The sequence below is a fragment of the Zootoca vivipara genome, chromosome 5, assembly GCF_963506605.1.
Source record: "Zootoca vivipara chromosome 5, rZooViv1.1, whole genome shotgun sequence".
Classification (NCBI taxonomy): domain Eukaryota; kingdom Metazoa; phylum Chordata; class Lepidosauria; order Squamata; family Lacertidae; genus Zootoca; species Zootoca vivipara.
In genome coordinates this window covers 44759074-44902720 of record NC_083280.1, presented here as the reverse complement: position 1 = coordinate 44902720, position 143647 = coordinate 44759074, and the positions used below count along the sequence as shown (strand labels likewise).

At 43.7% G+C, this 143647-nt stretch overlaps 1 protein-coding gene and 1 long non-coding RNA gene across 4 annotated transcripts; both read right to left on the bottom strand.

Moving 5' to 3' along the window:
* Nucleotides 1-58957: 58957 nt before the first annotated feature.
* TRIM8 (tripartite motif containing 8) lies at nt 58958-126184 on the bottom strand. Of its 3 annotated transcripts, none has more exons than XM_035134111.2 (7): nt 126043-126184; nt 122248-122934; nt 68624-68719; nt 67571-67804; nt 64986-65017; nt 63619-63734; nt 58958-59759 (listed from the first exon to the last, which is right to left on the bottom strand). In XM_035134111.2, the coding sequence occupies exons 2-7, from the start codon at nt 122815-122817 to the stop codon at nt 59152-59154; spliced, it is 1656 nt and encodes a 551-aa protein (XP_034990002.1). In that variant the 5' UTR covers nt 122818-122934; nt 126043-126184; the 3' UTR covers nt 58958-59151. The 3 variants fall into 3 exon arrangements, with proteins under 3 accessions (XP_034990002.1, XP_034990003.1, XP_034990000.1); XM_035134112.2 differs by lacking the exon at nt 126043-126184 and adding an exon at nt 125777-125852; XM_035134109.2 differs by lacking the exon at nt 126043-126184 and adding an exon at nt 123133-125630.
* On the bottom strand, nt 100301-122241 carry LOC132592157 (uncharacterized). Its single transcript, XR_009557596.1, has 2 exons — nt 114980-122241; nt 100301-114918 (listed from the first exon to the last, which is right to left on the bottom strand). It is a non-coding gene; the product is annotated as an uncharacterized LOC132592157 (long non-coding RNA).
* Nucleotides 126185-143647: the final 17463 nt, after the last annotated feature.

Sequence of the window (143647 nt, the reverse complement as noted above, 5' to 3'; positions counted from 1 at the left end):
CCCTTTTTTGCTGTTGAACAATGGGATGACCATGCTGCACAATAATGGCCAAGAGAAAGTGTAGCTACACTCAGTCAACATGACCCAGAGCCTCATCACAGTATCACCTTAGCATCCATCCTTTCCAGCCCTGAGGTTGCCAAATGGATGCATTGTCTAGTTCAAAATTCTCACTTTTTCCAAAGCCCAAATGGTTGCCATTTCCAATGCCAATAATAATAAACCCTGCCAAAGTTATTGTGCCAGTTTAACAACAACAACAACAACAACAACAACAACAACAACAATTTATTTATACCCCACCCATCTGGCTTCCAACAAAATATTAAAATACAATGGTCTGTTAAACATTAAAAGCTTCAATAAACAGGGCTGCCTTCAGATGTCTTCTAAAAGTTTTCTAAAAATAGCTATGTGACTCACAAAAGTTTGCCAGCTGAACTCTTCTAGTAGATGGAGAAAGTTTTACCGATTGAATGTTTTGTGTGTTGTGCACATGTTAAAAGGCATGGCAGTTCAGGTCACAGTGTTGGCAACCTTTATCTGTGGTGGCAAACAGCTTAGTTCTCATGGACAAAAAAAGCCACTGGGTTGCCATTGAGCAAAATCAACCATTGATTGGAGTCCAGTGAATGTTAGTGCCTTGGCAAGGATATAGCATGGTGTGCACCAGGGTTCAGCAACCTTTTTCAGCCGTGGGCCGGTCCACCATCCCTCAGACCATGTGGTGGGCCAGACTGTATTTGGGGGTATGTGTGTGAACGAATTCCTACGCCCCACAAATAACCCAGAGATGCATTTTAAATAAAAGCACACATTCTACTCATATAAAAACACCAGGCAGGCCCCACAAATAACCCAGAGATGCATTTTAAATAAAAGGACACATTCTACACATGTAAAAACACACTGATTCCCGGGCTGTCCGCAGGCCGGATTGAGAAGGCGATTGGGTCGCATCCGGCCCCCGGGCCTTAGGTTCCCCAGCCCTGTGTGCACTGATGTTGATTGGATCACCAGATGAGCATTATATGGGGAGACAATTGCATACTAGAACTGGACAAAACTTCTGAACACGCTGGAAGATAGCTCAACAACAGTAGTGGTCAACAACTGCCACCTCTTCACAACTCCTTTCAAGATGCAGCAGGAGTGTTGAAGGACAAGAAAGCACCGAACGTGGGTACGTTTCTCCCTCCTCTTGCCCTCTGATATGGCTGCCTCCAAACAGGTGCAGGCTATGGGGAATTTAAGTTATGCCCAGCAGAGTGAGCATCTCCGCAGCTGGGCAAACAGGGCCAAAGCTGTCTAGCCCCACAGCAGCTGTTTTGCTTTATACTCCCAACTGTAGATTTCAAAAAGTCACACCCACCATCTGTGAAGCAGAAGACAGCTGAGTGATAACTTAAAGTGCTGCAAGATGGAGGGGGATTAGCCAGAAAGCGGGTAAGGGGGAAATTCTGGATACTTTTATTGGGGGGGGGGGAGCAGAAGGAAGGAAGGGCTGGTGTTCCTTTGATCTGTTTTGAAGCAAAAATTGCTACAGGCAGGATAATATTAGTTTAAATGCTTTTTAAGCAAAGCTATGGGACAGTACCAGCTTGAGCTGTCAGCTGTGCACCCCAGAAGCCATTCCTATCTTTTTTTAAAAAAAAGAAAAGGTCTGGAAAGTAATGAGAAAGGACCACCTGCTCCAGTGGTCCCTTTGTTTATTCTCCTCCCCAGCACTTTCCTTCTGCAGCACAGTAACAGAGGCAAAGAGACAAGGGAGAGAACAGAGTTCGAATTAAAAATTATAGGCATGAACTTCAGCTGGCAGGATGGAGGCCAAATACAAGCCCTGGTTTCTTCTCCTCTTAGGATTTCAAGTAATTAAGTGCTGGGGTGCATCTTGATTTTTCTTCTTGCTTTGATGGGTTACTGAAATAAAGACAATGGTGATGAAGACAGCAATTTCTAATTAGAAGGGTCACGAAGATATTCTAGCTGAGCCTCCTGCCGCTGTAATTGGGGCCACTTCTGGACTGTCGTCACTGATTTGTGTGTGCGATTCGATTGCATATTGGTAAATGCGGGTTGCTGCGCAATTAAAATGGGATTTGGTCTCTTGCGCAACAAGCCCACCTTCAAAAATGAAATTGGTGGGAAGATGCACTGGAAAGTGTGAGGTAATTGCTTGATGTGATGTCATATAACCCTCCCCAATCAAATCCGAATGATGCTTAATAAATGGTGTTCTATAATCTCCCTTGTGCAGACGAATTAGGATGGGTGCTGAATAATCTGAAAGCGGCTAGGATCCTCCACATGCAATATTTTCATTAATTAGCCGACATAATACGAAGGCAGAGAGCAGGCCCCAGCTAGGTGCCAGAAATACTTGCAGGACAAGTTTAATAAAATAAATCTAGATTCCTCAAGAAGGGAGCAGTCCCAAATGCCATAGGAGGAGGAGGAGAAAAGAGCCCCCCACCAATCTGATCTGGGGGGGGGATTTCTCTCCAATCCCAAATACAGTAATATGAACCCTTCCTAAGCAAAAAAGCAAAACCTGCTGGCTGAGCCTCTGCCAACATTTTCTTAGCTGTTTAACGTGTCTGCCCTACCCACTACCTCACCTCAAATTCCTGGCTTCAAGTGGTCATTACTTAGGCATCAGATGAAAACTCACCATGCATCTAGCTCACTTTAGAAACAACCCCCTCCCCTCAAAAAAATGTTTTTTCTACCACAGATTTGGGAAAGTATTTAAAAGGTTTGTTCCTGTTTTTCCTTTGTGGAGGATCTTCTCTCCTGGCATTAAATTACAGGCTGATTCACCAAACCATTTTTGAGACCACAAAAGGCGGCACACCCACGCCATACATTTAACACACATTTAAAGCATGTGACTTCCCCCAAAGAATCTTGGGAACTGCAGTCTCTACCCCTCACAGAGCTACAATTCCCAGTATCTTTAAACAACTAGAGCTCCTAGGATTTTTTCAAGGAATCATTTAAATGTATGGTACTTTGGGGGAGAAACAAAAGAGGATGCCTTCACCCCGGTGTGGCTCCCTTTTATTGCATACACAGCCCGACAAGACAACAACATAACCACCCCACCCCCAACAGCCTACGATTTGATATGGCTAATTTGACCCAACAACACACACACCCTGCCATGTCACAGATGAAGAACCTATCCACATGCATAACTATGCAGAAGAAGGAAAAATCATTACCCCCCCTTTCCCCACTTCTCTTTCCCCACATCTTTCTCCCCTCCCCAACTTCACAATGCCTATGATAGCTATGTCTCACACCGAATGTAACTGAGCTGTAGAAAGGACTCTATGAACTGAAAACAGAGATGCTATAGGTACCTTTGTTATCCATGAAAATCTTTCAATAGAAACTTTTTTTAAAAAGTGTATGGTGCTTTAGATGTACGGTATGGGTGTATCACAGTACGACAGCAGCTCTCTGGGATCAAAGGCACAAAAAAAGTCTTTCCCATCACCTGCTGTTTGATACTTCATTCTGGAGTTCAAACCTGGCTCACCCTCCTACGCACAAAGAACATACCCCTCCCTATGTAGTTTCCCCCTCCAATACTAAAATGATAGAATAGTTTTGGCAAAGCACATTCATGGTCAGATTACAAATCACCACATCTCAGACAAGGAACTAGTAACAGGAATCTGTATGTTGCTAGTTAGCATCTTCCTGGGACATGTTTCTCCACAGTATTGATTGCTGGTGTTTTCTCTATAAGCTGAAAGCTCTACTCGGGACAGTTGCATGGTGAGGATGTGAGGACCTTTAGAACCCCTGTTCTGAAACATATTGGGCACTAGAAAATGCAAAGAAAAACTCGCTCCTCATGCCAAAGTCACACCAACCCTTATGCGAGAGAAATTCAGTGCGTTCAGTAGATCTACTCCTACAGCTGCAAAAGAAATGACAACCTGCTTATCATGTGCCTATGGAGCCTTAAAGTGCTTTGCAATCTCTCTTTTTCTAAATCCAACCAAATAACTTTCATTTAATACAATTTCTTAAAATCAGGTCCTCTTGCAAACATATGTCGACTGTTTCCTCCTGTAGCTGCATCATTTCTTATTTAGTGTCCAGTTGTCATCCGTCTAAAGTGCTTTGCAATCTCAGTCTTGTTGTCCTCACAACATTGTGGCGAAGCAGGACATTGTGATTAATGTTAAACAGATGAGAGATTATTATTATTATTATTATTATTATTATTATTATTATTTAAATTTGCATACCACTCTTCATCCAAAGATCACAGGGCGGTTTGGAACATAAAAATACAAATTGAGAATACAAAATACTTAATAAAACAAGAACGAAAACAAACCAATAACCCTGCTCCTACAAGCAAATAGAATGTTCAATCAGCCAAAGGCCAAGTAATAGAGAAACATTTTTGTCTGGTGCCTAAAGATATGTAATGAAGGCAACAGATGGGCTTCCCTGGGGACAGCATTCCACAAACGAGGAGTCACTGCAGAAAAGGCCCATTATCATGTTGCCATCCTCCTGGAATTTTGTGGAGGGGCACATGATGAAGGACCTCAGACAGTGATGTTTTCCCAAATGCACCAAACAGGTTTAGGCTTAAAGAAGGACTTGAACCATGCCCAGACAAGTGTCTCAGTCCATTGGAACACAATTCTCTCCAGCTAACCAGCAAACGCGCACACGCCATGTGAGAGACGTCGATTGACTGAACAGAAGCCAGAAATTGCCCGTGGCTACAGGGGGGCAGAAGAGAAGAGTAAAACTGGTCACCAGGAAGGAAACACAACTTAAATTCAAAGATGTATATGGAGCTGAAATAAATTATTTACAAATGTCTGAAATCACTAATGTTTCCAATTTTGTCATACACACTTTTGAAGGAGAAATCTCAAAGCAAAATTAATGTTCACATTTTGACAGGGAAATTTTTAACAAAAAATCTAATCCTTTAGACTTGTGGGCATCTCCTTGATTATTTTGGTTTTGGCAGACTTAAACTAAGATGTGATACGATGTTTAAAATATTACTTTAGATTGTAAGTTGTGGATTCTTAAATACTATTCACAGAATATTCAACTCCAATTTTCAAGGAAGAATTTTTGAGGAGACTTTTTCTCCTACCCTCCAGAGCAGTTGAAAACAAGCTTGTTCCATCTTCTATGTGACAACCCTTCAGAGAGTTGAAGATGGGTATCATATCTCCTCTCACTCTCCTCTTTTCACCATCACCGCTAATTTGTGACATCTCCAGAGAAGCTCATATGCCCTTGTTTACATCCAACTCTTCTCACACATCACATCACAGCCACCAGTGACACTGCAGAGTCTTTCTTCAAGGTAATCATGTTCTAGTTTTGTATGATAAGCGGCACAAACTAGTGCAGGCTTTGAAGGACACTGTAATGGCACCAGGCCATTTCCAAGGGTATGTCTATGAGTCTCTTGTCTCCACCACAAGCAGGACACAACTTTCCTGGCACAGCCAGCCAAGTGGCTCATTTGTGATGCTAATTGCCCTTGATGCCTGTGTGAAGGGGAATGGTGGGGGCTAACGGTTTTTTATCATCCATTTTATTGGCGTCCGTTCCGAGTTGCAATTTCATTTGTTGGACAAGGCCTGGCATGATGCTCAGAACTCCCCGTTACGAAAGCAGCTAGGCTGTTGGGAACACAGGAACACAATGAAGGTCAAAGTCCCAGGTGTTCTCCCCAGCATGGATATTATTCTCAGGTGCTGATCAGTCAGCTCTGGTACCCCAGAGGACAAACTTGACTATTTGCAGCTCAGATAGATTACTACAGAAGTGGGCAAGCATGAGCACAAGAATCAGACCCTCATTCCTGCAACATTTGGTTGGAAAAAGCTGGGCTGTCCACAAACTAAATAATTATTTATCATTTTTCAGCCAATTCATTAAACTTTAATCTTCTTGTATTACAAGTTCAATATAGCTATATTTTGCAGTACTGAAGAAAATGTGAGATAACTCGCAAAACCAAAAGCCACTATTCTGTTAAAAGAAATATGTGTGCCCTTCATTGACACTTCGTCCAAACCATTAAAATTTGCCCTTACTAATGGCTGGTTTTGTTGATTAAGGCTGCAATCCTAATTGCTTGGAAATAAGCCCCATTAAATACAACATGACTTTCTAAATCAATATTCTTAGGATTGCACTCTCATTTACCAAGTGAGTTTATACAGTTCCAGTTAATTTGCCAGTTTTGCCTTATTTAATGAGTAGGGGCCCAGGTCATCTTTGTCCACACCAGCATTAGTCATACACAGAGTATAAAATTAATGAAAATGCTTAACTTGGGTCAATCAATTTCCGTGGCTCTATTCTGAGTAGAACTTCATTGGATAGTTGCTCTATAGAAACCAGAACCAAGAAGAAGCCCAACATTATTTTATTGATCACAACGCCCCTTGATGAAAACACAGATTTAGGTATCCCTGTTCTCAAAACGTTATGAACAACATACAAGTAAGGTGTGATCAACTCAGATTAGCCTTACAGAAATAGCTTGAGTTGCTCACAAGCTTCTGTGAAGACAGCCTTGATGACATCTCAAGAGGGAAAGACAACACTAAAAGAAAGACCATCTTGTAGCAGAGGGGTGTGTGTGGCAGTGACAAGGACAACGCCAAGGATGAGGTCGTCAGCTGAAATGACTTGGAGGCAGGCAGAAGCTGCTGAATCAAGAGCAATCAACAGCACCACAGCTGCTGCGGGTGGAAGGAGGGGAGGGGGCTGCAGTTGCTGGTGGCACTTTTGTCTCTGAATATGCCAACAAACTCTCCTGTGTTCATCTCTACCATTCCCTCTGGCTCCCAAACAGTTGGCCCTAATCAGCAGAAGGCCTGACAGCTGCAAACGGCTATACATATGCATGCATCTATATTATACCCACAAATATATATATATATATATATACATATATATATATGGAGAATGCAGCTGCTGCAATTCTTCCGCTGCCAGCGTGGCTCAGGCATGTGCTCCCCTCTCTCTTTGGAGGGTTACTTGACCTAGTTTGGAGGAGCAAGTTGTTTGTGCAATGATGAGTTCACCCAGTTGGTGCTTTTGATTTAGGCTGAATCACCTTGATTGAACAATGGCAACTCCTTGAGCTTGGTGGCTTTGCTGACAGGGCAGAAAATGGGCTGAGATGAAGGAATGTGCATGAGTAGAGGAAGTGGTAAGCGAAGGTAGATGGGGAGCTTTGCAAAGTAATGTCCCACCACTGGTTCACTGCTCTAAGAGACACATGCTGGCCCCAGCACTTTCTCCATGATCCTAGGTGTGTGGGAGGTGACCATGGGTACTCTTTGGTATACGCCAGACCATTGGTCCATCTTCATTATTTCCCATACTTTGGGTCTCCAGTTGTTTTTGGACTACAATTATCCATGCCCACTGGTCTTGCTAGCTAGGAATGATGGGAGTTGTAGTTCAAAAACAGCTGGAGAACCAAGTTTGGGAAACACTGATCTATCTCCATACTCTCCACACCAGTAGGAGTCATCCTGGTACCATCCTGGTGCTCTGGGCTGCAACTCCGCTCATCCCTAGCCCTTGGTGGCTGAGCTTGATGGGAGTCCAGAACATCTGGAAGGACCGGGTTGACCATCCATTTTCTACAGTCACTGGCAGTGGCTCTCCAATTTTTCACAGAGGGGTCTTTCCTAGTCCTACCTGGAGATGTCAGGGACTGAAGCTGGGAATGCAAAACAGTTGCTCTTCCACTGAACACGGTTGAGGAATCTGTGGCCCTCCAGATGTTATTTGCCTCCAAGTCCCATCAGTCCCAGCCTGCACTGTGAATGGATAGGGATGCTGGAAGATGTCCATCAACATCTGGAAGGTCATAGGTTCCCCATCCCAGCCATATAATATTCTAGAAGGACATTGTGCCCAACCTGTGTTTACTCTTGCTCCATATACTCCATGCCTGAGCCTTTAGGCTTAGCACTGTAAACACCTGAAAGGTGAGACCCATGGAAAACACAGACTGCCTCTCCTGATGACTGTAACTTTTGCTTTCTTTTCCAAAGAGCAATCTTTGTAACTTTTTTTTGTATTTTAAGTGAATGTCTGAAGGGACTGAGGCAGGACTAACAAGGAAGGCGATTTCCTGAGCTCAACTCACATGACCTTCTGCGATTAAGCCCTGGCGGAAAGTAAGCCCTTCTACACCCTTGTTTTTAAAAGGTTGTCCCTTATATAAACACCTTGCCTCCTGTTTAACAACATCATAGCTCTGCACCACATCCCTTCTCTCATGTCACTGAGAGCATCACCGCAATGTGAAGCAACCCATTAATTTTGAAACAGATCTGACATCTCTATGTGCATTCATATGGATCTTAATTATTACCAGGGAGATTGAGCAAGCAGCAATAGAGCTTAATGGGTGCTAAAGCCTGCTCAACCCCAGCTCCAATTTTTAATGCCGGGCTCAACCCAGGAATACATTAAGAAGAAGAAGAAAAAGATTAAAGGGAGACAAAGTAGGCGCAGAGTCCATTTCTTTCTAAGTACAGTACCTAACAGAAGTCCCCACACACTAGGGATTGGGTCAAATAAATTTCAAATTAGACTGAGGTGTTTCCATATAGGTTTTTAATCTCTGCTATCTCTTTTCCTATAAATTTAAGACCTGGAGATGTGTGTTTATAATCTTCCTTGATGGTAAATCTCAAAGGCAAGTAGGTCTCCAAAGCTTCAACCTGGGTGCAGGGTGGTGGGGAACATCAGGCCCACCAGGCCATTTCGGCCAAGTCAAACCCATTTGCACTACACTTGGGTCGAAGAAGGGGGATTGCAAGGCAATTTGAAGGCCTGACTTTCAGCTGATGGTCAGCACTTGAAGAGAAAGCCCTGTAGAGTCAAAGCCCCAACAATCAGCTTGGATTATATATTTAGGATTTGGGGGGTTGGGGAGAGAAGCAAGGCCACTCCATTGGCTCTACTGAGAGACCAGCTCCTTTTGGCTCCTCCTGTCTATTTCCATGCCAGCTGGTTGTTCTTAAAACTTTAGTAGTGTTTGAGTTAGTTCCCCCCTCTTCCTTCTCTATCCCATTTTCCTTTTGTGCTGTGTTTCAGATTGCAAGCCTGCAGGCAGCTACTACCTTGCTTTGTGGGTCTTAGGGTAAGTTGCTCTAAGAGTTTTTTTGGCTGGAAAGCAGGCTAAAAAAAAGTGCTTTGAATGAATGAAGGAACAAATAAGTGTGGTTTTCATAAGTTCTGTCCAACAAGAGCAGATTTTTCTTCTTCTACTTTGCATGAAATTTTCAAATGCTGAGCACAGATTGGAAGTATCTAGAAACCTGGCTGTGGTTAGAAATGCACTACAGTGTTCTAAACATTAGTAATACATCAGCTCAAATGGTGCGATTGGAGGATAAGCAATGCCACCGAAATGTGAACCCAGTCTGTGGTGTTAGCCAAGGGAGTTTGCAGGTACCAAAGCAACCACCAGAGGGCCGCCATCTGATACCATCAGTTCTACCGTGGGGTGGAAGAAGGCTTGCATTCGTTTTAAAATGGAGCTCCAGTAAGCAGTTCAACCAATAAGCTCCATACTGTACATGCAAATGAGTTGTGAGATGAAGAAACCTTATTTATTGTGCAGCTGTCAGATATAAAAGGTAAAGGGACCCCTGACCATTAGGTCCAGTCGTGACCGACTCTGGGGTTGCGCGCTCATCTCGCATTATTGGCCGAGGGAGCCGGCGTATAGCTTCCAGGTCATGTGGCCAGCATGACAAAGCCACTTCTGGCGAACCAGAGCAGGGCACGGAAACGCCGTTTACCTTCCCGCTCTAGCGGTTCCTATTTATCTACTTGCATTTTGACGTGCTTTCGAACTGCTAGGATGGCAGGAGCTGGGACCGAGCAACAGGAGCTCACCCCGTCGCAGGGATTCGAACCGCTGACCTTCTGATCAGCAAGCCCTAGGCTCAGTGGTTTAACCCACAGCGCCACCTGGGTCTTTTTAAAAAGTATGAGGTGGGGTGCCCTTATCATGCACCCCCCTGCTTTCAAAGTATTATGGGGCATCCTTCCCAATTTGAGTTAGGAAGGATGTAAGCGGCCCCAGTAAGCGGCCCCAGAACAAGTATCAGCAGTTTTTCAAGTGATGTAACAAAAAAGTTTTTTGAAGTATGTGATGTGACAGACACCTTCATGGAAGCTTATTTTATGCTGCTCCAGAGGGAAGGACCCAAACCAATGGACTCAAATGACGAGAAGAAAGGAGATTCCAACAAAATATTAGGAAGAACTTTCTGAGGGTAAGAGCCATTCATTTGACAGCACAGAGGCAGATTAAGGGGAGAGCAACTGGTTCAGTCACACTGGCCACGGACCCTCAGGAGACACCGCAACTATTATTTAGAATGGAGCGCCAGAGGTGGGGAACCACTTGCCTTCCAGATGTTGGTGGACCACAACCATTGGCCACACAGGCTGGGATTGATGGGAGTTGAGGTCCCACAGGTTCCCTATCCCTGGACCAGGTGACATCAAAGGTTCCCCCCCCCCAACTCTATGATTTTAGAACTGGCATGGGAACTTCCCCCATGGTCCACCACCCACATTTCAATGCGTGCAAAGCAAGAGGTTGTAGCCACAGGAGAGGAGCTCCCTCTCACTTCTCTGATAATGTAAGTATCCCAGGATACTGTCATCTCCCAAAGGCTCACAATATACTGCAGGCATAAGCACAAGGTGCAAACAAACGAAAGAGGAGGAAACATGGCCGGGGGTGTGGGTGGGTGGGTGACATCCATCTGCTTCCATTACCAGAGTTTTCAGTGGCAAGCAAACAGGCTCAAATCTTTCCTGCAGGCAGTCTGGTTCCCTACCAGCACCTTTAGGGCAGGGCGCATGCCTGTATTTAGGTTCATGGAGAGCACGCATTTCCCATGAAATCCAAACAAATGTTTGAAAGCAGGGGGGAAACACAACCATGCCATTGTGAGTTTAACGCAGAAACCCCAACAACAAAACCTGCAGGCTGTGGGTTTCTAGGGTTAAATCTTCTCTCCTGTCCTGGAAACAAGGGGGTCCCACCCAATCTGTCTACCTCGAGAGAGCATTGAAAACTCGCTGAAGGGAATGTTTGTTCAGGCGGACTGCAGTCGCCGTCATGGAACTCAGGAATCAGGATGCTGCCGAGGGGGACAAACACTGAGCTGGCTTCACAGATGCAACGCAGGAACCCAAGTTGGAACCAAAAGACAAAGAAATGAATGTTCGGCACACCCCTACATTTCACCCCCACAAAGCAAACTCCCCCATAATTTTAAAAAAATGGTACATTCACCATTAAGGTCTAAATTACACAGTTTGGGAGTGCAAGGAGGCAGCTGAAGATTAACCACATTCCAGGGGGGATGGCCAGACCTCTCCCTTTCCACAATTAGTTGGAATCTCAGCTTTCATTTTTTAAAATGGGGGTAAACAATTTTCCCAGCTGTCAAACAAAAGCGAGGGGAAGGCCTTGCGGGAGCAAACGAGATGGAAAGATTCAGAGGCTCAAGGGGGTTTCAAGCTGCCTGTCAGCAGAGTGCTGCCCTTTAACAAATCTAGATCAAGAGGGAATCATGTGCTGGCTGGTGTCTCATCAGGCAAAACTCTGGTCTTTTATCTTTTCTGGACAGAATGGCTCCAATATTGCCACATCGTCAGTATCTGCTGAACGAGTCATGCGGCATCCTCAGTATCTGTGTAACAAGTCCCTTTCCCTTGGGGAGCTGGAACAGGCCCCTCCTGTCATTTGCAGGGGCTACATTCCTAAATGAAGAGGCATCTGGGAAAGCTCAGGCCAGGCTTGCATGTCCATACTGCACAAGGCTGCAAGGCAAGCAACCTCTGCGTTTGGATGCATGTGGATTCGTGCACCGTTTATATAGTTGTGAGGACTGCATCACACACAATGTTGCCCAAGCGCGCGCACACACACAAACGGAGAATCAACAAAGATTTGGGATGAGGCTATTAAATCAAACAAAATAGTAGCAGCGATAAATAGAGACCTAATAGTCAGATTTCAGAGAAAGAAGGTAAGCTTGAGGTAGGGAAACAACAACAAAAACCATGCAAAAATTTTTCAAAAAAGAGAAAAACCAAAATGAATAGACTTGTCCATCCCTATTTTCTCCCTATTTCATATGCAGGCACCTGCTAGCATTAACCACAGGGGAGTAAAAATGGGGCAAGTCATACTTTCAGGGGAGACAATTCTCCTCCCAGAGCTATAGTTTCCAGAGTGGTTAGACAACCAGTCCCTTTTCATAGGAACTTTGGGAACTGTAGATCTGTGGTGGGAACAGGAGACTCCTAACCACTCTCAGTACTCTTAACAAGCTACAGCTTTCATGATTCTCTGGGACAAGTCACGACTGTTTAAAGTGGTATAATAGTGATTTACATGTATTGTGTGAATGTGGCCAGAATGGGAAGGGCTTCCTCTTTGTACCTTGCAGATGCTGTGTGCACACTCGCCGCAGTCATTCACAGAGCTGGTCTTCTAGGCTACCCAGCAGATGCATCACATCTGGGCCCCTCACAACACTTGATTCCCATTATGCTTAAGGACTGTCAGTTGCCATAACTTTAAAACAAAATAATCTTGCTGCAGAAAACCCAGCCAAGAGGTACCTTTGATCTTCTGATAGAAATTAGTTCAGGAGGCATGGACTTAATGGAGGCTCTTTAGCCCTGGGTGCCAGATGTTATCATAGTATGGATTTTGTCTGTAATTAAAATAACCGCGTTTCATTTAAAGTTAACTTACTTGGTGTATGAGTGTATTTAAAAAACAAAACAAAAACAATAGCCCACTCTTTTTTAATCATATTTATTTGATAATGGATGGGTTCTGCACAGCTGGGGTTTTGATGTTACATAGTGGAAATATAATAATCATTATCACTTGGTATAGATCAGGCATAGGCAAACTCCGGCCCTCCAGATGTTTGGGACTACAATTCCCATCATCCCTAGCAAACAGGACCAGTAGTCAGGGATGATGCAGAGGGCCTTCTCGGTAGTGGCGCCCACCCTGTGGAATGCCCTTCCATCAGATGCCAAGGAAGGAAATAAACAACCACCTGACTTTTAGAAGACATCTGAAGGCAGCCCTGTTTAGGGAAGTTTTTAATGTTTGATGTATTTATTATGTTTTTACTATTCTATTGGGAGCCACCCAGAGTGGCTGGGGAAACCCAGCCAGATGGGTGGAGTTTAAATATTTTCTTCTTCTTCTTCTTCTTCTTCTTCTTCTTCTTCTCCTCCTCCTCCTCCTCCTCCTCCTCCTCCTCCTCCTCCTCTTCCTCTTCCTCTGTTGTGGCACCTCAGTTCTGCATTATTTGGGGAGGATTTATACTACCTTTCAGGGTCAAAGGCCCTCTCAAGGTGGTTCACAATTTAAAACGTAAAACAGCAGCAGTTATAATTATACATGGCAATATTCCATTAAAAACAAATTAGAAAAGTAAATGTGTTAAGGCCCATTTTGAAAGAGCCAGCAGGGGAATCAAACATACATCCTGCAGGTAGGACTTCCAGAGGGACCCATGTCCTTTTGGCATCAGGCATTTTAGATCTCCTGATTTTTAGACCTTGATTTCTCATGGTGTCTTATGCTGCTTTTGGTGCTGCTAGTGTTCAATCATTCTCTTTATTGTGTCTGGAGTGTTTTCAATATGCAAGCTGCTTTCAAGGTCTTTTAGACTAGCTCACCCAAATCTGGTACCTCTGGGTAGGGGAAAGGCTGTAGGCAAAAAATATGTACTGTATGTAATAAATAAATAAATGGACAACTATCTCTTTAAAAGACACATGGTTTTCCCACCCCCACCCCTACACATACTTTCCACCTCCTACACAGGCCCCAAAATTAGTGCTTCCCTTGAAATGCAAATAGCAGCTTCCAGAGAAGGTTTCTACTGGGATCTTGGCAGAGAGAAAAAGAGGGAGTGAGTTAAATATCTCCTCCCCACTTGCAGAAGCTCAGAAACTGCTTGGGTTCTTCTTCCCCCCACTTTTACATTACAAAAACAAGTATGTTAATTGCCCTATACAGTGGTGCCTCGCTAGACGAATTTAATTCGTTCCACGGGTCTTTTCTTATAACGAAAAATTCGTCTAGCGAATCCCATAGGAATGCATTGGAATTTTTTTGAATTTTTTTTTTTGCCCATAGGAACGCATTAATTGAATTTCAATGCATTCCTATGGGAAACCGCGATTCGCTAGACGAATTTTTCATAAAACGAATTCGTCTAGCGAGGCAACCTCCGCTCTAAAAATCCTTTCGTTAAGCGGAAATTTCGTTAAGCAGGGCATTTATTAAGCGAGGCACCACTGTAGCTTCACCTTCCAGTGGCTTTAGCTCTCTAGTCTCTTCTGACATATCAACACAAAAGTATTTGAAACCCTGTGGGTGCAAAAGCTACTGAATAGAAAAATTGCTTTGTAGCAAGTTGGACCATTGGTCAATCTAGCTCAGCATTGTCTACTTGTGGGATGCAAAACTGTAGTCAAGTACAGTACAAAATTCCTACAGTGGACATGTTAGGTGATGTTTTGTACCACTCAGAAGCAGACTTTCTGTTTCTTCCTGAGCTAGGACAGACTTCCACCACATGTGACTTGAAGAGGGTGTGGTCTGTTGTACTAGCATGAAGGAGCACACAGCCTCCATGTTCTGTTCAGTGTGTTTTCTTCATTTTGTAGGTTGCTGTGTGTTTGGAGAAGTGACTGCTTAGTCGCAGTCACTAAGTTGGGACTAACTTCTTTATGGAATAGTTCTAGTTGTTATGTAACCTAAGCTTGCCTTCAGGGATGCGTCTGTGAACCTGAATGAATCTGTGAGTAAACTACTTTTATATTAACGTTAATCAGATTCTTGTGTTTATAAGAGGGATTAGAAGGCATTTTACCAGGAAGGAATCTTTAATTGTTGTTGTTTAGTCGTTTAGTCGTGTCCTACTCTTCGTGACCCCATGGACCATAGCACGCCAGGCACTCCTGTCTTCCACTGCCTCTCGCAGTTTGGTCAAACTCATGTTGGTAGCTTCGAGAACACTGTCCAACCATCTCGTCCTCTGTCGTCCCCTTCTCCTAGTGCCCTCAATCTTTCCCAACATCTCAAATGAGTTAGCAACAAGCTGATCACTGCGTAATTTTAAAAAGGAGGATGTTTGGAACTCTGCTAGAATATGGAACTTGCTAGTGCAAGTTAGGAAGGATATGATTAAATAATATATCCTCTCCTGCCTCCCTAAATATCTCCACACTACTGTGTTGTCTGGAAGGAGCTGGGGCTCCTTAGTTTTTGACAGGGGTGTTTATCTTCCCTATGTGCAGCTAGAATCAAAGAATCATAGAATTGTAGGGTTGGAAGGGACCACAAGGGTCATCTAGTCCACCCCCTGCAATGCAGGAATCTTTTGCCCAATGTGGGCCTTGAACCCATGACCCTGAGATTAAGGGATCTAATGCTCTACCAACTGAGCTATGTCAGAATTAGGTATACACATGATGGAATATTGGGCGTGGACTAGCACTATAAAACATTGGCAGCATTGCCATTTTCATTCCCAGCCTTCAAGTCTGTTTTCCGATTTACTTAAGGACTCGTATAAATCCAGAATTCCAGATGGCTCCAACTCATACACAACAAAATTAGATCTATTGGTATTGGCTTGTAAATTAAATCTGCTCCCCCAAGTTCTATGGTTTAAATACAACTGATAACAGGATCACTTATATCTCAAAGTTAATAATTCCAGCCCAATGCAGGGCATTTATGTTAGCCCAACTGAATGTTTTCCCCTCAGCTTTTGTTAAGGGCAGATATTTAAACATCCCTAGAAATGACAGACATTGCGGATGTTATTTGAATGTGGTGGACACTGTAGAACATATTCTTTTCTGTCCACTGTACAACCAGCAATGCAAATGCATGTTATCCCCCATTTTAGATAGTTAACATCATGGTACAATGAAAATATCAGATTCTACCTGTCTGATATTACCCCAGAGGTAACTGCAAAGCTGGCTGAGGTTCTGTTAATAGTAACTCTTAGAGTGGTGAATGGCATGATTTAGCGGGAATGGCATGGTTTAGTGGGAAGGCATTCCAGTGAAAATTTCTGTTACTATATACCTTATATGGCTGCTTCTTTGTATATATTTTTAAAATATATCTGTAATGCCTAATAAAGGTTTGAAGACAGAAATAAAAAGAAATAAAGCTATGCCAGAGATTAAAGCCAGGACCCTTTTGTATGTAAAGCAGATGCTCTGCCACTGAGATACAGCTACTCTAGAGGTAAAGGACCCCTGGATGGTTAAGTCCAGTCAAAGGTGACTATGGGGTGCAGCGCTAATATCGCTTTTCAGGCCGAGGGAGCCGGCGTTTGTCCACAGACAGCTTTCTGGGTCTTCTGACCAGCATGACTAAACCACTTCTGGCACAACAGGACACTGTGACAGAAGCCTGAGTGCACAGAAACGCTGTTTACCTCCCTGCCACACTGGTACCTATTTATCTACTTGCACTGGCCTGCTTTCGAACTGCTAGGTTGGCAGGAGCTGGAACAGAGCGATGGGAGCTCACCCTGTTGCACGGATTTGAACCGTTGACCGTCTGATCGGCAAGCCCAAGACCCTCAGTGGTTTTGACCACAGCACCACCCGCGTACCATCCCAGAGGTAAACAAAGAAATTGTTAAATAAAAGATTGATTTATATGGGGGGGAATGCAAGCATTAAAAAACAACCATTTAACTAATCAGCTTTTTTGTTGGCAACTATCTATCTCCAAAGGAGAACCAAAGTTCGACAAAACACCCCAGAAGGAGCACAACACGTTCCCACCAGAGGTACTGCCCTTCTGCTAACACCCCTTACACCCCACTAGTCAACTACTTTAGGTTTATCACTGCTGTAGGACACAGTCTAAAGACGTAAAAGTTACAAAAAGCCTTGCTTGGAGCATCTGTTTTGAATACAGTATCTCACTCTGCTTGGAGCATTTATTTTGAAGATCTCACTCAGCTAAGACAGCAAAAAAACAACAACTCAGAGCTGTTAGAAAACCCTATTCCTCTCCTAGAAACGGAATTATTTGATTCAATGTGATGTCACTTCTGCCCATATGGGGCATTGTAAATCACAAGCACTAAGCACTATCCTTAGGTCTATATGAGAAGAGCATCTCTACTAAAATCCTTTTTCCTCAGTAGATCAGAAAGCTACCTTGGCATAGTGGGTTCTCGCTGGCATTGAAATACTCTTGTGTCACTGTTTCATTACACTGGCATATGCACTCTGCTGGCACCACACCACCAAACAGAAAAAAGAATGGTGTTTGGGGCATAGCAGGGGAAGAACAGAGCTTAGTTGAAATCCTATGCTTGTTCAGGTCGGTTTGAAATAGAGAATAATTCCATGGCTGCCAAACAGGAGGTTAAATGAATCATGCCCATTGAAAACAGTGCAGGGCTACAGACAGCTCCCCTGCTCTTTTGCCGTGGCCACAATGGAAGATAACAAACAATCCTACTGAATCGTCAACAAATCATAGGACACTACCAGCATTAGCTGGTGGATCAGCTGCTAAGAGTTTCGATCCCTGGCCATGAACTTCTGGGCAAAAGAACTGAGAAGAAACCAATACACACAAAAAATTATTAGATTGCGCATGTACATTTGCATGCAATAGCAATACAGACAGACAGGAGACAATAGCACATCACTGGCAAATACAGGTGATGCTTATTTCTGCTGCCATTTTACCAGCACCAGGCAATGTTCATGGGTGCAAGCAGGAGCACCTGTCACAGCAAAATAGAGACAAGGGGGTCCAAAGGAAGGGATGCAGAGAAACAGCTCACACCTGATGAAATGCTTGCATAAAAGTACCCTTCTCCTTCCCCACTTCCCCCCTATGATTATGCCTTAATGATCCCAAACATTGTGATTGAAATTGGTGATCTCCTTTACAAAGAGGAAGAAAAAAAAAGGGGGGGGACAAAACATTAAAATGTTGCATTTTTAACTCTTTTAAAAGCAATGTACAGTGGAACCTCGGTTTATGAACACCTCGGTTTATGAATTTTCGGTTTATGAACGCCGCGGACCAATCTGGAAAGGATTAATTCATTTTCCATTACTTTCAATGGGAAAGTTCGCTTCAGTTTATGAACGCTTCAGTTTATGAACAGACTTCCGGAACCAATTACACCCATGCTTCAGTTTATGAACACTTCAGTTTAAGTACTCCGCGGAACCGTCTGGAACGGATTAATCCACTTTCCATTACTTTCAATGGGAAAGTTCGCTTCAGTTTATGAACGCTTCAGTTTATGAACAGACTTCCGGAACCAATTGTGTTCATAAACCGAGGTACCACTAGTGTGTTGTTACTTCTTCATAACCTACACACAGCTAATAGCATGATTACCTAGCTACATTTCTCTGAGGCATTCCCTGCAACTGCTTGCTAACTGTCAGCCTCTTTTCATGAAGATTCCATCTGACTCTTCACACACACACACACCGCAAATTGGCCAAAAGGCGGGAGGGAATTACTTGGATGGCGGAGCTTGCTCAGCCACCAACAAAGAGGCACTTTTTTGGTTGGCTTTGTCTGAATCTGGCCTTCATCTCTGTTTCTAGGGCAACCAGGAAGTTCACCTCCTGGCCCGGATGTAGCAAAGGATGCAGCCGGGGAGCTTGGGGGGGGGGGGAAATGGCAGAGAGAGAAACTGTTCAGCCAGCCTCCAGCTGAATAGTGTTGGTGGGGGGGGGGAGCTGTGGGTTAAATTGTCATAAGAGGACTCCGATGGGTTTTAAGAAATCTCCCTCCCCACCTAGTTAAATTTCTTGAAGAATCTCAAACCAACTTCCTCCAGCTTGCCTTTGTTTCACATTTGCACCCAAAATGGACTTATCCAAACTTGCCTTGTGGATATGTGTGTGTGCATGCGTGCCTGACATTGAACAAACAGGCCTTTGTTCTGCAGAGATCCACTGGCTTTGTCAGTTATCTCAAAAGGCGAGGCTGTCCCTTTAATAATCATCTCCACCCAGACCTTAGGAAGGAAGTTCCACACATGTTCATTGCAGAGAGCCAACCAGTCACGCTGCCAAACTAGAGCCACATGCGCATCAGCGAGGGAAGGGAGAGCAGGATGCGATGTGAATGGGAACCAGGAAAAATCAGCCTCACGGGCTGGCACACTTTTTTTTTCATCTGCTGAATTCTGAATAAGTTACTGTGGAAATGTTTAGGCTGACAAGAATTCAATAAAAGTAGGAGAGGCACAATGTTCTCAGTAGCTAAGAACGGAACCATAACTAAGAGTAGATAATAAGGAGGAGGAACCATGGGGAGGAAGAACAAACTCTCTGGATATGAGCGCCTTGACTCCACACACCCAGGATCTATGAGCTGTGTTCCCTTTGGTTTCTCGCTTTTGCCAAAACACTTTCAAAGTTTCTAACTGAATGATGAGTGTTAGGGACATTATTTGTGCTGTTGCTGCTGTTCAAATAAAGCCAGCGCTCTAGCACGCAGTAGATTTTGGATTCAGGTAGTCCAGCCTTTCTCAGGCATGCGAGACATAACACAGACCTGCCTGCAGCGCACGCTGAAGGATTCTGGTCTCTGCACATGGTAAGCAGCAGCACATTACAGCCAAAGATGGTTCCTCTGGGCCTTGGCCATTCCAGTTCACGTCATGATCTTACATGTGGTTTTCAGATGTTAGATAGCATTGTTGTGGAGTATGGAACACTGTTAGAAACTGCTCTGGCTTGCTCTAGAGGCAGCCACATCAACACTTGCATACTCTCTGGAGATACTCTCTCTCTCTCTCTCTCTCTCTCTCTCTTTTGTTCTAAGTCTAAGAGTTGGTGTAGCATACTGGAGCCAGTCAGTCTCTGGTTCAAATCTCACCAACACCACAAATTCACCAGCAGAGCACACCTACACTTGACTTGCACATTCTGGACTAGGACAGGGCCACAACCAGATCCAATTGTTCTGGTAGAGCAAAATGTTATATAGTACTGCTACTTTTGTGCTGGTAGGAAACTGCCACCTGACATGAGCAAAAAGGGATTGAGCTTGGGGGAGGACTTCAGGGGAGGACGCCCTACATAGGATGGGTGAATATTACTGTAATTATTCCATGACCTACGCTTAAAGCTGGATCTCTAATTGTACACATCAGGAGTGGCCCTTAAATGGCTCAGGAATGCAATACCTCAAGGACCACCTCTCCCCATATAAACCGCCCTGGACTTTGCATTCATCATCTGAGGCCCATCTTCATGTGCCTCCTCCACACGACATCCAGAAGGCGTCAACATGAGAACGGGCCTTTTCTGCAGTGGCTCCTCACTTGTGGAATGCTCTCCCCAAGGAGGCTCGCCTGGCACCTTCCTTATATATATATTTAGGTGCCAGGCAAAAATGTTCCTTTTCAACCAGGCCTTGGGCTGATTAATATTCTATAACCTTTTAAAATTGGGAAAAATTGGGAAAGGAGTACGACAAGGTTGTATATTGTCTCCCTGCTTATTTAACTTATATGCAGAATTCATCATGCGAAAGGCTGGACTAGATGAATCCCAAGCCGGAATTAAGATTGCCGGAAGAAATATCAACAACCTCAGATATGCAGATGACACAACCTTGATGGCAGAAAGCGAGGAGGAATTAAAGAATCTTTAATGAGGGTGAAAGAGGAGAGCGCAAAATATGGTCTGAAGCTCAACATCAAAAAACCAAGATCATGGCCACTGGTCCCATCACCTCCTGGCAAATAGAAGGGGAAGAAATGGAGGCAGTGAGAGATTTTACCTTCTTGGGCTCCTTGATCACTGCAGATGGTGACAGCAGTCCCGAAATTAAAAGACGCCTGCTTCTTGGGAGAAAAGCAATGACAAACCTAGACAGCATCTTAAAAAGCAGAGACACCACCTTGCCGACAAAGGTCCGTATAGTTAAAGCTATGGTTTTCCCAGTAGTGATGTATGGAAGTGAGAGCTGGACCATAAAGAAGGCTGATCGCCGAAGAATTGATGCTTTTGAATTATGGTGCTGGAGGAGACTCTTGAGAGTCCCATGGACTGCAAGAAGATCAAACCTATCCATTCTTAAGGAAATCAGCCCTGAGTGCTCCCTGGAAGGACAGATCGTGAAGCTGAGGCTCCAATACTTTGGCCACCTCATGAGAAGAGAAGAATCCTTGGAAAAGACCCTGATGTTGGGAAAGATTGAGGGCACTAGGAGAAAGGGACGACAGAGGACAAGATGGTTGGACAGTGTTCTCGAAGCTACGAACATGAGTTTGACCAAACTGCGGGAGGCAGTGCAAGACAGGAGTGCCTGGCGTGCTATGGTCCATGGGGTCACGAAGAGTCGGACACGACTAAACGACTAAACAACAACAACCTTTTAAATGTGTTTGTGGGAGGGGGTGGTTATTGTTTTGCTGTCTCTGTTTTAACTATTCATTTGTGCTTTTGTCTTGCATTTCTATCTTGTGAACTGCCCTGAGATCTTTTGATGAAGGGTGGTATAGAAATAAATAAATGTCAACCAATTGGGGGGACCAGGAAGCTACCCTGAGGGGTGCAGACTGAAAGAGCACTTGACACCCTCTCACGTGCTCACCAGCAAACCTGGAGTAAGCAGCAAAGCAGCCACAGGAACCACCTGTTGCGGTGACTCATTAACACCCCAGCATTTCACTTTGTCTTTCCACAGCTGTTCAGAATGTGCAGAGGTGGGTTATTCCCCACCCCTAGTGCCAAGTGAGGCCTAAAAGACCAGCAGCAGTGGAAAAGCAACTGCTCCTGTGTAGGATTGCTTCCTGCTTTCTTTTCTTTCTTTTTTTAACCCAGGCTCCTTTGTCCCTCCAACAGATGGTCATGTTAAGTGTAGTCCAGCAGGACCTCCAGGTCCTATGTGTGTAGTTCTTCCCCAAGCATAGGAGGGCAAGTACAAGGGCGGGAAACCTTTTGCTGCCTTATGCTGTGTCCATTGCTCCATCTAGCTCAGTCTTGTCCAGGGCTGGCTGGTGCCCATTGGGGCTGATGTAATTGAAGGCCGGGAGGCCAACACTAGGTGGAGGCAAGGCCAATGACCGGTGGAATTCTACTCCCCCCCCCCCTCCTCCTCACCCCAGCTGATTTCTACTAGGCCAACGCTGAGACTAAGGAGAAGGAAGCAGACAACAAGGGCATCCTTTTGGACTCATTATAATTATGAATGCTGGTAGGCTTGAAATAATCAAGGTGGTGAGGCAATGCCCCATTTGCCCCAGTACGGTAGATCAGTCTTCACTGGTCTCGTCTACACAGACTGGCAGCGATCCTCCAGGATTTCAGACAGGGGGATCTCCCAGACCTACTTAGGACTGAGATATACAGCTGCAAATATAATGTCTTAAGTGTGTTTTCTGTGCATTATACAAATGTGACACTAGATGGCGCTGATGAGGTAATGGCAAATTCCAGATATATTTTACAACTTTTTAAAAAGCATTTTCACAGTGTTTTTTTAAAAATATCTCTGTAGATGCAGCCCTAGAGATGCTAGAGATTGAACCCAGAACCTTCTGCATACAAAGCCGATGCTTTACCACTGCCCTTGGCTGGCTAGGCAGGGCCAGAGGCATAAGTGTGTGGGGTAAGAGCTGTGACTCCTACCTTTTGTGCTGTAGGCTGCATTCCAGTCATGCACAAGTTAGAGGTTTCTACCAACACACACTTATCTCTTCATCCTCCACGCAAGCAAGCAAGAGGCATTATCACAGTTCGAAGACAAATTCAGGTTGAATAGTTAAGGTGGATTTGGTACATTTACGTATCAAATGGGCTTCCAAAAGCAGTTGCACTGGATAGCAATTGCTTGACCCAGTGTAATGGCATGGTGGGGCTGTACCACTCACCTGACCTCCTTCCGGCTGGGTTGCTATTGTATACTGGGATGGAGAGGGGAGGGAGGGGTGAGGTGGTGGTAAGCCTGAAACACGCTTTCAGGAACGTCAAATTTGTTCCACCAGTGCGTTTGCACCATGCTGAGTTTGCCACAGCCTCGCCCCTCCCTGTGCTAGTACCGGTATGTGCAGCAATTCAGTCAGAGGGAGGTCAGGTGAGGGGCACAGCCCCACCATGTTGTCTGCTACTGCATATAACCTCACTGCAAACAAATCAAAACGAATGCTCTGTAAGCAGCTGATAGCCTATATAACCACCCCACAAACTTTATGCAAACAAAGCAGGATAAACCAGGAATCCACTTCCGTATAGCTCCATCTGTAGAACATGAGTCTCTTAATCTCAGGGTTGTGGGTTCGAGCCCCACACTGGGCAAAAAGATTCCTCCATTGCAAGGGGGTTGGATTAGATGACCCTTGTGGTCCCTTCCAACTCTACAGTGCTATGATTCTATTATTCTGGCTGATTCTGTTTAACGTGTCTTTATGCATTTAAGCAATAGGTGAGGCAAACTGGTCTGTTGAATTTACTATAGTTTCTAAATTCCAGTTCAGTGCCTGGAAGCCTGCTTAGACTAGATAATCTCCTAGTTTACAACAAGAAGAGTCAAACTAGCCATGATGTTAATTGCATGAATGCCATTAAGGTGCACTTTGATATACATAGCAGCTGCAGGGAGGCCTGGGAGGGCTCCAGATCCTGTAGGTGGGTGTAGAGGTGAAGCTTAACTTTTCCTCTGCCTGCCACTGTCCTTACAGGGAAAGGCCATAGCTCAGTGGAGACCATCTGCTTTGAGGGCAGATGGTCTCTGGTTCAATTTCCAGTATCACCAGTTAGGGCTAGGAATGTTCCCTACCTGAAACCCTGCAGAACAGCAGCCAGTCAGTGTAGACAATACATGGGCCAACAGGCCAACTCGGTATAAGGCAGTTTCCTATGACAAAATGACCCCTCCCAATTTGTGACTAAAATTTCAAGGGATGCTCTCATTTGCAGCACTGGGACCCCCCACCCCTGCAACAAAAGGCACAAAAAATATATCCCTATTTAATTATGTTCATGCATTTAATGTCAAGTCTTGTTTGACTCCGAGACTGTAATCATATGATTGGAAGGGCAATTAAACACAGTGAAAGTTACCTGCATAGGTTTGTGCTGTTCCATGCACACTTACCAGGGAGTAAGTCCGATCGAAATCAATAGGACGTATTTCTGAGTTAACATGCATAAGAAAGCATGTTCAGTGACATGAGTTTGTACTGCCTTCCTAGTTTCCAACAGAGGCATAGAAGCCTTGCAATGAATTGCAGACTCAGTCTAGCGTATCCTAGGATAACACCATCAGAAACTGTGTGTTCTAAGAAAAGCAAATGAAGCAAAGAACATTCATTGCCAGATAGGTGCTAATTAATATTCCTGCGTATTTTTTCCAAGAGCTGATGAGGTATCTTGAAAAGCTCCCTGAAACAGTGTTCCATATTTATAAGCTTGCAAGTATCTGAGTTGATGGCATCTAAATATACTTCTTGTAATTAAAGCTCTGTGCTTCATTTTCCAACAAACCATGAACATTTCCCTGTAATATATACATATCCCGAGAGCTTTAAGGAGAGATGAACCAATATAGCCTGCTGGAATCTGGGAACTTTTGTGGAACTCAACTCGTTTCACATTTTAGGAGGACAAGCATTGCCCAGGCTGCAGCTGCTGGGAAAGCATGATGTGTGCTTAGAATGAGCAGAAGGAAGAAGACAAAGAAACGCTCTGATGCAGTGAAGGTAATGCAAATACAGAAGGTGGCCAGTGGAAAAAGATGCGCAGTTCCCAGCAACAAATCTCAGCATGCAGTAGTGGGAATGAAGGACAAGAAGTTTCTGGCATTGGGTTGGGCACTGTGCATGCAGTGGCAAACATGTGGCTGGGGGCAGTATCTGCTTTGACTGCACCAAGTTCCTGTCTAGGGAGGAAAACTAAATCTGGGATACATTCTTTATTCCCACCCTATTAAATGGGTGGGAAGAATTCAGCCTTCTTTTACCTTCAGATAGCTGATCAGTTCTGTTACAGCAAACAATAGGGACGGCCCAATACATTTTGTTGTCTGAAATGAAGGATGGCACCTTGCCTTCTGCCATAACTGTCCCATGTATAGAACCATGAATGGACCGGCAGTTGAATCTTACATCGACCCTGGCAACAGGATAGCCTCCTCCACCCCACCCAATGGTGCCTGGTGCATGCTGGGATCAGTGAGGCAAAAAGCAAGAAGGCCAACAGTAGGTGTAGCCAGAACCAAGGACAGACAGATCCAAGTAATTCTGATTTTGTCCCCATCTTCCTCCCTAATACATGGGCAAAACTGAGACTAAGGCGGAGAAAGCAATCTGCAAGGGCCACACCTTTGGTTAAGGAGGCAGGAGGGCTTGGAGGAATGAAGATTGAGGTTGGTGCCACACTGCCCCATCTGCCCTATTGGACCAGCCTGCACTGATCACACCTGAGGCCAGCAGCCTGGCTTTGTGTGGGACACACTGCATGGCACAAATGTGGCCATCAATGTGCCACTGCCACATCACACTCTCAGGAACGGGAGAGGTGGCTGCCTCATTCTGCCTACTGGTAGGGCTGGCCCTGGTGAACAATAGCATTGTATAGAGATAAACCAAGAACTCCAGGAATTGCCCACTTCTGCACATGTGTATTGCTGAATGGGGACAAAGGGATTAAGGAAAGAAACATGTGTAAGTACTGTATATGAGGTGTATGTATGAGGACTGAAAGGGAGTTTACATGATTCAAAGAAAGGGCTTGGATCTGAGATAACGTCCTGATTATTATTATTATTATTATTATTATTATTATTATTATTATTCTTTTTATTATTTTAAACTGTTTATTATTATTATTATTATTATTATTATTATTATTATTAACTGTCCTAATACTCAGTGCCTCTAAGAATGATTACCACAGATGCCAAGCACCAATTACATTTTTAAGAAGTTCACAGAGGTGATTGTGGCAACCCTTACGATTTATTCGTATTAAATTATTATTATTTCATTATTTTTGCTCATTTATACATTGCTTTTTACAGTCACAGTGTGACTTACAAGCTTAAAATAAAAAAAGCACACACAAGTTAATCAGATAAAATAATAAATGAACACAGAAAGTGGTCACCCATGTGTAGCCAGTTGATAAGTGTTTTTTCTCCCCCACCCAACCAGGGTGTTCAGCCAGGGAGCAGAACATCAATGCTGAATTATATTAGGATATCAGGATATTTTCCTGATAGCTGAGAAGCTCACTCCTGCCATTGGTATGTAATACCCACCAGAATTTAGAAAGACGGCAACCCTCAGAGGTAAGAAGAACATTAGAGAAAGAGGCTGGATTACATTTTGCAGTTTTAATTTGTGAGAGGGTCAGAGACAAATAAAAAATAAAGAAGGAACCAGTCTCTGAGCCCCTCACATCCCTCCTCCCACCTTATTCCCCCTTTCCAGCGCTACGATCCAGCTGTTCTTTATCAGGCTTTCCCAAACAGTGTCACCAGCTCTGTGTATCTTTCTTCCACCAGGCCTTATGTCCTTCATCAGATGCCCATTTTTCTTCAGGCAGCTGTTCATTTTTCTTCTTGCATTCTGACACATTTTCAACCAGCTCCTAATCCATCTCCTGCCATTTACTTGAGCTGTATATTAATGCTTTCCTCCAAGCCTTCTCCTTCCCCCGGCCCCACCCCCAACCCCACTAGCCCTCACCCATCAGGGAAAAAGTACTCCATCGATAAAACACGAAATGTCAGCCTTCCATCATACCCTCCAAGTCCTCCTTCCCCTCTGCCGACGTGTTGCGAAATCATTATACAGTAGCTGAGGAACACATGGGCAAAGGGCAATTGTGAATAACTGGGTTGCCAGGTTTGTTTGGTTTTAATAAGACCCTCACCACTGAAAAGGTGGAATTGGGTGCAGACCCAAGTGGGTGGGGAGGGGTACACTTTACTGAGATCAAGGGAAGGCCATTACCATGAAGGGGGGCGGGGATTGAAGCGGAATTGTAGGTTATGGCAACTTATTTCTCTGCCAAGATCTTGTGAGATTTGCTGGAGCCATTCCGAAGCAGAATTAGCAGGACATTCTGAACAGTGAGTTGCTGGTCCAAGCCCTTCTCTAGAAGAGGGAGTGTGTGCTTGTGCCACTAGGATGTGTGGTTTGAGCAGCAGAGAGATTTCTGCTTCTGCATGGGACATGCTCTGTCGAGAACTAGCAGTCCCCGAGTTCCTTACACATAGGTGTTATAAGAATTTTAAGGTCATATATATATATATATAATAATTGTTCATAAAACATGTACATGAATGTACAGAAACATGTCTGAAGCAGCACAGGAAGACAGGCCTGACTGACACCATTTTGACTCTCTCTCTCTGACCAGGTGTTCCTCTGCAAGGAAGAAGGGGGGTGGGGGGAACCTTCTCATTGTCTCAGGAATTGAAAGTGATAATCCCTGGCATCCTGATACCTGGGTGCCAGACAAAAGGGTGTGATTAACTTGGCTGGGAAACAGGGAAATGTAAATATCTCTCTTTTTTGTTGATTAGGTTTTGGGGGCAGGGGGCAGGGTCCAGACTGCTCAGATTACTGCCACCAGACCTCCCCTTTCATGATGTACCTATGATGAATCTAGGGAGAGGGGTCTTGGGCTACACCCCTTCTGTGACATATGGATGATGCTTCTGGGGGGTGGGCTGAAACCAATTTCAAATTTCTTTTTAAGGGCAAGACACCTTTGTTTGGGGTTCCTTCCTTGTTCTCCTGCGGGAGAGGAAGGACCCTGTTGCAACAGTTTTTTATTCTTTAATAAACTGTACTTTGCTTTTGACAGCCTTAGTTTGGTCTCTGTCATTCTACGGCCAGCGGCAACATTGTGCCTGCTTGCCTGGATCCTTGGGCTCTCCCTGGGTCAGGATCCATTTCTCTGGGTTCATAGGAACCAGCTTAAATTTTACTTCATAGGCAAGTGGGATGGGCAAAGGTCATAACAAACAGGGATATTAGGAATAGCAGGAACCGTTCCTCTGGGTAGGATTTATGTGATTAAATGTCTACTTCATACATAAATTCTCAATTAAGTGCGAATATGCTTACAGATTTTTTGCTCGTTCCACGTGAACTGTGGCAGAAGCCAAAAGAAGGTTCAGCAATCTAGCTGGCACTTGTCAAAAATTCTACTATGAGGCAAGAATGGTTAAGCCCAGTGCTATTTTTCTAGAAAAAGAGGTGCCAGAATTCACCATGAAGGCCTCGCTTGTTCTCTTATAATGGCACCTACCTGAGAGGTGCCAGAACTGAGTTCCGGTGTGTTTCAGCTGGAAAAAAAGCCGGTAAGCCACCGAACTATTTTGTGTATCTGTGAGGGTGAACTTGCAAGTAAAACTGACTTTTGGGGAGATCATGGTTTTGTTGTTTATTCAATTATGATTGAGTGGCTTTGAAAGAGGATTGGACAAATTCATGGGTGATACAGTGGTGCCTCGCTAGACGAAATTAATTCGTTCCACGGGTCTTTTCTTATAGCGAAAAAATTCGTCTAGCGAATCCCATAGGAATGCATTGAATTTTTTTTGACTTTTTTTGCCCATAGGAACACATTTAATTGAATTTCAATGCATTCCTATGGGAAACCGCGATTCGCTAGACGAATTTTTCGTAAAACACATTCGTCTAGCGAGGCAACCTCCGCTCGAAAAATCCTTTCGTTAAGCAGGGCATTCGTTAAGCGAGGCACCACTGTACAGCTATTACCAGCTACTAGCTGTGATGCTTATGCTTGGCCTCCACAGTTGGAGGAAGTTATGCTTCTGAATACCAGGTGCAGGAAGCCACAGAAGGGGAGAGGGTCTTGGGCTCAGGGCCTGCTTGCTGGTTTCCCATGGGCTGGCCACTGTGAGAACAGGATGCTGGACTGAATGGGCCATTGGCCTGATCCAGCAGGCTCTTCTTATGTTATTAGGTTATATTCTCATTCATTTTGTGTTATAATTATGTATGCTGTTATAATTATAATAAATAAATAATAAACAACAATGTAAAAAAGAATAGATTTCGGAGCATGGCAGGCAAGGGGTTTTTATACAGGTGCTTAAATACAGCAGATTTAATAACTCGGCAGATATCAGATGGTAAAACTTTCCCATCATTGGGAACAATGAGAGGGAGGTAGAAATCGGAATACAGCCAGGATCCAGAAGATATAAATTCCTCAAGAAAAATGAGCAATTATTTGCCTGCGATCCTTAAATATTGTGTTAAATGAATGAACAGTTACGGCGGGATGTGAAATCTGTGGCCCTCCAGATGTTGTCGACGTCATCAGCCACACTTCACATGTCGATTAATTTCAATGAATGCACTGGGGATTAGATAGTTAAAGAAAATGAGAAATGGGGCCTGCTGAATCTCGTTCTTAAATTCACTGCAAGATGACCTTTGAACTGGAAGGCAACATGCCTGCACTTAATGGGAACACAACATTCCCTAGTCCTAAACTTGCAGTAGTAAGTAGCACCAGAAGAACAGTCTGAAGGAGACAAAGCGCAAAATACAAAATGGCAGTGAACAAGGCCTGTTCTGAGGATGTTGTAGAACTATCTCAGCACCGTTATTTCCAAGACCTTTTGTAGCTGCCACCCACCTATTATTCTGGAACTATTTTGTCTACATTCATGCGCCATGTTCTGCAATTACATGCTGTGCGATTCTAAACCTCTCTCTTCTTCTTCATGGTGACCAGATTTTGGTGTTGTTGTTTAGTCGTTTAGTCGTGTCCGACTCTTCGTGACCCCATGGACCATAGCACGCCAGGCACTCCTGTCTTGCACTGCCTCCCGCAGATTGGTCAAACTCATGTTCGTAGCTTTGAGAACACTGTCCAACCATCTCGTCTTCTGTCGTCCCCTTCTCCTTGAACGGCTTCAACTGGCCAGCTAAACCAAGTGAGGGGCAACTGATGGGTTTTAAACCCACAGTGAGTTAAGGACTTCCCCTGCATGTGAGGACAGGCAACAGTGGATTGAGGAGACAAGATCAATCGTAGGTCCAATGGTCAAGGCGGCAGTTTCTGCACATTTAGAGGGAAGTGAGGAGCAGATGGGGCTTGTCAACCTAGGAAGGTAGTCCATCTAGGATTCTAGTAGAAGGAAAACTCCAATCCTCAACCTCTGCTGCCTTGTGGGACATCTTCAGGAAAGGAAATGGCTAAAGAATAAACCCAACGCCAATTTGGAGTGGAGTCCTTAAGAGGGCTAGATGGCGCTTTGTACATCTCCTTCCGGTAACACCTACAGCCAAGCTGGTGTGAAACATATCGCTCTGCTTATCTTTGGACCACATCAGTGAGGCCAAGAGGGGGGTCTTGTCATCTGGGCAGACCAGGACATCCATACTCACTGCCCAGGTTTGTGCCCCAGGGAGGTCACGTCGGTGCTTCTAATACAGCCCTTTGTCTTCACCCCTGAAGGCGCACTCCATTGTCTCTCGAGACTGGCAGACACCAACAATATGATATATGCATTATATACAGTATACTATCTGGTAATGTAGTACAGTAAATGATCCACCCAGTGTGCTAGCTTTTCCAGAGACCTGTTAGAACAAGCTGTACGGGGAAACTATATAGTGTGGAAAACTTGGGCTGCCACACACACACGTATGAGGTGAAGTGACAACTTCTATCTGTGAAGGAGCCATTGCCAATCCATTGCTATAGGGGTACCTTTAATATTGCATCACACAGCACCTCAAGCAAAATGTTTTTCAGCGGTGCCGCTTTATGCATTAAGCATTATGCATTAAGCAGCCAACTGTCAAGTGCAATCAAGTAGATAGAAATCAAGTTATCTGCTTATGAAGCAATCCTCAGGTATCATAAATCCAGCCCCTGTTAGACCCCCCCTCCCTTAAACACAGATATACAAATTTAAGGGTGGGGCTGCTGAGCACATAGTTCCAGGCGATTAATCTCAGCAACAATCCCTCAGTGCTGCAAATGTACTTGTTACCAGTGCTTTTTTTTTTTCTTAAAAAATGTTTAGGGGTACTCTCATTTTCCTATTCATATTGATATACTTCCCCTCAATGAGGCCAAACTTAGATTCACAAAATGTTTAGGGGTATGCGTAACCCCGCGTACCCACAAAAAAGACGGCTTGTTACAATGGGGAAAGGGTGGAGATTGGAGGGGGGAAAGGAGGGCTGGATTTGAGCCAGCTCTCCCTTCCAAACAGGTGAGCAGTGGTGTGAAAGCAGGGACTGAGTGCAGGGGGGAACCAAGTCATCTGCAATAGAAGCACTGCTTTGGAAAGAGACATCTGAATATCACACCACAAATATACAGTAATAACTACATGTACTGCATGAAAGCATAATTGGGTGAAAAGGCAAATGATGCTGCCTTCGTTTTTCTCCTCATCCACCACAGTTCCTGTAGACTAGAGTCTTGGCTCTTGTTTGTTTCTCTCTTTCCTGAAACTGAATTCTGTGCACCAGCCCAAATAAAATGATCTGCCCCCGGAAGCAGGTCTTGCACATGCAGGTCTTCTCTAGATCAGGAACCCAGATGGAGAGCAGAGGCACTTTCAGATTTCAGTTAGAGTGAAAATGTTGCCCATACATTATGCATCTCCTTCAGCAGGATGCACACCAACATTCTGGCTCAGTTAGAGCTGAACTATATGTATATATATTCATATCTATAAAAACTGTTAAAACAATTGCATATAAAAAAATACAATTTAAAAAAATAGATATTAAAAAGTCAATTTCAAATCCAAAACATACATCTCCACTTAAGTGGCTTATGGAAAGAAGAAAGTCTTTAACAGGAACACTAGAATAGAGACAGCACCTTTAAAAGATGGGTAGGGTAGGGTAGGGTAGGGTAGGGTAGAGTAGAGTAGAGTAGAGTAGAGTAGAGTAGAGTAGAGTAGAGTAGAGTAGAGTAGAGTAGAGTAGAGACAGCACCTGTCCGTTATACCATGGCAAGCTGTTCCAAAAGGGTACATCTCACTAGCCTAAAAATCCAGTTCAGGCATTATGCCGAAGGACCTCCTGATAAAATGCTATCTGTAGGATGCCCTCTCCAGCAGAGTGCAGGGATTGGCTGGGTATGTACCGGGTATGAGAGAAGATAATACTTTAGGTTAGAATCCCATCCACTCTGTGCTACTGTGGTCCCCATGAAAATTGCTCCTGAGCAAGCTGTTCTTTGCAGTGAGAGAGAATCTTCTGTTAATGCCAATGCTGGTGGTGGGTATTTTTTTCCAGACCTGCTGCCTATGGTCCCAGTGAGCTGGTCAGGATTCCCAGGGCTGCTACCAACAGAGGATGATTGGCAAATGAAGATGATGGAGTATATGGAACTGGCTGAGATGACCGGGAGAATTTGCGACCGGGAAGAAGCGACATAAGAAGAGTGGAAAGATTTTAAAATTTACTTTAAAAAAATATGGTAAAATTGTATATTGAGATTAGATTTAGAAACTGTGGATTTGGGAATTATGTGAAGTAAATAGATGTATGAGAGATTTGAAATTGTAAGGAATTTTTAACAATGGATTGGAAATTGCTAAAGATAAAGGAGAAATGAACCGCAGATGGAGGGAACTCGAGGAAGTCCCTTCATACAATGTTAAAAGAAAAGGATTGTGTATTTGGATTTTTGTGTTTCTTTTTTATTGTTATGTTATTCTGTTTTATTGTGTTTTATTGTGCTGTTTGTTTTTGCTGTTTTTTGTTGTAAAACCAATTAAAATTATTATTATTATTATTATTATTATTATTTTAAAAAAAGGATTCCCAGGGCTGCTGTTTACATAATAGAAGACATTTACATTAATTGCTTTCATGTCCAGTTTCGAGTCACCTCCAGTTTGGCTAGCTGCCCTTTCAGATTTTGTTCATTAATCCCTTCTGCCTCTCACATACCACACTTACACCCATCATTCCTTCCCATCAGCTTCGTCAGCATTCTCATGTTAAACTTTCAGCTGCCTTTCAACACCCTCCCTGAAACTGCTGATTGTGAAAACTGAAATACTAATAAACAACCCACCATGACCCCCACCCACCCCAAATCCAGATGAAGCAGGATGTTTGTATGAATCTGCTCTGCTGCGGCTGTGCTGGATGTGGGAAGTAGTTATGGAAACGGCTGTTTATGAGTTGGAGACATTCTTTCACTCTATAAATAGTTAACCAAACTTGAGACAGGCAAAAGAGATCAGAAACTGCCGAAGGGTCAAAATCCTTTCATCCACTTTGGTGATTATCGAGACTTCTTATTTTTTTAAAAAAACTTTCTGCTGGTTTACGTTACAGCTCCATTTTGGGATCTATGCAACAGCCTCTTCCACCCAGTCTCCTGCCTCTAGTGGTGGTCTGCATCAGATGCTGCAGAAATGTGTGAAACACCCCACGCCATGCTTTTGACTGGCAGGTGAGCCCAAGGCAAGACCACCCTGGCTAGGGGAAACACTTTTTGTGAGGCATGGTCTCCGCCTGATTAACCTGCTTTTATCATTTGTGACATGAGAAAGAAGATATCCCTTTTGTGGGCTTTCCAAGTGGCAATATTGCTGTCATAAAAATGCAGCCTCCTGGGGACAAATCTGTCTCTCTTGCAGTTAGTTTCTTTTAAAGATTGAGCTATAAAAGAGGCCCCAGAGGAAGAATCAGGAAACCAAAGGCGTTTGGTTTGGTGTCTGGTCTCATGCCAACTTTGAGGCATGAAAAACAGCTACAGATACCATAGAAGGAACTGTCTGGATGGGGAGTGGGATAATATTCCATTAGAATTGTTGCTCGGGAAGAGAAGACTATTTGGGCCACAACTAGACCTCATCAAGCAGAATGATGTAGGCACTAAGCTTATTCTATTTAAGTCATATTTTAGGGGTTACTGTTTTTAATTTTTTTTTAAGAACTGAGTTTTCTTTTCTTTACCACTATCTGTCCTTTATGGAACACAAACAAGTCTACAATTCTATGCTTCTAACTGTTTTACAGACAAGTTTTCATACACACGTCCCCCAAGCTTCACATAGGATTATGGTCCCAGTTCTGGTAAAAGGGCACAGCTACTTCTCATGCCATTCCTAAGATCCCATCCTATCCCTCACCTTACTAAGTATAGGATGCAATGCTTGTTTGGCTGTCATTGTATAAATACACTGAGTGATAGCCAACATCAATCACATTCCGAGTAGGCCCATTGAAATCAATGGACTTTTAAGCCCATGAATTTCAGTGGGTCTACTCTTTCGCATTGTGTCTTTTCCTTTAGCTGACCTGGAGTTATAGAAACAGCCTCTTAAGTCTCCCCTGCCCCTTTCAGGTTACAAAAATACATGGTTCTAAAACATGGGAGGAAAGGGTGTAAGATTATTTAAAATAATCTAAAAAAGTAAAAGTGAGCTCAATGAAAAACAATAAATTTAACATACATCTGGGTATTTGGTAACTGCAACTAGCCAATCATATTCTTTCTTTGTTAGCACAGAATGATGTGCCATCTTTGTTAGACCACCACAGAGTGAGTGGGATAATGGTGCCGGGGGGGGCATGTGGGTAGCAATAGTGGTGCTTCTGGAGGGCAGAAATACAAGAAAGGGCTGTAGCTCAGTGACAGTGGCTCTCAAGCTCAGCATCTAGGTGGGGCTGGGAAAGGCTTCCTGCCTGAATGTAACCTATTTACTTTGTCCCATGGAACCCAATAGGGAGCATTTTAAAACTGAACCAGCTGCTATCTCAGCCCTCTCGCGTGCATATTCCTGCCCTGGGTTCCATTTCTTGGTGTGATGTTGGAATGTGATAAAGGCGATGATCATACATCTTGTTTGATGTGCAAAATTTTACCATAGGCAATCATCTACCTGTAGTAACTTGGATTTTTAAGCTCTGATCTTGATTTAGTGATCTTTCCATTCTTGCCAAAAGTAAGTTCAACCTTTGCATGTTGTTGGTTTTTGAGACATTGTTGTAATTTTGGTATCCTACCGGTATGAATCCTTTCTAGTGATTTACAGATTATGCAACATGCTGCAGATCTTCACTCTGGAAGTGCACTGACCAGGGTCTGTTTAAACAAACTATTAATTTACCCCCAAGGTTGAACTGAGTTCTGCTAGCTAGCAACTGATGTCAACTGTGCATAGTTCTGATTGGCTGGTGACAGTAGCCCTGTTGAAGAATTCAAAGAATGTTTTGGGAATGAAGTGAAGAAGAGGCCCACTCCCAACTTCCAGGAACCCTGATTGCAAAGATTCTAAGCACTTTCACCCAAATGCACTAAGAACTCAGCTTCAGACTTTTAATGTCAACATGAGAAGGGGGAAGGGGTGAAGCTGGTCCAGATGCAGACATTGGGGGCCGGGGCCAGTGAACATGCTACCTCCTCTTTTTATTCTCATGTGCATCCTTTTAACATCTGGCTATGGCTTCCAAATCTCAAATTCATGTCCATCTCTGGAACGAGCTTTCAATTATGAACTTTAACTGTAAAGTGACACTTTAGACAAACAAACAAACAAACAGCAAAATGACAGTGTGCCTAAAAACAGCTGGGGAGGGGGCTAATGGCTAAATCAACATTACACTATTGCATTGTGAGGACAAAAGTGGCTAGGTTCCCTCAAGGAATTGGGGAGGAGCAGAACAAATTTATCAAGTCCAGGCAGAAATAGTGCAGCGTCTCGAGAGATTTGACTCCTTTTAAGTTATGCTGGCCTGTGTCATGGTTACATAGGAAACCTATTTTGTGCTCAGCGTAATTCTTCCATCCGTCTGTGCCTCCAACATTTGCACTGGAGTTGGTAGAATGGCAGAAGGAGGTGTGGGTAAACTGTGGCCCTCTAGGTGTTGTTGAACTCCAACTCCTCTCAGCCCCAGACCAGTATGACCAATGGGGAGGGATGATGAGAGCTGTAATTAAACAGCATCTGAAGAGCCACAAGTTAATCACCACTCAACTGGAGACATATTTATCCTTCTATGGTCACTCCTTTTCTTTTTAAAATCATCCTTTAGGAGCCATGGAGTTCTTTTAGCACAGCAGCCCTTACCCCTCCTCTTTAAAAGGAGGTAACACCAACAAGTTTATCCTCGGCATCCTTTGTTAACATTCAGTTTTAACTAATTTGAAGTCATGCTCTTCTCCCCACATGGGCTGGAAGGCCCAAGTAACCAGATTTTTTATTATTTAAAGAAGGTTCAAAGGGCAGCAATGCACTTATCCCATACCCCATTCCCAGCAAGTCTCTTCTCCCCTCAGTTATGTGGGGGGGGGGGTGGATCCTGCTGTTGAAAGGGGACTTGCAGGTGCAGTACACAAATGTTAGAATGCAGTTTGGGCCTACAAAAGCACAGTGCAGAAAGACCCTACCGATCCACAGGCCACTCAAGTGTGCCAGAAACAATATGAATTTACACTTATCATCTGTGCAAGACCAGAGTCCAAAATAAGGCAAGGCTGGGCTTGGAAAGATAATTAACTTCTTATGAAAAATGCACTTTGTAACAATGATTAACTCAAGCCATACGAATGACATCTTTTCAAAGCAAAGTACTGGCCACAGGTTGTAAAGCAAACAGGAAGATATGATCGCCTTCCCACTATTTAATCTGTTATTCACTATATGTAACCATGCAGTTAATAAATAAAATCATCATCATCACCACCACCGCAACAGCGCAGTTTTATTTTTAGACAGGCTTCTATCCATTTCTGTTCCAGCCCTCCAGGCCCTATTTCAGAATTATGAATCAAAGCAGATTTCACTTTCTGGGAATGAAAACAAGTTAGGCATGAAGTCCCACTGTTTTCAATGGGAACTAAGTGCAACCAATTTACTCTGGTTCCAAGCTCTTTACCTGTGTGGGAAATTCAGCATACGTCCATGCTAACGTATTTGCTAACATACTGCGTATAAGACTACTTTTTATCCCAGGAAAATCTTCTTAAAAGTCGGGGGTCGTCTTATATGCCAGGTCGTATTTCTTATACAGCAAGTATATCCCAAATTCTATATTTTAACTGGAAAAGTTGGGGGTCGTCTTATACGCCCAGTCGTCTTATATGCCGGAATATACGGCATTTGCTTTGCTTCTCTCAGAGATAGAAGGATCTACATCACAGGCAGTAAATGTTGTGGTAATGCAACTGCAAGGCTTTTGCCCTGTTTTGTAGCTTGTTCCCATCTAGAGTAGGGCAATGTTAATCAGCATGCAATTTTGTGTATATTTTCTTATATGTCGGAGCTTACTTGATTTACCAAAAACCAGAAGCTTTCCTCTGAGAAAATTACTGAGTTTTGCTTTGGGGTTTCTGTATACTCTGACCTAAAACTACTATTTTATTTTTTTTGGGTCACTGGCTTGTGGTCCATAAATGGTCAATGAATAAGGTTGGAAAGCTCCAAAAGATCAAGCAAGGAATATTAGCTGTATGCAAGATCTAAGTACTTATCATTTGGCTTCTGCTATAGTTACTTACCTGGCTTGAAACTTGCAAATTATGTGGTGTCAAAAAAGCACCATGTTTAGATGTCAGTGTTGAAATGTTGGAGAGCCAATTCCTGTCTTGTGACCTAAGAGTATCACCTCAGGACTGGGCCTTAGTGAAGGAAACAAGTTGGCTTGACTAACCCGCCTCTCATCCTCGACAGAGCTGATGGTCGGCTTGCCTCCAGTGCTGCCACAGGACAGCTGGCTATTCCTGCTATGAAGCCGATTCTGTTCCCAGGGGAAAGTGTCACATCTGTTCATGTGATGTACTGAATTGTACAGTTCTGCCCGCTCACAATGAACCAGAAGGCAAATGAAAAGTTGTCATTGCATTATTTTTAAATCTTGTGATTTTAAAGTCAACCACGAGCTTTTAGACAGCAATGTTTTGGTGCAAATGCAGTTCATATGCTTTGCAATTTGGCATGTTTGCTGCTAGATTTGGGGTGGGGGTGGGGTGGAGAGAAAGGGCCCATTAAAGATGCTGTATGCAGTGCAGGGACAAAGAGTATGCACTCTGAGCCAGGAATGGCCTTTAAGTATACACAATTTCACTTAAAGGCACAGTGCCTTTGAACGTAATCACCTCATAAGTTGGGAGTTTCCTGTATGTGGGAAAAGGTAAAGGGGCCCCTGACTATCAGGTCCAGTCGTGTCTGACTCTGGGGTTGCGGCGCTCATCTCGCTCTATCAGCCGAGGGAGCCGGCGTTTGTCCGCAGACAGCTTCCGGGTCATGTGGCCAGCATGACAAAGCTGCTTCTGGCGAACCAGAGCAGCGCACGGAAACGCCATTTACCTTCCCGCCAGAGCGGTCCCTATTTATCTACTTGCACTTTGATGTGCTTTCAAGCTGCTAGGTGGGCAGGAGCTGGGACCGAACAACGGGAGCTCACCCCGTTGCAGGGATTCGAACCGCCGACCTTCTGATCAGCAAGCTCTAGACTCTGTGGTTTAACCCACAGTGGAAGCCTTATGCAAATGCAGAAGCAATGACGCTGATTCATATTACAAGGCCGTTGTAGAAGTTACAGTGGAACCTCGATTTTCGAGCGTCTCGGAAGCTGAATGATTCGGAACCCAAACACCAAAAACCTGGAAGTGAATGCTTCCGTTTTCAAACACACCTCGTAAGTCGAATGGCTTCCGAGGCACATTTCTCCATTTTTTCCATTGAAATTGCCAACTGCCCATTGTGCCTCAGTTGTCAAACGTTTCGGAAGTCAAATAGTCTTCCGGAATGGATTACGTTTGACAACCGAGGTTCCACTGTACTGAGATAAAGTGCATTCAACATTTTGCTCACTGAGCACTGCACAAATGTGGTGGAGGAGGAGGCGATTTTGATGATAGTCAAGGTGGCTATCCCGAGAAGGGCCAGATCAGGGGTCTCATCTTGAATAAAATATGGGGGGCAGGGAAGCACCACCCCACATAATTAGATCACAAGACATGGTGCAAGCACACCATTTGAATGGCAATGCCCATCAACTTTGTGGGTGGGGAAGCCCCCTTGAATATTTTATTGGGAGGGCCTAGAAGTTAGCTCCTTTGGGCTACATAAATCAAGTCAGGCTCTCTGCTGTCTTTCTGCATTGGCTGCTAGACATGCCCCAGTTAGCTACTGTAGAACAAGGAGTGAAGTTGTCATATCAAAAGCACCTCAAAGTGCTCAGCATGCAAATAAAATTGCACAGATTCACTACCATAAATTCCAGTTGGAGTTTCATCTTAGCTCTGGTCAATTTAGGGTGGCCACTTTTGGACTGCTTAAAAAATAAGAAATGCCTCACTCAGGGGGGAAAAAGACCAAAGAAGGCACAGATTTGCTTTACATTTGCATTTATCTGCGTTGGTGCAGATTTGGAAACGCTTGCTAGAATGTAACTAGAACTACAATCCATTGCATCATCATGAGGAAGACTGACCAGGTAACCTGACCAGGTGCTATCTCTTGATGCGCAATTTCAAGGCTTCCCTTTCAACAGAATCTGCTCTTCAAATAGAGCAGGGGTGGCCAACTCCCAAGAGACTGTGATCTACTTTCAGAATTAAAATCTGGCGGTGATCTACCCCCATTTTTGGGGGTTCAGTTCAAAGTTGTTGAGCTTTTTTTAGGGAGAAGGAAAGGGGGGTGACCAGATTTGGTAACCTTTTTGGGGGGAGCACTGCCGAAATACTTTTCTTACAAAGGACAACAGAAACTTTTAGAGATTTCTTGGGAGAGAATTGCATAAAAGCACTCACAAAACTGTACGCACAAACTCCTTTACCCACTCCATTAACCTACCTATCAAGATTTCTTAAAAAATACATGCCTTCATTCATTGTTAGTGTGACACCTGCATCACCATTTTGGTAACCAACTGTTCAATATCAGACGAGTACTGTGTTTGAACGTTGCTCTCTCTCTCTCTCTTTCTCCCCCACCCCCCCCCTCCCCCACCCCCTCAGCTAGGGGCACCCATCCACCCCCTCTCTTTCTTTCTCCCCCACCCCCTCAGCTAGGGGCACCCACCCACCCACCTCTCTCTCTCTCTCGCTAGCTGGCTCCCAGTAACTCAAAGAGACAGGGACAGGGGGAAAATCCCTCTGTGAGTGGAGGCTCCTGCTTTCCTCCCACGAACGCAAACTCACCCCCCCCTCCCTCTCTGCCGGCATGAGGGAGGAGGAGGAGCAATGTAGCCATTCTGTGCAACGCACTAACACAGTCACACACAAACTGGTAAGCTCAGTATCGGGAAGAGGGAAGGAGCTCTCCCTGCAATTGCTCACGGTTATTGAGCTTTTTTGTGGGGGGGAGACAAGAGTTCTTGAGGGTTTTTTAAGGGGGAGAGCTCTTTCTTTTCTTTTAGGCTGACTATCACTAAGGAACCCACAATCTACCCGGGATCTACCAGAAACGTCCTGGGGATCTACCGGTAGATCCCGATCTACCTGTTGGCCATGCCTGAAATAGAGGACTGCTGTCTGACAGCCCTTCAAATTGAGTATGGTGGTACCTTGGTTCTCAAACGCCTTGGTAATCAAACAAATTGGAACCCAAACACTGCAAACCTGGAAGTGTGAATGTTTTTCAGAAGCTGAACATGCTCCGTTTTGAGTGTTATGCTTCCGATTTGAGTGTCACACTTCCGTTTTGAGTGTTACACTGAGGTCTGCCTTTTTTTGCTATTTATTTTGCGTTTTTGTTTTTGCGGTTCTTTTTGTTTTGTTTTTGTGACTGTGCGGAACCCAGTTCAGCTACTGATTGATTGATTGATTGATTGTGTAGCTGCAGGTATATTGCTTTCATTTTATGTATCAATGGTCTCCATAGCTGCCAAGTTTTCCCTTTTCTCGTGAGGAAGCCTATTCAGCATAAGGGAATTTCCCTTAAAAAAAGGGAGGACTTGGCAGCTATGATGGTCTCGTTAGATAGTAAAATTCATTTTAAATTGCTGTTTTAGGGGTTGTTTTTAAAAGTCTGGAAAAGATTAATCCATTTTGGGTAGGGAACAGTCTCTGGCCTACAGGGCTTTCTTATGGGGTATAAATAATAAATTATTATTATTATTTATAAATAATAAATTTATTATTATTATTATTATTATTATTATTATTATTATTATTATTATTATCATTATTTTGCATTACTTTCTATGAGAAAGCACGCCTTGGTTTTGGAACACGTTGGTTTGGGAATTGACTTCCAGAACGGATTAAGTTTGAGAACCAAGGTACCACTGTACTGTTCTATGTTTAGGACACCCTAATCAGCAGTGAAGGAAGAGCAAGAAAATGTTTAGCAAAAATAAAATATACTCTTTCTTGCACATGGCAAGGACACAGTGAGGGAGAAGCACTGAGCCTGCCTAACACTGAGCCTGCCTAACACTGACTGCATACTGATGCAAAACCTGATTTTCCTAAGGTCTGCTGTGCCATGGGTTGATTATAGATTGGTTACAAGTCAGCACACACCCAAGCCAAGGGATTTCGTGGCATCCACTGTTGTGAACATGGTGCTGGCATCTGTGTTGAGCCCCAAGTGGCATTAGTACTGGACATCTGGCATTGCACTGTTCTGATTTTAGAGGCAAGAGCATCCAGAGTCTCTCTTTCTGTGTCAGTGGCAATGGAAAGTTCAGGCATGACTTCAGCATTCTACAATTTATGCACCTCTTCTTTTAGATGCCAAACCTGCAAGGAGCTTGATCCTTCCAAGGTGCTGGGAATATCACCTTCCTTAGCCGAGATGTTTCCACAAGAGAAATGTCACCACAGTTTTTTCTGTTACCACCCTGGGGTCTTCAGATGAGGGGTGATATACAAATATTTAGAAAGAAAAGAAGAAGAAAGGAAAGAAACAATGACCTAGTCAAAGGTCACCCTGGCACACAGAGGGCCCAATATTATAGACCAAGTAATTGGGAAAGCTCTTGCACAGTGCAGCTATCATTGGTACCTTTTTTAGGCAGGAGTGCTGCCAAATGATATATTGCTAATATACTTTATCTGGAGGTTCCTTCCCATAGTTATTCCTAGACAAAACACATGGAGGTGAGTCCCTTGAAGTGAGTCTGTGGGCTGTGACCTCTTCCCAATTTATATTTGTGCTTTACCCTTCCCAGACTGCATAGTCACGCTTAACACAGGCAAGTGCCTGCCCACCCACTCATACATGAGGCAACCATAAGAAAGCCCTGTAGGCCAGAGACTGTTCCCTACCCAACAGCATGGGAGGACGACAGATTATATTGTGTTGCCTAATAACTAGAGCCCATAAGGTATTGCAATCTACTGTTCTTTGATGTTGTGTATATGAATATATGTTATATAAATGTGTCAGATTTATAAGGGGGAGGGGACCAGAAATGGCACAAGAGTGTGGGCACGACAAAGGCCAGAATAAAGGAGTTTGAAAAAATGTTTCACCAAATCAACAAGCTTGGGGGCCATCATTGTATACTTAGTACCGTTTTGAGATAGATTTGGAACAGAAGCACAGTGCTGCTTCAGGTAGGACAAGCTAGTAGTTGTGGGCTACACAAACATGCTCCTCACAATATACCACTTGGTCCTGAACAAATCAGTCCTAAACTTGCTGGTTACTGTAGGTGAACTTTAGGCTTGCTAAAGAGGAAGGGATATTCCTGCCCATCCTATTAAACACAGCTGCTATGTTTCGAAGGTCAACACTGGAGTGAAGCCTCTGTATCTGAATGGTGCTCAGACCAAGGCCAGCCTAGAAAACGCCAACTGTCTGATGGAGCAACTCACCAAGTAAAGGCAGCCCTCTCCTACCCAGCATACTTTATTCTTGTTTTCAGTGCCGCTATGTCACAAACTTTATTTAAAGGTATGGCATATTCTTGTTTTAAAAAAGGAGAGGGAGAGAAGGAGAGAGGGAGAGAAAATGTTCACCTTGTCACCTAGTGACTCTTTGTTCAGTCATGTATGTTCTAGCCTTTCCCAAGAATACTGTACAAACATTTCTTATTCCTTACAGAGTTCCAAATACTTAAGCCTTCCCTAATCCTGACATAGTACGTCAATCGTTACGGCATATGTCAAAATCTTTGAGAGCTATCATCTAATGGAGAAGACATTCGGCCCCTGCTTTTGCCCACAAGGAATTCTTAAAGGGAGAGGCTTTGACATCCCAAGGCTTGGCCTAAACAAACCCCCTGGAGGAATGCACAAGGCTCCCCTGCCCCTTCCCTTAGTAACAGAGAGAAAGGAAAAGCTGGCAGAGAATCAGCATTTGTTCACAAGTAGATGTGCGTATGAGCAAGTTACGGAGATGATCTAATTGACATACTTTTCACCCGGGATTTCGAAAGGCAGGCAGGAGGATGAGAACAAAGGGGAGAAGAAGCCCAGCGAGGAGATGATGGCAGGAGAGAGGTTGGGGTTGGAATTAGCCATTCGCTCCCTTTTAGATGAGTGTTTCAGTGCAGGGGTGGGGAACCTGTGGTCTCCCAGACTTTGTTGGATTCCAACTCCCAGCAGCCCATGCCAGCATGGCCAACAGGCAGACCACACATTCCCCCACCCTGTTCTTATGCCATCTCTGCTCACAGGCCACAATGATAAATCACAGTCCTGTTCAGAGTGGACAAAGCCAAAGGAGGGGGCATTTTGGGTCACATTTGCAGAGGTCAAAGAGATTCCACTCGTTTCACAGAATGATTTAAAACCTAATTTCGCCTATATTGAGGTTTGAGTTGAAACAACAACCACCAAAGCATTTTCAGAGCATTTGTTGTAGGCACTTATATAACTCATTATAGTGAGAAATGAAGGCGCTTATCTGCCTTAAAATCCTGTGTGCAGATGTGGTTCCCGTCACAACAACTACCACCAGTGTTCTTAACCAAAAATCCCCCTCTGGCAAAGTATCCTGGAGCCTCTCCTTTGCTCGCTCTCTCAAATACCAAAGCCCTTTCACATGGTCCCTCCTGGTGTTGCTGCTGCTGCTCCCAACCTGGTCACTACATTTGCCTCTTAGCTCAGCCTGCTTTCCCTCCCGTTCATTGACGGTTCTTCTTTTTACCACATTTCAAGGAATCAAATGAACATTGTGTGCCTCTCTTCTCTCCCAAACTGTTCTCTTTCAAAGTAGAGTTTTTGCTTGCCGCTGTTACCCGCTTTAACTGCAGTGCCTGCACTGCCTCCCCAACACCAGAATTTCAGGATATATTCAGTTTCTTTAAAAAATAATAATATGGTGCCTTATTGAGCAAAGCTCTCCCAATATGGTTCCTTTGGAACACTTGGTTCTACATGCTGAGTAGCTATTGGTACTTAAAAGAGTTAAGTGGGCCTCGATGCTTGTTGAATGTGACTCACATCCTCAGTGAAATCTGAAATGGCTACTCTGTCTTTTATCATCAGCTTGGCACTTCAGGTTCCCCACACAAGCTGGCCTATATCCATTGGCAGTCCTTTGCTGCTTGCATCCCACTCCTCAACACAACCAAGCTGTCCTTGAATGCCATGGCATGTCCTTCTTTTCTTTCTTTTTTGTCAGATATAGGATCAGAACTAATTGGGGGATCCCCTCTCCTGCTCTGTTTCCTAGGTGGCAGTTATACTGCTAGAGTCAAGTAGGAGATGGCTGAAGTATATTGTCCCCTGAGGAACTAAGAGCTCCTGTTATAAGCACTTGTGTATATCTGAGCTAGGATCAGGCATGTTGGGAGGTGTTTTACGGGCACATTTTATGGGGCTGTTATGAACCTTGCAGATGTTTGGCAGCTGTTACTGGGATGGGGCCTAATGTCTAGGTGGCTGGCAGACATGGAGCAAAATCAAAACCTTCTGTCCTTTGATTAACATCTTCTACAGCAGGCATGCCCAAACTGCTGCCCTCCAGATGTTTTGGCCTACAACTCCCATGATCCCTAGCTAACAGGACCAGTGGTGGGGCATGATGGGAATTGTACTCCAAAACATCTGGAGGGCCGACGTTTGGGGATGCCTGTTCTACAGCATCAGTTGAATATATATATATATATATATATATATATATATATATATATATATATATATATATACTATATATACATACACACTGCACGTAGAAGCTCACACTCCCCACCTTGGATGCAGGTGGCGCTGTGGTCTAAACCACTGAGCCTCTTGGGCTTGCCAATCAGAAGCCCTCTTGAGCTTGCTTCAAATCCGCACAACGGGGTGAGTACCTGTTGCTCTGTCCCACCTCCTGCCTCCCTAGCAGTTTGAAAGCACGCCAGTACAAGTAGATAAATAGGTACCACTATGGCGGAAAGGTAAACGGCGTTTCCGTGCCCTCTGGTTTCCATCACGGTGTTCTGTTGCACCACAAGTGGTTTAGTCATGCTGACCACATGACCCAGAAAGCTGTCTGTGGACAAACACCGGCTCCCTTGGCCTGAAAGCGAGATGAGCGCCGCAACCCCATAGTCACCTTTGACTGGACTTAACCATCCAGGGGTCCTTTACCTTTACTCCCCACCTCTATGGCTGTTATAGGCTACTGTTGAGGTAAAAGGGTCATCAGCCAGATATGGGTAAGTGACTAGAGAGCTTTCCTTTTCAAGTGGCAATAGTTCAGTCTTCACTGAGATGGCCTGGAGAATAGTATGGAGCCTTTCTGATGATTAATGTAGGTGTGAACACATGGCTGGTGAAAAAGTGCACCTGATAATGATCAGAAGTATCTCGTGAATAAAGCCAACATCCAAGTGAACAGTAGTGGTGGCTTTTGTACTGTTCTTTCTCCAATCAAATGCTAATGCTATTCTAAGCTGCATCAACAGAAGTATAGTGTTCAGATCAAAGGAAGTAATAGTACCACTCTATTCTGCCATGGTCAGATCACACCTGGAATACTGTGTCCAATTCTGGGCACCACAACTGAAGAAGCATGTTGACAAGCTGGAACATATGCAGAGGAGGGTAACCAAGTTGATCAAAGGTTTGGAAACCAAGCCTTCTGAGGAGCAATTGAAGGAGCAGGGTATGTTTAGCTTGGAAAAGAAGAGACTGAGAGGAGATACGATAGTTATCTTCAAATATCTCAAGGGCTGTCTTATGGAAGAAGGAACAGGCCTGTTTTCTCCTGCTCTTGGGGGGGGGGGCAGGAATTCAACCAATGGCTTCAAGTTACAATAAAGAAGATTCCAACAAAACATCAGGAAGAACTTTCTGATAGTAAGAGCTGTTCAACATTGGAACCGTCTCCCTCAGGAGGTTGTGGACCCTCTTTCCTTTGAGGTTTTTAAGCAGAGGTGAATAGCCATCTGCCATGGATGCTTTAGCTGAGATTCCTGCATTGCAGGAGGTTGGACTAGATGACCCTTCAGGTCCCTTCCAACCCTACAATTCTATGATTCCATGGGTCCCTCTGGAAGATAGTACTTTGCCTTCTGGCTTCACTTGGCACACTCAAGCACCTGTGGTATGGAGGTGGCCTTGCCCTGTTGAGTTTAGTTCTTAGATAAATGTTAAGCCACTTGATTCACAGGATCCATTTTAGCCCCCACCTGCCATCTTGGCTGAGCTGATCACAGTTGGAAGGGAGTTGATGGAGATAGAGACAGATGAACGTAACAAATGGAGCCAAATTCTAAAAGATGAGCCTGAAGGACAGAGAAACACCACGGCAGTGGCCTGTGCTCTAGCTGTAATGGAGTTTGAGATCAGTTTATAATGTTACTGGCCTTTTCCCAAGGACCCCGTGGGAATTTTCATTCTACAATAAAACAGGACCTTTATTTCACAATATTCTCCTTGCCCTCCCTTTCATATTTATCTAAATTTGTAGTGTAACTGTGCCTTAGAAGGGTTAATTTATAAACAAAAGTTTACCTCACCAGAAAGTTGAGGGATTAATAAAACAATTTATTTTGCAAATTGCCACAGCACTATTTATCTTCTCAGCAACAATACGCTATAGCCTTATTGTTTCTTTTAAAAAAACAAAAAAAACCTACACATGTCAAAATAAGTCGTTAGTAGCCCACAATGGTAGGACAGTGTCTGAATGCAAAAATGTAGGTTCTGAAATGCAAATGAAGATTTAAAATCCAACATTTCAGCATCCATGATTTTAAGCTAGTTGGGGTTTTTTAGGCAACTGCTTATCCATGCACGCGCACACACACACACACACTCTTAATTTTTCTGAAACAGCATGGACAACACATCAGTTTTGATTCTGCCCCTCCTGTGGCCCCCATTTCTAAAACAGCAGGAAATACTGCATGCTGCAGAGAATCTTTGGCTGCTGATAGTGTGTTATTTTGGCTGGGATACTGGTGCTGGGGGAGGAGAAGGAAGAAGCTGGAAGCATGTTGCCTCACAAAGACAGCAAGAAAATACTGATGAAACACAAAGCCTCTCATTCTCAGCTCTGCATCCTCGATGTGCACAGCTGTATGTTTTGGCACATCTGCACCTCCTGAGAAAAACAAGCAGCATCCCACGCACCCTTCTCTAGGGAGGCACACTCGGCTTCAAGCTACTTTGGGGCCTTAACTGTTTCTTGCATGGAGTCATTCTCTAGGGCGCTGCATTCCCTGGGCCGCTCACTACCTGGCCTGACATACTTAAAATGTTCCCACTGAGAACAGAGACTTTTCTCCCACATAACATAGCAATTTCCATCCTTTTAGTTACCCCAGGAACATGTCATTCAATTACACTACTGCTCAAACCAGGATCTGTTCCAGCAACCTCTTCCCATGGTCACCCAACCCAAGGAAGGAACGGCCCTCTTTCCCCTTCACTGCATGGCTGATACTCATGGATCTAGTGCAAGATCGGGGAAAACCAATTCCTGCTTGTTCTTCATATGAGGGAGGAGCTGCTTGCTTACAACAATAAAAACCATGTCCAATTCCCCACTCAAAAGGAAGAATTGATTGCTGGAGGGGGGAAAGAGAATCAATTTATCTAGCACAGTCTCCAGCCCATCAGTTGAAAGCTAATATTTTAAGACAGACTAATAAAGGTGCTGTCAAACATCCCCCTGCAGTCCCCCCTTTTGTCATTTTACCTCCTCAGCACAGGAATGTATGCCTGGAACTCTCACTTCATATTTGTTTTCCTCTCTGACCTCTGTGCTTGATCCAGGTTTTCAGACGCCAGTGGCCTTAAGGGCCAGCTCAGCCTTTGCTAATGACTTGGAGCACAATCCTCTTATGTTTGCTGGGAAGTTTGCCCCACTGTGTTCCATGGGTCTTACACACAGCACAAGACAGTAGGCACAGGACTTCAGCAGTAAAATATTAGCTATTTTCAGACGGTGTACATTAACCATGCACATACAATGTGTACATTTGTCTACAGTGCGGCATTCTCCCAATTGAAGTGCAGAGTGTTTGAGGACTGGGACATTTGCAGGGAAACCAAAATGCTTGTTTACAAAGCTATTGTACTACCAACCTTACTGTATGCTTGTGAAACATGGACCACTTATAAACGCCATCTCCAACTCCTCGAAAGATTCCATCAACGGTGTCTCCAATTTTTTTTACACATCACTTGGGAAGACAGGCAAACTAATACCGGTACTAGTGTACTAGAAGAAGCACAGATCACCAGTGTTGAAGCAATGATTCTTCAACATCAACTTCGTTGGACTGGTCATGTTGTGCGGATGCCTGATTATCGTATTCCAAAACAACTACTCTATTCTGAACTTAAAAATGGAAAGTGTAATGCTGGTGGTCAACAAGAGAGGTTTAAAGACTGTCTCAATGCAATTTTTTAAAAATGTAGTATAAACACCAACAATTGGGAAACACTTTTTGGGAAACAACAATTAAGATGTAGCAACCGAGTAATTTCGTTGTTCCCGCAAGGGGACAATGACAATAAAGATATCTTATCTCTTATCACTTGCCTGCGAGCGCTTTAATTGGAGAACAGACTCTACCAAAGGTGTCATGGGCTTTGAAGACACTCAAACTCAGGACGCAAGGGAGAAACATGCTAAGAGGAAGGCACGCTTGGCAAATCCACACCGGGATCAACTCACACCCAAAAACCACTGTGTCCCCACTGTGGAAGAATGTGTGGATCCAGAACTGGCCTCCAGAGTCACTTACGGACTCATTAAAACCGTGTTTTGGAAGACAATCTTACTCGGCTACAAGTGATCGCCAAAGAAGAAAGAAGACTGGAAGCAAGATCCCGACAGTATCACTGTAGGGATGAGGTTAGGAAACAGCCATGGAGAATACACTACAAAACACAAATTCAACAACATATGTAAGATGGTAGACAAATCGCACCATTCTACATTGCTAGCTCTGTAGGTTAGAGAACAATTGCATAGATGCATAAGAAGTTGCCAAATCGTTAAGAGTTTACATAACTGTACACATGCACAATGAGTGTGCAGTGCTTAGAAACAACAGAAAATTGGGCCTCTTTGGGATTGGTGCCTGGCTTATGGAATGCCTTCTCCTCTGAGGTATGCTTGGCACCTGCTGCCTTTGCTTTTCAGTGCCAACTTAAAATGCACCTGTTTTCCCAGGCACTGATGTGATATATGTTTTATCAGAACGATCTGCTTTGTGTATGATGGAGTATGAATCTTATAATTGCTGTCTTACCTGATAGGTTCTTATATGTTCCTGTTTCATTGCATTATGATCAATTATCATGTTATGTTTTGTAACTCATCCTGGGATCAGCAACACTGAAAGGCAGGGCAGAATATTATCGAACAAAACAAATGTGCACTCATGCTCATTAATTTATTTAAATTCTTCCACACACGTGTGAACATGTAGGCACCAATTATTTTGATCAATTGTACATGTGCACACATCGCATAAACAAATGGGTGTGCATCTTGTCAAACAGCCAAATTTCTGCAAGAGGGTGAATTTCTGTAGGCACTACTGCAATTTTGACTTCCTGACCGTACAATTAAATCAATAATCGAACCATAGAGTTGTCATAAGGGTGAATTGGGCAATACATACACCCACACCCACATTTCCTACCTTATTTATTATTTCAATCCCCAATTGGTCTTTGATGCCAGCAACTACCCAATCAGATTTAGCTATTTATGACACTACTGAAAGCAAGCAAACGTAACGCAGTGAGCCTGAAAGCAAGCAGAACCAACTCATTCAGATTTATTTATTTCATATATTTATGTGTTGCTTAATATCAAGGATTTCAAAGCAGTGAATTAAGGTTTGGTGGCACCATCTAAGTGATGACATCACTGTTCCATTCATTTTAAAAAATGGGAGCAAGGAAACTACCTATTAGGCCTGCTCTTCTTGTGTGAAGACACACAAACAAGGTGAATGTGTGTGTGTGTGTGTGTGTGTAAAAAACATCCTAAACTCTTCTTTCCATGCCAAAAACGCTTGCAAATATTCACCACAGCTTTAATGCTCAATATTTCCTTGGTCATCACATGGCTACTCTCCTCCCTCCATATACTTTCTGAATGTTCTGACAGTGATGAATAACACAGTGGAATCATGACCCAAGGTTTTCCATTACTTTTTGAATATAGGGTTGCTTCTTTCTGTCAGGTGTACACGAGAGCTGTGTTCATCGCTTTTCTTCAGATCTATACTGGCTTAAATAATGCAATTCCATTCCCTGATCTGAAGCCATTAATCTAGTTAAAAGACACTCTTCAACTGCCACTTCCCCCGAGTTCTTAACTTACATACTTTACCTTAATTTTATTTCTAGTTTATGTTGACTTTTTATGTCAGCATCACACAACATCATTTCCTAATGTGGGCATGCGAGTTGCCATACCTTGGCCATTTCACTCACTGGCTGTCCTTTTCCCATTACTTGGAAGAGAACCACCCTTGGCACCTTCTTCCACCATCTTGCCTGGGCCTTGTTGGTCAAACTAAGCACTACCAATATATTGCCAAAGTTAGTGCTTCTAAATCAGGCAGAGTAGGCCACGATGGATCAATATCCCCAGGAGATTCCAGGTTCATCTCTTCCCCCAGCTCAAAACAGGATGTTTTAAATTTGACATTTTTTTCTTTAAGTTCACATGACGACAGAAAGAAAAGAATGGTTCACATGTTGTACTCTTTAAAAAGGTAGACTCTAGCAAAGACAAAACTTAATCTCTTTCCCTGAAGCTTTTGCTTCCATCTCTTTACCAGCTGGACCTGGTAAAGAAACTCATATAGTTGAAAGTAAGAAATTGTTGCTGAAAGTTTGGTACAGTATAAGGATTTCCTACTGTACTACTGGTCCAATTTCAATTCCCTGGAATGTCATTTTTAAAATTATTAAGGCTGAATGAGAAGAGCTATCAGTTACAAACATCATCAACTTTCCCATCTTTTCCATTTCAGAAGGGGCAAGAGAATACCAGCGGCCTGTGAGGTTGTTCGTTTGTTTCTTGCCTGTGTGCATGTTAAGCTTTGGGTCAATTACAACAGGTTACATAAAATTACAAACATGGCAAGTTCACTGAAAAAAGACATTTGTTCAGGCAGGACCATATTTGGACACTCTACACAACTTCAATTCTTCAGACATATTTATGCGAGAAAGAAATCACTGGGTGCTCTAAACCACAAATTCTGGAAGAGCCAGTTGCTTGAGGCACAGTAAACAAATGCCTTGCTAGTAGCCAAACGCCATCCTATTTCTTTATTCAGATAATCCTGTACTTTTCTCCATTCCCCATACACTTCACATGCTTTGCTTCAGTTACAGAAGAAATGGATGAAGAGTCCTTACTCTTCAGGTGAGGGCCTGTATGGATGACCAATAGAAGAGCATTCTTTCATTTTGTTCAGCCTGGACACTGAGGTCCAGTGCCGAGGGCCTTCTGGCGGTTCCCACACTGCGAAAAGTGAGGTTACAGGGAACCAGGCAGAGGGCCTTCTCGGTGGCACCTGCCCTATGGAACGCCCTCTCATCAGATGTCAAGGAAATAAGCTATCTGGCTTTTAGAAGACATCTGAAGGCAGCCTTGGTTAGGGAAGTTTTTAATGTTTGAAGTTTTATTTGGTTTTTAATGTTCTGTTGAAAGCTGCCCAGAGTGGCTGGGGAAACCCAGCCAGATGAGTGGGATACAAATAATAAATTATTGTTATTATTTATTATTATCATTATTCAAGTTCTCAGTGCACAATTCTGTTGCTGTTTCTATATGAATTTCCTATTGTGTGTTGCATTGGAGCAGGATATCCCAAACTTGGGTCTCAAGCTGTTCCCATCATCCCTGACTCCTGGTCTTGCTAGCTAGGGATGATGGGAGTTGTGGTCCAACAACAACTTGAGACCTATTTGGGAAACCCTGCATTGATATAATTTTAATATGTTGGTTTTGTAATTGCTTACACCATTAGCAAAAGAGCAGGATAGAAAACTTTTAAATAAATAAGCATGTCAGTAACACTTGCCCAGTACCTCTGCTGTAGATTTGAGAGAGGAGAGTATCAGCTTTGGTTGAGAACAACAAATCATGTATGAAGACCTCTAGGTTCAGCTAGCTCAGCCTTTTTTGTTATGCAGTGCTAAATTAGAGCTAAAAGACCCTGGGTTTAGATGGTTGTAGCACTGCACTGCCTCTAAATCTAAAACAAGCTACTGGTATCAAATTGCTTCTGAAAAGTCAAACAGAGCAGTCAACATGTCAAACACTTTGCCCCTGCCCCCCATTGTGCCATGTAGAAAAACTATCAACTTAGAACCGTGTTAGAAACTGAGATATGCAAGCTAGGAGCTAAATGCACCTTAAGCCGAGGTGCAACAATGGAGTGTCCAGGTTTTTCATAACTAGAATACAAAGCTGAAAATGAATGAACTGCAGTTAAAATATTATGTTCATTTGTCACGCGGTCTAGTCCTTACCCTGCCCACCCCCCTAATAGGGTCTCTTCTCCAGTCTTTGGAGAGTAGCTGGAAGTGGGGAGGCAGAAAAGGGTCCTCCTTTCCTTCCACTCTGCAGTTTTAATCTGAAATCTTAGTACTGCGCCCAGAGCTCAGAAACTGCTCACACTAATGAAATTCCCTGTTGCAAAATGCGCCCTAGAACAATGGGAGTTTTGAACACTGATTTAGAAATAAAACCATAGCACTCACCAATCAGGAGCCCCAGGATCTTGCTGGAAAGTATCCTAGTTTTAGGGAAGTTATTAGCTACTGGCTGTAGAAAGGGCTTCCTACTTCCTCTCTCACACTCCTTCAACCTTTTAATGTTTCTGTTAAGATCATATTCACTTTCTATCTTCCGGGCTACTTAGTCCATCCCTAAAAAACAGGCCCTTTTCAGCTGGGGTCTCCGTAAAGCCTCTCCTATTTGACATTCCAATCAATTAACAGATTCAGACACCCTTCCCAGTTCCAGCAATTGAATAAACTTCCTCAGAGCTGTTTTCAACTTGAGTTTGTTGGTCTAGAGACCTTGAGAAGGTTCCTGTACCTTTACCAGGTGCATAGCCGGCTAAATTGCACCAGGTGCAGCTTCTTTCATATTTGTAGGTCTGGTTAAAAGAGCTGCACCTGGGGAAATTCTGTTTTCTCTGTTTATTGTTTGTTTACAAATGTTTATACAACTATCAGTGTACAAGCTGCCTTACAAGAGCAGAGGTCCCTTCTCCAAGGAGCTTAATATCTAAAATTTGACAACAGAATATGTAAATAGGGGAAGAAAATGCAACTGTTTTGAGTTACATGGGCTTAGGCTGTGTACACAAAATACATTTAAAGTGGGTTTGAAGCACATTATTTCCTTCAAAGAATTCTGCACACTGTAGTTTGTGAGGGGTTTACGGGAATTGTGGCACAGTGGCCAGAATTCTTTGAGGGAAATAATGCGCTTCAAATCCACTTTAAATGTATTTTGTGTATACAGCCTTAGTTATGGGATGAGTTACAAGCACGGAATGGGCACTAGAAAGTTGTGCAAAGGCTTAAGTGCAAAGGTGAATTGTGAATGAAGAAATGTGGCATCATACAGAATTATATACTTCTTTAAAGGTGCCAGAATGCCCTAGGTCTGCAAACCTACCTGTTAACAACTGAAACTACACCCAGTCCTGTGGTTTGCCATGTCTAGCTAGCCAGTCAAGAGACTCTCACCTGCTTTTAACAGACACCTTAGTGAGAAGTCTCGTTTTTCTCAAAGGGAGGTAGCGGTGAAGAGGGAAGGCAGCTGCTTTGGAATTTGTCACAACCTGGCAGTTGTCCAAGACAAAGGGGAGTTGGCAACACTATATGGGACCTATCATTTTGGAATCATACCAAGATCCATTCATTCCCTGATTTGTTGATCAGGGAAAGAGCCTGGAAAGTTCAAATTACTGCTATGTGGTTTTCCAACCACTGCACCACAGCAGAGGCAGCCATAAAGCACATAATCTGGAAAGAGACTAGCGCTTGGGTCAGATTCAAACCAGCCCTTGGATTAACAGAGATCTGGAGGTCGGGCCTTTTCCATTAAGTTGTGGGAAAGGGAGTAACTCCTGTTCCCTTTGAAATGGCATTACAGGCTTAAATACAGAATCCCCTGCATGTCCCCTCACTTGTGATTCCCAGCAACGATACTTCAGTGGCACACTGCCTCTGATGAGGGAAGAACAACATAGCCATTGTGACTAAGCTGTTCCCTCTGTTCAGTGTTTAGAAGTGGCTTACACCAATTTTCTTTCTAGAAATGTATTAAAAAAACAAATGGCTGTTTTTATTGTTGGGTTTTGGACACATACATTGCCATTATTATACACGGTCACCTTGTGTTCAGTTTCTATGCTTGTGATGCACAAATCTGCTCCCAACTATCCCATTACAATACACCTCTCTCGACTGCATCATCTTACACAGGCATCCCCAAACTTCGGCCCTCCAGATGTTTTGGACTACAATTCCCATCTTCCCCAACCACTAGTCCTGTTAGCTAGGGATCATGGGAGTTGTAGGCCAAAACATCTGGAGGGCCGAAGTTTGGGGATGCCTGATCTTACATGATGCAATATGTGAAGGCCCTGACATCGTCATCTCAGAAGCAGAAGCAATCCTATATGCTTCCTTGGGAATAAGCGCCATTAAACTCCACGTACACAATTGCACTTTGAAAGCAGTAGCTGCAATAGCAGCACACCTCCTTCTAAAATGGCAACCTTAAGACTCAAGTTACTGTGATGAGCTCTGTGTGGGACTGCCCTTAAGGCTGGTCCAGAAGCTGCAGCAAACTGGCATGGCCGGCAGTCAGCAGGCAACACACACCTGCACAGGCTGGCAATATGCTACAAAACCACATTTAGGGTTTTGGTGCTAGCATTTAAAGTGGTTAATAACTTGGGATTAGGAATTGCCTCCTTCCCCATACTCTGGGTCAGTCACCGCTGTCATCATGGCAGGTAGGTTCTTCTGATGGTGCCACACTTACTGAAAATGTTTTTATTTGGAGGGGCTCGGTGTAGTGCACTTTTGGCCCTCCAGATGTTGCTGAACTACAACTCTAGCAAGCAGGGGTGATGGGTCAAGTTCAGCAACATCTGGAGGTACAAAGGTTCACTCACCACACCTGAGACAAGCTTTGCCTTCCCACAGGGTGGATCCCAGCCATGCCTACTGCAATTTGAGAGAGAATGAATGTGTGTATTTCTTATATGTGTTGATCTTGTAATACTTCTGCTGTACATGCATTTTAATTTAAAAAAATGAAATAAATCCAAACAAAAAATCATTTTGCCTGCCAATTATTCCCAACACTGTTCTCTCAGAGGCTTTTTCTCCAGTCAGGTCCAGCTATGGGGAAAATTGTGTTGTTGGAGGGAAACTTTGCATACTTGGTGCAGACTTGCACTTGAAACAGAGACACAACTGGCTGTTTTATCTACTTTTGCCCCTCTGATTGTCGCTTGTCCCATGTACCTTTAAATTTCCCAGTGGATCAGGAGATAAGGAAGGAGCATATCCTTCACAGGTTAACTATCTGATCCTGTCATCCCCCTTCTCTCCCACACATGCCAAAGAAAGCAGGTCTCTAGGTGTGCCATTTGGGAGTAATCATGGTTGCCTTTTCCCCTGCCGGATCAAGAAAGATAGAAACTTATGTAAGAGGCCACAGCCCAAACTCATCCCATATACCTGACTGGTCACATTCCTTATTCCGACTAATTGCACTGCATCAAGAGAAGGATGGAAGCTCTGTAACTGCAAGCCACTACTCAGCACCATCACCACCCTAGCATTTTGGAAAGCCAAATTTGATCAAAGTTGACAAAAAGTAATGAATCAAATAGAACCACTTGTCTAGGACAGATATTGAGATGGTTAGTCCAGCCATGTGCACATAAATGGCTGTGGAGATGGGCAGAAGCTGGATATTCCCTTACTATCCACAAGTCTCTTAAGATATTAATGGGATGAACTTCAGGGGATTAGGAATCATGGCCAAAGAAAGCTAAACCACAGATTGCTAGAAATTGATAGACTAATCATTGCCTCTTCAAACTTTTCCAGACATACCAGATGGATGAGAATATGGAAACAACTACAAATCCCTGCCTATTGACACCAGTCAGGCACCTTCACTGTGCTCTTTTCATCCCCTGAATAGAATAATTTAGTTTAGGCAGATCTAGCCACGTTTTAATATCTCTTACTGTTAATTTTAATTATCTTAAAAATTTTGTTTAGCTGTTTTTATTTATAGCCTTTTAATATTTCTTGTAAAGCACTTAGATTTTAGTACAGTCAAACAGCATAAGTGTAGTAATAATAATAATAATAATAATAATAATAATAATAATAATATAATAATAATAATAATAATATATCACTATATGTTGAGGCAATTTGATTCAAAAGTGGCATACTCAAGTGCCATCTTGAGAGCAAAAAACAAACAAAAAATGAGGCTGTGATTTGGCCCTGTTCTTTAGGGTGAACCAAACCATTAAAAGTCCATGTGCATGCACAAAACCTAAATAAAAACAGGATGCTTGAAACTCAGTGCATAAAATTGGTTCACTCTCTTTGCCTATTTCTACAAACCATGAGTGCCACATGGTGCTTCCATTGTTGAGTCAGGCAGACAGGCTGGTTGATGCTGGCACTGGTGTGACTGCAAATTCATTGGCTGCACATATTTTGAATTTTTATTGTCTTTATTTTCCTACTCTTTTACACTGCAGATGGAAGGAAGATAACAGAGGCCCAGGCATTAATGCATAGGATCTGGCTGCTGATGGGGAAATGGACCTGCATGAGAGAGAAAAAAAACGGATGATTTTCTTTCTTTCGTGTAGAGAAAGCAGAGGGGAAAATGAAAGTGAGGATGAAGCTTTGGAAGGGGAATTGGGTTTGCGGGGATGATGTAGATGATTATAGCATTTGAGGTTTAAGCTCCAGTCCCCATCAATACCTATTTACTTACCCATGCTTACTATTTATGGCCTTGTGTGAATCACTTCTCTCTCAGCCCCAATCATTTGTCTTTTACAAAAAGACAGAAGCAAAAGCAGGGGTGAAAAGGAGTTGTTTTATACTTGGAGTTCAAAGGGATGGTGAATTTAAACTCCAGGTAAAAAAAAAGGACTGACCAATAGTGCAACCCAGTGCAAATACACTCAGAGGCAAGACTCACTGCGTTTGATGACAGGGTACATTAGACTGTATCCTACATGTCGTACAACAGAGCTATACATTAATGTTCACTAATGGTTTAAAAACTGCATCTCTAGTATAGTCATGAACTCTTGCAAACAATGCTACCAAATGAATTAGAAAATGGTATTTTAAATGAAAGAAGAGATGTTTGGGAAGCCAAAGAGTGTGACATATACTGCACTGCAATGCACTGGCCAAAATATCCTGTATGAAGAGTTACATCTTTCTTAATTTAATCGAGTCTCACATTTTTAATCAAGGCCTAGCAGGTGAGGAGCATAAGAACGCATTTGTCACGTGCTGTGCATCTTATTTCTAAATACCTGTAAGTTACATATACCTTTTTACACCAATTCATGTTCAATTCAATGATTATATCCAAACTATATTGCTGATTTACTCCAGAAGGTGCAGGATAATGCGCAGCATATTTGACTAGCCTTCTTTAACAGTTACCTGAGACTTGCATTTCTAATCGAGATTATTCCAAAGGGAGCACATGAAGCAGAGTGCGAACTATTTTTAAATGCTGTCAGTTTTCTGTTTGAGTAACGTTTTCCTGTTCCCAGATGAGGCGTTGGTTGAAATAGTGCCCACGGAGGCAAAGCAGAACAAAGCATGTGCACTAAGTGATCACATTTATTTGAATATTTTTTGTGTGTGTTCTAAAATTGGTTACAGAATAAATACCTGCACCTTATAACAGGAAGTCCACTTTTTTTTAATACAAAGTGCTTGTTAGAGGAAGTTGCATCAACGAAACACAGGAAGGAATGTGCGCATCTTGACACACACTTCCCTCCTGGAAACTAAAACAGATTTTTTTTTTTATTTCATTTTTTAAAAGTTTCTTTTCCCTTTTTTTGTGCATTTCATTTCCTGCCATTGTGTATTTACAAATCTCTGAAAGAAGAAGGAAAAAAAATGCCAATATGCACAATACGTGGTCTTTTAACACAAAAAAATCAGCCTTTTTTAAAAAAAATCTACAAATGTCATTTCTTAATGAATCAATGATAGAAATTTTCTCCTCTTAAAAAAATGGGAGGCGAAAAAGAATTTTAAAAAGCAAAACCAAAAGAGCCCAGAGACTTTGAAATAGAAAAGGATCATCTGTCCCTTTAAAAGTTTTCCAAACCGGAAAGTAGCAATGTCACATGATCCAGAAATAGATGCTTGATTGATATCCTTGTTAATTTCTCCCCACAGCTTCCCCCACCCTCCCGCCCATCCTGATACAAAGGAAGATTTAAAAAAAAATTAAATTAAAGACAGAGATGACAGCAATGCCCCTCTCAGATTCTGGCAAGTGGTAGGGAATAATGGAAATGGGTTTGATTTAAAAACGACGACAACAAAAGCTAGATTTAAAAAAAAAAAACCTTTCAAAAAATCAGTAAAGATTCTATCCAAACCAGATGGTTAACTGGTGACATAGTGTTTGGTGGAAGGCTGACCATAAACTCTATAGAAATCCTGGCGTCCATGTTGCTGAGATGCATCAATCCATTCTCTCACTGCCAATCCCGGAAGCGACTGAGGTACGGAGGGAGCAGGTGGGAGGGGGTGGGAATATTCCTGCGACGACACTGTCCATGGAAAGTGGCCTGACCGTGGGTACGGTTGATGCCCGCTGTGATTGGATACTGAGGAACAGTAACAGTTGTCCACCGAGCAGACAAGGATTTTGCGCCCACCATACTGAGACAGCACAGACTGCTGAGATGATGTGCTGTTGGGGTAGTGAGAAGGGTTGAACATCGAGCCAGAGTGAACTGGTTGGGGGCCACTGGGAAGTCCTACTATGTGCTGGGTGGAGCTACAAGGCACCATGGGTTGTGCTGACTGGCCTTCACCAGCCGAAGCCCCCTGGCTCACATACTGGCTGGCCACAGGTCCCGAGGAGGGCTCCAAGAAGCTGGCTTCCGGGAAAGCTGTGGAGTGCTTGCGCTTCTCGGCTCCTGAGTTACTGACACTGCAAGGGTACATAGGGATGCTCTGCAGGAACGGCACCGAGGTGCTGAAGGGACCTGAAGGAAACAGAGAAGACAAAGTGCTGACACCTTGAACAAGAAGGCAGCCCTCTTTTCCAAGTTCCGTGAGCCAACTAGAAGCAACCACCACCACCCCAGCAGAGATCCAATTGCCCAGTTTTCCATGCAACAATATAGGCCCCGGCAAAGAATGTCAAAGGAAGGTCTGACCTCACAACCACATATTAAAAAGCACAAGAACACAAGCTGGGGGAAAGAGTCGCCAATCATTTACAGATTTCCCTGGCATTTTGCTCACTGTTCTCTTAGTTCTTCCACTATGTAAACAAACCCGACATGGAAGTAAGTTAAGGGGTTTTGTTTGAGGATAAACTCACCAAGTACTAAAAGTAAGAGAATGATCTTCGGAGGCATGTGGAACCAGCAAATCTGTGACCACATAATGTCCTCTATACAGTAATCTGGCAGACAAGACCTGCATAGGGCCAAACACTACAGAAAAAGGCAACATTCTAGACCTTTCCTGTTTTAGAACTCAGAACTGCCTGCCAGTCTTCAGTTCTTACACTAAACAAATAAACAGAAAATACAAGTTTCACAAAATGGCATATCCACAGTCTAGTGCCAAAAATCTGAAGATGGTGCTAATATGCATTGCTTCTTGTATTCGCATAATTGAGTTGGAAGTGTTTTTGATGCAGAATCTGGCTTTTGGGGAAATATCCCAGGAGCTCAAAGGTTACGCTTTATAGCCACAACCCTTTAACCCAGGCATCCCCAAACTGCAGCCCTCCAGATGTTTTAGCCTACAACTCCCATGATCCCTAGATAATAGGACCAGTGGTCAGGGATGATGGGGATTGTAGTCCAAAACATCTGGAGGGCCAAAGTTTGGGGGTGCCTGCTTTAACCATTTCCCTAATTTTCCCACCCCCTGGCCTATTCCAGCCACACAAGGTATAAGGTGAATGTCTGGTTGTATTAAGTGTCCTGTGCCAACCAAGAATTATCTCACACCCTGCTTGCTAGGCAAGTCCAGACTTGGGATGCTCTGTATCATTAGGGGAATAATTTAGCAGAGTCCAGGGGCTAAGAAACCAAGGGATAAGGGGGTGGAGAGAACTACAACACTTGGAGACGACAAAGCTGAGATGGATTCTCACTGCAGTTTCTTTGCCAGGTGATGCTTAATGTGCAATTCAATTTTTCAAATCCACATATGGCTGAAAATCCAGACCAGGATTTTAAGGTACTCTGGTGGTGATGTCAGCCAAGCAAACACCAAGAAACCTCTAGAGCCAACTAGTGTTCTATGAGCTCTGCCATTTGTTTTCCCAATCTCATATTCATACCTTCTGAGATGTTGCTTGCTCCCTCTGCCTGGAAGATCATTACCTTTTTGACCCATCAAGCAATCTCTCCTCAACCTTGTGTCCTAATGATATTTTTGATTACAGCTGCTGTCCTGTCTAGGGCTAATGGCACTGAACTGCCAAACATCTGGAGTGCTTTGGGTTGGGGAAAGTTTCATTAAACCACTGTAACTTCTTGTTCCGCAATAGTCGTTCTTTTCTCTCTCTTTTTGAACCTCCTGCAATAGTTAGCAATATTTCCACCCTATTCTTGGTTTTTCTGCTGTCCAGCCTTGTGCTTGCCCTGCACTTTTACACCCTTCGGCAAAACTAGTTGCAGATCAATGCTCATATTTAGTAGCTTCTCGAAGGCTTCTTGATCATCAACTTGGAATATAAGACATTTTCAGCATAGCCTATTCTCTTTGCAGACTCAGAGAATCAGGGAGCTGACTTCAATTCCCCGATATCCCTAGATTTAAACCACCTTTGACAGATTTCCATTCGGCTTATTCTTCAAAATTCCCAGAGAAGGAAGCTCCATCTCTGCCAAAGGTAAATAGATTTACTGCCAAACTGCTTTTAGAATTCAGGAGGGTTCTTCACCCTCCACCCCCACTTTCAATATTTATCCTAGATTTGGAAGGCTGCAATTTGAACCCCCTGCTTCTTATCCTAGCCTCACACTGCAATCCTATACATGCCTGCTCAGAAGTAAGTCCCGTTGAACTCAGTGGGACTTACCTCCATGGAACTGTGTATAGCCAGGGGGCTGCTGCTGCTGCATTCGTCCTTGGGCATTCTTTCAGTGGGGAGGGGCACGGCATGCCAGGGGTAGGCGGCACCAAAGGCAAAAGTGGGCAGAGCAATGGGTGTGACTGTCTACATTACAGCCACACAAAAGCCAGAGCTTTCTCTACAAATAAAACACTTTATATGCCCAGCCACACCTCTCTCCCTCCGGGCCAGCAAGAGGCATTTTTGCACTTCAAGTATATACTCTACCTAAGCAGAAACACTAAAATAAAATGTGGAGGGAGGGAGGGCTATGGGTGGGGGCAGAATCCCAAGTGCCATTAGAAAGGTCTGGAGGGCCACATCTAGCCCCCTGAGCCTAAGGTTTCCCACCCCTGAGGATTGTGATCCTGGCATACAGCCTATTCACCTCCTTCTTCACAACAGCCACTATTTTGGGTGTCAAATCTAGTTCCCTATCCGAAGCCTTCTTTGTGTCAAGCTCAGCTGCGTTATCTTTTCTTTGCATGCTTAACCCACGGACACGGACACACACACACTCCGAATCCCTTTCGAAAATGGAAAAGCACTCCAGCTGAAGCCAAACTACAGCCAACTTATAGAGCAATGTTTTCCCCTCCCATGTGTTGCCAGTTACTGCAACCCCAAAGTGAAAGTGTTTTTAAGAGGGGGGTTGACAGGAGTACTATCTTTGCTGAGTCATAGTCACTCTGAAAACATAGCATGTACATTTAAGGTTTCTTACAGAGAGTAATAAGAGCTTTCCTGACAGGCACTGGGATTGTATCTGGACACACAGAAAGAAATACAGAGGAAATACAGAGACCAAAAGACGATGGCTGTGGCTGAAAACCTATGCCATGTTACATATGAGTGAGCCCCTGAAAATGCCGCAAGCAAATACGCTTAAGAATCAGACTAAAAAGTTGCAGACCCTGTACAATTTGTCAATTGAAAGTAAGTCCTTCCCAAAGATTTAGTGGACAGTACTTCCAAGTAGAGCAGGGCTGCAAGGGACAGTGAGAAGTCAGAGGCAACACTGTCTATTGGGGCAGGAGGAAGAGAAGAAGAGGCGTCTAGCCTGAAATATCAAGAGTTAAAGGTTGCAAACCTGGACATCATGTGTTTCCCTAAGTCATGAAAACACATCATCCAAGTATTTCCAAGTGTAACACCCAACTGTTACTTATTTGAAAGACAGGTATCAAAAACAAGACAAAGAAAAAGAAAAACCTTCCTTCCTATTCTGAGACCATAAATTGCCCCATGGTTACTCTGGGATCAACCGCACTGCAGGAATAAGAAGAATTACCCTTAACAAACTGCCCTTTCTTTTTAGGATCACTCTCCTCTGCTTTGAAAGCCATGTGCCTAGGGGCTGGGGAGGCTCAAGACAGTCTGATTTATTCCAGAACTGCTACTTTCTACTTCACTTTTATATATATAGAAGAAATTACATGTGACTGCAGAATTGTATGGTTTTTTTTTAGAATTTGCCTTAGTCTCAGGGTAGCTAACTGGTGACAAGTAATGATCAAATCCAAAGAGACTGATCTTAAACAATAACATACAGCAAAAACAAACTTGGCCCCTGAGAAAACCATTGCATGGAACATCCCTACCTTTCCCACCCTCACCCTTTCAATGATATTTGGATTTCTAGTTCAAAGCACGACTTTGACCAGCAACATCAAGGCTGTGTATCGTATACAAAGACAGATTAGAGCATTCCCTCCTGGGTTCAGATGTGCCTAGAAGATGGAAGGGTCAAGAGAGGCATCACTCACCTTCCAGAAGCTTCCGCAACTGTTTTTCCTTCTTGGCAATCTCATTCAGGAAGAGCTTGGAATTGAGGTGGCCAATCTTGGGAGGGGGCAGGCTGCCTCCTGTGCAGTTTTGGGTCCTTAAAAAAAAGGGGACATTATACTACATTACAGACTGAAGTACTGTACTGACTTTCCTCCTTCTGCAGATTGTAATTCCCTTCTGAGTTGGGCCAACTGGTTCTTTCCTTGACTTTGTGTCGTGCCACATTACTCGCTTTGATTCCATCCACCACTACCATATTCTCTTTCAACATTTTCCTGTCATAAATACTGATCAAAATTACCTAGTTTCACCAACACAGTTTTATTTTATTTTTATTTTGCATTGTGGGTGGGGCTACAGAGCAGAACCCAATGCTATTAGAGTCCCCCCCCCACTTCACATACACACTTAGCCTACAGCTAAGTAACACAGGACCCACAGATAAGACAGAAACATGACTTGAGTGCAGTTCAAGAAGATACACTCGTTTAGAGGTGGGATTTGGTCAACTAGATTCTTACAAAGTGTGAATAACCCGTCTTGCAGGTTAGAATTGTCCCTGAAAATGTTGTGCTGATTTTCAACTGGATTTCAGTTCTCATTTAATCTCCCTCCAATTCATGAAAATATACCTTTAGTACCAAGTATTTTCTCCCTGTGGAAGTGGCTAGGCATTATAATCTATTTCTCTCTCATCCTTCTTTCAGGAAAGCTGAACAGAATGTGCATCCTAATTCTTTCACAGTAAAAAAGGCTTCTTTTCTTCTTGTTTTCTCAGCACTGTGCTGAGCTCTGGCCAACATCCTCCTTAAGATATAACCACTAGAATTCAGCAGTAGTACCTCATCCCTATTTCTAGCAAGACTGTAATGCCCCAATAAAGCAGCAGTTCCCAAACTCCTCCCCCACGTGATGACTTTTCTGTCTGTTGTAGCAATTGTAATGCTAGACGCTGTATGATTTTTAATTGTTATTTTTAAGGTAAGGTAAAAGGTAAAGGACAGTTAAGTCTAGTCAAAGGTGACTATGGAGTGTGGCGCTCACCTCACTTCAAGCTGAGGGAGCTGGCATTTGTCCACAGACCACCTGCGTAACACAACCTTTACCTGTTTGTTTGTTTTTAAGACATGCTGGGGACCACCTGGATGAAGTAGACCACAGTCTGGTGGAACTCTTATCGGAAGGTTTCCCAAATGCCATGGGAGGAACAGTAGCTTAAGATGTCTACAAAACACTCCTTTTGATACCTATAGCTCTCCCCAAAAAAGATCCTATAGATTAGCTGTATCATAGACATACACCCTCTTTCACCCAACCCCAGACTGCCAGGAAATCGATTTCTTACCTGTCCATTAAGATTTTCACCGACTTGGTATTCTAGGAGGCAATAGAGAAAATGGGATCAGAAGCTGCAAGTCATGCAGACCTCTTGTGGCACAGCAGCAGCACCTTTTCCCATTTCTGTAGATTTTTCTGTCATCTCCCCTGCACCCTCATTGATTTCATGTGAAGGGCATTCCTCTTACTCAACCACCCATCCACACAAACAGCCATACACTGTACTTCCCAGATACAGCAGCACTGTCTGAGAGAGGCCACAGCTCAGAGCAAAGCACACAGGTAGAGATCCCAGATTCAGCCCCTGCATCTGCACCAGAAGGATCTTGGGTAACAAGGCTAAGGCTGACAAAGCCAAGGCCCTGGATTCCAATGCCAGCCAGGGCTGCAGTACTGAGCCATGTAGGTCACTAGCCTCGGAACTATGCAGTTCCTTATAATGAACTAAAGGTAGATAAAGCTGAGCTACTTTACAGGTCTGTTGTAAAAATGTTGTAATGATAATATATGTAATCCACTTTGAAGTACTACGTAATGCTAAGCTGCTGTTACTATACCAAAGGTCTATTATTTGAGATTCAAACAACACCTTTGCATCCCTCTGTTGAATGGAAGCATCTGCCACCAGATTTCAAGCTCAGTCCTTAGCAGTGCACAACACCTTAACAAAAGCAAAATAAATGCTGCCACTTTGAGGAATTCTTCTGAGTAATTTATGGCTTGGCTCCAGTCCTCCAGGATAATAAAGGAGGAACTAGAAGGGCCATTTTCATTAGTCTTGTGAGTATGCTCTCTAAGGCAGCCAGGTGTGCCAGGCAGAAACTGCCTTGTAAGTCTTTAATTCAGATGATGATGATGATGATGATTATTATTATTATTATTGGAACTTCAGCTCCCCCCCACAATTATCAGCATCTTGATTCTAGACTTTAACGTGTCACTTTAGCTACAGTCCAGAACAAACCACTAACTCTGAAGCACAAGAATACAGAGGCTATTGCTTTCATTTTCCTCCACCACCCTAGCCTCATGTCATCTCCCTACTGTCAGAACAATGCCAACAAAAAAACTCTGTCCTCCAGTTCAAAGGCCATTTTATATAGATATATTTGCACCCTGACAAAAATAATAATAATCCATTTGCTACAGGCTACCACTCCAGGTTCTGGATATTTATTGAAGCACAATTAGGCCAACATTGGTGGATCAGCTCAGCTAAAGGGATATACTCCAGTAGGGTGTAAATACCCTGCCAATCAGCTGCTGAGATTTACTTAGAAAGCCTCTTTTTGACAGACAGCACTGTTCAAGGGGTCAAGGGCATGTCGTCTTTCTAAAATGAGGAATGGGCCATCTGGTCTATGTGATGGGGAGATTAACCCAAGAGGGGGTTGCTCAGCAATATCTTACACCAGAGCACAAGTTGAGATGCCCCTTGTATTCATTAGCCTGCTGTATGACATGACAAGATTCGGTATAAGAATCCAGAAAGGGAAACCTCTTGGGGACATGTCGGTGCCCCACCAGCTGCAAGAGAAATCTCCTAGTATGACAAAGCAGCACCTAAAATGGCATATTCCATCTTCCTGAACCTAAGAAATGTTGAGCTTTTTCCTGACAGAACTTTACTCCAAAGTAGTAACCATCCATATCTATATCATCCCCCTCCCCCAGCCTTAAATGCTTGGTGTTTCTTATGGCAGCTAGCACACCTTCCTAGTTTAATCCTTAACTTTGGGTTGCCAGATGCTCCTTATTCTAAATAACATTCCTGTGAGGTAGATTAGGCTTAGGGCTCCAGGCACTGCCTGGCCAGGCTGCCTTAGCTTCAGCCTGAATGCCTCATAATATGCATTCAAGGCTATGCCCTGAGATCTCCGCCAGCTCCACATTTCTGATAATGTGCTACTTGCCACCACTTCCTCCAAAGAGCACAGGGTAGCCTACACTGAGTTTTCCTATCTTCTCTTCAGAACAACTCTGTGAAGTGGGTTACACTCAGAGATGGTGAACAGCTCAAGGCCAAGGGAGGATCTGAACTTGAGTCTCCCCGCTATATGTTCAACACCCCTCTGATCAGTTCTTCCACAATTTAAGTATGACAATTTAAAATGTTAGAAGGCATACACATTTTGCATGATGTTCTTGAGTATCTACACAATAGTAGAAAACAAGAAGTAACCCTGACAAATAAACATTACTCCGTATCTCTGAGACCTTTCGGAAGATGAAACTACCCTGGGTTGAGCTCTTCCCTCTGAAGCTTGGTCACCTTTATGAGCTCAATTTAGCCACACAAGAGACAACATTCATGATGCTCTTTAGGCAAGTAAGTAGCTCAGTGTAGGGAATGAGTGGGACTCCCAAGTTGTGCCAAACAGTTAATTAATTCATGGAAGGTAGAAGGGGAATGCAGAAACTTCCATTTCTGTGGATGAAAGTGAAGATGTGTCAAGCTGAGGCATATGGCAGCTTAAACCGGCCATTTTGGGGGTTGGGGTTGTCACTTAAGCTCCAACTCCTTCCCTTATTCCTGCTGCCAAGTGACCCACCAGACCCTCCCCTTCCCCAAACACCCCCCACTTCATTCACCTTCATGAAGTTGATGTCCTCGGTCTTGTCATACATGACCTGAACGGAGCTGAGCAGCTTCTTGGCCTCCTGCATCCGCTCGCTGAGGTGCAGCACCTGGGCAGCATTCTCGTTGCAGAATTTTGCCTGGGCCTTGTCTAGGATCTCCATAGTCTTGCGCAGATCCTCCTCAAGGATTTGGTGCATCTTCTCATACTGCAGGCGGACCTCGTCCTTCAGCTGGTTCACCTTCTCCTGGTGGTATGGAGGGGGAAGAAATTGCCTCTTGTTAGCCTTCCTTCATACCTACATGCTGTATCTTTTGTGATTGAGGCTGGGTGGGGAGGATGCACTCTGAAACTAAATGACTGGTGTTCCTTTATGCAGTAGCTCTGCCTAGGGCACCTACCCAGGCTCTCAATTTTTTTTGAAGAACAAAAAAGCATAGGTTACTGACTTTGCTTTGATCAGACTAGGAGCGAGCCACAAGAATACAGAGTTGTTCAATAAAGGAACAGGATAGAGTGGCTATCTCGTTTCGAGGAAACTAGACTAGTAGCCATTGCAGAGGGAACACCAGGCAACCAGGAAGAGAATGGGGTATATAATAATTTGAAGGAGGCTGTGAGTGAGGACTCATGGTCTTTGTCACAGAAGAAGAAAGTGAGGTTACTTAAGTAAGGCACCAGGAGGGATAGGATGATGGGAACCAAACCTTGAGAGGTCCGTCCCTGCTCAACAAAACAAGGTCTTAAGATTTACAGCTGTATGGAGAGATGCTTGCACAGTCGGCCATTTTTGCTCTTTCTGCCAAAGACTTCACACCCTTGTGTCCTTTCAACTTTGGCTACTGGGTTTGCTTAGGAGCTACAGCAGGCAGGCTCCTTATAAGGTCATTCTGGTGGAATAAGGTCTCATAATCTAGGATTCCATTATTGCTATGCTGGCTGAAACTTTATCCCTTCCCAGTTCCTCTATCAAGGTATTTCCTTGACTGGTGGGTAATTGCAGCCCAGCATCCTTCTTGCGTCTAACACCGGGGAGGGCAGGGAAGAAGAGAGGAATCCAAGTTACTTCAACCAGCCGCTTGTCAGACTCCAACTTGTAGAGCTGCTCCTCAATGTCTTGTTCGCGTTCCTCCAGGCGGTCCTGCTGCTTCACTAGCATCTTCTGCAAGAAAAGGGACAAACAGAGGAAAGACAATCATAGTCAGAAAAAGTGTGCTCCAGAACTGGTTTACAAGTTACCTGGAAGCAGGGTAATTTTAAAATGACTTATGCATTACTGCTTTTGATGTAAATGTATCAAATGGAGTTTGCATCTCACACCTACAGTTGAGAGCCTTAAGTCACAAATGTCTTCTAGAACTCTTAGCTCTCACTCTTCACAGAAACCCATTGACTATCACTACTGCTTTGCTCCTCTTCTTGTGCAAGTGGGAACAACAAATAATGATGCCCAGGTTTAGCATTAATGTCCATGCCAGGAAACCCTCAAACTATGAAAGGAGGGCGAAGAGCAAAAGCTTGGCTTCACAATATGACTTGCTTGTAGCAAAATAAACCACTTTGAACAGAGTGTGAAGTCTGGCTTGGTTGTTTGTTTCTCCTGCTGGGTGAAACGGTGAAACGAGAGTCATTCGCTATCATGGATTGGCTGGAGGCAGAGGAGTAGTGGGAGGCACCAGCTGGAAAACCCCCAAGGGAAGAAGGCTCAGAGCCAGGGGACTGGGGGTGGGATGACTATGAGTGGTCAGACGGGGGGGGGGGGAGCAGAAGGAAGGAAGAAGGTGTCTAAAGGCAACAGGGTTTAGTGAGCAGGAAGAGCCTGGGGCAGAGAGCAGTCCTGATTCAGAGGCTGGAGAGGAGGAGGGCCAGGAGAAAGAGAGGAGGCTGCAGCTAGGCCACCCACCCCGTCTCTCAGAACACACACAGAAATGAAAAGAGGAGAGATTGTTGCATGCAGACACTGTCCCTGATTGCTTGGAAAAAACCCTGGAGAGGAGGGGCTTAGGCAGCCGTGGGACGGTGCGAACCTTCAGTCCCTGCAACTGCCTCATTGGGTGTCAAGACCTACTGGGAAGAATTGCCGGGATCACTAAGCCTGTGCTGTTTTGGTTTCTTTGTTAAAGAGTTAACATGGCCAACACTGTGTTCTTTGATCGCTGACCTACGTCTGACTCTGGCTCCTGACACCTGCATGTCCATGCTAAAGCAGAAACTATGGTGCATCGGGATGCCCACACATAGCCACTGTGACATTACAAGAACAAGGAAAGCAGTCTCCCTCCCCAAGCTCCAAAAAAAAAAAAGAATAAAGTTTCAAGAGGACACAGGAGCTGCCTTTTCAGGACCATCCTGTGTTATAAATATGCAGCATCCATCGTTTTCTGGCTAGTTCCCTACATGAGCTTTCAAAAACATACCCAGAGAGCTACAATGTCATGAGGAGAACTACGAGACTTCTTGATCGAGAAGTCCCCATCCCCTCAAGCCCCTCAAAAACTTGTTTTCTTGTTGGCAACAATTTTATTGTTAGCCACAAAAATAACCTAGGAAAAACAGTGATGGCCAATGGTGTAGCCAGTTTGGAGAGGATGGAGGGCCTGCACTCCCCACTTGGGAGATCTCCCTTTTGGTTTTGGATACCATGCTGGATCAGACTGAAGGCATATTCTAACCCAGTGTTTCTCAACCAGTGTGCCTCCAGATGTTTTGGGACTGCAACTCCCATCACCCCTAGCTAGCAAGACCAGTGGTCAGGAATGATGGGAGTTGTAGTCCCAAAACATCTGGAGGCACACTGGTTGAGAAACACTGTTCTAACCATTAGCCCGTTCCCTTAAAAAGGCATCTCTGATCCCTTGAAGCCAGGGTAACGGGCAACAAATTAGCAAAATAAAGGGCCTTAATCAACTAAATAGTTGCAGTGGCAGAAGCCCTTACAAGAATTCCCACTAATCCAATGGGAACTTCCTCCTCTACTCCCACTGCATGTGCTCCCCACAGTCCTCCGAGTCTGTTCTGGAAGGTTGGAAGAACCCCTAAAACAGATTGTGGAGCGCATTGGTGGAGGAGATGGAAATAAATTATTGTGGTATAAGGAAAATGCTTGCGCTGAGGAAACCATAATCTTAGCACTATGTTGAACAGAAGCCAATACACTTAAAAATAAAACAAACCCATATCTAAAACATTTTTAAAAAACCAGTCTCATGCTCTCTCAGTTAATTATTTCAAGGTTATTATTAACACAATGGGCAACACTGAAATATAAACAAGAGTTCGGCTTTCATTAAATGATGGAAATTTTGCTTGACTCAGTCCTGTTTGAGGCTTATATAATTTTCTCAGTTTTACCTTGTATTTAATTTTTGATATTTTTTATTATTGTCTTAATTCTTATAGCAATAAACCATATAGTTGATTGCCATTTTTAAGTACATTTTTTTTAAAAATGTACTACTGACACACCTAAGAAGACAGACATTGTAAATAACAGAAGAGTTTGACTCTGGTTATCAACAGCACGATTTAGGAAATTCCAAGAAAGTAAAACATTTTAAATTTATCTGGCAAAAGGGAAGGAAGGAGCACACTACGAAGCAACATGGAAGATTAAGTGGTGGAAGGAATATATACTACTGACAGTACAGCAACCAAAGAGACCAATAATATTGAAATGCTTATATCCCCCAGTTCAGGCCTCCACAGCTTGTGACCCATTTAGCCTACCTGGTACTCAACATCTTTTCTACAGAAAAAAACATGAATCAGTATACATGCTTGGTAGGTCACAAGTTGTGCAAGCCTGCTCTAGTGTAATATCAACTGAAGGTATCAACTTCCATGCTGTGCCCAAGTTTTAGTTAACTGCATTCACCAGGTTGGCTTTTCTGGGTCCTTTTCTGGGCCCCAGATATCAGATCTGGAGAAATGACCGAGGTGGGAGGAATAAAGCGGCACTTTTGACAATGGCACAATTAATGCATGGGGCAGAAATTAATTCAGACATACATAGCCATTTTCAGTACTTTCTGAAGAGTGGGGGAAGGACATTATTTATAATGGATCTTCACTGGTTTGGAAGACTAAGAGACTTTAGGCAAACATGTTTTCGGATGAGAAAGCTTTCTGGTTGACTTTATACAGCAGGGGAAGTTGATCTCATTTTGGCAAATGAGCTTTTTGTGATAATAAAAGATCCAGATAAACCAGTCTTGCAGTCTTTGCCTTCTGCATCAACAAATGTGTTTGGTGTATAATCTTAACAGTAAAATGCACACCTTTGTCCCAGATAACACTGTTCAGCTATGGTACCGATCAACAATTATTTCACATGATGATTAAGCTCTATCCAATTGCTGTGGCTATTGCTGATCAACTATCATGTGGATAATTGCAGTTTACCGGTACATGTTTGTTAAATTTGCACCTGCCCTTCTTCCAAACAGCCAAGGACATTTTATCCTTGCAACTGCCCTGTGGGGCAAGCCAGATTAAAAAGACAGCAATGTGCCCAAGGCCACTCAATGAGATTCTTGTCAGAGCAGGGATTTGAATCTAGGTCTCCCTGATTCAAGCCAAACATCCAACCCGTTACATCACAGAGGCTCCCATAATCATAGTATGATGACTCACTAGGTTAATTAGGCAACAATGAAAGATCAAGGCACATCACAGGTAATAAATAAGATTTGTGGCACAGATCCCACGTAGCTTAAATAAGCAAGCCACGCTGTACAATTCAGCCTGCCTTGTGAAAAACCTCTTCCCAATTCCAAAGACAAAGAGAAAGCAGGGCAAGATTAAAGAGATCCAACACTTTATCCTGCGTGCCACATTGGCTGTCATACGAGGAGATAATGTTGATTAACATGGCTGTATGGATCAGCTCCTATCCATTGATGAGAAAACAACAACCACATCTGACAGCTGTTCTTCAGACAGCATGTACAGTAAAATCAAGGCCAGATTTGTTCCATGTGCTGTGACTACTGAACACACAGAACTTGGAATCCTGGAAACATGTGGGCATTGGAATATATATGAGGCAGGTAGGAGGCTCTGTCTTCCATAAAACAGGGGGAAAGAACAATCTATTTATTAAACTTGCAGCCCACTCCACCTCCACATTAGTCGCAGCATCTTACACATACTTCCCAAGAGAGCTCTTAGCCAGGCAGAGCCAGGCCTTCCACAAGCTTTCAGCTGTGGAGCCGCATCATGTGCTTTCAGGTGACTCTGAAGCAATCAAGAATCTTTTTTTCCAAAATAAACATCTATATATTTTGTTTCCTCCCCTCCCCTTCTGTCCATCTACCTACCCTTTTAGCCATCACATTGTATCGGCCAAATTCAGAGTGTGAGCCTAAAATGGCCAAGAATCATCTTCTTAAAATTTTCATTGAACAGCACACAGAAGAATTTGAGGTGCTTTATAAAACATGAGGGTGGGTGATAAGATCTGCTTGATTTCTTCAGGCACAGGATGACATTCCCTCCACTGGGAGAAAGATGGGAAATGCCTCTCCTAAGATGGCACCTACCACATATGACTTTTTTGGGTACTAATCTTTAAATTAATTAGCTTTTTTATATTAAAAAATCTACCTGCCTAATCAGTTGGGGAAGCTCTTTTTTTAAAAAAGGTTCATCTAATGGTTAATCTAAAGATTAACCAACAGAGCACCTCCCGTATCAATGGTTGAGGAGGCAGTTAGGACACTGCATAGTTTACACTTTGTTGGAGAAGCACACCTTGCTGCTCCCCAATGGGAATAGGATTACTCCAATGTGTTGCAGCCCAATTTTCAATGGGCAGTTTAGATTATTTAGGGTAGGAATTTGGATTTATTTTCATGCAGAACACATTTTCCCTAATTAGATAACTTCTGCCGGATCTGATAAATATTTGCTTAATTTTTAGGGTTGGGGAACAAATGAAGGATGGACAGAGACACTGCCCACCCAAACTAGTTCAGAGGCCGCAGCAGAGTATTTATACAGACCCAAGCATACATAGACCTAGAGATACAGAAGAAGGCAAAGCCTTTTAGAACCAACCCTCCAAAATGCTCTCTCTCTCTCTCTCTCTCTTCTCTGTGGTAGCAAGCCTTACTCTATGCAAACGACAGTAGAACTGATGCCGATTTATTGGCATGCAAAAATCTCTCTGCCCATGCTTTTGGGGGAGGGCATTTGAATTTGTGTGTTGTTGTGTGTGCATTCAAAACCATTATCAGATGGGGAAAGCATACTCTGCCCTCAAATACCGAGTTCCTGTAAAAGAGAGCAGGGCAGAAAGCTGAACCTAACTGACCAATCCCAAAATGGCTACTCAGTTTGATTCATCTGCTCAACAGCTTGGCTTGGAGAAGCTGGTCTCCAGCCAAGAGCTGCTAGTACAAGATTGGTACTGGGCACCTCCAGATGCTGCATCAAGGGCACGCTGCCCACCACAGAGAGAGAGAAAATCCACAGACATTTGCCCTTAATTCTCTCTGTGCACCTAATCCCCCTCAGGAAAAAAAAAATCTGCCTAGTTTCAACCCTTTAATGAAAACAGGGGAAGGACAGAACAGGAGGAAATGTTAACTGGTTAGGAGCAGGCAAGAGAGATTGTGGGAGGGGGGGGGAAATGACAGCAAAGACCAATTTTGAGGGGATTATTATTAACTACCACTTGGGGTTTATAATCAAGTAATTAATTCTGGGTCTAGGCAGGGGGAGGTGGGAGGGGGATTAATTGCACTGCAGAGGAAGGCCACCATCTTCTCTTTAGGCAGTGAGAAAGAATTTGGTGTTTTCCCTCTGGTTTCCTTTGCTTTTACCTCAAGGTCTAGGGAACTTCAGAGCACATTCCTGGGAGCGGGAAATGGCTGGGAGGCTGCAGCATGGTATATGGGAGTTGGGTGGGCATTTGATTGTTTCATTGCCCTACAATAGGCACACTCACAGGCTCAATTTCTTAAGGAAGGAGGAGATCTGCCTACTCCAGTGCTTTTGAGGTTGCTGCTTCCCCCACCCTATTTTCTTCTGGAATGTTTTATCTAAAGTGCTGCTGCATTTGTGCACCGAGGGATTCTCAGGCAATATCATTGGCTAGTTAGAAATGAGAGATGCATTCTGCCTGAGCAAAGTTGCTCCGTGCAACCACAGCTGTTTTCAAGAGCTCAGCTACTTGGCTAGTTAATTAAGATAAGCTCTGCAAAAGCTGAGCTATGAATCAGTTAAGACTTGTAACACACACACACACACACACACCCCAAAGGGAGCAAAAATGTTACATAAATAAAGGAACAAAGGGATTAGATGGATGCCGCCTGGCTATAAAATATGGTGGCAACTTGAAATGGGCACATACCTCCACTTTTAACATTTTTTAGCACATTTGAATTTTAAACACCTTTCTGGAAATGTGAGCTGAGAAAGGCAAATGCAAAAAGATCCCTAGCCACGCTTCATTCACTTTCCTGTCAAGCACAGGGGCGAGAGGTGATACCGTACTTTCGCATCCACCTCAACTGTTCCTTATTATGAGGGGGCATCCCATGTCCGGAGAAGTCCCTGGTTCTCTCTCAGTTTTAAGAGACTGGTGCTTTATGTAAGTACTCGCAGCATTTGTGACACTCAGGAGAGAAGAAGCTTTAAAATAGAAAATGAGAGAAGCTTTAAAATAGAAAAGGCAAATGTTGAGAGGTACAAATCTGCAGCACTTGGGGAGTCTATTCCAGGCACCACTCTTCAGGCATCCCTGCCCCTAATGTTGGAGGCCATAGATAGAAGAGGGAGAATGTTTTTGCAATGTAGTGTCTCATTTACCAGGGAACAAATGGTCCTCTGCATTTTGGAGGTCCCTTATTCCAGTGATAATATTGCATCCACATGTGATGCCGGGGAGGAGGAGATTTTGCTACAGGGACAATAGTTGTGTGACTATTTTGCCCAATCCCTTCCACAGTCTTCCTAGAGATGTGCACTTGCCTATGAGAAAAAAGCTGAGAGTGGTCTGAGACCCGATTTTCTTTTCATGAATGAAATGAACTTTCACTTCAGCCCCTTGTATATCCTGAAAATCTGCTTCTGGGGTGAGGGACCCTTTGGAATAGGGTGGGGAACTGCAGATGGAAGAGGAGGGGAGAGATGGAGAAATGACTCAGGATCCAAGCCAGGATCCAGCCTGTACCAAATCCTTTAAATACAGTAATAATAATAAAAAGGCTCACCTAATGTGTGAGATGGGAAAGGGGAGAAAAGCCTTGCTCTGCTTTTCTATTTTAATCAGTATTACTGGAAAAGCATTGCAGAGGAGAAAATTACACAGCCTGAAATCAGATAGCTTCCATTAAAGAAAATAATTAAACATGATAAAGAAGGAAGTTCAGAGAATAGGGTAAGCAGGGCATGGGAAGGAGAAGCGGCATTGCTGATCACTAATATCACAAGAAACACTGTATTACCAATGGCATCCCCACACATTCCCACAGGTACATTATTAGGTGGTATTCAACTAAGCTTCACTTAGCATGCACCCACTGAAATGAATGGACCCAACACATTAATTTCAACAGGTCTACTCTCAGTAAAACTTTGCTGAATACCACCCAAAGTGTTTTGACAGCTCGGGAAAATACTGTTGTTGCATATGAAGCACAACCTCCAAGGAAGATACATGAACTGTGGGCGATAAAAATACACTTAGGTCACCCCTACACCATGCATTTAAATCACTATTTTAAGCCATGGCTTCCCATAAGGAATCCTGGGAACTCTAGTTGTTAAGGGTGCGGTGAGTTGTTACTCCCCTCACAGAGCTACAATTCCCACTTCCCTGTGAAGAGGGATTGATTGTGACAGGGATAGGGGGGTCTCCGAACAAAACCCTTAACAAACTATAAAGTCATGACTGTTAAGGTAGTACAATAGTGCCTTAAATATATGGTCTGGATGGGGCTTCACTGTACTGAAAGGCTTCAAGAGTACTTCTGCATGAGTGGTTTTTAAAAGATCTGTGAATGTGCATTTGAACATACAAATTATTATGGGGTAGAGGGACTACATGAACAGTGTTATGTCAGAAACTCCTTTCACACCTTCAAGTCCCTTTTTACTCTTTTACCTCAGGTAAAAATAGATCACGCTTCCACATAAAGGGTATAATGACATGAATAAGAGATGTTTTGTTTTCTCAGGACAGCTTCTACTCTCACATCTGTGTGTAATGAATAGTTTTAGCTGACTGTTCTCAATAGTCCAATCTTGGTATTTCTGGGCCAGTATTCCACTTCTATTTACTCAATTTAAAATTCATATTTTTTATCCCAAATATCCTCAGCTCAAGACATTAACACATATACCTAACATCCAACAATCACATTAAAACAGAAAATTCATTATAACAGATAACATAAATCAGAACTGAAAAATGTAATAGCAACAGCACAGCACAATTCAATAGACAAATGTTCTCTGGAATAAGAAAGTTTTGTGTTTGCTTTTATTATTATTCTGGAAAGAAATGAGAGAAGCAGCTTCATGCTTTCCATAGGAGGGTAATTCCAGGCCTTGGGACAACTATGGTAATTGTCTTCTTAATTGCCATTTAATTTATATAGCTTTATTCTAGCATCAAATGCTATCCATTCATTCTGTTAAACCCTCTTGTGAGTGGCAACTTTAAAAAGTAGTCCAAGAGGCAGATGGGAACCTAGGGGCCGGATTCACCTATGGGGCCCCTGCCAGAGGAAGCCCTGTGCAAGAACTTCTGCTTGTGCAATGCGGCTTTCTATTTTCGTCCTTTTCCTTTTTCCCACTCCCTCCTCACATGTCACTGGAAGAGTCAGGAGTTTGCTTACTTTATGATGCACTGTTTTCATGTATCAATAGTCGAAGTGCTCATATTGACTGCAACAGGAAGGTAAATGGCGTTTCCATGTACTCTGGTTTCCATCATGGTGTTCCGTTGCACCAGAAGCAGTTTAGTCATGCTGGCCACATGACCCAGAAAGCTAGCTGTGGACAAACACCAGCTCCCTCTGCCTGAAGTGAGATGAGTGCCGCACCCCATAGTTACTTTTGCCTGGACTTAACCATCCAGGGGTTCTTTACCTTTAACCCTTTGCTCATACACTGTATTGATTAATAATTTAAAAGAAAACAATGGGGGTCTACAGAATTGCCCCCCCCAATTTTGCAGTCCATCAGATTTGAATAATATACCGTGAACTGGCAATGTTGGCATCTTATAAGGTAACAAGGACACAGACTAAAATGTAGCACAAGAAAACTGCAACTTAGCAGGGAGAATCAGTTCTCTGATTTAAAGGACACTTGCTCCTGGGTAAAGACAGGCACCTTCCACATACTACCATTTATATAATTTAATATGCATTCCTACTTTTTGTTTCGTTGACATTTATTAGCATTCAAAAACTCAGAAGCAGACCACAGATTATTATTATTATACAATGGTAATCAGCTATTACCACTGTGTGTGTGTGTTGTCTTTTTATACCACAGAATTGTGGTAATTTCCCCTTTACTGCTATACCAGCCAATCAGCCTAGCACTGCCAACCCTATAGGAAAAATAAGCTAGATGAGGGGCAGCTTGGACAACTGCACATCACCAAATGTAACTTAATTTGCATATAATTTAATTAACACAAAGTACAGCAAGCCACAGCTGGTGCATACATTGCCCACAACCTTATTTTGGATCTGTGAATCAGGTTAAGTCTGGAAATAATGGTAGTGAAAACTTCTTTTTATCAGTCTGTATGTTCCTTAGACAAACAGTAAACTTTGGGGAAAGGTCTATGTAAGTGGAGTGCTTCAGAACAGGCTTAAGAAACAAGTGGGTTTGCCTAAGGCTTGGCTGAGATTTCTACCAGATGCTCTTAATGTTATGTTACATCAGCTTTAGGCCTCAGAAATGTGGTATCTTCTAATTTATCTTGCCAAATTGAGAGCCAGATACTTATTTTAACGAAGGAAAAGCTGGAATTATCAGCGGTTAATAAGAGCCCCCTGGACTGTGCCAGCACAAAATTGCGGTGGTTTTGGGGTGGGGTGCTCATGCAGTATATACACTATTGGTTGCCCCAGCCCAGCCCAGCCCTGCACAAAACAAGCTTCCTAAGTGCAACGGAAGGATGACATTGTGCACCCGTCAGCATCAGTCCCATTGCTGTACTGGGTGAAATCTCCCTTCTTAAGTTACCATAGCTGGCTCCCCTAGCAACCAATGATACAATAGTGAACAGGAAGAAAGCAGACGCAATTCTAGTGTCTAAACACAATAGATTTCTGAATGAGGGAAGTAGCATTCTACTTCCTCCGACAAGCTTTCGCTATTGGAGATTCCAGTCCAAAACTGACATGGACTTTTGAAATGGTAGCCTTTCCGTACAAATTCTATCGCTTACAACAGGACAATCTTGTCCACCAGAATGACCTGACTCCATCACTGCATGCATACATACCGTATATACTATGTCAAGCTGGAACAGAATTAAATTTGTTCTAGCAAAAACACAAAGGGAAGCATAGCCCTAGCAGTGTAAGAAGTCTTAATTCTGACTGAAATTAGCTCACGCTTTTGTGAAATTAACAATTGTTTCATACTTGCTTCACAAAAGTTAAATTCATGTTGCTAGTGTCTTAGTTATCACTTTTCTTTTCACAAATGTTTGAGAGATGTGGAAATAGGATGATTCAGGCCTATGAGATTATTACATGAACCACATTTTATCCCGCCCTTCCAAAGAACTCATAGCACAAATGGTTACCCCCACCCCACTCCTTTTATCCTCACAAAAGCCCTGTGAGGTAGGCTTGAGAGACCATGTGACTTGCACAACATCATCCTATAAGCTTCAAGGCTGAATGGTGATTTGAACCCACATCCCCTCAAATCATAGAAGCTTGCAGAAGATCAAAACGAAACCATCCTTGAGCCAGGAAGGGAAAACTCATCCCCACATACTAACACAAGGATTTACCTCAAGCTCAAGGTGGCAACACAGCTGTGCCTCACAAGTTCACAAGTGTTGTGAAATAAAGTGTTGAAAGCCTCTCTCCTGCACTTAGATAAATCCTAAATCTGAAATCAATGGCACAGCATAATGGTTTCTGGAAAATGGGGCAGAACAGATCGCTTACTTGCTTTGTACAGACCACTATTCATTTATGATGAATCAATACTGCATATTGTCACTACCATAATACTTGTTTCGCTAAAACATATTCACAGGGCTGCTTTAAAACTCCCAAAGATTCCCTATCATTTCCCTATTAAATTTTGATACATGTAACAAATGAAAAAAATAATGTACAGTAATTGCAATTACTCTGGCATTCATTCCCTCATATTACTTTGACTGTTTAGTTTAATTGTTGTAAGTTATATATTCATCTGCAAACCAACTTTATAAGTCTATGCAGATTTATTTACACTTTTAAAAATCAATAAACAAATAAAAACTTCCAAAGATGCCTTGCTTTTTTAGAAAAAAGAAAATACATAATCATAAATTATTTTTCACAAGCTCAGGATAATAATAATAATAATAATAATAATAATAATAATAATAAATTATTATTATTATTATTATTATTATTATTATTATTTATCCTCTGTTGAGTCTGGCAACCCTATGGGTCATAGTTTTGAAAACCACAGAGGCACTCATTCTGACACAACTATTCTTCATCAAGAACTCGCAGAGAGCAACAGTTGGGTGCATAGAGCGTTCATCTTGGAGAAAACTGTTTGCTATCTGTGAAACATAAAAAAGTGAAATGCCAAACAAAACTAGGCTCTGCTTATAAAAAGTATCACCAATGTAGAAATTAATCCTATTACTGTATTATTTTGCAGTTCAAGGCATTACTTTTAAAAGTTTCCTTTCAACAACTCTTGTTATTCGAAACTGTAGCACAAACCTACAGTCATGTTCTCATTATAACAAAACAAACAGAGCTCCACCTACTTTCAATAGGGATAGGCAGGGTGCTGTGTATTCCCAGAATCAGATGCCAATGGATCACAGAAGCATAAAGCTTTCCCCTCCAAAACAAAGATAATCATCTGATATATTTGGCATAAGGGAAGCATTTTGTACTGTTGCAGCTGCCAATCAGGTCACTTGCCCATTAATGAGCAGCACTTGAGACAAACAACCTTTGCAGCCACAAACCTACAACAGCATTTGCTGCAAAGAAAGCCAGACTGAATTATGTTTCTACAGGGAACTGCTTGCTGTCATAAACACACACTGTGGTATAATAAGCAGATTTGGTTACCCAGAAGTTCGAAATGGCCAGACATTTCCTCCTCTCTGAAAAAGTTAAATTTTTGTCCTGCCTTTCCTCCAACACATTGGGAGTACACTTACCCCTCTCTATTTTATCCTTGCAATAACCTTGTGATGTAAGTTAGGCAGTGAGATAAGCAACCGGCCAACGTGAGCCAGTGAGCTTTATGGGTCTCCCCAGTTAAACATGCTATAACCACCACACAATTGCTGTTGGCATCTGTCTCAGGAGACAATGGGAGAGTGTGCCTTTCAAGGCAAGAGTTACAGCGCCTGCTGTGGCTGTGGAGACCGTTATGGGAGAAACATGTTTTATTGTTGGTCAGGCAAACGAAAGCGTCATACAGTGGAATAAATGCAACATGCTTTGCATCTGTGGCATCTGCCATGTTCAAAAACATGACACATAAACTGCATTACCGTAATTACATGTAACTAAGAATTGCTTGCTACCTCAAATACCTCTGATAGGACACAATGTCAACAAAGATGCTCACCCCTACAATGAATCACAGATTTCATTCATTTCTGCAGAAGGAGCTCATCTGTTGGAGCTCTCATGGAACAAGCGAGTCCCTACATAATATATGAAAAACAAGGACAAGGAGCTAGACCTGGCTAGAACAAGCCTAGGAACTTCCTTTCTCTTAGTCTCGTGGCACAAAGCCAACCCAAGTGAGATGACACCATGGAGATGTAATAGAGTCAAGTGTGCAGACGAGATAATTTTATGCTCCATAACTTTCAAGTCATGCATTGTAAGATCACAATTAAATTTCATGCTTCAAAAATCCAAGGTCAGGAAGGCTTTCCCAGATCCTTTCATTTGTACATTGTGCCACCCAGTCAACTGCAGACTCCTCTTCAAAAATCCTAGCCAATTCCAAAAGAAAAAGCCCAATACCAGTAGTTGTGTCTGGACATCTCATTCCTATGGAGGAAGTCATGGTGGAGAAATAGTCACTGTATAAAGATCATTCATCTTTCCCTCTTATTTTTCCAAACACTAATCCAAAGACACCTCTTGTAGCTTCTTGAATGCTGGTGGTCATGGAGACTGCACACTGAAAAGCATTCACACTGCAGTAAAATTTACAGTGTCTGCCATAGAAACTCTCCTGACACTCAGATAGAAGGTTTAGATCCACTATTGTTCTCTCTTGTCCTGCAGCTGTATCCCCATTCAGACTGCCCCAAATTCTGGATGTCCAAAATAAAGTCAAAGAAATAAACCAGATTTTTTGGAGAGGAGAGAGAAAGTGTAGGAAAAAGTATGTATTTATGAAGTTAATAGAACAGGGGGTGCATGATGAAGCCTGGAGCCTAGCTATTCTATCTACCTTTCCTTTCCTGCAGCAGACAATAATGGCGAAGCAGAAATAAAAATAAACTTTGATAGGAAAACACATATGCAAGATTCCCAATGAATTCCTGAAGGTGGATCAAACTTTTCACAGGTTTTAATCCTCATGAAAATCTGAGCCCTGCTCTGAGGGAGAAACAGGTCTCATGTGATGAACCCTGGTGCAAAGATAATGGAGTAATTCAACTGGGTCATATTAACAACCACCCAAATGCTCATCACGGTGTGTGGGTGTGGGTATTTGCAAGCATAGGCAAACTCGGCCCTCCAGATGTTTTGGGACTATAACTCCTATCATCCCTGACCACTGGTCCTGTTAGCTAGGGATGATGGGAGTTGTAGTCCCAAAACATCTGGAGGGCCGAGTTTGCCTATGCCTGGTATTTGTGTGTAAGGAGGGTCTTCTATTGCAAGGATTTTGGGGTGTTTGGTGGTTTCCAGGACAACTAATGTCCGAAGTAGTGGGTCAGGTTTTTCATCACATTGCTATAGCATCCCAAGGCAGAACTTATTTTCATCGGGGCAGCCAACATGGTGCCCTCAATATATTGTTTGACTACAACTCCCATCATCCCTGATCATTGGCCATGCTGGCTTAGGCTGATGGGAACTGGAGTCAAACAGCATCTGGAGAGCACCACATTGCCTATCTGTTTCATACGAACGGGGTAACAAGATTATTTGCTCTCTATCATATTAGCAGAATCTCACATCTTATATGATTCAGGTGAGCTCTGGGCAGCCTTCAATCATCCAATCAATTATATGACCAGTAGGGTCCAACACAGGTTCTCAGAATATTTTAATCTCAGGATGAGTGCTTATAAATAGTACACAGTTGCTTGCACTAGGCTGCAGCATTGCAGATGCAAATCTACCAGACTAGATAACTTACACTACAATGTATGATGATAGTAGTAGATAGAACAAGAGTGATAGTGGGTATCAAAAGGGTTCCGATACCTGGATGCCATTCTTCACCTCTGCTTACTAACTTATTGAGTGACCTTACTCGTTTCCCTTCTCAAAGGCACAGGAAAGGAATTAGTGAATCTGCAGAGGCTGCAGCCCAATTGTCTTCTTATCTCAGTTTGAAATAATGCAGAGGGAGGTGGTTTCAGCCCACCGAGACCTTGGAAGATTGGATATTTTTGTACGTTGCCATGGAAGAGATCTGCATTTCTTTTCCAGCAGGTTGGTTTTTCTATTTGTAATTGACACTTCTTTTTTTGCACCAGCAGGATTATTTAAAAAGTAACACCTTGAATATTAATGGTGAGTGCCGCAGCAAGTGATGTGCTTCCTAATACAGACAAAAGATTTAGCAGGAACAGGTCAACATGTTTGAGTCTTCAGGAAGAAAAAACACTGGAGGGGCCCCCAATTCCTCCTCCTGGCTCCTTTTTCTCCCAGGTCTACTCTGGTGCATTGAGAAATAACCATTGTCCAGTTGTGGACAGGCAGGGAATTGTATACATCCAAGCCTCCCCTGGGTTTGGCTAATTACCTTGCCAGCGCACCCTATGGCCTTAGTACCTATGTCAGATTTATTAGCCAAACTGAGGAAACTAAGCTGTTGTGGCTTAGTGCGTTTGCTTGAGGCTCTGCCAAGGCTTGCTTTCTGCTTTTTGGTATGATGTGGCCCTGATCACATTAGATCAGGGCATGGCCAACAGGTAGATCGGGATCTACCGGTAGATCCCCAGGACGTTTCTGGTAGATCGCGGGTAGATTGTGGGTTCCTTAGTGATCACCAGCATAAAAGAAAAGAAAGAGCTCTCCCCCTAAAAAAAACACCTCAAGAACTCTTGTCTCTCCCCCACAAAAAAGCTCAATAACCGTGAGCAACTGCAGGGAGAGCTTCTTCCCGATACTGAACTTATCAGTATGTGTGTGACTGTGTTAGTGCGTTGCACAGAAGGGCTGGATTGCTCCCTGTCCCTCTTGACTGCCTAGAGCTCCCCGGCTCCTCCTCCCTCATGCCGGCAGAGAGGGAGGGGTGTGTGTGAGTTTGCGTTCGTGGGAGGAAAGCAGGAGCCTCCACTCACAGAGGGATTTCCCCCCTGTCCCTGTCTCATTGAACCACTGGGAGCCAGAGATTATCTATATAGATAGATAGATAGATAGATAGATAGATAGATAGATAGATAGATAGATATAGAGAGGGGGGGAGGTGGATGGGTGCCCGTAGCTGAGGGGGTGGGGGGGAAGAGAGGGAGGTGGATGGGTGCCCCTAGCTAAGGGGGTGGAGGAGAAAGAGAGAGAGAGAGCAATGTTCAAACATGACAGATGAGCACCTTAAGGATTCCCTGAAGCTGGCCCTGACACAGTACTCGTCTGATATTGAACAGTTGGTTACCAAAATGGTGATGCAGGTGTCACACTAACAATGGGCAAAAAAAATGAAAGGCACAAATACAGGATGGGAGACACCTGGCTTGAGAGCAGTACATGTGAAAAGGATCTAGGAGTCTTGGTAGACCACAAACTTGACATGAGTCAGCAGTGTGATGCAGCAGCTAAAAAAGCCAATGCAATTCTGGGCTGCATCAATAGGAGTATAGCATCTAGATCAAGGGAAGTAATAGTACCACTGTATTCTGCTCTGGTCAGACCTCACCTGGAGTACTGTGTCCAGTTCTGGGCACCACAGTTCAAGAAGGATACTGATAAGCTGGAACGTGTCCAGAAGAGGGCAACCAAAATGGTCAAAGGCCTGGAAAAGATGCCTTATGAGGAACGGCTTAGGGAGCTGGGTATGTTTAGCCTGGAGAAGAGAAGGTTAAGGGGTGATATGATAACCATGTTCAAATATATAAAAGGATGTCATATAGAGGAGGGAGAAAGGTTGTTTTCTGCTGCTCCAGAGAAGCGGACACAGAGCAACGGATTCAAACTACAAGAAAGAAAATTCCACCTAAACATTAGGAAGAACTTCCTGACAGTAAGAGCTGTTCGGCAGTGGAATTTGCTGCCAAGGAGTGTGGTGGAGTCTCCTTCTTTGGAGGTCTTTAAGCAGAGGCTTGACAGCCATCTGTCAGGAATGCTTTGATGGTGTTTCCTGCTTGGCAGGGGGTTGGACTGGATGGCCCTTGTGGTCTCTTCCAACTCTATGATTCTATGATTCTATGATTCTATGATTCTATGTATTTTTTAAGAAATCTTGATAGGTAGGTTAATGGAGTAGGTAAAGGAGTTTGTGCGGTGTACAGTTTTGTGAGTGCTTTTATGCAATTCTCTCCCAAGAAATCTCTAAAAGTTTCTGTTGTCCCCCGTAAGAAAAATATTTGGGCAGTGCTCCCCCCAAAAAGGTTACCAAATCTGGTTACCCCCCCTTTCCTTCTCCCTAAAAAAGCTCAACAACCTTGAGCTGAACTCCCCAAAATGGGGGTAGCTCGCCGCCAGATTTTGATTCTGAAAGTAGATCACAGTCTCTTGGGAGTTGGCCACCCCTGATAGATGATTGCATGGGTGGGGCTTATGGAGGACAGGAAGAGTGGCAGGCAAGGTTCCTATGCAAATCTGCAAATCTGTTACGGGAAAAGCATAAACTCAGGATTGACTAATTAAAATCCCAATTACCGGTAGGTAGCCGTGTTGGCCTGACGTAGTCGAAACAAAATAAAAAAAAATTCCTTCCAGCAGCACCTTAGAGACCAACTAAGTTTGTCATTGGTATGAGCTTTCGTGTGCATGCACACTTCTTCAGATACACACGCTTCTGAAGAAGTGTGCATGCACACCAAAGCGCATACCAATGACAAACTTAGTTGGTCTCTAAGGTGCTGCTGGAAGGAATGTTTTTTATTTTGTTAAAAAAATCCCAAGAATGCACAGTCCATCCTTTGTTAGCAGAACCATCTGCAAGCAGTTCCTGGATCTCCATCATTCTCACAATTTTGCATAGTAATCTTACATACCACAATTCTTATGAAGAATCTAGAGTCATGCAATACCATCAGACATCACTTTAGTCATTTTGGAATGTCCACACACTCCCTGAACACAGATAACTAACACACAAGGGAGACAGACAGCCAGGCTGGACTCTCTTCCCCTCCATTATGTGCTAATGGATTTCTCTCTATACATGTATATATCTGGCAAAATATGAGGGCCCATTTCAAAATGCACTCATCAAATCTGAAGTGGCACAGTCCTGGCTAATCACATTACTTTACTGTACAAGTAGGACAACCCTTATCCAATGAGGACAACTTTGAACGACAAACATTTCCTTGCCCATTTCAGCTCCTGTCCATGAGTGAAGTTCTGCTTAGCATTAACTGCAGTTCTGCACAATAGCTATTGCTTCCTCCCCCACTTTGGGAGTCAGGGCAGCCCAGGAAAAAATGATACTGACCACTGAGGACCTTGTCTCTTGGATTGTACCTAATTAGATTACACTCCCTCACTCAGCAAAAGAGTGGAATGTTGCCAACCATAAAAAAAAACCCTAATGCAAAGGCCTGCATCAAACTGCAACACATCTATCCTAAGGCAATGTGGGAACAGGACTTGCTCTGGCCCCAGTCACCATGGCAACAGGAGGGCGCCACCATGTGCATCGGGAATGAGGTCAGCGGTATGGCCCCTTGTCAATCACAGCAACATTAGGCTGGTGGCCAAGTAAGCAGATAAGTGGCTAAAAGAGCACACATTACCCTCTGCTAAGTAAGGAATAGAATCTGCTCTGCCGAAAAGCAGCTCAGAGAGATCAGAGGAGGAAAACAAATCAAGCAGTCACTCCTTGCCCACTTGCTGGATCAGGAGCTGAGGTTACGATGTGGCCATGAAACGGTGCAAAGATATCCCACTGGCAGGATGGCATGCACAGGCACTCCCTCTAACTCCGGGGTGAAGGAATAAAATCTTTTCCTGCACTTGCTGTTCAAAGGTTCCCTTGCTGGTGTGTGTGAAAGCTGGAGGAGAGGGAGAGGGAGAGGGAGAGGGAGAGGGAGAGAGGGAGAGGGAGAGGGAGAGGGAGAGGGAGAGGGAGAGGGAGAGGGAGAGGGAGAGGGAGAGGGAGAGGGAGAGTGCAGGCACACATGTACACACAGTACAGTACACACAGGCAGAGAGAGAAGCAGAAGGCAGGTTGGGGCCACTAAGAAAGAGAATGAGGGGAAACCATTGAGAACCAAATATGATGATGGAGGAGGAGGAGGAGGAAGGGAATCTAGAGAAATTTAGGCTGCTAGTCTATATGCACACTAACCTAGAAGTAAGCCCCATTAACTATAGAGTAAACGGGCCTAGGTCAGAGCTGCAAGGATGAAATCCGAAGCACACTTACTTGGAAGAAAATCCAATTTAAATTAAGTAAATCTGCAGTGTGTGTGCGGACATGCACACAGTACATATAGACTTCAGCTAAACTCACAAACCCAGAACACTGGTGCAGATGATAGATATACAGGGAGGGGATAATTCATAAGAAACCAGTAGGAAAGGAAGTGGCAACTGCACATATGAATGCTCCCCTCCCCAAGGGCAGAACGCAATTAGATTCTCCTCTTAGGGTTACCATTATTACAACTGAACAATACAAAAGGCCCTTGCAAGAACAGCTACAGTAATCTACTTTCTTACTATTGAACTGGGCACTCTTATTTCCACTAATTAAGCCCTGCTAGTTTTAACCTGAACTTTTCAAAGGTTTGCTCCTAAATGTCCACCAGTTTGCACTTCAAAGCAAGCAGTCTGCCATCTATAATTTATAGGCAGAAGCGGGTAATAAAGTGGGAAATAAAGGCCTGTGCAGAGGTTCAGTTATCTTAAAGTAACCCTGAAATGAAGAACTGGTGCCACACAACTAGAGAATCAAGAGCTAGTGTGTTTGTGACAATCTACATGTAGACTACATGCTATATGCTACGTGGCTTAGCCATGTAAAAGTTTGTTTGTAAGTCTGCCTAACTTTCAGAAGTGAGCCAGATTCCCGGGGTGCAGATGCCACTGCAGTTCTATCAACATTGACAGAGCTACAGTTATTTAAACAGCTCAAAGATATGGCCCAGATACTACATATACAGTAAATGTGACTTGCAAAAGAGGAAGTCTCCCTTTAACCTTGACTAACTGACCCACTGAAAGCCCCAAAATGCAATTATCTTTCTTATCTTCTGAATGTGAGCAATCTAAGTGCACACCTTGTATCAATCAACATTGGTAGTGTTCGAACTTCCTGTATTGTTTATGCTTACTCATATCAAAAGGAAGGAAGTGCTGGTAATTTAATGTGGTCTTCTTTCTTGGACATTTTCATTTCTTACAAGCTCTTCACTCAATGACTAGCAACTTTTTTTTTTTTGTCTTCCAAGGGAAGCTAAATTCAGAGTTTAAAAAAACTCCTTAATCCAAAATCATAAGCACAACAAATTATGTTCTATGGTTCCACAGAAACCAAGGGCATTTACAGGATTTAAAGAACCAATAGGTCACACTTATACCACTTTAGGATGCAAGTGGTGATTGCATGCCTGAATACTACTCTGACAGCGAGAGAAAACTCCCTGCACAAGGGAAGTAGAAGATAATAGAATTATCAGCATCCAGGTCTGCCCTGTGCCTATGAACACTTGGGCTTCAAAATAGCAGAAAACTTCTGACATTGTGTTTGAGAGAATAACCTGTACACAAGAAGTCCTGCTGGATCAGGCCAATAGTCTATCTAGTCCAGCATCCTGTTCTCGTGGTAGCCAACCAAATGCCTCTGGAAAACTCAAGCAAGACGCAAACACAAGAGCACTCTCTCCTCCTATGGTTTCCCAGCAACTTGCCTTCTTCTTTGAAAAGAAAGCGATCAAATCACAAGTGTTGGCATCATCTATAAAACAAGAACTACATACAATGAAAATAAATATTTAAAGCATTCAATAGATGGTGTTGCATTAACCCAGAGGCTGGATGTGCAGTACTGCCAAGCTCAGGAAAGGAAAATATGCATGTATGGAGGTTCAGCTTCCTGCCTCTTTTTGTTTCTGCTCCTCAGATTCTCTTCTTGGAGCCCTCAGGGTCAGGGCAGCTGCAGTCAGAGGCCGTGTTGCTCCTGAGGCAGACCGGGTCCCCTATCAGACTTCCTGCATCTGTTGACCGGATGGGTACAACTCCTAGGTCTGCTCTGTGTCCCTTCCTCACCAGCTGAGCTTCATATTTCCAGAGCACGTATGCTTAGAAAACCAGGCAAACCTCGTTGTAACTGTTTTTGGAAGGTTGTGCACTGAAACTCTGATTCTAAACCCCACTTAAATAAATGGAATTATTTTGCTAAGGATTATACATTTGGGAATTTGTGTTGAATATAGGCATGGCTGGGAAAATCCCAGGCACCTGACTACCTAGACAGCTTCAAAATATGCAGTTAGTACCGAGGAATTTTAAAACACTGCCTCTGACTATATTTTATTTTTTCATGTTGCCAGAACCTGAAAGCTCCGTGCATCAACAGGTTGGCAAAGAAAAGCACTGGGTCAGCTGATAAGGAGGAAGGGTGAAGGGCACAGCAAATGTGCCAGCTAGAATGGCACAGGCTGGAATGAGCAGTCTCTGGTTTTGAGATCCTGTCACAATCTCACACAGAGAACGTTTGAGAACCCATTTCTGAAAGAGCCACCTGCTAAGCAAAACATACAAGGGCTTCTGAACGAGCATATGCCCATCACTTCCTTAGCATTGCTAAGAAACTAGGTCAAACTAGCTGCTTGATTATAGTTTTTAAACACGCACACACTCACTTGTATCTTATCATGGCATGTTAGGTATCTTAGTAGTCCCCCACCCAAGGGACTGATCAGGTCCACACCTGCTTAGCTGCAGTCATGCTTTAGCATTAGACGCGGTGTTAGAAACAGAGATATGCCCCCCCCGTCTACCTATTTTCCCCTTTCTTCCCAATGTCTCAACAAATGAAACTGATTTGTAAAAATGTTACGAGAGGCATTGCATATATCTTTGTAAATCAAGAAAGTCTTTAATAAATTTTTTTTAAAAAGAAAAAGAAACCGAGATATGCAAGCTAGGAGCTAAATGGCACCTTAGCCCAAGGTTATGGGCGCAACAACAGAATGTCCAGGAACACTTTCTTTATAACAAGAATAAAAAGCTGAAAATGAATGAACCGCTGCTAAAGTATTATGTTTACTTTTCACACGGTCTAGCCTAGTCCATCCTCTGGCCGCCCCACTAATACTCTTAAGAGAGTCTCTTCTCCAGTCTTCAGAGAGTAGCTAGAAGTAGGGAAGCAGAAAAAGATCCTCATTTCCTTCCACTCTGCAGTTTTAATCTGAAATCTTAGGCGCAGTATTGCACCCAGAGCTCAGAAACTGCTTGCGCTTATGAAATTCCCGGTCGCATAATGCGCCTAGAACAATGGAAGTTTCGAACACTGGTAAGATGTCACCCCAGCCTCACCAATTACCAGGCCTCACATTTCAGCCGTCAGAAGCTACATATCCAGAAAGCACTCAGCAGTGGATTTGTAGCCCTAAGCATCAATATGTCAATGCCCAGCCGGGTCAACACTTCCTGTAACCAAGAGAGATTCCATTTGTTATACCCAGAGTGGGTGAGGGTGGGGCTTTGTGGACTGAGTTTTAAATAGAAAAAACCCTACAGGCTTGTACTACCTTTGAGGCACTTGCAACATGCATTTGATCTGTCATCTGACTTGAACACTCATTTGGGAATTTGTGTTGAATATAGGCATGGCTGGAAAAATCCCAGGCAACTGACTACCCAGGCAGCTTCAAAATATGCAGTTAGTACCAAGGAATTTTAAACACTGCCTCTTAAAAACCTGAACGCTAGCTCCTTGGATGAATGCTTTTTAGAAATATTTTTCCACCTAGGGTGAAAAACTGGCATTGAACATAGGGACCTGTATGCAGATATGGTGTTTGTGTCCACATCTTCAAGCTTCTATTTATTCTTTTCATTTAAAGAAAACCCCTGCTTTCTGCCCTGCATTTATAAAGCAACTGCTAAAAGAGAATCCAGATATCCAGGCATCTTTTTTCGAGTCTATGGATTGGGAAAAGTTCAAGCAAGATATACCAGAGCGGTGTGGTTTTTGTTTTGTTTTGTTGGGAATGTTATGTTTCAATTAGCAAGCACGATACTGCAACTACCACACAATGGGAGTGTTTGTGTGCCCCCCTCACATATAAAGGAAGCCCTCCTATATAATTTTATTAAAAGATTTGCTGCATGAAGTATGCATTAAAACTCCTCCATGAAGTAGCCTGGGAACCTTTGATCTTTGCCTCCCAATGCTATGTTAAAAGACATGCCTGCTCCCCTCCATAAATCAGAAACAAGAACACTTAATTTCTGGGGTAGGACCTCTGATAGAGCAGCCCACAGGCAGGGCCCACAGCAATTTTTAGAAGGGAGATTTCCACATCAGGACAGATTTTCCATTCAACCTCCCTGTAGCAGTGCTAATTACAAAGTTGCTGAAGCATCCTGACTATTTTGCTAACACACCCTCCAGCTGTCTCCTTTTTAAAAAAATGCAATAAAAAAATCAGCTTGGATTTTACTTTTTTGAGGGGGTGGTTGTTCAGAATTCTAAAGGCCTGAATTATAATCTTTTATGAATCCTATCGTTAGAACAGCCCAGGAACACCAGATGTTCCAGCAAAGCTGCCAACCAGCAGCTGGCTGCAGCTTGCAGCACGGGATTTTGTGCTGTTAATTTTAAAAAGCAAAATGATAGAGATCTATATATTTCTAAACAAGCACGCAACTAAGGTTTTACAATACTGATCGAAGCAAAGAGGAGTGCTGCTCATCTACAGGGATTGGCAGAAGTGGGGAGAACCTCTTGTTTCGCCAACTCTCTGGGCCCCTTCCTGAGGGCAGAGAACAGACCAAGTTTCTCCAGAGTAGGGAGAACTCCTTTCTAGGCCTGTCAGTACAAGCCAGGGGAAATGAAAAAGCAGCACAAAACAACATTGGGGCCTTCATACTGCCTGAGTAAAGTTAACTGGATAGACTAGAATCATCATGCTTAACATGTTTTCTAAGTCAAGTAAACAGATGGCATTTTCTTTTATTTCTTTAGAAGGCAGCATGTGAATTTTGGCGAACTGAGCAGATAAAAGACATTTACACTCTGGTTCCGAATGGCTTCCAGATTTGTGGACAGGTTGGTGCACCCCCTCTCTGGATAATGACCCATAGGCAGGTTTTTGTTTTGTTTTTTTCTGAGAGTGAGATGGCTTTACCCAATTATGTGGCTTGGATTGTTTTAACCATCTGGCTATTTGCTCTGTAGACAACTCCTTGTGGCATGCATGCTTGCCCACCACAGCAGATTACGGCCTCACTGAGAAAAATGCAGAGGTAGTCCTATCCACAGCAGGAGTTCTACAACACAATCTTGGTCCATCTTCTGACCCCATAACTATGCACTCTCCAATAATGGACATGTAAAGTCTATTTTATCTGTATAGGCCAGTGCTGTCTACTCTGATTGGCAACAGCTCTCTCAGGCACTGACCCTTTCATATCACTTGCCAAAATCTGATCCTTTAGTTAACTTTGTTCACCATTCATGCAAGTGTTGTGCATTCTTACAATACTTTACTCATAAGCCAACACTTTGCATTCTTGCAAAAACATTTCAACCTCTCTGCATGGCATTTTGAACAGTTTTGTACCAAACCATATAGCCTATCTCAAGACAGAATGCACAATTGCACTTGTGGGCCTTAGATGAAACAAGCAGCTGACAACATTGAAGGAACAGCAGAACTCCAGCACAACCCATCAAAATTCAAGAAGGCAATTATGTTTTCCATGGAAATCCATTGCTAAAGGCTAGGGGGTGGGGAAGAGAACCAAAACTGGAATTCCACCTGCAGGTTTTACTCTTCACTGAAATCATGCCAGATAAGCTACTTCAAATTGCACTACAATTTTCCAACGCTTTGCCCTTTTCGACAGCTAGTGCTATGCTTGTGCTAGCACTATCTAACACAACCATTATACTGTATCTTCTTTCTCCATATAGGAGTAGAAGGGGAAATGCCTTGCTGCAGGCTGGGAGAGTGGATGCAGGAAGAGTAGAGGGTGCTACTTACAGCTTTTAGAAACACTAACACTCACTAAACTGCCAAATATTTTTGAAAGCAGGAGATCTACCAAACAGCAGAACAAGGGTACAGCATTGCATTTGTTTGCCAAGTTAAAAGTCAATTTGCCAATTCATGACTATATGAGCATTTGCACTCCCCCCCGCCCAACGTGCAATATGGGAATATCATAAGGCGATAAAAATTATTACATTTTAAGAAAGTAAGAGCAGTGCAACACTTAGTGCGGTCACAAGGACTATCCAAATAACACTCATTATATTTGTGCACTACTTTCCACACAGCACAACTGCAGCGAACTGAACATGCCAGTTGTAGGGGGTGTTTGCTCCACCATGCACACCTGCCCATCACAGCAGCAACTATATGCATCAGGCATAGGCAAACTCGGCCCGTCAGGTATTTTGGGACTACAACTCCCATCATCCTTAACTTACAGGACCAGTGGTCAGGGATGATGGGAATTGTAGTCTCAAAACAACTGGAGGGCCGAGTTTGCCTATGCCTGATATGGATGCTTTAATTCAGGGAAACCACCATAAAGGAATAGGACTTTCAACCATGATATGTTTAGTTTTTGTTTGTAAAATGGTTGCTTTTGCTTTAGAGGCTCTCCTGCATAGGAGGATCTAAAATCCACAGGTTAAAAGTACAAAGGGAAGTTTTGCTAAGCATATTGTGCACAGGAGGGTCAAATGTTCAGCCTAGATACCTACCAACTGAGGGGGGAAATAAACTTAATCAGGAGTCTGCTCTCCTTATTAAGAGTTTGGAAGGGGAAGTAATTAATAATAATAATAATAATAATAATTTTATTATTTATACATCACCCATCTGACTGGGTTTCCCCAGCCCCTCTGGGCAGCTTAAAGCATATATTAAAACATAAAGAACCAGTAGCGTAGCAGGGGGGGGCGGGGGCCCTCGGGCTCCACTCGGTGGTGAGCTCCACTTGGGGCGCCCCTCCCCTCCCCGCGGCAGCCCGTTACAGGCCGCTGTGTGCGAGCAGCAACCCGTGGGGTCGCCATGCGCCAGCAGCAGCGCGCACTGACTGCGCCTGTGCAGCATCCCGGCGTGTATGGAGTGTGGCAGCCCATTACGGGCTGCTGTGTTGTGCATGCGTTGCGCATGCGTTGTGACGCCCCACCCCCAGGGGGCACCTCCACCTTTGCCGCCCTGGGCAGCAAAGCGGCAAGCTTTGCCACTGTAAAGAACCATCAAACATTAAAAACAGAAACAAAAAAAGGAACAGGGCTGCCTTCAGATGTCTTCTAATATTGTATACAAAGGCAGAAAGTAGGAAAGAAGCAAACTGGACTGCTAAGCATTAGAGGCAAGCTGTGCAGTATATCCACAGCACCACCACACAACTTTGGGGAGTGGGTTCTGGAAAAGTAGGCAACGCTTAAGATGCACCAAGGGACACAGTCCACTTGCAGCAAATAACTATGCACAAGTACCTATTTCTTGTTATTATCACATACAGCACAAAAAGAGCAAGGCTATATACATCTCTAAGGGGCAAACCATTACTTACCATTGTCTAGTAAGTAGACAATCTTAGACCTTCAGTAGGTAGCACAGCCTCTACAGTAAGTAGAGTAGGCCTTACCAAGATCAGGCTTTTCAGTAGGAGCCAGGAATGAATTCTCAGCATTTTTGTTGACACAAGCAGACCCTTTACCTGTCCCAGCAGAGAAAATGTTAACAGCAGAACCTGGAAGCACTTCCACTTTCAGAGGAAGACTATTCTAAATTCAGTTTAAAGCATAGCTACTATAGTGCAATTTGTACAGTACTGAAAACAACACAGGGTTTTAACATTCTTGTTTTATTTTTTGCTCCCAGCCACCTTGTAATGCCAAGTGTGGGGAACCTCAGGGCCAGAAGCTGGATGTGGATTGGAGTTTACCATACAAAAGCAAAGAGTTGCATTCATTGCTCTGTCCACTTCTGCCTCTGTCCCCACCCATCGATGACATGTTGTCCCTGGAAGGAAGACAGAGGGAATGCAGCCCTCTCAAAACAGGTTCCCCGCCCTTGCTTTAAGGGATACTTTCCCTTGTTTTATAGAAGTTAGGAGGCTGAAGGATACAAATATCTGATTCGACCAGCCTAATCACACCCAACATGGTTAGCCATTGGAATGCACAGCCAATTGTCCATATAATTTTAGCTGACTGGTCTAGAAGAGAATGTACATAGTGTGGACTCTTACCAGAAGCCTTCTTGTATAAACTCAAACAACCCCTCACTCCAAGTACCAATGCTTCCCTGGACTGAAAATACCATGCAACTTCTCCAAAACAAGGTTATTAAAATGGAGTACATTTTATGTGGATAAAAATGCAGTGTAAACTCAGTCCACAGTCTGAACAAAGGGAGGGAGTGTGATCAGTATTCGGAACTCCCATTGTTCTAGGAGCATTTTGTGACAGCAAATTTCATTAACATGAGCAGTTTCTGAGCTCTGGGTGCAGTACTGTACCTAAAATTTCAGATTAAAACTGCAGAGTGGAAGGAAAGGAGGACCTTTTTCTGCCTCCCCACTTACAGCTACTCTCTGAAGACTGGAGAAGAGACTCTCTTAAGAGTATTAGTGGGGTGGCCAGAGGATGGACTAGACTAGACCATGTGAAAAATGAACATAATATTTTAGCAGCAGTTCATTCATTTTCAGCTTTTTATTCATTATTTAAAAAGCGTGCCTAGACATTCCGTTGTTACGCCCATAACCCAGGATTAAGGTGCCATTTAGCTCCTAGCTTGCATATCTCAGTTTCTAACACTTAGTGTGGTTCTAGACTGCAGCCCTCCAGATGTTTCGGCCTACAACTCCCATGATCCCTAGCTAACAGGACCAGTGGTCAGGGATGATGGAAATTGTAGTCCAAAACATCTGGAGGCCGAAGTTTGGGGATGCCTGTTCTAGACAATGAAACCTATCATGCATGCGAGAAGGCGTAGCCATTAAGTTCTTGGCATACAGCTTGCTTGTAAACCAAGATAATTCAGCAAATTGGAAAGGACTCGTTCCAAGCACTAAGAAGGTTTAACTCCACCAGAGCTCAGTAGCTCCCGTGCCACTACCTTTGGCAAATCTGGAACGGAGGCTTCTATTGTGCAGTATTTTCTTCTTCTGCATTGCTACACTTATTGGGGCTCTAACTGAGAGAGGGGGATACCCTCTTCCTCTGGAAGTCACAGCTTCATTATGATGTCACAAAGCATTACTTCCCACAAGTTGAGCTTGGGCTGGGGTGGGCTTTCCTCAGGCAAGCCTGGGGCACCTTCCATAAACAGTGGCTTACATTAGTAACAGGGGACTCAAAGGGGGAAAGCCTATCTTGTTTGACCTTTGTGAGTTGGTAAGGGAAAATAGCCTACTTTCTATAGACAAAATACACTCAGTATTGTCAAATGGCTGGATGCTGTACTTTGAACTCTGGGTGCTCTCATACACCTTTTAACACAGGATTAACTACTGCCAGATCTGTGAACCATCACCCAACTCCATGTTTGTTGCAAGCCAACAAGGTTAGCTTAACTTGGCTAAAACCTTTGTGATAAGGCAAAGGAATAGCAAACTCATTTCCAAACTCGATCTTAAACAGGTTTACTCAGAAGCAAAGTCTCACTGTACCCCAGTGTATACGGGATTGCAGCCTCATTTATTTATTTATTGTTATCACACAAATGCAATCTTAATTACACTTATTAGAAAGTAAGCGCCACTGAAACAGTGGAACTGAGTAAACATGCAGAGGTTTGTGCAGCTCATCACACAAAACTAAGCATTTTATTTCCAATTTAGATTGTGCCCTTGTTACACCAATTCATTGGCATGCTTTACCTTACGCTTTTTAAAAGAGTGAGCAAGCAAGCAAGGAGTAAGTTATCTTAACTACACCACAGATCCCTGTTTAGGGATTTTGTCTGCTGAAAATTTACCACTCTCATGCCTCTCAGAGCAGCCACTGTTGCATGGTGCAAGAGAGACCATGTTAAAGGTAGTGGCCATATCAGAACCATCTGCAGCATGTAGAATTCTATAGTGATGATGATCTAGAAAACTTTATGAATTGTACAAACCTTGTGCAACTGTTGTGAAGGGTTACGTGACATGAGAAACACAAAATATTAATTACACTATTTTCCTCCTTAACACTGAAAACCAATCACAGCCGAGAATGCAATCTACTTTGATTTATTACCAACTTTGACACCATTGATCTCAACACCCAGAAGCAATTTCCACCCAGTTTTTGATCTTTGTGGAGTCTAAGATCAGTTTCTCGAGTTCTAGTCTGCTGAGTCACTTCCCAACACTGCCTTTTGTTTTATTACACTTGTATCGTGCCTTGTCTTACAAAGAGTTCAGAGGAACATGCGTGGCATCCTTGTAAGGGTTCACATTAAGCTGAATTCAGCTTTATTTCAGCAGCACAACTGCACTGAACCCAATGAGTCATCTCAAGGTGCCTAACTGCACCTTTACCATGCTCTGTTTGCAGTTTGTCTGCCTATGTGTGTGTGTGTGTGTATGCGCACACACACACACACAGAGAGAGAAATCCTGTGCCATGATGGCTAACTGCACCATACTCATGTTTCCTTTTGCAGCTACACAGGCAATTCCAGTCAGCTGCAAGGTTTCCTCTGGACTTGGTTTATTCCCAGATTTCTTGAATGCCACTGCCTTGCTTATGAGAAAACGGCTTCTTCTCTCTCCTCCACCCTACCCAGCACTCCTCCCCTTCTGTCACATGGCCCCCATGTCAGCCAGCCAGCTGCTACTCCATGCTGGGCTATTTCTATGCCTCCAGTTTCTTGGCCTTTTAACTTCCTACATTTCCCAGCACTTATAGCTGTAGGAAAGGGGTTTTTGGTTTCAACATAGGCTATTTCTTAACTACCACATACACACATGCACACACAGACCTTCCTATCTTGGGAATGGCAAAGTCAGGTTGCTTCTAATTAGAGAATTAGGAAAGCAGTTGGCATTATTATACAGCAAGCACCCCAACAAGACAGCCCCCATTTTTGCTGGCTCCTGTTATTACTATCAGTCCCTGTGATTGTGAAGCAATGGATCAAAAAAGCACGCTGCCTTGTGAGCTACTGCCATTGCCAACACACATGCAAACTCCCACCCCCAGGAATGTTTCTATGCCCAATACCTTCTCCATGAGGTTATAACTATTCCATATCAAACCAGGCAGGGAACTGAAGATGGATGAGGGTGAAAGAGAACTGGACAGAGAAAGAACTATTGAGTTAATGCATAGAATAGGATATTATGAAGGGAAACAGCCCAGAGGCAAGGCATTGGGAATTGTGGCTGTGGATATCTTGGAATGTACGAATATTTGTCTGTAAGGTCACCCCCACCTCACATGTGAAGTTCTTCAAATTCAAAAGTCATGCAAGCTACTAACAATTATGTTGGCAGCCACAGTGTAAAGTTAGTGGTTCTACTAATTATTTCAAAATTTAATTTTAACATAAACTAGAACTATTCAGTTGCAGCCTTATCTCCTTCATCCATCATGCACTGATTCTACAGACACAAAGGGAATGAAGATTGCCCATCTCACCCAAATGTCCCACCAACTCCTTTGGCACTAATACAAACCGTCTCCTATAACTGTTGCTGTGCAAGGCAACCAGACAGTACAGTATGCAATACATTTTCACACATGCATTACTCAAGAGATCATCCTATGGACATGTTACAAACTAAAGCAAGGGAAGCAAATTTCTACCACATAATTGGTGGTAGTTCAAATTCACTTATGGCTCATATGTTAGAGAACTGTCTCCCTAGCCACCAATTAACTGGGACTGCCAGTTCAGCATTAGGCGATCCACATGAACCAAGGTTCAAGGGCAGACCTTTATCATTATTATTAGTGAGTTCTTTGATCATGTGAAACGGGCTACCAGCTGAACAGACACTCTTATCAGACACCATATCCATGAGCATATCTAGCACTTCTGTAAGGGTCTTCCAAGAATATGGGACAGACTGTCACCTAGTCAGGTTACGCCTCTGAGATTCCCCTGACAAAAGTAGATACACCAGATCTAACGCATTGCAAGCTTCCTTTTGTGAACTATTCACTGAAGTGAATTTAGTGAACTGAACTATTCACTTTTGTGAAGTAAACTATTAACTGCCTTGAGGTTCTCAGCACTCTTAGGATATAAAATATAGCCTCCTAAATTGTGCTGATGGCAGTGTGGTATCAAAAAGGATTTGACAGACTGTACAAATAATTATTTTTCACATGGATCCTCTGCTACCACTTCATGGGTATTTATTTTAAGCACCTTTATGCTGCTTTTTAGATGGCCAACCTCACAAAGCACTCTTTGGAGCAGAGTCTTGGGCAGCTTGACGTGGAAATGTTATTAAACTTATCTAACTGTGGCCAGAATCAAAAGAGCATAAAATTGATAGTGGCCTGCATTAAACATGCTCGAATAATGAAGATGATTAAGCTAACAAGCCTAGTAAGAATAAGGGACAGTTGCCAAACAGAATGAGCTCTAGACGAGTAAGAGTATTCAAATTTGGAACATATTCTAAAGGCAAAATACATAAATATTTGATTTAACATGTAATAAAATCTACTAGCTCTGATTTCTCTGTTAAATCAAATTTGGGTATAAGGCACTGTTTCTCAAACGGGTCTCCAGCTGTTATTGGACTACAACTCTCATCATCCCTAGCTAGCAGGACCATGGTCAGGGATGATGGGAGTTGTAACCCAACAACAGCTGGAGACCCACGTTTGAGAAACACTGGTATAAGGTATGAATAAATGTGCTGTGCTATGGGAAAGAACATTGCCCCAAGCCCTGGAGAGCTGCTGCCAGACAGTCCTGGAGACAACACCAGGCTAGATGGATCAAAGGACTAACTCTGTATAATGCAGGTGCCATTGTAATTTAGGTCCAGCTTGGGAATCAAGGCACAAATGCAAACTTATGCACTTATCCACCAAGGCGTCTCAAGCTTCAAAGTAATTTCTTCTGGAGACATGGAAAATTCAGGGCGTCTTAAGAAAGTAGTAGTAAGAGAGCAGAGGGTACAGAAGAAGCACCAGTCTCTCAATTAATATTTCCTTGCAAAAAGGCCAGCTACCATAAGAGGCCATGCGGTAGCTGTCATATGGGCTGCTAGGATTGTTTGTTGGAGAACATGACCTTAAGGCTGGTAAACAACAACAAAAGCAGTCATCTAAATTTCCGGAGCTGGGTGATTATCAAATTAACGCAACAAACAAACTGGACAGTGTTTTTGTTTTGTTTTTTAAGGGGGGAACACAAGCCCAATGATGATTTAGCTAACCAACACAAGACTCTTCACATAGGCCTGCCTTTCCATGATAAAACCTTTCTTCCATGGGAGAATACTGATTAACTTCAGGTCCCCCAGATAGAGGGGAATTTCTTTTAAGCAATGTGCATTAATAAGCTGATTGGGAAGAGACAAGGAAGATTCAAAAGTATCCCTGCGGTTTTTCCACCACCACTGGGGTCACAATGGAGCCAGAGATCTTCTGGCTTTCATCTTATTTTGCTTGCAATCCAGACACCCTGCCCCGTCTCCTCCCCCTACCCCCCAGCCCATAGGAAAGCAGCTTTCAGTGTCAGCGTATGGTACAAGAGAACAAAGGGATAGGCAGGCGGGCGCACACACACACTCACACACAGAGTCCCTTTGTCTGGGATAGGCCATCCTTGCCTGCTTCCAGTGAGCTTGGGTTGCTGTTTCTGCAGATTAGGGCCATCCCCTCTGAAGACCCAACTGAACATTTCCAGAACCTCCTTAATGCTGTTTCTCCTTCCCAGGCACAAAGGCAGTCCCTTCCCTGACAAAGGCAGAAGAAACCCTCCCAACCTCCAGACAAAAAAGGAAAAAGGAAAAAGAAGGGGGAAAAGATCAATATTCGTTTGTGTGCGGTTGAGCATCTAACCTCATGCTTGTTTGCAGTGTCAGCAAAAAAGAAGAAGGGGGGGAAACCAGCAAGGGGGAGGGGAGAAAGACCTATAAGGAAGTAAGTAGGACAAGTGAAAAATGCATTCTGGAAAGAGGCAGACTTTTAAAGCCAGCTAATTAGAGGGAAGCTAAATAATACTGAACGGAGGCAGCGCTACCCAAGCAAATCTATAGCGCAGAGCTTCTTGCTCTGATTCACTCTACCAGCTTCTCCATGTACAGTAAGAAAAAGGTGTTCCAAAAATGTGCATTGCTAGAATTGGGAGGAGGGGGACTACAAACCACAAGGCTCCCCAAAAGGAGCAGAATGTACAAGCAGGTTGCCAACATTTACTCATATTTCAGAGAGGGAGAGGGAAGAGACAGTCATCCAGAACTTCCCTGTCTGCCAACTGTTTCATCTGGATCCATCTACAGCTGATGTATTTTCAGCTCAGCCTGGGTGCACGTAAAAAAACCACCACCATCCTCCACTCTGCAGATGGGTGGGGCAGAGAGAGTCAGGCTGTAGAAGATTACACACAGAGTCAATGCCAAGAACCAGATTACTTAAGCCTCCTGGTCTTTGGGAGGTGTTTGCAATGTGCACCATGTTACACACAAACCTAGCCAGGAACTCCAGTCCTTTTATTCAAGCAGCATACCACAATCTTCTTCGACCTCTACAGACACCCCCTCAGTCATCCTTACAAGTATCCTGCCCATATTGCAGACTAAGAGCCATGCCAGCTCACCCAAAGCAGATCCCACCTTTGTCAATGAGCAAAGAGGAATATGAACCAGCAACAGCTCAGCCTCTCTGCCACTATGCCAGGTGAGCTTTGCGTGGTCACAAAAGAACTTAAGGTGTTCCACGCACCTCTTGCAAGTTGTTTTTGTTTTACTAGGAGTGTCAGCCAAGTACCCCAACAATGTGTCGACAGTTTTAGGGCTCATGATGAAAACCTTCTGGGATCCACAGGGTTTCTTTCTTTTTTTCCAAGTATATCTAGACTCACTGCCTTTTCTTTGACTTCACCTAAAACCTAAACTAAACTAAAAGGCTACCACCTATGAACGCTCTCTGTTTATATTTTAATTCAACTGGAGAGATTCCTGCATCTTACAGTAAAAACATCTAAAGAAAAAGGCACTACAGGGTGATTAAATAATTTATTCTTAGAGGGGCCTGTTTCTAAGAATTCTGCTGTAGGAACCATTTAAGAAGGTTCAGATAAAGAGAAATATTTCAGTGGAAAGACAACCTCCCTCAGGCAGGAGCCATTTGCAAAATGGTGGCAAGCAGGATGTCTCCTGGATCTTAGCATCTAATAACTTAATAGCCCCTAGGTCCAAGAAGCCCACCATAATCACTGTATTTAAATGGTGGTTTGGCATTACGTGCCTGAAGCAGCTAATGTGTTCCTCCTACCATGATTTCAGGCAAACTAGCTTAGCATTTCACTGGAAGTGGCAAACTATAGTCTGTGCTTGCTCAGCAAATGAGACTCAAAATGAAGAGATGTAGGATCCTCTAGCTCTTCCCATGTGGAAAGGAGAAATGTACCGGTATGCAGAGAATAAAGTCTGAATGGACTAGGCCAGCTGTGGGAAAACCTTGGTCCTCCAGATGTTGCTGAACTACAGCTTCTGTTATTTCTGGCCATTGGCCACGCTTTCTGGGCCTGATGGGAGCTGGAGTTCAGCAACATCTGAAAGGTCAAAAGGTTCTCCATGTCTGGAGTAGGATATACTGGATTCATGTGACCACAGTGCACCACACACAGTTGTTTCCAGAAATAGATTAGAAGGAATGGGATTGGGTAGATCAATAAGATACTATGGTGGTCAATTAAATGTTATGCACAGATCAGTTTTTGTTCATACTGAGACAGGCTAAAGGACTTGTATAAGAACTCAAGATTCTTACTAGAACAAGTTTGCTTCCTGGGAATTAACATGTGAATGGGCACTTCATATGAAATAGGGGGTTGAGTGTGGCATAAAGCTAGATTGATGCAGAACTCAATTGAGTAGTCACCTGTGGACTTCCCCCTTGACTGCTTCTCTTAGCTGCTACTCCACAAGATGAACAAGACTCCTCTAGGGCACCAGGAGGCAAACAAGTTAACTGGAGACTGTCTGCACAAACACCATACCACCTCCTGGAACCACACAAACCAAGAATGCTGTGCTAGCCATTTGTTTCTGAATAAACTAGGTGAGGGGGTGTAGGAGCACCGGGGGGGGGGAGGGGTATTGTTTTGTTTTTGTTCCTGTTTTTATTATATATTTTGTGGGGGTTTTTGCTGTGAACTACCCTGAGATCTACGGAGGATGAAAAGTGGTATATAAATTTAATGAATAATAATTTTAATTCATTAATTTTAACAGGTCTACTCTGAATAAAACTTAGTTCAAAACTGCCCATTGAAAAGTAGTCACTAGGGCTTGAAAGCTCAGCTATGGCCTAAAAGAGCTGTTGCCATATTTTTGAGCACAAGGACCTCTTATCAATCTCAAAAAAAATTCACAGATCCCAACATACTCACTGTTATAATTTTAGGCTCCATTAATTGAAAATATACATAATGACAAAAAAACTATTATAAATTCAATAATGCTTTTAAATGAGTTGCCGAAGTCAAAGATAACAAAAATTCATTCATTTATTTCTCCAATGTACCTATCAATCAACAAACCAAACAATTCAAAAAGCTGTTGAATATAAAATGTATTCATAAATTATAAATTCATTTATTTTTTTCTCCAGTATAGGCACTGACCGATGCAATTAATCAATTCAAAAAGCCATGAAATATGACTGTATTTATAATTATGAATTCATTCATTTACATACCCAGTATACCCAATGACCAACAACCCAACTAATCCAATTGAACTAAATACAAATGTATTTATTTCCAAGGGAACTCAACTGAAGTAATCCCCAAAATAATGAAAATGAAGACATTCGTTGTTATTAATGTAATGTATTCCTACACATAGAATCAGGAGGACTATCAATTGTATACTTTAATGAAATCCCTGTACATAAAGCTATTATTGTATTTTTTCCCTTTTTTTCAGAAGCCTGCACGCATGAGCAGCAACAGTAACATGGAATGACAAACAGCCCCTAAAAATCTGCCCCCAAAATGGCCTAAGCCAGAAAAAGCCAGAAACTCCCCCCCCATAACCTGCATGCACAGGATTTATCCTAATAAAGCATCAGAAATAATCTCCAATAATGCTAAAATTAAGGAACTCAAGCGCAATAAGTAATTAGAACAGAAATTCTGCCAATCCACAGAACTCCCTAAACTCAAATTAAGGGCCTTCCAGCTGTTGTGCCATGTATTCCACCTTCCACCACGTGTGCCATGTATTCCACCTTCCACCACGTGTCCTACATGTAGTGCAATATAAGAGACCAGAAAACCACAGGTGCAACACACCTCTGCAGACAAAGCAGAGAGGGCAGGCTCTTCTAAGTACACCTCACACCACACCAGCAAAGGAAAACAAGGAAGGCACAGGCCAAAGCTGCTGACCTGCATTCCCGTTATTTCCAATGATCACAAGCTCCTCAATGTTAATGCAGCTCTCCTGGAGATGCCACTGTGAAAATGAAGAGTGTGGAGGAAGAAGTCAAGCGCTGGTTGGAGGAACATTGCTTGTAGACACTTTGAGAAAACGCCATGCTTGGCGCCCACCTCTGCCAAGGGGTCCACAGGCTCTGAACCGCAAGTCTAAAGTACATCTAAGCTTAAAGTATAATACACACATCAGACTGAAAAGCGCAAGCCCCCAGAGGATACTCACCCAGCCATTATAAAGGCAATGAGAAAAGTTCATGTTACTGGACGAAGAGGCAAGGAAAGGTTGCTTAGTTTAAAGCTGGTCCTTGCATTCTGTTTCTAGAAGGAAACCAGTGGACCATGGGAGCACGAGAATAGTCCTTGCCTTGAAGTAGCACATAATATAGTATATGGCTTCATTCAATAGTCCATATTCAATAGTATGACAAAATACTTGCCAGTACACTCTCTGGTTTAAAGAGCAATGGGTTTAGCGTTCACAGCGAACTTGCCAATTAGCTGATTTTTTACTTTAGGACATCATAATTCATTGTCTTTCCATCATTCTAGTGAAGTTCTCCATGTTGTATTAGGAGTCCTTAATCATTATGGTTTCCTGTTAATCAGGAATAAGGAGTCCAAGGAATTCTGATAGCTATGGTCTTCAAAATGCTATTGGACTTCAACTCCCATCATTCCTGAACATTGGCTATGGAGGATGAAGCTGATGGAAGTTGGGAGTGCAACCTGTAGAAGCCCCCCAGGTAGCCATCTCTGCTACAAATAGTATTGTTAGAGTAGTTAAACATGCATGTTGTATCAAGTCAGTCGGGATAGCTCAGTTGGTTAGAGTATGGTGCTGGTAACACCAAGGTTACAGGTTCAATCCCCATATAGGACAGCTGCATATTCCTGCATTACAGGGGATTGGTCCTCAGGGTGCCTTCCAACTCTAAATTGTATGATTCTATGTGCAGACTACTCAAAACATGCAATCAACATTTGTTCTCCCACTAGATGAGAGAGTAACAAGGCAATGAGGTATTTTGACATGAGCACATCTGCTACCATAAGAGCATGAAGATGGGTTGGGTTATAGCACAAATAAGTGAAACCAGAGATCTTGGACTGGTACATAGGAAGCTACCGTACTTATACCAAACTAAGTCAGACCATAGGTCCATCTAGCTCAATATTGTCAACACTGACAGGCAGCAGCTATCCAATGTTTCAGTCAAGGAACATTCCCAACCCTACTTGGGCACACCAGCAATTGACCCCTGGAACCTCTATGCACAAAACATTGTGCTCTACCACTGAGCTGCAGCTCTTCCCCAAAGCATCTTGAACCTCTTCTGCCCTTGAGGAGGAGGGGTCAAGACATCAGTCTGGATTACTCGTCTTGAGACAGATAAATGTCTGCAAAAATCCAGACGTATGGCAAGCCATGTCGGAAGTGTAGATTTTGGCAAATTCCATTTAAAATAGCTCAACAAAATTAATTGCTCAAAGTAGCACTCCAAATAAATTCAACGCTCTACCAGCAGAGGTCTTGCCAAGCCATGGTAATCTGGACAGTACTATGCCACATTAGCTTTTAAATACAGTGGTACCTCGGTTTATGAACACAATTGGTTCTGGAAGTCTGTTCATAAACTGAAGCGTTCATAAACTGAAGCGAACTTTCCCATTAAAAGTAATGGAAAGTGAATTAATCCGTTCCAGATGGGTCCGCGGGGTTCATAAACCGAAAATTCATAAACCGAGGTGTTCATAAACCGAGGTTCCACTGTAAATATTTCATAGAAACAACAGAGCAGAATATCAGCTAGGTGTTTCTGAACTACAACTCCCATCATCTCTAGCCATTGACCATGATTGAAATGCTGGGTTCTGAAACACGGGGAGGGGCAAATTTCCCCCTGACCTAGGTAGGTTAAAACCATTACTCCAGAAGACTACCACAAGGAGACAGGCTGAGAAAGATCCGTGCCACATGTAGATATGGAGAGCATTCAGATTCAATGTGGAGATGTACCTACATAAGTGACACATACAAAGATGTGGAGGTTGCTTTCTTGTTCAAAAGGAACACATTCACCTTTTTATAGTTACATGAGAATACCATGCATTTTTATAGTACGGTACTTTAAAGCGATAAAAGTACTTCTTATACCTTCTCAATAATATTCACAGCAACCCTGTGGAGTAGGTCACTACAATCATCCCCCTATTTCAGAAAAGGTAGCAGGCCAAGGTGGATGGTGGCTTGTTTGAAGTCATCTACTGAGTTCATGGTGAGATTTGAATCTGATATTTCCCGGTTCACCGCTCAATCTCTTAGCCACTGCAGTAGCTCTGTGGAACCAATCTCTGAACCTTTTAACTCCTTGAGATAGATGCCTTTCCCTCTGGGTTACTGGGAAAAAGCTCTCCTCCCCAAACAGCACAAACACTGCCTCCATCTCACCATTTTGATTGCCATGGGAGCCTAGGAACCCCACACACTAACTAATAGCCACTAGCATTCTGTCTACTGCTCAAGAGGAGTGTCTGATTCTTGCAAGCTTTGACAGGTTGCAGCATTCTTCTTAATTCCCCAGAGGTTGGCTGGCTTATTTATTTTAGTAACATTCAAAAGAGAAAAGGGGGGAAAGGAAGGCTGTGTTTCAGGAAATCATGGCTGAAGAGAAAAGGTTGCAGAGACTGGTCAGGCTAAATCCTAAATCTGGCAAGTCAATAAAGCGCTACTGGTTAATCAAATACTGGATTATTCTAAAACCATTTATGCAAGCATGAAGGGAAAGAGGAGCAGTGGGAATTATATAGGATTTCAGCTACTGAGAGCACATTATTTATGAGAAGGCATAGTTGTGCTTAGTGCTACCTTTCAGTCATTTGTCCTAGAAAAAAAGCCAAACCGCTTTAGACCAAAAGCGTGTGGGAAGGATCTTCTCTGCCACTTAGAAAACCCTCCACTACAGATGCTGCATCCAGCTGAATGTTTTGGAACCCGTACAATAAAGGGAAGCAAAATTTACAGAAGAGGGCCTGTGTTCATACCATACAGAACTCATACCAAGCTTTCACTTAGCCAGCACTTTAGAATGAAATTAAAAAAAGTGTTTAATGAAGAGCCTCACTATTTTACATTCAAGTACACAGGTGGCTTCTAAGGCCTAGAAAGCAGCTGTTTAACCTTCCTGAGATCAACAGGAAGCAAATTCCTGCTCATTTCAGGGCTGGGCACTTTGACCACGTGTCCCCCTAGGACTGCCCAGAGCCTTCTCTCCTTAAGCCTATAACTCAAGAAGAAGCACCAAGCTAACACAGTCACCAAAGAAACCAATTCTGCAGCTAAACCACCCTGGGCCCCATTCATCTCTGAGGCCACAGCAAAAGCAGCTGCCTGCCAAGCTGGATCCTCCTCCTCTCTCCTCCCTGCCCCCAAGTGCTGACTTTAAAAGCTGTTCATAAATACATGTTTTTAATCCAGACAGATAGGCTCGTCATCCAAAGCATTCTTTCACCAATCACAATGCCCACAGCAAGCTAAGCAACACTGAAATTACTCAACAGACAGCCTCAATGGCGCTCTCCTTTGCACGGTTTTTGGAAAGGACATTTCAATGTTTTCCCTCCTTCCTACTTCTGTTTGTTTCCACTATGCAGAGCATTGCTATCACCTTCAAATTATTTTTAAAAAAGGCTATCAACATCCAAACACATCTTTCCGCTAAGCCAAAAACAACGTTCTACAGCTATGAGGACTAGAAGCATGCCTTGAAAGAGACCCAAATCAGGATTGTTTTGTCTGGCTGCATCATCTTCACAACAACCACCAAAATCTGATCTACACATTACAAAGAATGATGTGACAGACTGGGGCAGAATTCTAGACTGTACCATCTTAGATTGTAAACCAAGGGGGATGGCAGAAAAGGGAGAATTTTAGTACTCTGCACAGTAAAACAACAACAGCAACACTGTATGTAGAAATCTAACGTATCAGAGAGATAGGCTTGGGATAGTCTTCTTGACAGGCAAGTCATAGAGAAAACTTGATGGAAGGGGAAGCACTCAAAAATATTCTCCCTGCACCACGCAATGGTACAGTCCAGAATGCGGGGGGGGGGGGAGTGGCTCTGAATCTTGATGGTTTCCTGCATGGCTGAATTATGCTACAAACAGAGAACACTGTGGGACACTGCAAATTAAAGAGGGAGGATCAGCAAGTGAGTGGCAAGGCAGTTCACAAGGGAAAGCCCTTTGCTTCCCGCCCCCCCATAACATATGGGTCAACTGCCTACTTATACCAGACATCAAGCTATCAGGACACACAAGATGGGGGCAGGGGTGGATGAAAGAGCCAGGAGCAGTGAAGCTCTAGGGAAGCAACCACCTTTTCTTCTTGCTCACAGCCAATCACAACTGTGTTTGCTATCAGGCAGCCCCTTAACTCCCTCTATCTCGTTTCAATGCATGAAAAAGCAGTGCGCTGGCCTTTGCGAGAGGTTCAGATCAAGAGCAATTGCAGTGAAGGGGGAAAGCGCAGAAACACAAGCGGAGAGAAATCAGGAAAAATCATTTTTCCACATAGGGACTGTACACGAAAGCACAATTCGCAAGACGAGAGAAGGAATAAACAAGAATGAGCCTTCCAAACAATGCAGCCTATACTAAAAAGCACGTCTTCTGTCCATTTAATTAGTGGGAGGTCAGCGAGAATGTCAAGCTTTGCCATCGAGTTCCTCTGTTCAGGAGGAGGAAATTAGACTTTTAAATTAAGGTGCTTTTGGCCTTTTCAATAGGATTCATACAGGGGAAAGAATGGTTCGTCCATGCCTTTGCTCCTCCAACGGTTGCACTAAATGGTATAGATCAACCCAGGGTCAGACTGACACAGCACCAAAATTTATCACTGCCAAAGGTATTTTCTATAGGCTTCCAGAGCTGTGCGTAGATCTGTAGGTCTAGACAGCAAAAGGGAGCCAGTGTTATTCCAGGGGGAAGGCCAAATTGTCACCTTGTCAAATAGTGCCTAGCATATCTTTGAGCTCTACGCAAATGTTAAGTGATGGCAGTAGACGACCACTCTCTGCTTTGCACTCCATTCAAGCATGGCTTGATGAGAATGGGCACACAAAGTGAAAGCCACAAGCTACAATCCCCGTCCTCCCCATCTACGCACAAGGTCACTTGAGGGTGCTCACTTTTACTCCCATATGCTCTCCCTCTCCCACAGATGGTATAATGATGAAGGGATAAGTTTTTTTTTTTAAGTGCAGACAGATAGATAGATAGATATGGACACACACACACACACACACACACACACACACACACACACACACACCTCATAGGCCTAACTTACAGGGATAAACAATCATCTATATTGTATAGCACTGCCAAATTCAGAAGCTGCCACCTCCGCCAACTCCTGCCACATGCAAACACCCTTCACCTGTGCACGCATCTTATTTGTTTCATGAAACTCTGCATTTGATTCCATCCGTAGTTACAAACCTTCCCTTCCTAGCATGCACTGAAGCCTGGCTATTTTGCTTAGTGACTCAATACAAAAAAAAAAAACACCCTGTGAGGGTGGGGTAAGCAAAGGCTAGTTATCTAAAATGAAACCATACAAAAAAGGCCATGACAACTAAAAAGACGGGAAGAACCAGTGCAACCCCGGAGAAATGCAAAATCTATTTTTAGCCGAGGTCAGAATTCCCAGGGCACTTACATCCTTATGGCATACTAAGACCCTGGGTTGCAATGTCATCAGTATCTGCAATAGTTAAAAAGAGACCATAATCTCTCAGATTCCTATGAAGCAGTCCTTCCTGCTATCTCATAAATTTAATTTCCTGCCTCCCTAAATTTCCATGAAAACAAAAACCCAGCTTAAAGAATTTAGAAGCTGTCCAGACCAATCAGTCAGAGAGGGAGGGGGTGGAGAAGAGAGGAGGAAGGAGGGAGGAGGGGGTGGAAAAGAGAGGAGGGGCTTGGTGGTTGATGGCAGATTTGCAGAGATCACCCAAGGCCTAATAAGTCATTGCAATTTTTTTAAAGCATTTGGTCAGCATTCCCAGTAGAGAAAAATCTCAGAATACAACAGCACTCCTTTGGCAACGCAAGCAGGGGAACATCAAGGGTGCTGCAGGCCAAGGGACTTGAGAGCAGCAGCAGGGCTGGGCCTCTCTCAGGGAGGGAGAGGCAGGACTGGAATAGCTTCTGCTGCTGCGTTGGGGAAGAGGGAAGAGAAAGCCTGCAGCTTAACATTTAAAGTGACAGGCATAGCAGCAAAGGGAGCTGGGAAAGCAGATGGCAGCAGGTTTACAGGCCAGCCGGAGGAAACTTATGCTCCTACCGCCCATGCAAGATTATAATCATGAGTGCAAGTATGTTAGCTCACAAAAAAAGAGAAAGAAAGAAAAACAAAGACAGGGAAGGCTGGGGAAGAGGAAGATTATGCCTATGCAGAGAACATGACACCGCCATCTATGCTTTTTAAGGGGATTTTAAGTACCACCCTTCAAGTATAGTGGTTGGGCTTCAGGAGCCCCTTAGAGACAGTCTCTTGTTAAGGATCCTGTTTTCTCTCTCGCTGCTTGGCTGCCCTATAGTTTGAGTGGAGCTGGACTAACTCTGCATTTTTAAAACACCAAAAGTGAAGAAGACTCCTTTTCAACAAGACAGGAGTGCCTAGCGTGCTCTGGTCCATGGGGTCATGAAGAGTCGGAAACGACTAAACAACAACAACAATGCACTCCTGCCAGGACTCAAGCAAAAAAGACCACCTGAGTTATCCTGCCACCAGCAGTGGTGGTAGGGCTTGCAGTGGTCAGTTGCTCCAAGTGATATAGGTGAGAGGACAGGATGTTTGCAGCGAGTTAGCTAACTCCTGCTCTGCCCAGATAGGCAAAACATGCTAGGCTTGCTCATGCTGAGGTTTCTGGCGGTCTCTCTCTCTCTGCCCACCCTCCCTTCCTTGCTACTCATTTACAATGCTGAAGTATTCAGTTCAAGATCTCTCCCCAAAGATGGCTCCTTTTGGCATGCTTCCCTCACAAAAATGCATTTCTGTCTGGTAGACCCATTGCCCCCATCCCCATGTTAATTTCACATCCCTTTCATTCAATGTGAAGGAAGGTGCTTTGTCTCCTACAGAACAGATACATCAAGGTATATAGGGCATTTCAGAGTCAGAAGCATCATTCCTGCATGTTACCCACAGCAGAACTGATGCAGCAAGACAATTTCCCTTCTATGAGGCAAATACTGAGCTTTCATAAAAGCTTTGGTGTACAAAATGCTTACACTCCCAGACACAAGTGATAAACCTGAGAGGGGGAAGGGATTTCATGCACAGAATATTTTTTTTTACTTTTAAAAGACAACTTACAAATATTATGGCTTTAGAGGCAGAGTAGGGAGAGTAGGGACGTGGCTGGCGCTGTGGTCTAAACCACAGAGCCTAGGGCTTGCCGATCGGAAGATCAGCGGTTCGAATCCCCACAATGGGGTGAGCTCTGTTGCTCCTCCCTGCTCCTGCCAACCTACCCTGTTTCTCCGAAAATAAGACGTAGCCATAAAATAAGCTGTAGCAGGATTTTTAAGCATTCAAGGAATATAAGCCATACCCCGAAAATAAGACATAGTAATAGGCACAGCAGCAATGCCGGCCGCGGCAGGAGAAGGTAGCAGTTCGAAAGCACATCAAAGTACAAGTAGATAAATAGGTACCGCTCCGGCGGGAAGGTAAATGGTGTTTCTGTGCGCTGCTCTGTTTCGCCAGAAGTGGCTTAGTCATGCTGGCCACATGACCTGGAAGCTGTACACCGGCTCCCTTGGCCATAGCCGTCCGCGACTGGACCTAACTGTCAGGGTTCCCTTTACCTTTACCTAGGAAACCTTTGCCTCCCCTCCCTCCCTGGTGTTGCTGAACTTTCAACTCCCATCAGCCTCTGCAAGATTAGCCAATTACCAGGGAAGACGGGAGTTGTAGTTTAGCAATATCTGGGAGGGCCAAATGTTTCACATACCTAATTTTAAAGTTGGGTGTTTCCCTGCGATGCAGGGGTGAGGAACCATTTTCTAGCCAAAGACTGCATTCCCTTGTGGTGAAACTTTGGGTGGGCTGCATGCAGGTGATAGGGAGAGCCAGAGACCAAAGTGGGCAAAGCAATGCATGTGAGAGCAGACTACATTCCAGCCATGCAAAAGGCTGGAACACATATTATCTCTTTATTTTCCACTATCACAGTTCAAAGACACATTCAGAGTAAAGCAAAAGCACAGAGGGGCAAGAAGCAGGGCTAGCAAGGGGTGTGGTCTAGAGCAGGGGTTCCCAAACTACGGCCCAGGGGCCAGATGCGGCCCAATTGGCCTCCCAATCCGGCCCGCGACGACCCCTGCCGCCGCCCGCTCTTACGGCGCGCAGCGCGACGGCACTCTTCCAGGTCGGAAAAAAACGCCGAAAATCCTTTGTGTGCATGCGTATGGGCCTCTCCCGACCCAGAAGAGGTCATTTCTGGTGCACTTCCGGGTCGGGGGAGGCCCATACGCATGCGCACAAACGATTTCCGGCGCTTTTTCCGACCTGGAAGCACTCCCCCGGCCCGCCGCGCGATCGGCGCGGTGGGAACTGGCCCAAAGCCCGGTAAGTCTGGGGACCCCTGGTCTAGAGAGTCCTTAAGGCAATATCCCCTCAGCCTGAGGGGCTCCTTTCCCCTCTTTTAAAGGACAAAGTTTAAGAGGAACTACATGTGGCTAAAGAATGGCATTTTAAATGGTGCCTATACCATATCATTAAGTCTACTGCATTTGCTGTAAAAGTATAGGCACACCTAAAGAGAACTGGGAATTTTTAAAGGTGTGTTTATTTCATACTGTAGTCTTTCCGATCATTTTTAAAAGCATTGAGAAAGGTCTTTCTTTTTTTAAAACAAAACAAAACACTTCAATGGCTGCAAATTTGCAAAAAGAAAACTAAACCAGTTCAGTGCTGCAAATCATTGTAGGCAACTTCAAGGGCCGACTTTTAAAGAAACACATACATTGAGCTGTGTGCACACACTATACATTTAAAGCACCTTGCTTCCCCTCACCTACAAAGAAAGGAAGGAAGAATTCTGGAAATTGTAGTTTACCCATAAGAGATCTACGATTCTAAGCACCCTGAACTGAACAAACTACAGCTCCCAGAATTCTTGGGAGCAGCGACTGTGCTTTAAATTCATAGTGTGCATGCAGCCTCAGCACAATGCGTCAGCAAGCAAAATACGCAGTAAAGATGTAGCTCCCTTAACACTATGAATGCAAGGCATCAAGAAGGAAATGGCTCAAAGATGAAGAAATAAATTTTGTAAAGGCAACAGAAGCCAAGCCACAAGCAAACTCTGCAGACTTCAATGTTGATCCTCCAAACCAAGGCTCCTCCCACCCCTCATATGTGGGGATTCATTACTTCCTGTTTTAACTGCAAACTAAAGCTTAATTTGTGTCCAAATTGGCAAACTATGGTTTTTGATTGCTTCAAACCAGGAGCTTCCAAAGTAGGCAACTGCCCCAAAGCAGCCAGCATCTCTGATACAAAGGTTCTGTGCTTAGCCCAAAAGATATAAAGGACCCAAGACTAAAGGTCAGAAGCTCCAGCATTGGACCCTATAAGCTAATGGAAATGGCTGCAGGATTCCCACTTTGGCCCAATCCTACACCAGAAGTCAAGGTTGGATGTATTCCACAACCATAAAGTTCCAATGCTGCTAATGAAAACTTTTGATTCTGATGCCTTGGAATTTTAAATATTTTCCATAGCCCTTTTTAGGGCAGTTAGTAGCTTTTAGCAGCAAGAAACTTTCATTCTTAATAGTTCTGACATGCTTGGGGGAGGTATTGTTCTAGCAAATTGGTTTATTCATTAGTGTCTCATGAAGGGCCATATTCACAATTAAGATTTATTTGTTTTGCAATGAGGTAGACTACTGAACCAAGCCCTTACAAGAGTTCAGCTCCTCTGCAAGTTGAACTCTTAGTGGCAAAGAAGCTGAACTCTTGTGAGGTTTGGTTCAGCACAAAAATTATCTTAATTGTGAATCATGGTTGTTGATACACTGCTAAAGTTTTTTGCTAATGATGCACCTTGGGATGGTGCCTGCAACAAATGCAATTTAATTAACAGATTTATCCATGGTGAACTTAAAAGCCACAATAAGAAATCAGAGTCAAAAGCAACAGAAACATGCAAAAATTTCCAGACTAACAGAAGTGTTAGTCTCCTGCAGCAAAAACAAAGACTAGCAAATGTATTATAATTATAACATAAGCTTTCGTGGACTGAAGCCCACTTCGTCAGTTGAAATCTTAGTTGGCAGGTATATGAAGGAGAAAACTGAACGGCAATGAGAAACAAAGTTATAGGCAGTAATAATTAAGACCTTAAATGTATGTTAAATAGGCACATCTTCTACAAAAGCAGGGTAGTGACATTGTTGAGAGTATTAACACCTGTAGTGGGGTAGCGAACCAAGAAACAGTCACAGATAACGTGGATATCTTAGCATTAGTAAGCGAACTAACATTTTGTAGTTTGATAAAAAATCCTTTGCCTCAATTTAACCCACTAGTGATGACACTGAACATTCAAATTAGCAGTGAAATGGAGATCCCCCCTACTTGCATTTTCAGCAACAGGCCAAAATAGGTTATAGGCCTTTTCTACAAGAGTTAACTCCCAGCAACCAGAAATAGTCCAGAAGTCTGATCTTTCAAGAAGGCCTAAGAACAGAACTAGGCAGCAGTCGGTTTCTTTTTTAGAGTCCTGTACCCCTGCTTAGAATATTTTTACTCTCCTGGATAAACTAGAATTGTGGAAACCGAAAAGCAAAGATGAAGTCCAAATTTATCTGATCACAACCTTTTTGACAGGGTAAAATGGGAGAGGAAGTTGCAATCCCACTACAGTATCCACATTATAGGTGCAAGCTATTCCTATACATCATGCTCAATGTCAACAGTATGTAAAATTATTGCACAACTTTTTAAAAGGCTTCTGCTTGTCACAGGTTTCTATTGTGTCTGTTTGGGAAAATTGCCCATACCAGTCTGTATGTACCGTAAGAGGCCTTCCCCCAGGCAAAGACAACACAGTTTCTCGTAAAGGGCAGGCAGGAATTTGACGTGTTGAAATTAGACCTGTGTATCAAACAAGCAAAACTCAGAGTTCTGTTTACCAGCAGACAGTGTGCAAGAGGGTGCATAATTAAAATATGCATGCTTGTTTTTCACCTTGCTTAGGGTTGACACAAGTACCACCTCCCGGTATTTTACTATCAGCTCTGCTACTTCCTAAGAGGACAAGCCCCTGCAGTTTTATCACGATTCTGGTGCTAACTAGCTTTATAAAAAAAAATTATTCTGGTTGTCACCATTTCTCTTGATGCCCCGAAGCCACCAACGAAAAGGAAAATAACTGCAGGGAATTAGAAAAAACTGTTTCACATTGGCTGTAATTGTGTGTGGCTGTAATTGTGTTTTTGTTTCGTTTTATGGGATGGCACTCAATTTCGTTGTACTATGTACAATGACAATAAAGTATTTCTCTTACCGTACCTTATCTTATGAAACACTCAATCTCAGGAATGTGGGTTTGAGCCCTACATTGGGTAAAAGGATTCCTGCATTGCAGGCTGTTGGACTAGATGACCCTCATGGTCCCTTTCAATTCTACAATTCTATGACAATCTTGTTTGCAACATCAACACACCACCGCTTGCTGTGGTAAAGTGTGAAAGGTGCAGGTTTCCAGACACGTACAGACAGACACAGGAAACACCATCTCCCAGTGTGCTTGGAGAACACATCTGCCCTGCGCCCACCCAGGCCAAGCAACCTGTGACTTCTCCTGCACAGACGTTGCCACTGTGCCAGCCTCTTTAAGCCAATCCTGGTCCTTTCACGGGTGGGCACAAAACCCCATAAATCGCTGGCCCCTTCTCTTGGATGAGCCTCAGGAGGGAGCATCCTTATGTTTGCAACACAGCTTTGCCATTCCCTGACAGCATCTCCCTTACACATTTCACACATTTACTGCAGCGCACACAAATGCTACGCGAAGCAGCCCCTGACTAAAGCACAATAAATGTCCCTTGGTTTTCTAGGAGCATCGGAAGCTGCATAATACAGAGACAGACCACTGGCCTGCCTGGCTCAGCATCTTCTGCACCAGGGGAGCTTTGGGCAGGAAGCCAAGTGGGTGGAGCAACAGAGGCAGCTCATCTCTACAGTACACAACATTCCAGCCGCACAAAAGTCAAAAGGTTTCTACATGCCCCTCTCTCCATCCAAGCAAGGCACATCACAAGAGTTCTAGGACACATTCCAGCAAGTACTTGAAGGGGGCACGGAGCAGGGCTGGTCAGGTGTGAGGAAACTAGAGAGGCGTGTGGAGGGTCACTTTCGATCCCTCGGGCTAAAGTTGCCACCCTGGTGTAGCCTGACTGACTGGGAGCAGCTCTTCAAGGTTTCAAACAGGGGACATTCTCAACACTCCCCCGAGAGGCCAAGGATTGAAACTGGGACCATCTGCATGCCTGGTGGATGCTATGTCTCTTCCTAAATGTTTGGAACAGGGCAGTCCATATTTATTTTTTGCAGAACTGTAAAGTACTGCAAGCATCTTGACACAGCAACCCCCCAATCTGGTTGGTCCCCGTGAATACACAGTGCTGGGCTAGCTTGCACCTTTGACCTGATCCAACAGGCTCTCCTTAGGCTCTCATTCATTTAAAAAGAGACAAACCTGCTCACAACGCTTGACTAAAGGCTCAGCAGTGTATATAAGCCCTTTAACATACCTGGCAACAATCCAGGAGTTTGCATTTGATTTCTCCTCCCACCAGCTAAGTGTCTCCCATCTGCTGTTGTACCTGCCACTTCTTTACCCCAAATTAAGCCATTAAAATAGCCCTCCAGTATTGGCAGAAACACTCCAACAAGATGCACCCTAAACTTTACCACTCATGAATTCCATTGTTTAAAGGTCAACCATTTGTTTTTAATCTTTGCTACTCCCTTAGATCTTAGCTGCCTTTTCCTAAAGCAGGATGGGAGAACCTGCCAACCTCCAAACATTGCTAGTCTCCCAACATCCATCATCCACAGCCACAATGGCAACTGCTCAGAGATTATGGGAGCTGCTGGACTACAGCTCCCCATACCTCTCCTAATGCTAGTTCACAATTTAGGGGGCCCTTGTACCAGTGCGCCTCATTTCACTTCTGAACGTTAGGTCCATGGGGGGAGCCCTTGAAATGGAAAATGGCCTGGAAGGGAAAGCGGAAGGGGCAGAATAAAGGGGCAGTTTTATACTAAAACTGGGTTATAATATAAATAATTTAATAATGCCTCATTCTCATAGGACAGGATTGGTTTTTCTTTTGTAAAAAAAAGCATGATAGGGATTGCTTAATATGCACAATGAAATCTGTGCAGCCTAAAATCACATGGATGTCCAAAAAATAAGAGAGTTTTCCAGGGAAATTGCCACATAGGAGCATATAGGAACGGGATTTTTATTTTTCAAAAAGGGGGGGGGGTGTTTGAGTGACACAAACACACACAGAGAGGGAAGGGGAGAGAGAGAGCTTTTCTTGCAGAGCAGAACAACAGTCAGGAGGAGGAACATCTCAGGATGCTAGTCAAAGGTGGCCATGAGAGACACAGTGGCAAGGCTGATGCTTCTTTAATGTTAAAGTGCTAACCTTCAAGCAAGGAAACTGGGAATGTAGCAGCACTCAAGACAGGAAGAGGTGCAGACTGCATCAGATACTGGCAGCTATATCACCAACAACACACATGGTGCTTTAGGAAGAAGCAGCCTAAGCAAGAGAATCCAGTCCCTGCCCCCACTTCATTTACAGCTGAAATTTCAACAGTGGAGGAAAACAAAGGAAGGGCAGGGGGAAAGGGACACTCTTGAAAAGGAATGTGCAAGAGCAAGAGCGACTACGTATACTTTGGCTCCATTCAGAAGCATATTATGTGAAAAGACAACTGGGATGGGCATACCTCTAAGCTAGCAGTGCTCTTTCAGGGAGCAGCAGAGTGATGTAGTAGCTCAGCTCTTTCGGAGCTTAAGCAAATATTCTATTCAGATATTATTGCATGGGAAGCCTCAACTTTAAAAACCTCATTACTTTCAGTGGGAAGTGGCAAACACAAGCTCAGGGGTATTTAAAAAGAGCTATAGGAGACAAGTGAGCCTTCGTGCATTAAAGTAGCTTACCACCCAAAAGGTGGTAGGTTTGGCAGACCCAAGAGAAGCACACAAGCTACACTGTACAATGGACAAGCTCTTTGCCAGCAGAAGAGAGAACAGAACCCAGATCTGCCCATCCCAACACAACAAGGACACAGAGTTCAGCCGCCGTCTCTGATTATTCAGGCAAATCCCCAGTAGAGATTCTGGAAGGACTTTTGCGCAACCCGAGCAGAATGCGGCCCAACTACTAAAAGCAGGGAGAGAATAAAAGGAGATTGGCCGTAGCATCCACATTAAAAAGCCTCCAGCAAAAGAAAGAAACCCCAAACAGAAACTTCTAGCAGAAATATGGGTGTGGACCCAGCTAAAAAATTCCTTAAAATTGACTCATTAAGAACAAGCTCTCTCTAAACTGAATTGCCACTGGGATTTGCCAGTCTCAATTCACCAGTCACGTCATCACCAGGCCTCTCCCAGATCTGGGGGGAAAAAGGCATCTTTTCTGCTTAACCCAGCATTCCTCCCTCTTCTCCCTCATGGGTGCCTATTAATAGAAAGAAAGGAGGGGGAAGGGAGAAGCCAACCCTTTGAGCTTCCTAGCAGCCTAGCTAGATCTTCCTTCTTCCTGTGTGGGCGTGGTGGAGCGGCTGCCACCTCCAAGGAGATCTTTTGGCTCCCCTCCCCCCCCCCCCGAAAACTGGGGGGGGGGAGAGGAAAAGCTTTCCTGTTCAATCTCACAGGCTCCTCTTTCTGCCCCGAAAATCCCCACAAGGACCTGGCTGTCCAATTGGAAAATAATGAGATAGCAAATTTTATTTACAACTCCTCTTTCTCTTTCTTTCTTTCCTTTCTCTCTCTCCCTCCACTCCGATTTAATGGCTAAATCGTGAGTCATTTTGGCACTGTTAGAATACACAGGAAGTTATCCCTGTTTTACAGCCGCCACTGTTCATTTGTTGTTAAATATTTATCCTACACAACCATGCCTGAAGAGAAGCTGAGGGCCTGTTTGCGCCGCTTTGAGGTTTCAAGGCAACAGGATCAGGTCAGAAAGAAGAAGCAGGGGCCTAAGCGGAGAGGAGCGGGGGGGGGGGGGTAGGCCTAGGCAGCTAGGCTTGGGAAAGACACCTGCCTACCTGTTTTGACTTATGCCACATATTCAGGCTCACATCCTTGAAGTAAATCTGAATTAATGTGCGTAAAATCTCCCTCCCTACTTCCAAGGTCTCCTTCACCAATGCAGATTAGAACCATAAGCATGTGTAAATGGAAGTGGTGTGTGTGTCTGCGGTTATGGGTGAAATCTATTCATTTAACAGTCTTCAGTCACCTTTTTCCACTACTAGCCAGGCCATGTTGCTGCAACTACATTGAATGACCCTGAGGATGCATCCCTGAGTCAACCTTCATGGATCCTTATGGAGATATTCTGTCCCAATCCCCCAATTTCTGCATGTGCAACACCAACCGATAATGCCATTATCTCAGGTTTCGACTTAATATCCAAAAGCCACAGATATTTGAATTACAAATATCTCCTTTGCCTTTCTCCACACACACAAACCCCACCCTCGCTGCCCCAAACTCTGTTCCACTGATGGGACATAATGCTACCCTGAACCTGCTGGGCATTTAGGCAGCCATGCCAATGAAACTCCCTTTCTCCCGACCCTAAAGAATGGCTTGTCACTGGGATAAGCCTTCCCATCTGGATGGTTCAGAAAGGAGAAATGGCCTCCCACCTCTCCCCTCCAGAGCATGAAGCCAAGGCAATGATGAGAGCAGGACGGAGGTCATATGGAATTTCCCCCCTTCTCAGCAGCTTGGCCCAGAAAGGACAGGGAAAGGAGGGAGGAAGATGGAGAGTTGACATTGACAAGCCTTACAATAGGAGAGCTGCATTGTAATCAAGGCCTGGCTCCCAACCCCTGGGAGAAAAAGCTGCCCGAAACCAGATTTCAGAGCACTCAGCCGCCCAGTCCATTGGATTCCCCCTCTGCTCCACTCTTGTGGGAGAGAAGCAGAGGGGTTGGGCCTGCCGAAAAGGTTCCCAGGGCAAGCCAGAGAGCAAAGGGAGGCTTATTTAATTTAAAATAATAATAAAGAAAGCAATGTGGGGGCAGGAGTTGCCAAGCAGCATTTGCAGCACTGGCTGACCACTGAGAAGAATTATCCACAGGGAGAGAACCCTTTTATACCTGCTAATAGGCCTGTGCTTATCTCTAACTATATACAAATGACCTGCAGCTTTAGCAGATTTCCTCCTATTCTCCCAATTGTTTGCGGAGCAGTTAGAAGATTTGAAGGTCCTATTGTTTTCCCAGGGTGACAAACAACCTCAGAGACCACCACTACACACCCCATCCCCCCACTATTGTTTGAATGGCCACATTCAAATTGAAAGCACCACACACACAGAGAGACTTTACCGCTTCCCTTCCCCCATCACATCCTGTTCAGTGAGGGTCTATTTCCCTTGATGCATTTCTAATGAGGCCTGAAAAGATCATGTCAGCTTTTGTTTACTTCCTCGTTTTCAGCACATCTAAGATGTCAGCAAAAGGACTGGTAAAGGTGGAGCAAGACTGCCCATAGCAACCCACAGAAAACCCTTATTGGCACTGATGGGAAAATATTTTCTGTAGGCCTTGCAAAAAAATAAAGAAATAAACAGAAATAGAAAGGTCACCTTTAGACAGAATGGCTCCTTATTGTAAAAGGCAACATTTGAGCAGAAGGGGCAGCCTTTCTCATTAAGGATAAAACTGTTCCTGGCAGAACTAGAGGTTAAAAAGAGCTGCCGGGCCAATATTGATCCAGTTGATGTGCAATCGAGAAAACTGGAGGGGAGGGGGACACCACCAGTTATTATTTACCTTGTCTCAGCAGTACCTTCTTGGGCCTCTGATCAGGCCTGACAGATCTAATGGGTTTTTTTGGGGGGGTTGGTTTTTTTATAAACTGGATACCCCCTGGGGCAGAGAATTTACTTTTTGAGCTTCTCTTGCATGGCACCACACACACTGCTAGTACCTTCCAGACCAAAACCAGCGACAACATGGAGGCAATTTTCCACACTTACCCTGATCTCATTGCGCCGGATCTCCACGTCACACACCGAATGCCCTTGGTGTGCCCCACTGTAGTAGCAACAAAACTGGCAGACCGCCACCTGCTCAGCCTCGCAGTGGTACAACCGGTAGGCATTGTGCTGGGGGCAACTCCAGGCCCTGACGTCATCCGCCTCCACCAGGAGGTGCCCACGTGCTGTGGAGGGCTGCTGCAGGTGTGTCTGAACATGAGACTGGCAGCAGGGCGCTTCGCACCTCAGGCAGATCTTCTGGGCAGGCAAAGGTGGCCCACGACGGCAGAAGACACAGTGTAAGACGGAGGGAGTCTTTTCCAGGTTGAGAGAGTTGAACTTCTCCACAATGTTGGTCAGCTTTAAGTTCTTCTCGAGGTTGGGCTTCTGGTTGTAGGCCTGATTACATTCAGGACAACGCACTAGCCCTGTCTCTTTGGCCCATGCCTCTCCTATGCATCCTCTACAGAAGTTGTGCTTACAAGGAAGCTGGACAGGTTCCACAAAGACATGCAGGCAAATGGGGCATATAAGTTCTTCTTCAAAACAGTTCTTCCAGTTTTCAGCCATGTCTCACACCAACAGATTTTTATTTTCAGCAATCTCTCTTTAAAAAGTCAGTTTTTTGGTCTACTAACGCAGATGGTGATGAGTTTCCACTTTTGCAACAGAAAGGCCACTAAGTTGCTAATGAACAAAAAAAATAAAACAAAAATTGAGAATTATCTCCTAAGATTCCAGGTAAAACAACACAAACAGAGAGACACACTGGAAAACCCAGCAGCACAATCCAATAGGTACAATAAAAGCTTGCAAGGTTTAAAAAACAATCTTTAACTCAAAGTTTTAACATTTGATTCTAAAAAGCAAAAGCAAAAAACTTACCGAAAACTGAAAAAATTCCATACAAAATCCAGAATGGAGTCCAAATGCCATATAAACCTTCTAAGTTAAACACTGCCAAATTATTGTGACTTTCTGCCCAAGATTTGATATTTTAAAAGAACTTGTCTCTCTCCTGACCAAACTCAAAAGAATCGCATTTCAAATTATTTGTCCTCCGATCAAAGAGTTCAAAATGCAAGTCTTTAATTAAACCACAAAAAAGTTGGGAGATACAATCCAAACGCAAGACCAGCTAACTTCTAATGCAGCTGAATGGCGCAAAATATATATATATTCTTCATTGGCTTTGGAACAGTGCAATCTCAGTAGGAAGACGGGTCAATCATTCGGATGAAATTCCAGCCCAGAGCCAAAGGGACCCTCCCATCCTTTGCTCCTTTCACAAATAGGAATGAAGAGAAGAGGGGGAGGACAACCCAGGAGGCTGGAAACCACTGAAGACAAATTCAACCCAGAGAATCAACCTGCTCACAATACCTCGTGGGATTTCTGCCTTCTTAAAATCTGCCTCGATTTTTATTTTAGCAAGACTGAAATGGAAACAATCCTCCCTCCACTCCAAAAACCCTTGGTCTTTTGGAAAGTGATGGGTTGTTCTTGCTGGAAGGAAAACAAGTATGCCTTGATCAAACTGAAAAGGAATTTCTCAACTACTAATGAAGAGCCCAGCCCCCGCCTCTTCCCCTTTGCTTCTCTGTTTTCCTTCTGACATGAAAGCTATTTCTCCTTTTGGAACCAGCCTGCAAAAAAAAAAAAAAACGGAGGGGGGAGGAGAGAGAGGAGAGGAGAGACAGCACCAGCTTAAAGGGAACTGCTGAAATGTTCAATTCCAAGAGGACACAGTCAGTCCTCAGCCATTTTGAGCTGATTTTTTTTTAATTGATAGATTTTTAAATTTTATTTTAGAAAGTAGAAACAAATCTGTTTTTTTAAAAACAGGAGGGGGTAGGAGGGGTGGATGGCACCACCCTGCAAAGTGTGCGTCTGATGGGGGGGGGGAGAAGAGAGGGAGGGAAGGGGAGGGTTTTAAATTGAGTTTATACAGCCGCAGCTGCTGTGCCTTTTAGCTTTTATCATCAGATCAAAAAAACCCTACATACTCCTCACAACCACCTCCAGCCATCTTGGGTCTCCCCCCAACTTTTAAATAAAATTCTATTTTAAAAACTGTGTGTGTGTGTGTTATTTATAAATATAAATATATACTGTATATATCTATATATACACACAAACACATACACACAGGCACGCACCTCTATCTTCCGCACCTCGTTCTAATGCTCCCTCAGTCACAAACAAGAATTAACTAGCAGACCAATGGATCAGACGATCTTTCACCTTTGCCACATGCAAGAGAAACAAACAACATAGAATAGACCCACGATTTCAACCCGAGAGAAAAAGACACCACGAAAATGAAAAGGGGGGGGGGGTCGGATGCAGAGGAGAGGTATCTTATTGCCACGCTATCACGCAGAACGAAAGCAGGGAATAATATAGACGTTCCTGATCACGTAAACTGGGCGACAGAGGTGGAAAATAGGTTTATATGTCTGATTATTCAGATTCAATACACCCCCGCCCGACAAAAGCCTATATAGATTTTTTTTTATCAAAAAAAAAACCTTTTCCTGATGCAAGGCGCAGGATGGGGGAGCTAAGCGGAGAGCTCTCTTTCCCCAGTATACATACAGCCCATTTAAAAAACCCTATTAGCCCCCACCCCTCAAGGTTTGCAAAATAATGCGAGAACGAGCCGGGGTGAGAGAGAGAGAGAGAAAGAGAACGAGAGAGAGAAAGAGAGCGGATGGCACAATAAAAATTAATCGAGGTATTTTGCGTAGATCGACAGGGTGGCAATCAAGGTGAAGGGGGGTTGACTATAGGAATAGGTTGCGATGCCGCCGCCGCCGCCTCTTCCTCTCCTCTTCTTCTCCCAGGGGCGGTGAAAGCGCATTAGGGTCGGTGTGAAAGGGGGGAGGGGGTTGGGGGTTGGGGGTTGGGTAGGGGGGGGTATGAAGGAACTCAAGGGCGGAAGGATGACTAAAGATCAAGGGCGCATCGCAGGATTTCCCCTTCTTCTTCTCCTCCTCCCCCCCCCCGCCCTCCCCGGCTCGACTTTAAAGGAACAGCGGCTCAACCCGATCCCGGCTTCGCGTCGCCCGAGCAGCAGGGCCCCTTTAACCGATCAATAAGCCAACCGATCGATCAATCAATTGGTTCCGATAAATCACGAAACGTGAAGTCCTCCAGAAGAGCAAGGACAAAAAAGGGGGGAGGGAGGAAAAGAAGGAAGGAGGGAGAGAATCGGGAGTCCAATCCGGAGGGAGCCGCTGCCTCAGTCCCGGGCCTCGCCTCGCCTTGCTCCCCTCCCCTCCGCCGGGTCTGCGCCCAGCCCTGCCTAGCCCCAGCCGCCGCAGCTACCGCCAGCCCCTCGCTGCCCGGCTCGGTCGACTCTCAGCGGCTACCGCCGCGGCGCTGCTCAACCCCTTCTCCGGGGCCTCACGTGACCCGCCACAATTTGATACATTAAACACAGCGCGTCCGGCCTCCCTTAAAGGGGCGACGGCGACAGAGGGGCCCCGAAGCAGGCCGCTCGCTCGGGGCCCGCGGTCGTACTTACTCGGGAGTCGGGAGCCACTAGGAGCGCCTCCGCCCTGCCGGAGGGGAGCCAGCCATTGCTGAGCTTCCCCTGCTCTGCTTGCCAGATGTCGGGGGCGTGAGTCACAGTGGGTCACACTACACACACGCCAGGAAGGGGGGGGTAAGAAATGTGGCCAGGTGTACCTATCTAATAAGCACAGGACCTGCTTTCTCACAATGCGTACTGCATGCATATGTATACAGTATAACATATTACCGGCGGCAAACCGCACTGGGTACACCTACCAGCTGCCTCGCCGAGGGAGACCGGGGCTCGGTGAAGTGAAGCGACAGACGTGAAAGATAAGACCTTGTGCGCCACGAGGGGAAGAAGGGGAAGCTGGCTGGCTGCTGCCGAATGGTCCATCCATTCCAGCATTTGCACTGAGGAGGAGGAGCACCTCCTCCAAGGCTTCAGGCAGCAGGGCCTTTCCAAGGCTTAGCGGGAAATGGCAGGGATCAAACCAGGGGTTTCTGCGGGCAGAGCACGTGCGCGCTACAACTGAACTGCAACCCTTCCTCAGTATCCGAAACGGGACTGCTGACAGATGCAGCAAGATGGGAGCAGGAAGTATCTAAGCATATTATTAGTATTAATTATTAGTAGTATTATTAGTCTATGCAAGCAACAAGAAAATCATCCTCTGCACGTAGCAATGAAAGTTGGAGGTCCCCTAAGTGCACCCATTGTTTATTAAATTCCGCAGACCTATCCTATCCCCTGCTTAATTTGGCCTGTAGAATATATCATCTTTTATGAGAGGCTCCTATTATTTAGTGTCAGCCTAGTGCCAGGTGCTGTACAGGTCTTAATGATGTGATCCCAATGCCAAGATGATTTACGCTCGCTCTGAGCTAAAGAATGCCTGACAGGAGCTGCGAAGAAGCTGGAGTAGCTGACATTCTATGCATGTAGTGCCAAGAGATTAATATATACAGATTTGGCATAGATGGAGAATAAATGGACTGTAGGTGTTTTCCAGGTGGGTACTAGGATATGAACGTTTTGAAAGGAAAGCTTCCCAAAAAAAATTCAATTAAGTATGCCAATCCCCATGGAAGCATATTGTTTCTAGCCTGCTTCAGACTGGGAACACAATTTACAGTATTTAGAGAAGTTAAGTTGGGATGATTGTCACCCATGCTGTGTGCACACACATTCCACTGTATTAAAGTCTCTAGTTAGAGGTTTTGTAGATACAGTATTTGTAAGTCTTCCAAAGCCTTTCTGAACAGATGTCACAATGGGATACCAAAATAAAAATAAAATAGTATGTGCATCCTGGGAAACAATGTTTCTCATACCACCTTAAACTTCCTTCTCGACTTTAGTAAGAAATTACTTTATCATATAAGGGAGAACATATAGGACATATTTTCATCTAACAAATATCAGAAGGCATTTCCCCCATATATTAATACATATATATTCATATACATTAGAATTGTTAACTGCATAGTGTCGAGGGCAATATGAAAGTAAACCAAGGAAGCAGTGAAGACTACAGAATAAATCTAATTGGGTCCGTTTAGACCAGACCTAATCCCTTGCTGCTCCCTCACTAACTAGTTAACTTCCATGCAGGTTGCATGCTGTGAGGTTCCCTGCTGGAGACTCCAGCTCTAGTTTGCAATGCTTTCAGTGTGCATTTAGAATGAGTTGGATAGGAACACTCTAGGATTAAGAGGAGCATTTACCCTTCTCCTTAAAGGACTGAAGCTCTGTGAGGATCACTTTGTCTATTACCCAGCAGTGGCAAACAACTGACAGACACTCTCCACATTTCTAGTTCTCATGAGAAAGGGGTAACATGTGTTATGCGCTCCCAGTGTGGGCACACCACATGCATTTGGCATGGGGATGCTCACACAAGTTTCTTTGTGTGAGAGACTCGCAGTTCTGTCATCACTTCTAGGTAATATGCAAAAAGATCCTGATAATTTAATGCATTGGTAGCAGCTGCAGGCACATTAATTGCTGTTAATCAAGTATTCCAGTTTTACATCAGTATCTATGTAAAGAAAATCTCATAGGTGTCCCCTACACTTTTAAAAAAGGGAGGATATGTTTTGTTTTGCTTTGCTTTGCTTTGTTTTGTTTTTAAGTAGCCTTTCCATTTACATCTGCTTGGGAGAATAGTATTATAAATATCAAAACAGCCTGCACTATCCTTTTAAGACATATTTTCCTGGAATACTTGGCACTGCTGCTAGATTGTCCAGATTTGAGGTAGATTCCAGTAACTTTCCTCCACTGCGTCCTGATTTTTGCAGTCATGATGCAATGGTTTCCTAGTGGGAAGTGTAATACCTAGTAGATTCCAGTGCCACCATGGTTTTGACAAGCTTCAAATAACGTAATAGGTCATTGTTTTTAAGTCATACTCGAATGGACACTGTGAACCCTACCCTTACCGTATATATATACACAACCCGCATTGATCCTGCAATCAGTTCTATCTGAAATGTAGATGGATGGGGGCCCAAAACAGGCCAAAGTGGGGTGTATGTGGGTATGGCAACTAGACAACTTGATGATCTTAGCAGATTAAGAGCACTGAAAACAAACTCATAACCCACTTCCTTTAGGATTTGCAATTCCTATAAGGTCATTATAGAATTTTTAGAAAAAATAGAAAAAAGTAGGCAGCGGATAATGTTTTATAACAGAGTGGGGGAAATGTAGTTCTCGATGTTGCTGAACTACAGCTTCCATCATCTCAGTCCTTTGGTCATGCCAGCTGGGGTTAACGAAAGTTGGAGTCTAACAACATCTGGAAGGCTACAGGTTACCTTCCTTTGTTTTCCCACCAACCATTCTAGATAGGAAACAGGTTCAATAGAATTAATTTTGAAATGCTTAGCTTTTAGGTCCTAAATCCAGCCCTCTTAAAGGCAAAGGCCACATTTCCAACATACTACAGGTGCGTCTTGAGGTTGTTTTAACATGCTTTTTCAAAAATGATCTCAAAAGATTTTTTTCTTAAACTATAAATGCCACCTATTGTTTTCTCCTGTTTTCTGAAGATTGAGCAATCCGCCTCTCCTTTGGAAGTGAACACAGTGATATATCTGTTATCAGAACTTTGATGCCAATCTTCTTATCAGCAGCAACTTTTCCCACAACGTGGGGGAGAGGGTTATGAGACCAAATCCTGGAAAATATGCAGGGTGTAATATACTTTTCTAATGTGTTGACCAGAAGAAAAATGCACAAATGGGCAAAACTTCTGATTTTAATTGAGCAGAATTAATGAATACATAGTACCTAGAAGGAACATAGTACCTAGAAGGAGGATGCAGGTGGCGCTGTGGGTTAAACCACAGAGCCTAGGGCTTGCCAATCAGCAGGTCGGTGGTTCGAATCCCCGCAATGGGGTGAGCTCCTGTTGCTCGGTCGCAGCTCCTGCCAACCTAGCAGTTTGAAAGCACGTCAAAGTGCAAGTAGATAAATAGGCAAGGTAAGATACAGCGGGAAGGTAAATGGTGTTTCCGTGTGCTGCTCTGGTTCGCCAGAAGTGGCTTTGTCATGCTGGCCACATGACCTGGAAGCTGTATGCCAGCTCCCTCGGCCAATAATGCGAGATGAACGCTGCAACCCCAGAGTTGGTCACGACTGGACCTAATGGTCAGGGGTCCCTTTACTTTTACCTAGAAGGAACAGGATACTCCAAGGTTACTGATCCTCCTCCTACCGATTGAGTTAAGAGAAGAATAGAGGTTGAATGTCAGGTTACTTCCAGAAAGTAAGGCTCATGTAGGTACAGTTTGTATATTCAGTAAGCCAAGCCTCCTTCAGGATATAACAGGTGTGGGGAAGCTTTAGCCTTCCAGAATTGCTGAACTACAACGCCCATCATCCCTGGGCATCGGCTATGCTTGCTGGGGCAGATAGGAGTTGTAGTTCAGCAACATCTGGAGGGCCAGAGGTTCCCCACACCTGGAACAGAGGGACCCTTTGAATTACATGTTTTATCTAAATTCTCACTGCTAATTTTGTCTGTTATATTAAACATTGATGCAGCTATATATTGACTGAATTAAAAAGGGTGCCAAATAAAACCTGTGTTACTAGCCCATGACTGCCAACAGGTCTCAGTTCAGCACTTTCCAGTCAGTGCTAAACCAACTGCTTAATTTAGTATAATACAAAGGATATTGTCTAACATTCAGACCAAAGTATAAGAACTCTAACCTGTGAAATCCAGTTCCTGGAGATCAAATATCATGAACGTAAGTGATTTTCATAGCAGATATTGGACCAAGAAGAGGCAGGATCGACAACTTTTCCAAATACATGCTGCGCAAGATTTTATTTGGTAGTTCAACTTAGGTCAACAGCACTTACCTCTAGTATAAGTGTGCATTGGGTTTTAACTTTGCTCTTTTATCATCCTTGTTTGCAGCTAAAGTAGCAATTTGTTATGATGTACTTAATGTAACTTCCACCTCCACTGTTGTTCTTCCTCAGCTAACCAACCCACCTTAAAAAAACCAAAAACTAATAAATAATCCATTCTAAAATTGGACTGTGTGATGACAACATTAGTTTAACCAATTGCCATTCCACTTCTCTTCATTAATTTTCATGTTTGAAACACATTTAATGGGCTCAGAGAGAGAAATTTAATCTGATGAGAAATCTGCTGGAGCTTGATTTAAATCCCTGCCTAGTAAGAAACTTACTGACTTAATTTGGACCAGAAGTGGGGAAACTTTGGCCCTTCAGATGTTGCTGAACTACAACTCCCATTGACCATGCTTGCTGGGGCGGATGGGAGTTGTAGTTCAGCAACATCTGAAGGGCCAAAGGTACCCCGAACCTGACTTTAGATCAGTGATGTGGAACCCTTGGCACTCCATATGTTATTGGACTACATTTCTGCTATGAAGCACTCCTAAATATATCCAGTTTTTTGTTATGATAGCCTGCATCTCAGAAGGAAGTTCTGATTTTGGCCTGGAGAGGCCTCAAGGGAAACTCAATTGCAGAAAGCCAAACTCACATGTTCCAAAAGCAGCTGATGAATTTGTTGTCACTGTAAATCTCTGCCATCCCTCCCTTCTCATTGGTCAATTTAAAAATAAGCAAGAGAGCATTAGGCTCACTCCTTCTAGAAGTACAGTATTCAACCAAAATATAGGTACCTACATGTCATTCCTTCCATCCTACTCCCTGACAATTACTAACCAAGTATTTTTCAGCAGCCTAAGGCTCTTGCAAGAAGAGCTCAAAAGATGTGTTAAGCCTTTTCCCCATCTCACCAGAACAGCAGAATAATATACATTTCTAATAGCCATTATGCAAAAAATCTAAACTCTTCCTGATTGGCACTCATTCACGGTCAGGAAGAGAGGATTTACGTCAAGTATGGGAAAGCTTTGGCCTTAACTCTCTGCACAGGAACTCCTCTGTGTGGACTTCTCCACCGTTCCTTCTCCTTTCCATATTACTTACCGTACTGGTACTGAAGAGGTTTTCTTACCTCCACCACACCAAGCCCCTGCCTTGCAGAACAAGGAAAGGTATTAAATCTCACCGCCGCCCCCCGTCCCCCCGTCCCCAGTCAACCCATCAGTTGTGGAAGCCCCTCTCATCTGTTCAACTCCCACCAGGTCCCCCTTTCTGGGAGAGACCTGCTCTCTTTATTCCCCTTGCCATGCCCATGCTCCAAACCCAATTGCTTTCTCCTTATTCTTGCCCTGGCCTAAAACCAGGCGCAAAATCCCAGAGTCACTAACCAATCCTCCCTGACAACCTCCCATTCTCTCTCTACAAAACAAGCAGCAATACACAACACCCATTTTCCCCTCCTGGCACCACTTTCAACCCTTTAGCCAAATCTCTCCCCACCCCAGCCTTGTCTGGCCTCATCCAATTCCCCCTTTCCCGTATGAATGCTTCTAAAAATAACTCTTGCACTAGTTTTAACTCTCCTAAACTTAGACTAGTAGCATTAGTGTGCTATTGATTTTGTTCTATATTTTTAGTAAATGTGCTAATTCCCTTTTCAGGCAACGAGCTAATTTGGATTTAATAAAATTTACTTTTTATTTCTCTCTGTTGTCTGTGTTAACTATTGGGGTGCCAAATTCTAGTGTGTGTCCAGGTCTCATCATCGAAAGATCCCTAGACTTGAGTGTTAGAATACATGTGATAATTTTGTCCCACACACAAAAAAGGCTCAGTCAGTACAGCATGAGTCTTAATCTCAGGGTTGTGCGTTCAGGCCCCACATTGAACAAAGATTCCTGCACTGCATGGGGTTGGACTAGATGACCCTTGTGGTCCATTCTGACACTACAATTCTATGATTCCAATTGCAGGCTTGCATGCAAACTGCAGATTTCCTAACAGTGCCCATAATCTCTGACTTTAGTTCATGTGGTTGGGGCTAATGGGAGCTGAAATCCAATAACATCTGGAGGACCACAAGTCCCCCACCTCTGACACATGTAGAGCTCTCATCCGCTTGCTTTCCATCTGCAACTAATAAAAATAATAATGATCTACCTGCATACTAAAGTATAGCTAATACTAATCATATACGTATGATTAAAAGTTGTTTATTTGCAGATTATTTGTGACAACCCTATGTGATCCAAGAGAAATATATTAGGCTTCCCTCCACCTTGACTTACTTGATTTTTATATAAAAATATTTGAAATGCAGCAAATATGTTGGGTGCAACCTTCCAATTAAAAGTTAAACCCTTGTCCAAGGTGTTCACAATTCACAAATGCAGGATTGATCAGTAGATGGGCTAATTCCCTTTGATTTATAATCATATGATATTATATATTACCATAGCATCTTCCAGCTCAGGAGTTGAGTGCACTTTGTTGATGTCAGCAAATTAAGCCCTAGAATGCCCTGAAGGCAGGTAATCATCACTCCTGTTTTACAGGTGAGGAAAGCAAGGCTGACATTTTCAGAAGCAGCTGCTGATCTCCAGCTCTTAGCAATGCATCCATTATTTTACTTCAAACTGGTACCTAGATCAGAGGTGGGGAAACTGTGGTTCTCCAGATGTTGTTGGACTTGGACTCAACTCCCATCAGTCCCAGCCAATATAGCTAATAGTCAAGGATTATGGGATTTGCGATCCTGCAACATCTGGAGGTCCACAGGTCCCCACCTCAAATCTAGAGTTTATTGAAGAATCAAGCCTAAGCCATATTCTTTTTGGTATCGCTATATGGACCTCTTTAAAATCTTCCTGTACTCTTGCTTAGTTAGGATCATAATGGCCATCAAGGGTAGGAAAACTTTCCAACCTTTCCATGCTCCCCCAAAGATCTCACAAGCCCCAAATGGTACAAAGCCTAGCCTTGCTTCTATGCTGGGATGGGGATTATGTAGCCCTCCAGATGTTGTTTGACTACAACTCCCATCATCCCAGACCATTGGCTGTATGGCTGGGGCTGATGAGAGTTGGAGTCCAATGACATCAAGTTCCTAACATCAAGTTCCTAACCTATGGGTTAGGTCAGTTCTAAGTCTGGACATTGTGCTGCTGATCTACTCTTTGTCCCAGGATTGCTTGACTGACGAATTCTGGCAACAGCTATACTAGGATCCATGGAAAAGGCATCCTCTGAATTGTGAGGCTCTATGCAAGATGGATCAGAAACAAGCAAAAGTAATCATGCCAGCGGCCATCTGTTGAACCAATCACAGTGAAATTTCTAAGTTGAGAAGAAGTCAGGCTATATACTCACCTGCTAGCCAGAAAGATAGATGTTGTCATTCTGGTTCAGTTTGCCCATATGTTCTAGTTTGGGGTCCAATAATGTATACCTGTACCTGCTTAGAGGCAAAGAATATAGAACATTATTTGAAGGCTTCATTCTTCTGAAGCAGTTGTTGTAGCAGGCACTTCAACTACACTACTTGAGGTGCAGAAGGTTAGATTAAATTGATGATGTTGAGTATATCACAAGGAGTAGGAAGAGTGAAGGTACATTATGCCAAAGGAGCACAAATAATAGTTTGGATCTTAGAACAATTCAGCAACATGTCATTGAAGAGCTGAAACCTCCAAAGATACAATATATATTTTCTAAATGGCAGTGGTGGGGAGATTAGTAATATTATTTCTTCAGTTGCAACCAAGTGAGTTAGCTTTCTTTTTACAGTGAAACGAGTTACTAATTCACAATTTATTAACTAGGTCATGATCCCAGTTGGGGATTTCTTGAAAATATATCCCCTCTGTGTGTGGGTTTGTGCTTTTTCAAAAGCCTGCCTGCTTAAGAAGACTTGGTAAAACAAATAAATGCATGTAGGGACGTGTCTGTTAGCAATGCACAAACTGTGACATTATCCCTTGAAGTTTGCTCTCTTGCTGATCAGGTGGTCTGCAGGTAACAATTCTGCTCTATTGCTGCAGACCACACCTGGATGTTTTCCCCACCAGCAGGTTGTCACAAAGCACACACCCCCCAAAGCAAGGCTGACATGATGGCACAACTTGACACACTGACAAGATATGCAGAGCTCCGGAAACAGAATTTATAGAGGAATGCAATCTATGCGTGTATATTACCATGGGAAAGTCCCAGTTATTTCGGAGACTACTCATCTGTTTTTCCTTATGGACACAATCACTTAAACAAGCTGGTCCTTTCACTGAAGCTCCTCTGTTCAAACCAGCCTGAAGTGGTGTGCATGAATCTCATGACCGACTGCCTGCAATGAGTCTACAAGTGGCTCCCACTCGAAACTGGACAGGCAACAAGGGTGAGGCAACTGTGGAACAGCCAGACTGACTTTTCTGATCTCACCCAGCCCAGCTATTTGATTCCTAATATGCAGCCCCATCCTATGCATATTCCACACCCCTAGCCAGTGTGAGGTGGTGATTAGAGCACCAGACTGGGACCCAGGTGGCGCTGTGGGCTAAACCACTGAGCCTAGGGCTTGCTGATCAGAAGGTCGGCGGTTCGAATCCCTGAGACGGGGTGAGCTCCCGTTGCTTGGTCCCAGCTCCTGCCAACCTAGCAGTTCAAAAGCAAGTCGGCATCAAAATGCAAGTAGATAAATAGGAACCGCTATAGCGGGAAGGTAAACAGTGTTTCCATGTGCTGCTCTGGTTTGCCAGAAGCGGCTTTGTCATGCTGGCCACATGACCTGGAAGCTATACGCCGGCTCCCTCGGCCAATAATGCGAGATGAGCGCGCAACCCCAGAGTCGGTCACGACTGGACCTAATGGTCAGGGGTCCCTTTACCTTTACCTTTTATGCAGCCCCATCCTATGCATATTTCACACCCCTAGCCAGTGTGAGGTGGTGATTAGAGCACCAGACTAGGACTGGAGAGACCCAGATTCAAATCACCACTTTACAGCTGAGCTCTCACTGGGTGACCTTTGGCCAGTCACACTCTCTCAGACTAAACTTCCCAGGATGCAGGTGGCGCTGTGTTCTAATCCACTGAGCCTCTTGGGCTAGCCGAATGGAAGGTGGGCAGTTTGAATCTCTGCAACGGGGTGAGCTCCCATTGCTCTGCCAACCTAGCAGTTCGAAAGCACACCAGTGCAAGTAGATAAATAGGTACCACTGTGGTGGGGAGGTAAACAGCGTTTCTGTGCACTCTGGCTTCTGTCACGGTGTTCTGTTGCGCCAGAAGTGGTTTAGTCATGACGGCCACATGACCCGGAAAGCTGTCTGTGGGCAAATGCAAGCTCCCTCAGTTGAAAAGCAAGGTGAGCGCCAAACTCCATAGCCCCCTTTGACTGGACTTAACCATTCAGAGGTCCTTTTCCTTTAGAGGAATTAAAGAAGGCTTTATTCCCAGGATGGGGCAACTTGCTCCAGGGTCAGTGTGAGCATCATGTGGATGCAAACTCATTATTGACCCCATCTCCCTGCCCCATTATTCCATTTTACCTTTACACCTCCTCTATGGTGTTAATGTATGCGACCTTGAGCTCCTTGAAGGTTAGATGGAATATGTAGTAAATAAGGGGTATGCCATTAATGAATGTCTACTTGGAAGTCTCAGTACAAAGGGCTTATAGCAAAGCAAGTAGGCAGGATTGCAGCCTTAATGCAGGAGTTGAAAGGAGGCTACGGTAGTAGCACAATCCTACACATGCCTGTTCAAAAGTAAGCCCCTGTGAGTTCAATGGAGCTTACTTCCAGGAAGCAGGAAATAAGATTGAGGCCTAAGAATGGCTCCTTCAGTGTTAAGCCTCAGGAAAGTTTGCATTAATGTCACTCTCTTTCAAACTGGCCTCTAAGCAAATAGATAATTTATTTCCAGACTAGGGATCCTTCAGCCACAGGATGGGCTTGAACAACTTCCAGCTTCCAGATATGTGGGCATATCTTCCTTTCCATCCCTATTCGTGTCTCCATTTTCTTCTTACTGAGGAGTGTGTGTGTGTTTAACCCACAGCGCCACCTGTATTTTGAACTTTAAACAGATTTGCAATGGCAGGGTATAGTGGCCCAATGGGTGAAATAAAATAATATTTAAAAATATTTTTATTTATATTTACACAAATGTAATGAGAGCAAATTGGGTATGTGGGAGGGTTAATCATAATAATAATAATTAAGGGCAAGTGCAACCTTAACTACATGTGCCCCCCACATGTTTTGGACTACAAATGCCATCAACCTCAGTCAGCACAGGCTGGTGGGAGTTGTGATCCAAAACATCTGGAGAGCACTAGGTTGGTTAGGGCTGGGATAGTAGAAAACAGCAGAAAAGTGGACTAATGAAAAAGAAGAAGACTGGATGAAGGCATACATTAGCAAGGATGGTTCATTTGGAGCCCAGTCCTATGCATACAGCTGCTGCCTTAGCACAATAACGTTGATCATTGCCTCAGTAAATCTGGGATCCACTTCCTTTATCAAGCCTGTCAGATAGGAAGAACTAGAAGGGCCTGGTAGAAGCTCTTTGTTTCTAGCATGCAAGGGACCATCACCACCATGTGTTTCCCCTGGATTCTTATACAAACACCAAGGTTTTACAGGAGGTTATGAAAAGGAGGAAGTGTGGAAATAACCTAACAAAGCAATTGCATTTCCTAGAGTCTGTGCTCAAGTAGCTCTTTGACTTTAGCCCATAAAGACTGAGCTGTTTCCTGCCCTGGCTGGAAAGGAACAAATGAGCAAAGGCAGGCAAGTGGGTGTTTGTTGTACACATTTAAGTGCAATTTGGTTGCCTGTGCATCTGACAAGCCCCTTCATGGATCAATGCCTTGTCGTGGCGAAGGGGCTTTAATAACTCAGAGAAGCTATGAGCTATGCCATGCAGGGCCACCCAAGATGGACAGGTCATAGTGGAGAGTTTTGACTAAACGTGATCCACCTGGAGAAGGAACTGGCAAGCCACTCCAGTATCCCTGCCAAGAAAACTCCATGGACAAAGACAACAGGCATATAAAAGTTATGACGCTGGAAGATGAGCCCCTCAGGTCGGAAGGCGTCCAACATGCTACTGAGGAAGAGCGGAGGACAAGTACAAGTAGATTCAGAGCTGATGAAGCGGCTGGGCGAAAGCCGAAAGGACGCTCAGTTGCGGATATGCCTGGAAGCGAAAGGAAAGTCCAATGCTGTAAAGAAAAATATTGCATAGGAACCTGGAATGTAAGAACCATGAGTGGAGGTAAGCTGGATGTGGTCAAAAATGAGATGACAAGAATAAATAAGGACAGATCGTGAAGCTGAGGCTCCAATACTTTGGCCACCTCATGAGAAGAGAAGAATCCTTGGAAAAGACCCTGATGTTGGGAAAGATTGAGGGCACTAGGAGAAGGGGACGACAGAGGACAAGATGGTTGGACAGTGTTCTCGAAGCTACGAACATGAGTTTGACCAAACTGCGGGAGGCAGTGGAAGACAGGAGTGCCTGGCGTGCTATGGTCCATGGGGTCACGAAGAGTCGGACACGACTAAACGACTAAACAACAACAAGCATCTGACAAGAATTAAGTCATAATGTCAAGCGATAGCAGGGTGAGCATCCCAACCGGTACTATCCAGAGGCACAGCCTATGGACATGCTGGGTTAGATCCTTGTGTATCAACCTCAGAAAAGCTTGCCAGTAGCAAGGGTTGCCTGAGGTGTAGCAGCAAACGGTGCTCCCCTTTATGTCAATGTGCAAAGGCAGATCACCTGAGGCAGGTAAATCTCACAAGCCCCGTTTCCCTGCACCCCAGTTCTTTCATCTAGAAGTGATGGACCATCCTTCCTGCTAAACGTGAGCAAGGATTTGGTGTTAAGTGGTGAAAGGCCAGAATATGATGCACACAGTGGTCAAGCACGTTGGGTTTCAGTCTAGAGAACTCCGATTCAACGGTGTGTTTTGCCATTATGGTCTCTTTGGACAAGCTACTGTCTCTCAACCTGAGCTTAACTCAGTTGTTGGTGTGATGGCAACTGCTAGCTCATTTTAACAGGTAAAAAGTAAAGGTAAAGGGACCCCTGACCATTAGGTCCAGTTGTGACCGACTCTGGGATTGCGCGCTCATCTCGCATTATTGGCCGAGGGAGCCGGTGTATAGCTTCCAGGTCATGTGGCCAGCATGACAAAGCCACTTCTGGCGAACCAGAGCAGCACACAGAAACGCCGTTTACCTTCCCGCTGTAGTGGTTCCTATTTATCTACTTGCATTTTGACGTGGTTTCGAACTGCTAGGTTGGCAGGAGCTGGGACCGAGCAACGGAAGCTCACCCCGTCACAGGGATTCGAACCACTGACCTTCTGATCAGCAAGCCCTAGGCTCAGTGGTTTAACCCACAGCGCCACCTGGGTCAACAGGTAAAAATGCTATAGAAATTATTGTTCAGAACAAGGGAGAGCCAAGGGAGAACCACAAGCAAACAGATGCACATGCTTGGTTTGCTGCCTCTTAAGAGTGTTTGTGTGTCTGTGCATAAAGTACCCAAGAATCTACAGGTATGCAGACAGAAAGTTTCCACTGACCGGACACAAATGTTTTTGAGTCCCGCCTGGACACTGCTGCTGATGGCTACATCCAGGAAATTCCAGACATAGGGCATGAAGGGATAAAGTTATATCAGTCACATAGGGCTGACAACTGTGATGGGAATGTCCCCACACCTGCCCTAATCTACTGTCGTTGTGTATTGCATAGCTGCCAAGTTATCCCTTTTTTACAGGGATTTTCCCTTATGCTGAATAGGCTTCTTCGTGAGAAAAGCGAAAACTTGGCAGCTTTGGTGTATTGCCTTCCAGCCCATCAGCCCTATTTTCATGTGTTACTACAGAGGAGGGTGTTTTGGTATCCCCAGAAGGAAGCTTGGCAACTAGAGCAACACAGTTGCCAAGAGCAACACAGAAAAGTAGGTTCTTGGGACCCTCAGAGCCATTCATCTGGGATCCACAGCACCCAATTATAATGGGATGGGAAAAGGCTCATGTGACTAGGTGGAGAGGTATGGCAACTTTAATGTGGACTTGTGGGCCACCAACCCTAGACCCATTTTGTGTGTGTGTGTGTGTGTGTGTGTGTGTGTGTTATTCCTGTGGGGAAGATATTAATAGTCGGACTCATTTTGCGAACTGGACAAAGCAGAGCATAGAAATCTCTTCACGTGGAAGAGTAAGCTTATGTTACTTGCACTTAAGCAAGCACAAGGCCAGACCGGACAAGGAGCAGACTATTTCATTGAGTGCTGGGTCGACCAGTTCTTTAGCCATACCATTCAAGTGAGTCACCAGGTGGAACTAACATTTGGCATAGTACTTGGGCTGTGGTGAGTCAGCACACACTGCAAAGAATCAGTCCCTCCAGTGCAAGTAGAAATCAGATGCTACACACCAACCAGCAAAAGAACCCTGTGTATTGTTGCCTGATTTGCTCCCCCCCCCCCCCCCCGTCAATCAATGTAGATTCTTAGGTTAGCATTTATAGCACCATAACTTTCAATGTGTGCACATGCATTCAAATTTATGGTGAGGAATATCATTCAAATTCTAACCATATCAAATGTATTTCTGCGTCTGTCTAGCCATGTGAGTATTTTTTATTCATAAGAACTATACCTAGTATAATAGCGTAAATGCATTGTTTGGAGAATGCTGCCCATCTTTGTTTTGCCAATGAGGACTTTTCAGTAAACATGCATAGGACTGCACTGTAAGAGACTCAATAGACAGTGAATGGTTCTATTGTTTCCATTGTGTCATCATTGGGGAGCTCTTGTATATCTTGTGGATTTCCAGCAAAAGAAAAGGGGAGGGGGGGTTTACAATATGGGACTGCTGAAGAATTGCAGCCTTCCTTCTCAGAGGTAGGTTGAAGACTGTTGTCCCTGTCTTGGGCAGCTTCTGTGTCAGATTATTGTCCTGTCCTGGAGGCATGCTGTTTGGTCCATTTGAAAACATTTGGCTGGTACAGAATATGGTTACACTGAACCTGATCTCTAACGTCTGCACTGGCTTTCAGGTTGCTTTGCAGGTGCAATTCATTATTAAATAAAAGGCAGCCAACAATTGGTTGAAAAGCGGCACACAAAAGGAGGTAATAAATGAAAAGTGGTTGAGGCGGGTATTTAGTGGCATTCTGCTGAGTTCAATGCTGGGTCTGGCACTGTTCAATATTTTCATCAACGACTTGGATGAAAGGAAAGATGAGAAACCTATAAAATTCACAGGTGATCTAAAACTGGGGACGATTGCAACACTAGAGAAAGGGCTAATGTTAAAGGGAAACCAGTAGAGAGCAACAACATGAAATTCAACAGACAACTGTAAAATATGAACTAAGGAAAGGAGAAGCAAATATAAGATTTTGAAACAATTTGCTATGCAACACTATCTGAGAGAGGCTATAGTTCTGATGGAGAGAGGCAAGACTCGAGCTCCTGTTTGCTCGGTCCCAGCTCCTGCCAACCTAGCAGTTCGAAAGCATGCCAAAAAGTGCAAGTAGATAAATTGGTACCGCTCCAGCGGGAAGATAAACGGCGTTTCCATGTGCTGCTCTGGTTTCGCCAGAAGCTGCTTAGTCATGCTTGCCACATGACCCGGAAAAACTGTCTGCGGACAAACACCATCTCCCTCGGCCTGTAAAGCGAGATGAGTGCCACAACCCCAGAGTTGTCCACGACTGGACTTAACTGTCAGGGGTCCTTTGCCTTTACCTTTTTACAGCAGCCTTGCTGAGTCTAAGCAGGTCTGGGTCTGGATGGGAGGCCTTATGGGGACCTTCATGAATACCATGCTGAGTTCCACCATGGAGGAAAAGTGGGATATAAATGTTAAACAAACAAACACATGTTGAAGTGTTGAAAGTGATTCAGAGGAGAACTATGCGCACTGTATTTTGCCCAAATAAAAGGTGAGAGGTTGGAGACAGTTTCAAAGAATGGGTCTTTTTTAATGATTAAAGGCAGGATAAAAATCTGTGGGTTTACATTAAATATTGGGGGGAGGACATGATTAATTATAAGGGCAGCTCAATAATTAAAGCTTTATTGGAGATTTTCAAGAAATTGGACAGAACTCTCAGTTGAAGATGCTTGGATGTATGTTATTATATTACAGGACTCTGTTTACAAGTATATGAGAAGGACGGAGAGCATTGCTGACCTAATAAATTACTTCTTGATTCTATTATGTTGATCCAGCTTCTGGCCAATCTGTCCTGCCCACCCCTCTTATCTTTTCTATGCTTCCTGTACTCTGTTCTTGCAAAAGTGGTGGTAAATAGTTGCTGCCAGGATGCGTACATTCCAGCAATGGGTGGAGAACTTTTTCAGCCTTCTGCTTTATTGTCACAGGACCGGCTACCCTTGCAGTAGGTCAATAATGAGTTTGCATCCACATGATGCTCACACTGACCCTGGAGCAAGTTGCCCCATCTTTGACTCCTGGGAATAAAGCATTCTTTAATTCCTCTAAAGCTTTCCAAATGATTTCATAGGATAAAGACAAGCTGCTGGAGGAGAAAGAGACAAAAGTTCATTTGAACAACAAAGAGACACTCTTTTTTGTGTCACAGAGAACCCCCAGGCTCGACCTCATCAGGATCTAAGCAGAGGGGAGGATACGTCAGCCATACATATTTTCAGGAAAGGAAAATTCCTTTCCAAACATTTTATTTATTTAAAGCATTTTCACCCCACTTAGCTAAAAAGGTTCCCAGAGCGGCTTACTGTAATGAAACAATCTAGAAGACATGGCATGATCAGGAAAGTAGAGGGGAGAAAGCAAGCTTAGGCCACAGTTCTTAGAATTACAAAGTTCATACAGTGATCAGCTGGGATGAAACACTCCATTCCTTCCATTGCATCAGGCTGAAGGGCAAAGGGAGAGATGCAGGCCTATTCAATTACTTGTGCTGCCTTTGGCCATCTAAGAGATTCACCAGGCCCTCTGCTCTTCAGACTGATGAAACAGCTCGTGATTTTTGGTGTTGCTCTAAACATGTGAGAGACAGCTGATTTGTCCCAGATCTCTACCCATTGCCTATCCACCCACCCTGCTCTAACGACGGCCCTGTTTTCTTAGCCTTTCAGGGCCAGGGACAATTTAACGGAGCTTGCTGCTTTTTATTTTAGTCCTGTCAGCCAAGGCTGTTTATTGCAGGAGGAGCATTGTGAATATTTAGCATTGGTGCACCATCTGAACATTTGTCCTTCTAGATTCCCCATAAACCTCAGAGTTTGTAATATTTCCATGTCTCACTCATTCTCAGAACAACCGTACGAGGTAGGTCACCAGCTGAAGAAAGGAAACTTGGCAACAGTGCATTTCGACTAACTACGATATACTTTCTTTCTCATTCTCCCCCACTTAACTACAGTTCCTCCAAGAATCTTGGGAATTTTGGTTCTTGGCTTCAGAATCCTTGAAATGCTAATACAATTCCTAGGTTTCTCTGGGAGCAGCCTTGATGGCCATTATGCTGTCTTAATTTCCATCCCAAAGTAGTTTACACTTGTAATGCGATGTACCCCGAGCTGCCCAAAGTAATCCTGGTGAGTTTCTGGCTCAGGGAGGAGTTGCACCCACATTTCCCAGGGCCAAGTCTTTGTCTGCTGAACACCACTTAAGAGGGCAGCCTTAAGCAGATAACCTTGGTGAACTTCCTTCATGAGAGCCCCGCCAGAGCATCTAAATGCTGAGCAGCAAAAACACCCTGGCTAGTCCCTCCCACACTGAGAGAGCAAGCTGCTTCTTGTTGGCTTGCAGAACCCTTTGGCTATTATTTCCCATCTTCACCCGCCTTCTCACACTTTTGCAAGTTCTTTGCAAATGTGACCTTGGAGCACTTCCTCTCAGTCCCACTCTTGGCCGCCCTTGCACCTTAGGTGCAATCTTTCATACAGTCACACTTTTGGTTTTGCAGCACACCACTCAGCAGCTGGAAGGTGCGTGGCAGTTTCTTTGCCCTCACAAGGATTGCACTCCCCTTCAGCAGGCAGGTTATGGCATCACAAGGAGAAGCAGCAGCAATCACTGGGCCCAGAACCCGACAGGGTATTCTGATGACGTGACCCTGATCCGTGAAATCTAAAGAGTTAGAGGAATCTGCCTTGGACTGAGCTAGGCTGTTGGTCCATCTAGTCCAGCCTACTGTACAGTACTACTTTACAGAGAACAGTCCTCTATCTGATGGCCTCTCCAAGTCCAGTTTAAAGATAGAGAAGGAAGAACAGGGGCCTTGAAGTTGCACCTGGACAGTAAACTGAGCAGGCACACCTGCTCACAATCTCTCTTCCTCTCCCCTCCCCCAATGAGCTGTATTGTATTTCCAGGCTAATTATTTCCAGATTTGTATCTACACATTTAAATCAACATATGAAAATGTTATGAAATTATTATTAGTATGAGGAAATGTATCTGTTGCACCACTCAGAAGTA

Coding starts and splice junctions, on each gene's coding strand:
- TRIM8 (XM_035134111.2), bottom strand. CDS start 122,817: ATGGCTGAAAACTGGAAGAACTGTTTTGAAGAAGAACTTATATGCCCC. Junction 68,720..122,247: donor TCCGGCGCAATGAGATCAGG/GTAAGTGTGGAA, acceptor CTTTTCTTGCAG/AAGATGCTAGTGAAGCAGCA. Junction 63,735..64,985: donor GTGAAAATCTTAATGGACAG/GTAAGAAATCGA, acceptor CTTTTTTTTAAG/GACCCAAAACTGCACAGGAG.